A 144,179-nucleotide genomic window follows, 5' to 3' on the forward strand; every position below is an offset into this window, starting at 1 on the left:
TTCTCGCCACCTTTCGAAGGTTTTTCCGATGTAAATTCGGTACTTCGCGCGTTTCTTATCCTTGTCGCTCTTCTTTGCAATTTGTTCATCGGAACGTCTTCTCTTTGGTCGTGTGTCGGCCATAATTCAAACTTCCCTCTTCATGCTTCTCTCTCCTCCACACCCCCTTCATGTGCATGCACACTAACCCCCCAAACCCCACCCTCAAATACTTCTCGCCAGTGATTGGCTGGAACTCTGTTTATTATGTTTCGTGGTGCGGGTGAGCCCAATTTGTTTTTGTTGCCGTTTGTGGAGCCTGTGGTGTCTAGAGAGACCGTGTTTTTTTACAGTGTGTTCAGGGGACAGGCAGCTAGCGGATAGTGAGGAGATGTTTGCTGTATGTGACAAAAAAAATTTGGCCTAAACAACGCGTGACATCGCTTAGAGCACCTTTAATGTTAGTATAACTGCATGTTTTTTTTTTAGCAAAGTCTGCAAATAGAGATCAAGATCCAGACGTTATAGTAGCAGGGAGAAAATTATCAGTAGTCCATGAGGATAGATATTTAGGCATAATAATAGATTCACAACTTATATTTAAAAAACAAGTAAAAAAAAAGTTAAATTGAATCAGGTAAGTTTTAGACACATTACAAATAATTTAACCACTGAGGCCTAAAGTTATACATTAATGCCATGATCTTTTCACATATGAATTACTGCCTTACCAGCTGGACGCAGACAGGCAGGACTACATTATAATCAGTAGAAAGATTATATAAGCTGGCTTTGAAAATATTGGACGAAAGGTCTAATTTATATCATCATTGTAAAAATGTAACTAATATGTTTATTTTTTTAACTGGGGAAATGTGATTACATTTGGAGATATTTTACTTGTGTATAAAATTGTGCATGGTATGGACCCACCTCCACTTACTGAGTTTATTAGACAAAAGCAGAACTCCTCTACTAGAGGGATTGTATAATACCACATAAAAGAAGTGCTTTTGGGCAGTCTGCCTTTTTTTATAGAGCTGCACATACCTGCAATACTATACCTATAGAATTAAGAAATATTACATCTTTTACTTCTATCTCTTTTTTTGCATTGACACAACAGTGGTTATTGAATAATCAATCCATAATTTGGATTAGTGGCGTGTTTTCGTCTTATATTTTAAGTAACTTTGTATTTGTGTTGATATGCTCTGATTATGGTTATGTTTGCTGGAATGTTTTTACATGATTTTTTCATGTTTTATGGACTTTTCTTTACCATCAACCTGCCAGGGACAACAGAAAATTTGCCTGAATGGCTAAATCTGGCACATTTACATGATGGACTTGAGTGCTCATGTTAATTAATGTGCATTAGATTTGCACAATTCTGGCTAAAATGAGAATCAAGATTTTTTTTGCTTGGAATCAAGATCACGATTCTCTCACGATTCTGAAAAGCTTTATTATTTTAAAGATCTACAAATTAGGAAAAACATTAGGTTACCAAACAAGATAGAAACAAAATAAGACATAATACTCTTGCTTCAGTCCAATTTAAATAAATGCAGTAAACAATGTAATATTTAAATAAATAAAAAATGACAATGAAACATTGACAACATTCAAAGGTATTACACAATGCTAGACCTATTAAAGATTCTTAGCAAGAAACACTATCAACATTTTTGGGTATGGTGTTGCGTTGAATAGCGTTGCTTTTATAGACGTTTGTTTCGTCTGGCCGCTGGTAGCCTACTTTGTAATTGAGCAGTTTTGTTTTTAACCATCTCATACTGTAGTTTAAGATAAGTGTTTAATTGAGATAAGTTTATAATAACTTTGCTTCAATGAGTTGGTGTTTCCCGAAAACATAGTTCCAATGAACATTCGCAAACAGCATTGCACTGTTTTGTGTTTGGAACGACAGATCTCGGCCTGTGGTTAGAAGCAGAGTTTCTAGTTTTCATGACATGTGGACTCAATAAGTCTTATCTTGAGCAAAAATAAGCAAGATGACATTCAGTGCAATCTATATCTTTTATTTATATTACATGAAAATGTAATTTACGTCTTTTAGTTTGTCAAGAGATTTAAAGTGTCGTTTCTGAAGAGTGTGCATGTGTGAACGAGCTCTAGTGTGTAAGAACGAGCCTATGATTGAATCTGGAAATAAAGCAAAATAACTGAGAAAAATGAGAAATAGTCCTCAGATGCCATGTCCATAATTTATAGCAAAACATCTAGCATTAATTCGATCTCAAACAGATTCATTAAAAGTAGTTATTACTCCTCCATCTGCGTGACATCATTAACCAACGTGATTGAACGACCAATTTGACAATACGGTTTCTGGAAACAGTCGTGACTAGCTAGTTACATCGTACTATGGTAGTAAAGCAGTGAGTTATGTCATTGTATGGGAAATGTACAATGTGGGTTTCCGCACATTCTAGTATGTTACTGTAAGCATTATGTTCTGGGAAGAAGGAGACAGGAACCTGTGAACATTCAAAGATTTTTAATAAAATAAATAAACAAATACAAAATTGAAAGTAAAGACGGCAGCCCCTCACGGTCGACTGCCACCACACATAATAAAACAACGCAGCAAATAAAATAGTCCAGGCCTGGTCCTCTCTCGTCCTTCACGATCGTCGCTCCTCCGTGAGAGATACGAGACCAGTGCAGCGCGCAGGGATCGCTCATTAGCAATCACACCACCGCCATTCTCTCACGGCCCTCGTCCTCGTCCTGCTCACCACAGCGACATCCATCAATGTTCCGTGCGCCGTTACCTGTATACATGCAATGTGGACTCGTCTGGTCTTGAGGGAGTCGGCCGGTGTGTATTGCGATATTGATCGTGGCAAATTGTAGTGGGACTAGCTTCTTTAGCCTTCTCCGTCCTTGAGCATATTTCTCACATCGCTGAGGAAAGAGCGGCACGCGTCGCCTCCGGGGGGTGCCCTAGTTTGATGAGCCAAGTTTGGAGACCGTTCCATAGATGCAACGATTCTATACCCCATGCCAGCAGCCATATCACCCTGTAGCCCAAGACTGGTCGCCCACTGAAGCTCAGCAGGGTTGAGCCTGGTCAGTACCTGGATGGGAGACTCCTGGGAAAACCAGGTTGCTGCTGGAAGAGGTGTTAGTGAGGCCAGCAGGGGGCGCTCACCCTGTGGTCTGTGTGGGTCCTAATGCCCCAGTGTAGTGACGGGGACATTATACTGTCAAAGAGCACCGTCCTTCAGATGAGATGTTAATCTGAGACTCTCCTGACTCTCTGCGGTCATTAAAAATCCCAGGATGTCCTTCGGAAAAGAGTAGGGGTGTAATCCTGGCATCCTGGCCAAATTTGCCCATTGGCCCCTGTCGATCATGGCCTCCTAATCATCCCCATATACTGATTGGCTCTATCACTCTGTCTCCTCTCCACCAGTAAGCTGGTGTGTGTGTGTGTGTGTGTGTGTGTGTGTGTGTGGTGGGCGTTCTGGCGCAGTATGGCTGCCGTCGCATCATCAGGTGGAGCTGCACATTGGTGGTGGTTGAGGAGATTCCCTCTTCCATATGTGAAGCGCTTTGAGGACCCACAAAAGTGCTATATAAATGTAACGCATTATTATTATCATCATGCCAGTGTATAGTTAACGCGCATGGAAATAATGATGATGTCATAAATATTGCATAATGCCACAATGCATAAACTCTTAAGGGTATTACAATAGGATTAATTTAGGATTCACATTCTTTATAAACTGTAGAAGGATTATAATTTTTTGTTCTTTTAATTTTGGGATGAAATGTGACATGGACTTTTACCCTGCTAACTCAAAGTGAGTTCCCACAAACAAAAGACATTTTGATGCAGAGAAGTGACTGACTGAAACAGCGATGTTCACAGGCGAATGCGTTTACACGTTCTCACTGATCTCACTGAGTCTGTCGTGGGTTTCTGCTTTCCTGCTCTCGGATCAGCGCGAGGTTTCCACGGAGACGTGTCACTGCAGAGCTCCATGGCGACCAGAGCACAGCACTGTTCACTGGGAGAGACAAAGCCAGAATCCTGCTGTTAGTTTGAATGATTAATTTGTTCACGGTCACTGAGAGCACTCCAAAGGCTCAAACATCCCTGAGACTGTAAAGATGTGCTTTAGAATCGAGAAAAATATCCAAAAAGATGCTGAAGCAACATTTTGCTGTAAAGAATCTTTGTTTTGAAGGTGTAGGGTCTTTTAGATATGGGTTAAGCTCCTCCTCCTTCAATGCATGTCTATGAGCGTCGTTCATCTGTGTTATTGTTGGTTATATGAAAATCTCACAGCTAGAGGGCATTCAGTAAACAGGACATGAGTGTGCTCTCTATTGCAAGTTCTGACGCGCCTGATGTTTGTCATTCCATTCTTGTGCAGTTTTATGCTTTTAGTGATTTATCTTATTGCTGGTCTCTTTACATCTGTAAAGCAGCATATTCCACAGATTCATTTATCATTTAGCAGGACTGCACATCATTATCTCAAAGGAGACATACTGCTGAATATTAACTGTGAAAAAGGAGCCATCATAAACATGTAAAGTAAGCCCAGTGCGTCTCTTTTTGTCATTAATACACAGTGACGTGTCGCCATCACCGAGGCTTAATTACCAGCTGAAGCGCAGCAGTAATTACAGCTGTATTAGCGAGAGCCCACTCGCCGACACTGACTGACGCCAAGTGTGTGGGTTTGGGTTATTTTCTCATCTTCATCATCGTCACTGAAAGCCTATATGCAGCTTCTTACTCGGGTCAGAAAGGGTTGAGATAAACTGGGAAGTGATTTGTTTCATGTGATCAATAAATTCACAGTAATTGTGAGTAGGCTACTTTGTATTGTCTGTAAAGCTCTGACCAGACACATGACAATGCAGTTGTGTAGTCCTGTACGGTTTCATCCCAAGTTGGATATGGCATATTCCTACATTATGTTCTTGACTTCCAAACAAAACTGAATCTCATTGTCTGATGCTCAGAAGAGGATGTTTATAGAAAATGGCAATTATGGACTTTGTTTAGCATGTTTTACACACGTTTTATTATGATGTAATCTTGGAACTTTGACACAGTGATTGCTTAAAATGGATAGTTTCTAAACCGTGGAACCTGTCCTGTGTTCACCATGTTCATACATCAGGGTGTTTTGGGCCTCAGTCATGTTTGGTAAATAATTGTGTGCTGAGAACACATGTAAAATAAGCAGTATTGTGATGTTATAAAGAGTCTAAAGAGATGTGAAGGTCAACATCAGTCCTTTAGTTGAGAGCTTGCTCTCATGTTGGCTTTACACAAATAAGAAATTCTCTCTTTCCCTGTCTCTCCCTTTCTCCCGCCCTCTCTTTTTTTCTTTCTTTCTTTCTTTCTTTCTTTCTCACACACACCCACACAGAAACAGTCACATCCACAGGCAGAGTGAGAGCGAAGGATGAGGCATGACACATAAAAGAGAAAAGCATTTATTTTCGCTGTGCTTTAGCGCTGCGCTTCTCTTTCTTTCCTCTATTTCTGGTTCCTCAGCCCTCAGGTTATTTTTTGGATGCTGATATGAAGATGCAGGTCTGTACGCCTTTCATCTGAATTGTTAAACAGGAGAGTGTTCTAGCGATCTTTGCAGAGATATCATAAGACAGGCTTCCAATATATATTGGTGTGTATTCATTTCATGGATTTGATCTAGCTTGCTTCTGGAAATCCTTATAGCCGTGTGGTTTTCTTTTCTTTGATTGTTGTATTCATTTTCTTTCTTTCTATCCTTGTTTTTCCTGCTAATTCTAAAGACCAAATTAATGTTCATGTGGTGCGCAAGTTTGTGATGTCACATTGACGTCTTGCGTGGTATAAGATTGTATAATTTATAATGTGAGAGAAAGCTTTCAGGTGTAGAGGTTCACAAACCAAAATCAGTTACATTGCACAGAGAACAGAAAGTACTGGTGATGATCATAATACTCTCTGTGCTAAAATGATTTGGATTTATCATGCGTGGCTGAAATGTTGCTGCAGATTTGTTGATAATGGCATCAGTATATATATATATATATATTATTTTACTATCTCAGCACCGTTCATCAAACAGGCGCACAAATGTGTTTTAAAGATTTTTGATGAATTCAGATGGCTTTGTCTTATACATTGCTCCAGATATAAAAAAAAAAATTCTTTCCATGTACTGTGTAGTTTTTGAGATAATGGAATATCCATACAACAAAAATGTTGGTATTATGTGGAACTGGAAATTAATTAAAATATCGTCACATGATGTTGAATATGAAAATACGCAGTCTTTTCCTTAGAATAGCTACTCCTATTTGATCTAGCACTTAAGAATGTAGTTTATTGAAATACCTAATATAGTCTGGTTGATTGTCATATTAAATATTTTGCACTATTTTTCCATAATATTTGTGGTTACTGAAATGTAAATGATCATTTTTCCTGACTAAATGTAGTGTTTCAACTATGTATGATGAGTTCCCTTATTGCATTGCATTCCTAAGTATCAGTAAATGACTTGGAAGGCTACATTTCTATGCAGTCAATTTCAATTAATTGGTTCATTTCAATGCTCTGTCAGTGTCCTCACATTGATCGAGCATTTGGCCACCTGCTTTAAAAAAACACCAAATGTCCACACAAAGATAGTAATACCTGTCATTTTGTCCTTTGTTTTGGTCCCCATGAGGAACGCAGCTGATAAATCAAACTAAATGATGTTTTTTGAAAATGTATAAATGCAGAAAGTTTTGTGTGATGGGTAGGTTAGTGTAAAGGGAGACAATATACAGTCTGTACAGTATAAAAACCATTACGTCTATGGAAAGTCCCCATAAAACATGGAGACCCAATATGTGGGTGTGTGTGTGTTTTCAAAATAAAAGTTAAATGCACGCAAGGTTCAGTTATTTCAGCATCGATCTGTAAGTGTGTAAAACACACTAGGATCTATATTTCTCATTCCTGTCTGTCTGTGTCTTTCTGCAGTGATTAATGGAATGAAGTGGTGATATGGCTCTGGATATGGAGAGGACAGTCTCTAAAATCATGTTTGACTTCCAGAGGAACTCGACCTCTGATGACGACTCTGGCTGTGCGCTAGAGGAGTACGCCTGGGTGCCACCTGGCCTCAAACCTGAACAGGTAACACACACTTAATCACAACATGAAAGCATTTACAACTCAATTTAAAGGGATAGTTCACCCAAAAATGACTTTTATTCACATACAAACGTTGATCAACGAACACAAACAGAAGCTCAAATGTGTTGCGTGGCGCGAGAGAAGGAAACTCACTGGTTTTCATCCTTGAGCTTCCATTTAACATGTTTGAGATCTCCATGCACATTTGCTGATCAGCATTTATATGTGAATAAAAGCCGAAATTAAATCTGTTCATCCTATAATGTGTTTGTATCTCTTCGGAAGACTTGGATTAAAGGTACAATATGTAAGATATTTGTAATAAAATATAAAATCACTTGCACAGTGTGATGTATTTCCTGCAGTTGTGTACTTACAATATACCAAAAGTTCCCAAAGATTTTTAATTTCAGAGAAATTCCAATTTTAAATAATGGCTGTTCCCTGGTCATTGTCGCCTGTCAGTGATGTAATATCCGCGTTATCCCCGGTTTCCGCTTGTACTGCCATAGTAACCATGGCGACAGATGTGGACAACTGTGTGTAGCAGCGCGCTCACGCTGTTGTTGTTTCGTTCAAACATTATGGACCATGGCAAGCAGACTTTGGGATAAAAAGAGAAATAAAACGAGGATCAATATCGGCGTGGCGTTTTCGAGATGCCGAGAGCTAGCGTCCGCGACTAACTTCGACTTGACTGAGCTTCACGAGTCACGACTTGACAGAAACGCCGCTCTTGCATGTACTTTATTATACAGTGAGCAAATGTACATAAAACTAATCAATGTTATAGAGCTGTTAGAATATGATCAGTGTGTATTCTAATGTTGATCTAGCTCACTGCTAGTCTCATACAGACAAACATTATAACTTTAACACACTCAAATGCAGTTTAGTGTGATAGTGTAGACCCAGTGGAGCAGCGCTGCGTTACCTCACACATTTCCTTGGTCTAATAAACGGACCTGTGTGAGTAGTAATTGAATGAAATGTCCTCATTCCTTTATATCCACGGGACTCGCGTGTAGCGCTGACATCTGTCTCTCATTAGCAATCGCGCCCAGCTTCACACCAGTCATGTTAAAAAACATCAGTGTATTCACTCATCCATAAACATTATTAGATCCTTCGGCATGACGGCAAGTTCCATAATTCCGCTTATGCGTCATCAACCTACACCTTTGTTATTGTAAGAGGCTAGCAACAAAAATACATAGCTTTAAACCGTTTAAATACGTAGCTTTAAACCGCTCCATTCCTATGGAATGCTTTGAAGCATCAGAGTTTTGAGTGGATAGGCTTTCAGTGGAGGGACAGAAATCTCTCAGATTTCATAAAAACATCTTCACTTTGTGACGATGTCATCATGAAATAAATAAATTGCAATGAATTGTTTATCTTTCCTGCATTTATCAGTCATCATTCATCTGTGAAATAAATCTGCGATCATTATCTACAAATATCAAAAATATGTCAATATTCTATGGATCTACAGTCATCGGAATATATTGGCCGAATCAAGATGGCGACGTCTTTAGTCCAGCCCCTAGTTACCTTTATCTGGATGACGTGCGTCACTCACGGCAAGATGGCGGCGGCTGTCGGGTATTGAGTGGTACACGCGGAGCTCTTCTAGAAGACTCCCGCGGCGATTTATTGTTTTATCCGTGGCAAGAGTGCTTATCGTCGGCGTTCTACTGTGATCGCACTTTCTGGATTACGCAAAGGAAAGTATCCTTGTCATTATGTAACTAGCTGACTGTCGTTGAGACGCTGCAGAGAAAACTGTAATGCGAATGTGTAGTTCCAAAACCTGAACTGGATTGACGGAGTGGGAGCCTCCAGCATTGTATATACCAATACCTAAGTCCCGGAAAATGTACCAGACTATTAAAAACGTGAGTACAATTTAGTTTGCTGTGGATGACTGTTTGACTTGACTGTTGACTGTTTTTGAGAAGGGGGTTTATTTATTTGTTCTCTTCTCCTACTTTTACTATTGGCACTATTTTTGCTGCTGCTTATTTATTTTTTGGATTATATCATTGATTGTTGTTTGGACTGGATTAATTAAGTTTCTTTTCTGTAACCTATTTTGTGGCTGGACAATTTTGAACTGATTTTTGTTTTTATTTTTTATTTCTCCTTTCATCTCTTATCAAAAGTCAATTTTGGGACACTTGAATTTGTTAACTTTTGAATATACAGATTTGAATGCAGTTCCATACCTGAGTCCTGTGGTGTTGAATGAGGTGTGTTTTCTACTTAAGAGTGATTGTTATTGGTATTATTGCATTGATTGCTGGTGTAAAATTCTCATCTCATTAAGTTACTGGTTTTGTGTAAGACAAAGACTACAGAAGATCTTTGTACATCTTCTTTACTTAACACTCAAAGGAGTAGTTCACTTTAAAATGAAAATTCTGTCATCATATATACTCACCCTCATGTTGTTTCAAACCTGTATGAATTTCTTTCTTCTGCTGAACAGAAAGGAAGATATTTAGAAGAATATCAGTAACCAGGCAGTTTCTGGGTCCCATTGACTTCCATAGTAGGAAAAAAATATACTATGGAAGTCAATGGGACCCAGAAACTGTCTGGTTACTGATATTCTTCTAAATATCTTCCTTTCTGTTAAGCAGAAGAAAGAAATTCATACAGGTTTGAAACAACATGAGGGTGAGTATATGATGACAGAATTTTCATTTTAAAGTGAACTACTCCTTTAATCCTGAAATCCTGTCTGGCACCCCAGCATAACCCCTTTTTCACTGAAAATGGAGAGTTGAAACATGCCGTAGATACTTTGACTAAGAATGTGGATACTGCATCTGTGAAACAAACAACAGAAATAATACAGCTTATGAGTAATCAGTTTGAGCACTTCAGGGAAGAGTTTAATAACACTGTATTGGCGACTAAAGAATCATCATGTAGAGGTACTGAAAGATTTCAATGCAGTCATGGAACCAATGGCTTATACTCTGGATCTCATACAAAAGTCCACTGATCATTGTACTCAACAACTGAACACCTTTATTGCTCAGACAAGCTCAAATGGTAATTTTACAGGATGAATTTGGGATGTTCTTGGGACCCCCTCGAAAATGAGATGTTACATCTCAAGGGGCTATCCTTTCAATAAATTCAAACTTCACCAGTGCACACAACATTTTCATCAATTAGCTCTGGACATGGAGCTCTCAAGATATCACAGCAGAATTCAGTGAAAGCAAATGTTTCTGCTTCTACTGTGGTGGAAATTACAGCGACTCTATTCAACATTTCAGTGTAGACTGGGTGATTCTGAGCTTAATCACACAAACGAATTGGTTACCACTGCTGAAGGTAGAGGACGTTTTTTGGGGAAACAGCCCATTATAATCCAGTTCCAATGCTTTGGCTGACTAGAAGGCTGTGATGATCCTTTGATCTTCCTGGAGAAATGTTATGATTTCATATTGCATGACTTAAAACAACCACTTGGCAGGAGTTTGAATCTAAGTTTCTTGATGCTTTCTTGTCAGAAGACTATGAGGATGAGTTAGCGGAGTAGAGTGTTCACGTGTACAGCAGGGAGGTGAGATTTTGCTTACATGTACCAAGCTCTGTGCAAACGCTGGAAGCCACAAATTGAAGAGGATGAAGTATTAAGCTAATCTTGAAGAGTATCAGTCCTCAGATGGCAAGCCAACTTCTAAGTAACGGTGTTACATCTGTTGACAATTTAGTCCACCTAGGACAACAGCTGGAAAAGGACAAGGAAACCAACTACAATATGAACAACAACAAAAAAACCTTGGAAACTCAAAGTAACTAGTCCTGATTCTGTTCAGTCGAATAACCCAGAAAATAGCACCAGTACCACAGGACTCCTCTAAAACTCCCTTCTGTTGGCGGTGTAAGGGCCTTCATGCTCCTACTTGTCCACTGGGTGGTTCTGCTAAGAACAAAAACTATAAAGGTCAGCAAAGTTCAAATCCTGTTAAAGGTAACCATGGTAATCATCCAACTGTTAGCACTGTCACTCGTATGTAGTCTGTATACTCACCTACTCATTCTTTCTCAGCATCTCTGCCATAGCAGATTGTTCCTGTAAACATTGACTCATCGCAAGGCCAAGCTTTGGTTGACAAAGGATCTTCATATACACTGCTAAATGAAAAATTGTGGTTAACCATGGGTTATCACACTCAACAGCTCAGACCCTGGACTGAGGGTCCCATTTATCTGGCTGATGGAGGAGCTCGGCAACCATTAGGATGGGGTGAAGTACAACTTGCAGTGCAAACATTAACAGTCACCTTACCAGTGGTTGTCCTTGCCCCACAGATGCTTCCCTGTCCTGTTGTGTTGGGTTTAGACTATATTTTCTTCAGTGGGCTACAAATGGACATCCGGAACAATGTCTACTGCTTTTAGCCTGATGAAAAATATTATTTTCTGAAAAATGATGCTCACTTCCATGACTGGCACAATTCTTCACCTCTTGCTCTCTTTTCTGCTCTTCCACCTCGTACAACAAAGGAATAACCAAACCATCTGCATGTAGGATGCCAAAACACCTGCCTAGATGAAAGAGGAAAGGAACGTTTTCTAATACAACTCAAACAGAACTCTGATGTCTGCACAGATGTTTTGGGTAAAACAAGTGTTTTGACATATCGAGTTTGTTACCCAAGATGCTCCTATAAAACAAAAACCTTGTCGTGTTTCTCCTACAAAGCAGAAGGTTATCAAACAGCTCATTGTTTAGATGTTAGCTGCTGATGTCATCGAGCCTTCCTCCTCAGCATGGTCTTCTCCCGTGGTATTGATTCCCAAGAAAACTGGTGGATCCCGTTTCTGTGTGGATTACCGACAGGTAAATTCAGTCTCTCAATCAGATGCCTATCCGCTTCCTACCATTCAAGAAATTCTTGAGTTTTTGAGTGGTGCTGTCGTTTTTTCCACCTTGGACCTCAACAGTGGATATTGGCAGGTTTGAATGGAAGAGGACAGTCAAGATAAAGCTGCCTTCATATGCAGTCAGGGCTATTTCATTTCAAGGTCATGGCTTTTGGCTTCAAAAATGCACCAGTGACATTCCAGCGGTTGATGGAGAGAGTCCTGGGAGAACTACAGGGATAGAACTGTTTCGTCTATTTGTACGATATAATTAAAATGGAACAGCACTTCCAGGACATCCAGGCTGTTTTGGATAGATTGAGGCCCACCTGACTGTTAATATGAAGAAAACACATTTCTTCCATACCTCTCTGAAGTTTCTCGGCCACATTGTGACTGCTACAGGAATCAAGGCAGATCCAGAAAAAAATAGAGCAGTTCAAGAATTTCCTGTGCCAAAAAACATAAAGGAACGAAGATGAATGAAAGTCTCATGGGATTAGAATGACATGATTTTAATTTTTGGTTGAACTAACCTTCTATATCTGTAATGTGACATTTTCAGTTGAAAAGATGGTATTCCATGAGAAAAATACTAAAGGCAATGTATGGCAAGATTTGCTCCTATCACAAAATTGTTATATATCTTAATTATACTATGAGAAAAATAATAGTCACATTTTTCCTAATTGTGTAATTTTTTGTTTGCTTTTCATCATTTGTTCATTTTGTTGTAGTGAAATTCAGTTTAATTCACATTTGTTTGTATAACTTTTTACATTTCATTTCAAAACAGCTTCACAAGAAATGCTTGTTTCTATGTTACAATTAAGAGTAATCTGTTATCAGAGGTGGCTGTGTCCAAGTAATGTACACGTCTAAAATGTACAGTTTAAAGGCAATGCAGATCATGCAGTTTGCCAACTTCATATATTAATTTAATCAAAAACAATGAGCATGTTAAAGCAATGATTAAATGTTGTGATTATAATACTTACAATATATAGAACCTTTGGCATTGGTGCATGTTGATTCAGAGTTTGCATCATCTGAAGTCCTGGCAGGGGTCAGCGTCATCTCTTCACAGGTGTTGGGTCATCTGAAGTCCTGGTAAGAAGCTGGTTCCAAAACTGGAGCTGGTGTAATCTTAAGAAACAGAAAGTAAATGGAGAATAATTAATCCTAACCCTCTGGGGTCTGAGGTGTTCTGACATGCTCTGACATTTGTGCTTATTTCTGTTACTTGTGACATTTTCATGGCTAAAGTCTGACAAACTCTACTACAATAATATGTCAGCAGCATGTATGTAAAAATTTGTAGTTTTTGTGATTTGTGAAAAACAAAAACAAAATTGTCACTGAAATAAGGTCATGAAACCCATACTGATTATTTCTTCACAAGACTTTTGAAAATTGTATCACGTAGCCTATAATATTTGCTCCAAAACTATGTGAAAATCATCCTGACTGCTCATTCAGATAACAATAATATACTGATTTAAAATTTGTAAGACATGTTTTGTGTAAGAAAGCTTTATGCGAGGAGGTGTGAATCATCCATACATAATCCAAAGATACACAACAAAGGACAAAAAAAGCACATTATTGAACACACTGATCTAAATTTCTAAGGTGTTAGATTTTTCATTTACCATGTTCATGTACAGAGTCTCATGTGAATGTTGAAGTCTCATCAGTGGGGCATCTGGTCCCTGTAAAAAAATCAAATAAAAATAAAAAAACAGCTGTGAACATGCTGATATCAAGAGAAACTATAGGGCTGCATGATTTTGGGAACACATATTAGATTTTTCTGGTTTTAATTGTTTAAAATTTACAAAATACACACACACACACACACACACACACACACACACACACACACACACACACACACACACACACACATATATATATATATATATATATATATATATATATATATATATATATATATATATATATATATATATATATATATATTATATGTATATAAATAATGAACACCAGGTTTGTTGTGCCTTGTAGGCATAGGCTACATTCAGTGCTGCATAAAATAATAATAACAATAACAATAGCCTATAGCAGGCGGCCTATACATCTTTAAAAAAGGAACACTTCAGTAACACTACACTAGAGAAAAATATATTGATTATCATATGTTAGTTCAAATGTTTACAATCGTTATGACGTTATGAAATGAGATTGGAGTAAAAACATGAAGCCTAATGTTTGGTGCGTTTTGCTTTTCAAATGCACAGTGCGACTAACTGCAGAGTGCAGAGAACATTTACTGAAGCGATCGAGACGCTCCAAACTATGAAACATTATTGTTTCCACATTATACATATCTACGTTTGAGCAGATATCCACAAACACAGTATTTAACAGCAAACACTGGTTTAAACATTATAATATTCACTTTTATCATGCTGTGTTTTATTATCGAACATAAAAACATCCTTGTGTACATGTATATAAATTTAGCATTGAAAGGTTGCCTTCCTGTCTATAGTTCATATTTCAACATGTTTCTGTCTATATATAGATACATATACATGTACATGTATGACATTAGGCTTCATGTTTTTATTCCAATCTCATTTCATAACGTACATTTTAGTCTGGCACCAGTTTAACTAGTTGCTACAATGTAAAGTTTATGCAACAATAACATGCTTACTATTATGAGTGGAAATTTCTTACCTTAAAAATCTTTCTCATCTTCAAATAGCATTCTTCTAATTCTTCTGAGGTAAATCCAAGGTAAACAGCCCAGCACAAACACAGTCTTCCAAACTCGATGAAAAGCAGAGGAGTACGTTACTGAAGTCTCTTATTCTTTGTTTTGAGGTAATGAGGGCGTTTACAGACCTGTGTTCCTTCACGTGGACTATTTGCATGTCAATCGCGTGTGGGTGTGGTCACATTAGAGTTAATGAGGACGCGTTTGAGAAACTGTACATGTTGTTGCTTTCATACGAATTACTTAAACAGAGAATATTTGTTTTTGAAATAATTTACATCATTTAAAAATGGAGACTCCAAGCTTTGTAAAGATATATGTCTCAAGTCAGTGTGACAAGCATTCGCTGAATTACAGGTCATTTTCTGTCGCGTTTCACCAGAATGAACTTCACATTGAGAGAAACGGGAGAGCACGCATCATGTTAAGTTTCTTTATTTTACAAAAAACACAACATTTTGTTTTTATTATGAGTGTACACAAATAAAAGAAGACATTTAACAGTTTTGAATGATGTATAACACTTATATGTAAGATCAAAATCAACAGAGTATTTTAAAAAAAGCGAGCTGGTATCGCCAGCGCGACCTCCGACCCTAGGGGGTTAATCTAGATCTCTTTAATATTGATTTAAACTGGGAGAGTGAGTCTGAGCCCCAAACATGATCAGGAAGGCTATCAGAGTTTAGGATCCAAATGTGAAAACGCTCTCCCTCCTTTAGTGGACTTAGATACCCTAGGTACTACCAGAAGTCCAGAGTTTTGTGACCTTAAAGAACGTGATGGATTGTAAGGCGATAGAAGATCGGTTAAATACACAGGAGCTAAAACGTTTAGGGATAGGTCAGTAGTGATACTTTGTAATTGATACAGGACTTAACAGGTAATCAGTGTAGGGATGATAAAATTGGTGTTATATGATCATATTTTCTTGGCAAGAACTGGTCAGAACTTTAGCAGCTGCTTTTAGGCTTCAAATATGCAAGCTTAAAGGGTTAGTTCACCCAAAAATGAAAATTCTGTCAGTAATTACTCACCCTCATGTTGTTCCAACCGCGTAAGACCTTCGTTCATCTTCAGAACATAAATTAAGATATTTTTGATTAAATCTGAGAGTTGTCTCACTCCTCCATAGGCTTTCAGAGGGACCGAAACTTGCTGGCCCAGAAAAGTTATTAAAGAGATCGTTAATATTGTCCAAGTGACTACAGTGGCTCAATCTTAAGTTTATCAAGCGACGAGAATACTTTTTGTGCGCAAAAACAAACAAAAATAACGACTTTATTCCACTATTCATTTCCTTCTCTCTGAGCCTCGAGTTAGTTTACGTAGTGTTTTTGCGTATCGCGTCTGTGTTACACGTCACCACGTAGGCTCACAATTGGCCGAAGCGGGTCATGTGTGTGATGCGTGATGACGTGCAACTCAGACGCGCAGCGCAAAAACACTACGAGGCCCAGAGAGAAGGAAATGAATAGTGGAATAAAGTCGTTATTTTTGTTTGTTTTTGCGCACAAAAAGTATTATCGTCCCTTGATATACTTAGGATTAAGCCACTGTAGACACTTGGACTATATTAACGATCTCTTTAATAACTTTTCTGGGCCAGCAAGTTTCGGTCCCTCTGAAAGCCTATGGAGGAGTGAGACAACTCTCAGATTTAATCAAAAATATCTTAATTTGTGTTCTGAAGATGAACGAAGGTCTTACGCGGCTGGAACAACATGAGGGTGAGTAATTACTGACAGAATTTTCATTTTTGGGTGAACTAACCCTTTAAGCAGAATATAATGTTTTATTTCTTTCTTTTGATTTTGAAATTAAACTTGACAAGGATGTATTCTGACAGGTTTCATTAGATTCACTCGTAGAGATTTAGATATCAATGATCTGTGCTTCTGAGGGAAATAGAGACAGATGAGGATCGCTGAGCATGTCTGATTTGCTGTTGAACATTTCATTGTGGAACAGATGGAAAGGAAATGGCTCATGTCACAGAACCTGTGTGTTTCTCTCTCTCTTTCTATCTTTCACACACACACACACACACACACACACACACACACACACACACACACACACACACACACACACACACACACACACACACACACACACACACACACACTCACACATACACATTTTTAAATATTTGATATCGAAATTAAATATCATGCTTTTCATTTTAGATGCAATTCGAATTCTCAATTCATCTCAGTTCATCTCTAAGCAATGCATCACACACATTACACAAAAACAGCATTTCCACACCTGTTTGGAGGTTGTTTTTTGGGAACCTGATGTGTCTTCTCCTTTAATTCGGTTTGCTTTGGCATGTATGAACACCGCAGTCACGCTCCGATCCGCACCATAATAATGAGATTGATCATGGTTAAGATGAGGTCTCTATCTGAGAACCTCTTCTTCTTCTCATGGCACAGTAAATGTTGCCTCGCTCTCCTCAAAAAGTTGAACAGTCCGCCTGGCTGCTTCCAAGTGTTTCTGTTTCAGTTTTCTCTTTAAATCACCCAGCAATACAAGTGTTCACTGCTGAAGAAGCAAAGGTAGCTTTAATCATCGCTCTGCTTCAAGGAATAGCTCTGTACTGGGCACATGCTTCTTGAGAGCGAGACAGACTCCATGCAAGAGGTCACAAAACCTGCATCAAGAAAACCTTCAGCTGTTCATCACCAACACACACTGATTCTAAGCTTCCCCTATCTAACCCATCATGATCCAGTCATCTTCTAGAAAGGAGGGTGAGATTTTGAAATCGAGCAATTTCTGTCTTTACACCTGCAATAGAACCGTGCTTCCCATTGTATATATCTCCGCTGCAGGTCTCCATTTTGTCTCTCCATTAACATAAAAACTAAACCTGGACTGTCACTTCGGTCGATGTGCCTATGTTTATCATGACCTGCATGGGGTGTTCAACAAAGTCAACTACCCAAGAGGAAAACCTATCCACTGTCAATATCTGAAACCAAGGCCAAGGAGGAATACACAGAGGAGGCATTGCATCTGAGGTTCATTCATGTGTTCATCTACTTCTCCAGCTGCGACAAGTTTCTTTTCCTAGTGGAAAAGAAGGATGAGTTCTTTGGTCCATGTATTGACTAGTGTGGTCTCAAGGCTATCACCATCTAGTGCCTGCTGCCATTGAACAGGCCATATCCAAGCTGGAACTTTGCAGTGCCTACAACCTGATCCGTATACATGAGGTGGATGAATGGATAACAGTCTTCATCACCAACTTGGCCATTATGAATGTATATTGATTACATCTTGATTTATTCCCCTCATTAGAGCCCCATCTCAAGCAGGTTCATCTGGTGCTCCAATGTTTGGCTGAAAATCATCTATTTGAAAAGAAAGAAAAATATGAGTTCCATGGATAACCCTTAACATCAAGCAGTGGTAGACGTATCGGGAGTGGGAGCGGTTGCAACGGTTGTCCTTCCAAAATGTTTCCTTTTCCTTTAGCCCCAAACATTATCAGGAAGGCTATTTCAGAGTTTAGGAGCCAAATGTGAAAACGCTCTCCCTCCTTTAGTGGACTTAGATACCCTAGGTACTACCAGAAGCTCAGAGTTTTGTGACCTTAAAGAACGTGATGGATTGTAAGGCGATAGAAGATCGGTTAAATACACAGGAGCTAAAACGTTTAGGGATAGGTCAGTAGTGATACTTTGTAATTGATACAGGACTTAACAGGTAATCAGTGTAGGGATGATAAAATTGGTGTTATATGATCATATTTTCTTGGCAAGAACTGGTCAGAACTTTAGCAGCTGCTTTTAGGCTTCAAATATGCAAGCTTAAGCAGAATATAATGTCTTATTTCTTTCTTTTGATTTTGAAATAAAAAAATCTGGAGATCTGTTAAATTGTAAGGGCATCTCCCATGCACAGATTTTCTATAGGATTAAGGTCTGGGCTCTGGCTGGGCCATTCCAAAATATTCATCTTTCTTTGGTGAAGCCATTCTTTTGTTGATTTAGATGTGTGCTCGGATCATTGTCATGATGAAAGGTGAAAGTTCTCTTCATTTTAAGCTTTCTAGCACAGTGGTTCCCAACCCTGAGCTTACGAGCATGCAGAGGTACAGCATAGAGGTTGAATGAAAAGGTTACAGGTTCAAACCAGATGAGGGTAATTAATTACTTACTTTTACAGATACACATTTTATTAAAAAAATAAAATACTAAATGAACTGGGAAATTAACACAATTGTTGTCATTTAATCTAGCGCAACAACCAAATTTCCCTGCATTGTGGGGTCTCACAATCTATACCCAGAAGCCTTTGTGCTTGAAAAATATAATTATGTATGCTTAAGCAATATCTCAGAAATAGCACTATGTCTAGGCAATATCTCAGGAATATCCAATGGTGATTGGGATATTGCTATCTGAGCACCAATGCTTGCCCAAACATACCAAATCTTTTTTTTCAAGCATAAGCACATATGAATATTCCTCCATTGTGGGAGCTTGTAAATCTGGTCATTTTTGTGTTTATAAGTTATTGTTTTACATGAAACATTGGGATATAGGGACCTACTTTATATTTGACAATTTTTCTATGTACTTGCATAAAAATTGCCTTTTTCAAAATAGGCTGCTTATTGTATAAATACATGTTGTTTCATTGTACTTCTTACATTTGAAGTACCTGCTTATAATTTCATATGTAGTTACATTATTGATGGTACCTCAACCCTAAACCTACCCAACTGCAATAGCAGCAAATAGAAATCTGGCAAGAGTTTAAAACAACATGCAGGTTTTTAATAATAACATGTATGTACATAATAGTTAAACTGATCCATATGAAGTTATGGGGGACCATAAATTCTACAATAAACTTAAAGTAATAGTTTAATTAAGAAAATCATTATAATAATAATATATCGAAATGTGTTTTTTTTTCCGAAATGTTTTTTTTTATTCAATCACCCCCACAGTATAGACAAGAGAATGCAAAATAATATTCTATACATTTTCATCGCTTTTGTTTAGCATTTCTACAAAACAAATATTAACCTTTGATTACCTGAGGCATCTTTTCCAAAATTGTATTGTCAAGATGGGTTATGGCCGAAATGAAGACCTACACATTAATCAAGTCCCCTTAGTTTTACACAAAGCTTTCAACTGGTTTATGCAGTAGTCAATAGAACAATTACAGTATATGCACAATATGTCTGTGACAAAACATATTCCTAAGTGTTCATATGAATTATGTGATCCATTTGCCTCTGTCTGTTTCTGTTTGCGTGAACACAGGTTCATCAATACTACAGCTTTTTCCCAGAAGATAAAGTCCCTTATGTGAACAGTATTGGTGAAAAGCATCGAATCAAACAACTCCTTCAGCAACTGCCACCGCATGACAATGAGGTTTGTTAGTACAGTCATAACTCAAAAAATTTTAATACAAAAATGCATAACAATAGCACGTACCAATTGCACATTTATTCTTTAATTTCTCCTTCAGGTTAGCTTGTCTCTACTCATCTTAACATTAGACTTCAAGAAGTATGCAAAATTATTTCAACCCAATATGGATGTTTTTTTTTTGAGAAATAGAATTTAAATATAATTCATTAAAGATTACATTCTTTGTTACAAGTCAGAGGCCAATTACTGATGCTTAGATGCTTAGCTCAGTTAAATTAATATCTGTTCTCTTTCAGTCAGTCACGTTCAACATTACCTCAGAACGACTGACGAATTGGGATCTCGCCTGAGAGTCCAATCACCTTAGAGTGTAACTAAATGAGCCAATACACATTGGCGTACAGCGATGCTGACGTCTCCATTCCCTCCTTCAGGGAATGGGGGTTACAATAGTAACCTAGACGTTTGCTAGACATACAGTCGTGCTCAGAATTAATCATACCCCTGGTAAATATGATCAAAAATGGCTGTAAAAAATAAATCTGCATCGTTTATCCGTTTGATCTTTCATTCAAAAAATTTGCAAAATCTTAACCTTTCATTTAAGTAAAAGAATTGAAAGTGGGGGGGGGGGGGATCACATTATAAAATAAATGTTTTTCTCCAAAACACGTTGGCCACAATTATTCATACCCTTTTATTAAATACCTTTTTGCAATCTCCTTTTGCCAAGATAACAGCTCTGAGTCTTCTTCTATAATGCCTGATGAGTTTGGAGAACACCTGACAAGAGATCAGAGACCATTCCTCCACACAGAATCTCTCCAGATCCTTCAGATTCTCAGATCCATGTTTGTGCTTCTTCTCCTCAGTTCACTCCACTCATCAGGTCAGGGGACTGGGACCTGGCAGAAGCTTCATGGCAGAAGCTTCATTTTGTGCTCCCTAACACATTTTTGTGTTGATTTTGATGTTTGTTTTGGATCGTTGTCCTGATGGAAGACCTTGGCCCATTATAAGATTTCTAGCAGAAGGCATCAGGTTTTGATTTTTTATCTGTTGATATTTGATAGAATCCACAACGCCATCTATCTGAATAAGAAGTCCAGGACCTCCAGCAGAAAAATATGCCCACAACATTAAAGATCCAATGGTATATTAAATTGTACACATGGGGTACTTTTTATCCTTGTGTGCACCAAACCCATCAAACGTGTTTGCTGCCAAAAAGCTCTTTTTTTAGTTTCATCTGACCACAGAACCCTGTGCCGTTTGAAGATCCAGTCGTGTCTGACAACTGAATTTGCTGGAGTTTGTTTTTGGAGGAGCGAGGAGCATTTTTCTTGAAAACCTCCCAAACAACATGTGGGGATGTAGGGGTTGTTTGATTTTTTTTTTTTATATAGGCTTTCTGACCCCAAGACTCAACTAATCTCTGCAATTCTCCATCTGTGATTATTGGAGAGTCTTTGGCCACTCAAACTTTCCTCCTCACCGTCCATTAAGACAATATAGACACACGTCCTCTTCTTGGCAGATTCGACACATCTTTAGTTGATTATAAATTCTTAATTATTGCCCTGATGGTCAAAATGGGGATTTTCAATTCTTTAGCTATTTTCTTACAGCCACTCTCTATTTTGTGAAGCTCAACAATCTTTTGATGCACATCAGAACTATATTCTTTGGTTTTATTCATTGTGATGGATGATTCAGAGAATTTGGCCTTTGTGTTTCCTCATATTTAAAATTCTGTGAAACAAGAAGTCATAGCTGGACAATTTCATGTTCCTAGTCACCCTGGAAAAAAAAAGGTAAATATTAATGGGAATATACTTCAGAGATATTTTATTCATAAAGAATTCTAGGGGTATGAATAATTGTGGCCAACGTGTTTTGGAGAAAAACATTTATTTCATAATGCGACCCCCCCCCCCATTCTTTTATTTCAATGAAAGGTTAGATTTTTGCCAATTTTTTAAATGAAAGATCAAAAGGATAAATGATGCAGATTTATTTTTTACAGCCATTTTTGATCATATTTACCAGGGATATGATTAATTCTGAGCACGACTGTATGTGCTTGTCAGAAATCAATAATCTCCACTGGTGCTGAATGCAACATTTACATGAGTATGAGTGTAAATGAAAAGAACTCGTCTGGACTGACTCCACCTTTAGTACTCAACTTGTGTCCTGCATTACAACTGTATACATACACAAATAACTGGTGTGTTACTTTGGTCAGAATTATCTTGTGATTTTTAAGTCAGATCCCAAGCACTTTGATAAAACAGTTGCCCCAATTTGCACTGTATTGTCAATTTTTGAAGTAATGTCATGTTTTGATGTTTTCTGGGTCTTACAGAATCCCTATATTTTTGCCTGGTTTTTCAACCGTCTTGTCCAATAATTGTAAATGATTTACACAGGGCACTACGTGGACATAAACATAAATTATAGCCAGTTTCTGGTCTTTTAGGAAACTGTGTAGGTTTAATTCCCCATTTGCAGTTTTAAATGCAATTGCAACTGTTTACAGGTTAAAGATTTATTAATCTACAATCCTGGGATCTACAACAAAATATATGTAAAATTGTGCTTCATAAAACAAAACACCACTTGATGCTGTATGTTATAGGGATTTTACCACAGGTAGGGGGTTTTCTTAGGCAAAGTGGAGTAAATATTATACAAATAATATACACAAATATTACAAAAAGCATATTTATTAATAGCAATAATCTGAATAAATAATACCTGTGCAAAGAAATGTGGTTCATTCATAACTTCATCATAGCTGTTTATGACTGAAAAGCAAGGTTGCTACTTGGCGCATTAGAACTGAATGTGCAGTCACAGGTGTATGTTCATCTGCATTTTATAACTGCATTGCATGAGGCTCATCCAATAAGAATTCAGATGATCTGTAATGATGCTTGCTTACTGATGATACTTTCTGATGTCAGGTTCGGTACTGTACCTCACTGGATGAAGATGAAAAGCGGGAATTGAAGATCTTCAGTAACCAGCGAAAGAGAGACAATCTAGGCCGAGGCACTGTCCGACCTCTACCCCTCACTATAACTGGAGCTGTATGTGAACAGGTACATGCCAGTACTAAATCACAGCAAGCCAGAGACAAATGTTTTGGTATATATTTCAGTAATGATTGCATGTTACACTGCATATTATAGGCTGCACAATAAAGGTAGGGACACACCAAACCAAACGCCAAAGAACTAGCACTGATGAAAGCCGACTGTGTTGTCTGTGTTACTGTTGTCGCCTTAAAAAGTCTGTGCTTGAACGAACCGAAAGGACTACAGGCGACTGCCAACTAGCACGTGCGTTCCGTGCCTGTGTGTAAAGGACATAACTGTCTATTTTAGTAGATATGTTCGTCTACATTCGTCATTCTAACTTGGAAAGCGAACTAAGACTGCATGTATACAAACCATAAGCAAAGTAATGCTTGCTTACCGTTCTGAATATCAAAATGATAATCACGTTCTGTATTCCACTTCACTCATTTTATTATAAAAATATTCGCGTAGTGGAATGCTCAGTTAAGATGACGTAAAATTAGACAGCCTTCTGTCTGTGGCGTCATGACTTCTTTGCTCGCTTTCATCACTTTTGCTCTTTTTCTTGTTCGCTAAACTGAACCGCCAATCAGAGTTCTCTCTCTCACCGACGGCCCGATGCCGATTCTGTGCTGAATTGGCCAAAAAAAAAACTCATAGCGTCCGACTAGAGCCAACAGTGCGGAACACAGCGAAGTCGATCAGCGCTCAGAAACGGAGAAGGTGTGTCCCTGTCTTATGGTGCAACAAGCAGCAAATGACAAAATGTCCCTCTCACACAGTGCAGGGACCAGATCAATGGTGGCGATATTGCAGTGTTTGCCTCACGGGTTGGCCATGGCCTGTGTTGGCACCCCCACTGTTTCGTGTGCAGCGTGTGCTGCGAGCTATTGGTAGATCTCATCTACTTCCACCTGGATGGCAAGATCTACTGTGGCCGCCACCATGCTGAACGAATTAAGCCACGTTGCTCAGCATGTGATGAGGTAAGCTGACCATGTGGAATCCAAGCATCTGTCCAATGGCCGAAATCAACCTTTATTCTGTTTGCATTCTTAAACATTCCAGTGGGTGACCTGTGACATGTCAGTACCCAGAAGCCCTGCTTCAGAATATAAAATCCCTCACATAAATTGTGAACACAAATGCACACACGCATGATGTTAATAAATCTCTCTCTTTTTGTAGATTATCTTCGCAGATGAGTGCACAGAAGCAGAGGGGCAGCACTGGCACATGAGGCATTTCTGCTGTTATGAGTGTGAGGCTCCACTAGGTGGTCAGCGGTACATCATGCGTGAGGGTCGTCCTCACTGCTGCAACTGCTTTGAGTCACTTTATGCAGAATACTGTGACTCTTGTGGAGAGCACATAGGTAAGGGAGGGCTTCCTTCAATCTGCATTTTTCCTCATGCTTCAATCCACAGAATTACTGCAAGATCAAACTAGGGCTGCTTTTACACTGCAAGTCTTAATGCAGAGATCTGGGGCCATATTCACAAAACATTTCATCTGACCACTATAGCCCCTTTCACACAGAGATTCCGGAAAATACACGGATAAAGTGACCTGGGATTCGACCCGGGTTCGTTTGATTTTGGTTCATTCACACTGCCAGTGATTTTCCATAATCAGAGAGTGCGTTCACACACAACCCGAAAAAATCCCGTAAAGACACGTGACATTGATGTGACTTATAATGTCTCAGCAGCGTCTTACACAGCTGGCAAACGATCCCGGCTTCAGCGTCATCACTACGACACGGCATTATTACAGCTTTTGTTCACACAGCGCGCATTCCGGGACTGAACACGGCAATGTTACTAGGTCCCCAACCCGGCATCGATGCCGGCATCAATCCCGGGTCGTGTTTGCGTTCACACAGAAGGCGTTCTGGCAATTTCCCGGCGCTGTGTGAGAGGGGCTTAAGAGTTCTCCGAAATGGCAGTGAAAAGTCTTAGTTAACCCTCTGGGGTCTAAGGTGTTTTTGGGGTCCTTGAGATGTTTTGACATGCCCTGACATTTGTGCTTTTTTCAGTTGCTTATAAACATATTAATGGCAAAGGTGTAATTACACTCTATTCAGCACAAACAGGGCTACCATAATATGTGAGCAACATGTACAAGTTTTTATTTTTGAGATAATACTGTTTATACATGGTTATTGAAAAAACAAAACATGAAAGTTTCTGAAATAAGGCCACAAAACACATACTAAATATGTGTCCACAAGACTTGACTAATGGATGTTTTCACCTAGAATTTTTGTTTCAAAATGATGTGAAAATCATCCTGCTACTCACAAAATTTAAATCAATGTATTGTTTTATGTGAATAAGACATTTTTTGTTTAGAAAGGCAATATGTGTGGGGGTGTGAATGATCATGAATAATCATTCAGAAGAAAATTACCTGCATAATGAGCTGCATAATGAGCTTTTCAGTCAGGTATGTCCCTGAGAGGGAACTAAAGAATGTGAGGGCAAAAGATTATATATTGCTTTTGCTTGTAGTTTACTTAGAATATAGTTAACAATTTAATCCAAATAAATGAAAGTCAAAAGCACATTTTGAGTACACAGTCATACCTGGAAACAAATCCTGTTCAAATAGGCTATATGGGATTCTACAGAATTGGTTCAAAGTTAGAATTGGAAACATCATGACATTTTTTGTCTTTTTCCACAAATTTTGTATGCATGCAAAATGTATAATATCCAAGGTAAACATTTCTAGTAATTATGCAGGTAATTATCATACTGTATTTTCAGAAAGTTTTTGAATATTTATCCTATCCCCAAATTTGTCACTAATAAAACACAATAATACATAATTTAATGAGAAGGCTTATATTGACCTATTAAGACTGTGTTTACATCTACCTTGTAAATATATTTTTTGCTATTTTATTAAAAAGTTTTCAGATGTAAATCCACAACAATTACAAAATATTTGTAATTACAATTAGACAACAAAAAGCAAAAATTGTCGAACAAAAGCTTATTTGATGTACATTTCTAGTAATAATTTGGGTTTGGGCTAAACTCCTCACTCTCGGCTGGGGATACGGGAATAACTCTGGGTTTGGGCTGAACTCCTCACTCTAGGATGGGGATACGGGAATAACTCTGGGTTTGGGCTGAACTCCTCACTCTCGGCTGGGGATACGGGGATATCTCTGGATTTGGGCTGAACTCCTCACTCTCGGCTGGGGATACAGGAATAACTCTGGGTTTGGGCTGAACTCCTCACTCTCCGCTGGGGATACTGGGAATAACTCTGGTTTGGGCTGAACTCCTCACTCTCGGCTGGGGATACGGGGATATCTCTGGATTTGGGCTGAACTCCTCACTCTCGGCTGGGGATACTGAAATAACTCTGTTTTGGGCTGAACTCCTCACTCTCCGCTGGGGATACTGGGAATAACTCTGGTTTGGGCTGAACTCCTCACTCTCCACTGAGGATACTGGGAATAACTCTGGTTTTGGCTGAACTCCTCACTCTCGGCTGGGGATACTGGGAATAACTCTGGTTTGGGCTGAACTCCTCACTCTCGGCTGGGGATACAGGAATAACTCTGGTTTGGGCTGAACTCCTCACTCTCGGCTGGGGATACGGAAATAACTCTGGATTTGGGCTTAACTCCTTAATCTCGGCTGGGGATACGGGAATAACTCTGGATTTGGGCTTAACTCCTTACTCTCGGCTGGGGATACGGGAATAACTCTGGATTTGGGCTGAACTCCTCACTCTCGGCTGGGGATACGGGAATAACTCTGGATTTGGGCTGAACTCCTCACTCTCGGCTGGGGATACGGGAATAACTCTGGTTTGGGCTGAACTCCTCACTCTCGGCTGGGGATACGGAAATAACTCTGGATTTGGGCTTAACTCCTTACTCTCGGCTTGGGATACGGGAATAACTCTGGATTTGGGCTGAACTCCTCACCCTCGGCTGGGGATACAGGAATAACTCTGGGTTTGGGCTGAACTCCTCACTCTCGGCTGGGGATACGGGAATAACTCTGGGTTTGGGCTGAACTCCTCACTCTCAGCTGGGGATACGGGAATAACTCTGGATTTGGGCTGAACTCCTCATCCTCGGCTGGGGATACAGGAATAACTCTGGGTTTGGGCTGAACTCCTCACTCTCGGCTGGGGATACGGAAATAACTCTGGATTTGGGCTTAACTCCTTACTCTCGGCTTGGGATACGGGAATAACTCTGGATTTGGGCTGAACTCCTCACCCTCGGCTGGGGATACAGGAATAACTCTGGGTTTGGGCTGAACTCCTCACTCTCGGCTGGGGATACGGGAATAACTCTGGTTTGGGCTGAACTCCTCACTCCTTATGGAGGATCCCTTTATCACTCTACAGATTAAGCGTTGTTGGGAAAATTCGGTTCGCGTATCTACCCCGAGGTGATAAAATTCTGTATCAAAAATGTTAAGGCCAAACAAGTCGTTTTTTAAGGCTTAGTTTGTAGGGAATTACAAACCTGCGCACATATATTCAAACGCGCATACCAATAGACTGAACTTGTAATACGCATGTGCACGCCATCAGCGTTCTCACAGGTTCCGCGTTTAAAGTCTGTGTAGAGTTTCCTGTTAAAACGGTGTCGTGTTAGCGGCCCCTAAGTTAATAACTAATGATCGTTGCAACAGAAGTGAATGAATCAAATTAACTTTAGCTGGAAAATAACTTTATTCAAGAACTGCTATTAAGCCAAAACAATCTCTGTTACTTTAAACTATCCTTGTATCTCTGTAAAGACACTTTGGAACAATCTACATTGTTAAAAGCGCTATATAAATGAGGATGACTTGACTTGACTTGACTCTCTGCTGGGGATACAGGAATAACTCTGAGTTTGGGCTGACCTCTGAACTCGAGAGACCTCGATCCCCTTGGACAGCACGCCAAACACGCTTATATTTTTTTACTCTATTCGATCAGTTGTAAGTGTGAACTCGTGAAAAAAACTGCCACAAGTAATCGGTTGTTATTATTATTATTTCTTTACAAAGTTTTTTTGGGGCATTTTACCATAGATTAAAATCTATAAATCAAAATATGTATTGCATTTATGAAGAAAAGGTTCAGCACCCATGGCTCTATCGCTATTGACTCAATGGTGTCCAATGTAAGTAAAGTAGCGAGGTAAGATTACATTTATTTGAATGAATTAACAAATGAGAGAGAGAGAGAGAGAGAGAGAGAGAGAGAGTGAATTACCTGTGTGCATCTCTACAGTGTCTCTATATGTAATATGTCCCTCTGTCCCGATTTTGTACATTTTAAAGTAAAATACATCAGTCTGGTGCACTTTGAAAGTTTAAGATTAAGAGCCAACCCAAGTTCAGTGTGCAAATTTAACAAAGAAAAAAGTCGGTGAATAAATTTTTACCTGAACTTTAAAGGGGACTCAAACCTCTTTTTAGTTGATATAGAGTCTCAGTCTACATTACACACTGGTGTTTTAGGAAGCCAAACAATTAGAATATAATAATAATATTATTAATAATAATAATTATATATTACTATTATTATTCCCATGACAGTAATATCCATATATTGTAAAACAAATTCAATGTTAAATAAATGAAAACGAATATTTCATATTTTATTTTACTTTATGCCACTATTTCAGCTCTAGATAGTTTTCACCTCAGATTTGAAACTGAAAAAAAAAAAAGAAATTGGCCATTCCATTTTATGCGCTGTTGTTGCATTTTTTATATCTTTTAAACCAGCTGTTTTGCACCTTTTATTCACATACATAAGTCATTTGATCAGCTAAACAGAAATAGCTTCAAAGATACATTACACTCACAGTATGGATGGACTGGATTTGTGTCAGAGACTTTTCTGAATAGCAGGGAAGCGGCGCACCTGACACTATAGTTCACATGACAATTCATTACATTCAGATTGCATTTATACTATATGCATACATGCTTTTTAGAATACTTTTTAACAATTGCAAAGCAAGTTCCTCATCAAAACTCATCAAACAGTGCCATGTGGTATCTTCTCATACATTAAGGCCACACAGTCTCATGGATAATGTTTCATGACCTTTGTGTCACCAGATCCTGTTTTAGTTGATTTTTGTCAGTCGTTGTCTTTATATACCAGTGGATGTCTGTAAAGCTTTAGCGATATTCAATATTTGGATTTTTGTCATCTTCCTCTTCTGTTTGGATTATCTTCATGCCTGTTTTGTGTTTCACCACAAGCTCTGGTGGTCCTGGAGCATAGACAACTGCTGTATGCATTCCCATGCACGAAAGCCATCTCGAGGTAATTAGGGATTGGCATCTAAAGTTGCGGATCCACCGAGGATGGCAGGACGTGTGGCTATAAAAAACAAGTCTGGTCAGCACTTCCAAGTCCGGTGATCCCGGAGGTCCTTCCACTGCCATGCTGCCTGTGATGGCTACCACCATCTTGTGTGTTTGGGCCACACAGGTCTCTCAACTCTCTGTTTGGCCTGTCACAGCCAAGGAAGCCATCTTAGAACTCTCTGTCTGCTCAGCAAAGGAGGTTGTCCCTGAACTCTGGGTCTTCTCTCGGCTATGTTACTTACATGGAAGCCATCTCTGAATTCTCTGTCAGCCCTATCACGGCCAAGGAGGCCATCTCTAAACTTTCTCTGCCCATTATCATAGCCACGTAGGCCATCCCTGAGGTTTCTATGCTTCCTGTCTCGGTTCTGCCAGCCACACTGTGGTCTCTAGTTCTGCCGACTTACCAGAGGTCTCCACCATGGTCATCAGCATCGTAGTGGTTTCTCTTTCTGCTGGCTCCAGTCTGGGTGATGTTCAGCTCCAGCATGGTAGTCCACTGTTCCATCAAGAAGGGTCTGTCTGCAGACCATGCCCCTGCAAGTTATGCCAACTACTACCAGTTACACCTTCCGCAAAGAAACAAGCGTGGGTGTCATTGACTAAAACAAACTATGTATGACACATTTGTAAGGCTTACTTAGGCCCTGTTTACACCTGGTATTAAGATGCATTTTGGTCGATCGGATTACAATGTAGATGCATCTGACTAATGAAAATACACATAAGCTTTCAATTCCCCCTTTGATTTTTGATCACAAAACAAACTTCAATAATCATGTATACAGCATGCTGCATACAGGCTCCATTACTTAAAATGACAGTATAAGAGATCATGGTGAAACTTTGCATTCTCTTGAATTCTTAAATCCTCTGTAAACTTTTATTTTGAAGTTGTGATCTTGTGATAGCAGCAGAAGTGTGGTGTTCTCTGGATGTTTAGATGTGTTCAGCTAGGTGGCCAGTACAGTGCGGTCTAGGCATTGAGTGTCTTTGCTCATCCTCTGGAACACCAGAACTTCTGCAATCACGCAAAATGTGGGAAATGTATCTTTCTAAGGAAAAGATTTTAAACCAATTATTTCTAACTGCCAGTAAAACTGACCCTATTTAATATTGGCAGGACACTACTGTGTTTATCAGTGGTTGTATGTTTATATCTTTGTCCTCAGGCGACAAGCTAAAAACACTAGTCCTGCCATATCTGAACTCTGATAAACACTACTGCCATTTAGCTCTCATTTCTAGGTAGAAGGTGTTTCAAATTCCAATGGCTTATGTTAGTCCACTCATGTTTTTTCTGCACCTTAACTGCTTCATCAGTTACTAAGAGATCCTGAAGTGGGCTTTCCCTCCTGGATTCTGGGGATGACATTGGCATACCAAAAATGTATTCTTGGCATTTTGTATTGCCAGGCTGAGTCTTTCATCAGTATGAACATGGCTGCCAGATGTTAGATTTTCATTGGACATGGGCAGGCCTGTGACAGAGCATAGTCCAATTTCCTTACTGCATTGCTCATCATTATGCAGTTTTGTTTTAGCTTTCATCAACGATGGCATTTATTTTCTGGAGGCTTCATCTTGAATCATTTTACACTGCAAAACTGGTTGTGTGTCTTGCTGAAGTTGTCTTAATGCCACTGTACGTGCACCTTTCTCCTTTACTGCTTGTTTATCATCTTTTGCTTCAGTTGTTGAGACTTCTGTTTATTCTTTTACTTTTGTGGTAGTGTCTCCATTTGTCGTTTTTGCATACACATGAAGTCCATCAGTTGTTGGCTGAGATTTCACTAGTTGGTGCGGCAAAGAGAGACTCAAGTGTTTCCCTGTGGCTCAACAGCTTTTAGCAGAGTCTGTTTTTGTTTGGCTGTCAACTGCTGAAACCTCTTCAACAGGTTGTCCTCACAATTACTTTGATGTCTTAAACTCAGCTTGGAATCACGAAACCAGTGTTCTTCCTCATTGCAACACCTGCATCTTCTCTGAGTTTTTGCTTTTGAGATGTCTCTGATATGTTTCTGATATTCACTTTCTTTATGCTCATTGTTCATTGTCTTGTTGTTGTATGACAAAGTTTAGGGTTGCAATGCTCTGAGATTGACTTCCTGCATTCTTTCAATCTTTGCTGACCATTCAACAATCTGCATGAATGCTGTTCCAATACTGTCCCAGACCAGTCATCATTCTTGATTTTAAGGGCTATTGAGATTCCGATGTTTTTGTCAAGATCTTCATTTTCATTTAGACCAGAATGTTCCAGCCAAGTTTTTCTAAAGTGTTCTTCAAACTCGGCAACACTTTCTCCTGTCTTCTGCATGCATGAGGTAATTCTAGCCCTATTAACCTCTGCAGGTTTCAGATTGAACAAGAATGTTTGTACAGCTTCCCATCCAGCCTCAATGTTCACTTGAGACTCACCAATCCTTCTTTCAACACTTTTTGTTAGTCTCTTTTGGTCATTGTCCCTTAAGTTTAAATTAACAACCATCACTTTGTGAAGTGGATGTAAATTGTAGATTTTCTGTAAGAGTTTAAGAAATTGGCAAGATTTCCATGGTTGCTTTTACACGTCTGGCAATTATTTCGACCATTTGTCAACTTGCTCGGGCTTGCTCTTTACCACTTTTGTCCCTAGCCCAGCCCTGGCCCGAGATGTTCAGGCCCTAGCCCGACCCTGGCCCGAGACTTCAGGCCCTAGCCTGGCCTTGGCCCGAGATGTTCAGGCCCTAGCCCGACCCTGGCCCGAGACTTCAGGCCCTAGCCCGACCCTGGCCCAAGACTAGCTAGCAAGTTAATTTAGACAAATATTCGGAGCAATTTTTGTTTGTTAAAGTTTGTTAAAGTTTTTTTTTTTTTTTTTTAAATGACGACCAAGCAACCGACAACGAGTTAAACATGTTTGATCAATTTAGCCTCTCAAATCAACACTTTACTTGGCTACAATAAAATCCATAGATATAAAACACTTAAAGCATATCACACAGACAGTTAGTTTAAATGTTTATTATCACAACCACAGTAAAAAAACATTTTTGAAAAGCTGAGACAGGCTGCTCTGCTGCTCGCAGACGAAATGAGATATAATCTAAACAAATAAAATAAAATAAATTAAATTAAAAACAAACATGTAGGTTATCTTACCTCAAAAATCAAGTCTTCACTACAGAACATAGCCATTCTTATTTCCAATAGTTTCCAACAGTTAGACTAATGAAAGTAAAGTCCAATCAAACGGGGGAAAAAAGACAGCCTTCTAACATGCTCTTACTCTTCCAGCTGCACTGAAGACACGCTCGCTACTACTGCTGCTGGCGGACACTGAACACAGAGCGAGCCAGTCTTGACAATTGCGGTAGCAGGGTCTCGTGTTGTTTCCACCAGAGCAGCACATCTCGTCCATCACCTTCCATGTTGTGATTGAGGCCGTCATCCTCCTCTTGCTCCACAATGTTTTCCCACTCTTCCTTAAACTCGGCCAGCACTCTCTTCTTTGCTGCGTGGCCCTCAGCAACATGTGCAGACACAGACATGCTCGCCGCTGCATGAATCATCATAATTATAATTATTAGTTGGCCAAGTAGGCTATGATTAATACATTAATTTAGAGGCCTATAATACTATAGTAAGTGACTTGGTGTGGTTGCCGGTGCAAATAAAGTGAAATAATAATAATAATAATAGGCCTAATAATAATAATAACACACGTCAAAGAAAATCTCACCGGCTGGTTGATCAGCCCCTTGCACCGCCGTCCCCTCCTCTCTGAAGCGGGCTATCTGACGTCTGGCCAGCTGAAAGATGTCATCCCTCTCGGTGTTGGTGAACATCCTTAACTGACTGAACTTAGGCCATAAGAATATGGCCAGTTTGTGAAGTGGCTGGATGTGGACTTTCTTCATTATCCACTCAAGGTGTCATTGGCGGATAATTGCTTGGCAAGGAGTGTCCGACACATCTGGCTGGCAATGGTGTTTCAGCTTGTGTAGCCAGGGCATGATGAGGTTCAGTGTTGGGTATTTATCCCCCTCCAACTCCCTTTGTGCGTTGTAAAATGGGTGCAAAAATTGCACCAGGAAAGCCAGCACATCTGGGGACACATCGTGTAGTCGCTGGCTTTCACCACGGCTCTGAAGTTTCTCCTGTAACAATTGACTCCAGGGTGAGAAATACAGTGCTATATCTTGTTTCTGCCATCTGTTTGACAGTTTTTGACAACTGGCTTGTCAGACCTGACTGCTTTAAATATCGGACTAAAGCCTTGGCGGCCTGCAGGGTCTTTGCTACTTCTAGGACTGTTTCTACAAGATCATCTGGGTTCAAGGCATGCCGGAGGACAGTGTTGTACAAGTGGCTGTGATTAGTGATTTCACCATAGTGATTTCGTTGGTTTGGCGAGGAAATCACTCACACTCATTTGTTTGCTGCTGCTGGTTGGTCCGCTACCGATACATCCACCATGCTCAAAATGTCTTTTTGAATGAGATGATCCCGTCTTTATACTATTGTAGCTTAGCACAGCCTTGCAAATTGTGCATTGTCCATAACCACTTGGCTCGTCGTTTAAGGTTGTCACTATATGGTGTTTTTCTCAGTTATAAGTTCGCCATCGGCGATATTTCTCTTAATGTTCTCCATTGCACATAAGGGGAATTATGGGTTGCGCCACCGGGAAACCCTCTGTGTTCTGAGACTGTCATGTGTCAGTCATATGTCAGTGTGATAGGTTATAAAATGTCTTTCTATGTTTGTTTTTCCATCGTCAGCTTCTCTTATTTTCTTTTAATTAATGTCTAAAATATAAAAAGAAGGATAAGCCTAAAACAGGCCTGAGGCCTGGCCTGCATGTGAACTATGACGTGAAAATTGGCCGAAGCCCGGCCCTAGGGGCGCACATAAGTTGGGGCCCGTCGGGCTCGGGCTGAAATGCAGGGCTCTAGTTCTTTTCAATCTGCAGTTGTTCAACCAGAGCTCGAACCTTTGCTTTCTTTGCTTTATTTGCTTTATTCTCATGCTGTAATTTGTCAGTCTCACACTTCTGTCGATGCTCTACAAATAATCTCTGTTGGTGTTTGTCCTTAAGCGCTGCATCTTTCCATAAGCCCTTTTAATGTCCAACAAGGCCCATGGTCCATTCTCTGAGTGCTTGATGCCGTACTTCTGGCACATCTCATCATGGCACTTCCACAGTCCCAGCTTTTTGCCCAAATATGCATACAGATTCTTCAACATCTGATCAATGGTAACATTCAGAGGTTCTGTCCCTTGCCTTTCTGTTGTTGGTCTCAGTGTAGGGCCATTACTATTGTTTTGTACAGACTCAGCCTTGGCAAGTACAGGAAAAGTGCCCTCAGAAAGGTGTAAAAACAGAATAAAAGGTGGTAGAGCCATTAAAGGTGCGTATTGAGATTTAAATATACAGCAGTTTTTAGACTGACCATTTCAGATACACAAATCAAACATGTTTCCAAAATACAGTTTTCTGGAAAAGAGAGCACAGGGATAAAGCTTACCTGGATTACCATGGCATTGAGACAGGATCTCTCCAATACCACAATCGGATATATCTACTTCAACAACGAATGAAAGATTGGGATCTGTGAGTTTGAGAATAGGCGCAGTTGTAAAGCTGGTTTTGAGAGACTGATGGGCCTGGTGTGCTGCATCGTTTCATGGTAGCTTGCATAGTTGGTTCTTGAGGAAAGACGTGAGTGAGGCCGCAATGATACTGTAGTTTCTAATGGATCTTTTTGGCGAAACCCCGGAATCGTTCATTAATGGTATTGGGTCTTGGCCATTCTGTGACTGCCTTTACCTTGGAGACATCCATCTCTACACCCTGGTGACTGATATTATAGCTGAGGAGGGTTGTATTTTTGGTATGGAATTCACATTTTTGACATAGAGTTGACAGAGTTGATGTTGCTGGAGTTGCTGGAGGGGACAGTCTGTACCTGTTGAACATGTTGAGCTTTGTCTTGAGAGTATATGAGGATGTCATCTACTGCTGGACAGGTAGAGGGATGAATGTACCCAGATGCTAAAGCCTCCTCAATGTATGTTTACATGGCCAAGGTTTCAGGTCTTGTCAGTGGGTATACTTTACTCCCAGGTGGCTCTGGGCTTTGCTGAAAACCTCTGTGAATGCTGCATACTCTGCTGCAATATTAGTTTCAACTTGGGTATCTGGGCTTTCAATACTGATAGTTTAACATGGCAAGGAAACAGTGACATGAAGACAATTTGATTGACAGTAACTTGACCATTGTGTGAGCTCACCCTGGTTCCAGGAGATAGAAGGTTTGTGACCCAGGATGATAGTATGCTTGGGAGAGTTGATTACATAGAGAGAAATAGTTTCCATGTGAAATAATCCAATCTTGAGGGTAACTGGTACTGTTTGATGTGTGATACTGGGGCCGAAGGGTGTGTTGTCAACAGTAGTAATGTTGATAGCCGGTACATGGAACTGGAAAGGTTGAGTTCCTGGACCAGGTCTCAGTGAATTGAATCGACTGCTGCCCTTGAATCAACTAATGATGTAACACATTTGTAGTCCTTATCAGATAATATCTTACCAGTCCTGCATGGGGAGTGGGCAGAGAGTGGATGTAATGGGTCAGAGCTTAGTTAGCGGTTTGTAAATTGTTTAGCCGCTCTTGATAACCCTTGAGCACCTCGCTCTGATAAGTGAACGCCGCCTGTAGTTGAGAAACTTCTGCTGGATTCAGTGGTGGCGAAGTATTCTGTGACGAAATGGGCATGGAGGCAGCGTTTGAATCCATTTTTAGGAAGTTTATTAAAATAGCACAGCAGACAAATTCATATCGAAAATCAGAGAGACATATTTGTGATAACAGGCCCTAATCCAATAACTTGATAACAGTCCAACCAGGCAAACAAAGCAAAAGTCTAATCCAACAAACGATATCCAACAAAGCAGGCATGATGATCATAACAATAGACAAAACAGCAGGCAATGGAAAACCCTCAGCAAGACAGTAGAAGCCGGCAATACTTTGCAAAGTATTCTGGCAGGAACATGACTATTTATGCATGTGGCGAACAGGAAATAACGAATGCAGAAGCAGTCTGTGATCAATACTCCCTCTGGGCTCCCTCTGGTAGACAGCTGAATGGGAGTCAGCCTTAGTTGTTACATAAATGAATCTTCGTATTCTTTCTTGAGAGGACCACAATGGAAATAAGCCTTTGGCTTTTTTGTGTATTTTATCCTCGACAGTTTTTTTAAATGATGTATGATCCCTCTTTGTACAAATTTCCTGTTTCAATATTGTCTAATAAACCAATCAATCAATTTATTAACGGAAAACAAATTATTTGATACATTTTTTATTGCACCCTTAAAGTTCTCAATGCTCCCCTAAATTTTTCAAATTAGGAGCACGCATGCTCCTTGGAATAAAAGAGAGTCACTTTGTTACATTGCTTTGAGCTCTTTATTAAAAAAAAAGGATATGACTTTGAGCCTAATATAGTTTTTTCTTTTAATGCATGGGAATATTTCCCCCTTTATTAAAAGAGAAATGTTGTCTTGTCTTGTTTATTTAAATAGCATTCTTAGAACTAACCAAAGTTGAACCAAAATGCTTTACATAAAAAGAAAAAAGAAGAAGTACACACACATTGACCAATAAAACGACAACATATAAAAACAGAACATTTAATCGTTATTCGATACCAATATTAAATGAGCTTTCCTGATGGGTAACGGCAGCTCATTCCACAGTCTCAGCCCTGTTACTGCAAAATATTCAATCGCCTTTATGTAGGCAATTTGTTCTAGGCAATACAAGGAGTTTTTGATTCTCTGAGTGTAGAGTTCTGGAGGGATTATACGGGGTTAAATGGTTCCCTTTCAAAGGAACTCCCGTTGCGTTGAGAATGACGCTATGGGGAACGCTTTGCGTGATGACGTCTTGAAGCACATGTAAAATCAGTCCAATGGTGTGGCGGAACGTCAGAGGCGGGTGACGTCACGTACCAGGAAGCTATAAAAGCCGGCCCGAAACAGAAAACGAAAGCTTTCTGAATCTTCAGTTGCGCTCTGTGTTGAATCTGTCCTTGTTATTTGGTGTTGTCTGTCTATATCATATATATATATTCAGTATGGCGAGTAAGCAGCAGCAGTTTAGAGTGTGTGTTCATCCCTGCCCGCGTTATTTAACGGGAGGTGATACTCACACTCTTTGTGTTGTTTGTTTGGGTGAAGAGCATGCCCAGTCAGCACTTGAGGGTGGTGACTGTGTGCATTGCGACGCGCTTCCTATGCGTACGCTCAGATCCCACCTGGCTTTATTTAACCAGGATCGCGTTCCCCAGGGCTCTGGTCCCGCCGCTGCCGAGGCACGGCGTCGATCTCAGACCTGGGGTTCGCAAATGGATCTATCAGTGGATGTTGAGACGGGCTCTGCCTTATCTCAGCCTCTTTCTGATAGATCCAGTGCCTCTCATCAGGGTGTGGAAGCACGCGCTGCGGTTTCTTCCCCCCCGATGGAGGCACCAATACTGCAATTGTCCAGCTCTGAGGAGTTGGACGTTGTTAGTATTGACGCTGAGTCTGAGGAATCGCCACCTCAGTCTCATGCGTTTGAGGAATTGCTTGATGTTGTTACAAGAGCTGTCGAGCGATTATCTGTAGAGTGGCCAGAAGATCGGCAGGGCGTTCGTTCGAGAAGCAAGCTCGACGAACGTTTCCTGCCATCTCGTGCACAGCCTCAGCGCAGAAGCCTTCCGTTTTTCCCCGATCTCCACACCGAGGTGTCGAGATCGTGGGGGAAACCAGTTTCGTACAGAGTATACAATGCACAAACATTCCACTACTCCACTATACACAATTATAAAGAGCATGGTTATGGAGAGATGCCGAAGGTGGAGGAGACGCTTGCGAGCTATCTCTCTCCAGCAACGGCATCTTCTCTGAAGGCTCCTGTATTACCATCTAAACCAGTGAAATTCACTTCTTCCCTGGTTCATAAAGCTTATGCCGCCGCCGGCCAAGCTGCAGCGTGTTTGCACACCATGTCATTAATGCAAGCATACCAGGCTGAATTATTGGGTGATTTAGAGGAGGGCGGGGGTATTGGTCCCGACACTGTATCTGAACTGCGTAGAGCCACAGATTTGTCTCTCAGGGCCACCAAGGAGATGGCTAAATCCATCGGCCGCTCTATGGCAGCCCTGGTGGCCACTGAGAGGCATCTGTGGCTCAATTTAAGTGATATAAAGGACAAAGAAAAACATGTTCTTTTAGATGCACCGGTTTCCACTGCAGGTTTATTTGGGGATGCAGTTAATAGTGCTGTAGCGAAATCACAAGAAGCTTCAAAACAGGCAGCTGCACTTCAGAAACTTCTCCCCCGCCGTTCTTTCTATGAGGCTGCTGAGCGGGAGCAGCCTCACTCCTCTAAAAAGAGCGCTGAGCACCGTGCCACTCAGAAACAGAGCGTTTCCTCCCGTGCTCCCCCACAAAAACCTCGGGGACACGGAGGGCGCGCTCAAACCCAGCAGTCTTCGAGGGGTAAAACAGATCTGCGGACCGTTATTACTGCCAAGAAGGCTGCTGGGAAGAAGTCCTGACGTCCGAGGGCTTAGGACAAATGAGGGTAGTCCCCCCCGAAGTAGAGCGGTCAACACCTCTTTTTACGGTGCCCGTCTCTCTTCGGTGCCCTCAGGGGACCGTTCTGCCAACCCTGCCGCCTCCGGTGTTACAGGGCGCAGCGGTCTCCGGCGAGCACATATCTCAAGGACCACCCGGAAACGTAGTGGCCTCGGGATGCCCGCCCCCTCTGAGGAGGGTGTTAAAGCAGTCTGTTCAGTCGTTCCCTGCCGGTGCGCCATTACAGGGCGACGAACTGACTACTCAACAACAACAAAATCCAGAAACCAGTCTCGAGAGGCTGGTACCTCTAGTAGAATCTTTGACAGCGTGGAAGCTACTGTCAAATGTTTCTCGTTGGGTCCTGCAGACCGTAGAAAAAGGGTATCAGATTCAATTCAAGAAACGACCACCTCGGTTTATGGGGGTCCTGCCCACAGTGGTGGGCCCCGAGCAGGTTCTGGTTATGGAACAGGAAGTGAACACTCTGTTAGAGAAAGGGGCCATAGAATATGTACCTCCCTCCAACAGGGAAACCGGGTTTTACAGCCGGTACTTCATAGTTCCAAAGAAGGATGGGGGATTGCGTCTCATTTTAGATCTTCGAGTTCTGAACGAGTCAGTCATGCAGCTCAAGTTCAAAATGTTAACACTGAGACAAATCGTGCCACAGATCAGGTCCGAGGACTGGTTTGTCACGATAGACCTCAAAGACGCATATTTCCATATTTCCATCCGTCCAGGCCATTGGAAGTTCCTGAGGTTTGCTTTCGGGGGCAAAGCATACCAATATCGAGTTCTTCCATTCGGCCTGGCTTTATCACCCCGCACTTTCACCAAATGCGTGGATGCAGCTCTGGCGCCCCTGCGCCTCCAGGGTATTCGCATCATGAACTACATCGACGATTGGTTGATTTTAGCTCAGTCGCATCAGATGGCGGTTCAACATCGAGATGTTGTTCTCGCCCATATGAAAGAGTTGGGGTTACGGCTGAACGCCAAGAAGAGTGTGCTTTCTCCACTCCAGAGGACCACTTTCTTAGGCGTGGTTTGGGATTCTGTGTCGATGCAGGCGCGCCTGTCACCGCCACGTATAGAGTCCATCCTTGCAGCTGTGAAAAGTGTAAAGCTAGGCCAGCTACTCACTGTCAAACAGTTCCAGAGACTGTTGGGTCTCATGGCAGCAGCTTCCAACGTGATACCTTTTGACCTACTGCACATGAGGCCCCTGCAGTGGTGGCTCAGGACCAGGGGGTTTTCCCCGAGGGGCAACCCATTTCGCACAATCAAGGTCACGCGGCGATGCCTACGTGCCCTGGTTATGTGGAAGAAACCTTGGTTCCTGTCCCAGGGCCCAGTGTTGGGAGCTCCTTGTCGTCGCAAACTGCTAACGACGGATGCTTCCCTCACGGGTTGGGGAGCGATCCTGGAGGGTCGCTCATCTCAAGGTCTGTGGGAAGACCATCATCGTTCCTGGCATATCAATCGCCTAGAGATGTTAGCTGTCTTCCGGGCTCTGAGGAGCTTCATCACAGATCTCAGGGGACACCATGTGCTAGTACATACGGACAACACGTCGGTAGTCGCCTATATCAACCACCAAGGGGGTTTGCGCTCGCGCCCATTATGCAATCTGGCACGCCATATCCTCTTGTGGTCCCAGGGGAAGCTGTTGTCTCTCAGGGCAGCTTTCATCCCCGGGGTCCAGAATATAGGAGCAGACGCTCTGTCAAGACAGGGGCCGAGGCCCGGGGAATGGAGGCTCCACCCCGAGGTGGTGGAGCTGATATGGAGGGAGTTTGGCCAAGCTCAAGTGGATCTGTTTGCGTCTCGAGAGACGTCTCACTGTCCACTTTGGTTCTCCCTCACGCATCCAGCTCCTCTGGGACTGGATGCAATGGTACAGGCGTGGCCGAGGCTACGTCTGTACACTTTTCCCCCAGTTGCTCTGCTCCCGGGAGTTCTGGAGAGAGTTCGCAGGGATCGGGTTTGCCTGCTTCTTATAGCCCCGCGGTGGCCAGGCAGAGTATGGTTTCCAGACCTTGTCTCCCTCCTCGACGGGCCTCCTCTGGAGTTACCTGTCAGGAGGGACCTTCTGTCTCAAGCAGGGGGCTCTATATTTCACCCCCGACCAGAACTGTGGAACCTGTGGGCTTGGCCTCTGAGGGGGCCCACCTCATAGAGTCAGGTCTCTCAAATGAGGTTGTTGAGACCATTCTACAGTCCAGAGTTCCCTCCACAAGGAAACTTTATGCCCTGAAGTGGAGAGTCTTCACTTCTTGGTGTAGTGACCGTCGGTTGGACCCAGTTAACTGCCCAGTTGGTACAGTGCTGGAGTTCCTGCAGGACCGGTTCACGGCAGGTCTGACCCCGTCCACTTTAAAGGTTTATGTGGCGGCCATAGGTGCTTACCACATTCCTTTGGGTGGAATGTCTGTGGGGAAAGACCCTTTGGTATCTCGTTTCCTTCGTGGCACTTGGAGGCTGAGGCCTGCAGTTCGCTCTAGGGTGCCACCATGGGATTTGTCCATTGCGCTGCAAGGCCTTTCCCTGGCCCCCTTTGAGCCCATTGAGGAGGTTCCTGAGAAGTTTTTAACTCTGAAAACTCTTTTCCTTCTTGCTATTTCTTCTCTCAAGAGAATAGGGGATCTGCAAGCATTGTCAGTTGCTCCGTCATGCTTAGAGTTTGCTCCGGGTATGATTAAAGCCTTTCTACATCCAAGACCGGGTTATATCCCCAAGGTCCCCACTAATGTGGCTGGACCTATTGTTCTGCAGTCTTTTTGTCCTCCTCCCTTTCAGAATGCGGACCAGGAGGCTAATAATTTGCTTTGCCCAGTTCGGGCGTTAGACGCTTATGTCCACAGAGCTGCCCTGTGGCGTAAAAGTGATCAATTGTTTGTATGCTTTGGGTCCCCTAACAAGGGAGGCCCAGTGTCTAAGCAAAGAATGAGCAAGTGGGTGGTTGAGGCTATCTCACTTGCTTATTAGGCGGCTGGGCAGCCTTCTCCTTTGGCTGTCCGGTCGCACTCTACGAGGAGTATGGCGGCCTCTAAGGCCCTTATATCAGGAGTGTCTTTACAGGACGTCTGTGATGCGGCAGGTTGGTCCTCACCGCACACTTTCGTCAGGTTCTACTCTTTGGATCTAGACTCTGCTCCAGGGTCTCATGTTTTGTCTTCCTAGTGCTGCTCTCCAGATTTCACACAGGACAGACATTTGTAGCTATGGAGGCGTTGGTATAGACGTTCCCCATAGTGTCATTCTCGACGCAACGCGAGTTCCCTTGAAAGGGAACGCCTCGGTTACGACTGTAACCTCGGTTCCCTTAAAAGGGAACGAGCGTTGCGTCGCCTTGCCATATCTCCTTCATGCCTGTCAGCACGACTTCAGACTTTACGAAGCTTTCGTTTTCTGTTTCGGGCCGGCTTTTATAGCTTCCTGGTACGTGACGTCACCCGCCTCTGACGTTCCGCCACACCATTGGACTGATTTTACATGTGCTTCAAGACGTCATCACGCAAAGCGTTCCCCATAGCGTCATTCTCGACGCAACGCTTGTTCCCTCTTCAGGGAACCGAGGTTACAGTCGTAACCGAGGCGTTTGCCAGACACAGTGAGGCCTGCTTATTTAAAGATTTATATACCAACAATAAAATGTTGTACCAAATTCTAAGATGGACAGTAAGCCATTTTATAGAAGCTAATACAGGGGTGATTTATTGGTGTTTCTTTACCCTCCGTAAGAGCCTCGCTACAGCATTTTGCACCCATTGTAATCAAGACAAAGATGCGGCGGTGATGCCAGAATACAGAGAGTTACAAAATCCAGCAGTGACAGAATAAATGTGTGGATAATTCTTTCAAAGTCTGCATTTGATAAAGTATGGTTTGGTTTTGGCTAACAAACGCAAATGATAAAAACAAGCCTGGACCACTGAGGTAATTTATTTGTCAATTTTTAGGTTATTATCAATTTAAAGTCTTTTACTGATGTATTCGAATATGATGTCAGGGGACTCGAATCTAATAAAACTTTAGTGGAGTTATTTGAGTTGCTAAAAACAATAACCTCTGTTTTATCCTCGTTTAACATTTAAAACGTTTTTCATCATCCAATTTGTTATGTCCTTAAACATATAAGAGTGCCTGAGTGGTAGATACAATTGAGTGTCACCGGCATAACAATGAAATGACTCTCCAATGGAAGCAAATATAAAGAAAAAAGTGTGGGAAAAAGAATAGATCCTTGCTGAACCTTTCTCCTATAGAATTTTCGTTAAAAAATTAAAGTAGTTGTTGCAGCACATAATTTTTCTAAGATTTTAGAGACAAAGGACAGCTGAGAACAATCTAAAGTCTGCTTTAACAAACGACTAGGCATCACATCATTTGCACAGAATGTACGTTTACATTTTTGCACAATATCTTCCAGCATTGTATAATATCTTCCAATATTGTATTAAAAGAAAATGAAAAAAGTACCCAAGCATTTAATTGTGTGATTGGAGTAGAGTAAGGGGAAGTTCTTTATGTAGTTCTTCTTGGTCCACTGGTAATTTACTACACTCAACAGGTGGCCCGTCAGCATTTATACTGTGGCCCGTGTAATGCCAAAAATCAATGTAAAATGATATATTATAATTTGTGCCAAGAAATAGTGTGAATATTAGGATGTGATTTTAATTTTGCATCACTTAAAGGAGTACGCCCCCCTCATGCTGTCCCAGGTGTATGTTTTTTTCTACAGATTAAAAAAATGTTTACATCAAGTGTGAACTCTAACTCTCATCAGAGTATTAATAGACTGTCTACTTAATATATGCTAACACTTTATTTTGATGCTCCTCCAACAGACATTCTAATGACTATAAGTAACTTTGCAACAACGTCAACGTATTCTACCAACCCAAATCCTAACACCTAACCCTACCAGTCTACTATAGTTTACTTATACTCTGAGAGTTAGCCGACATGTAGTTGCAAAGTTACTTATAGTTAGTAGTTTTCTAAAGTTTCTAAAGTGAACCATCAAAATAAAGTGTAACCAAAATTTCTTATAAAAACCTCAAATTCTAAAGTGATGGCAAAACAAATATGCTGAAAATTTGACCCACATATATTTGGCCATGCTATATATATGCCAAATGTGATAGCTATCTTCCAAATTTGACCAGTTTCAAAAGTTTTTGCTATCTGTGTTGCTTTCATGAGCTCAATAGACATCTCTGCAAAAACATGTTGTAACACAAAAAGATACAGATGGGACTGCTTGAAAGCATTTTTAAATACGAATACTGATTTCCCACACCCTACTTTTGAAGTCGTAATAAATAAAGATGGTTATTTTCTTTTGTCTGTAATGTGTTTTAGGTATAGACCAAGGACAGATGGCATATGAAGGCCAACACTGGCATGCCACTGAAGAGTGTTTCAGCTGTGCCCGCTGCAATCAGTCTTTGCTGGGTCGTCCCTTCTTGCCGAAACAAGGTTTGATCTATTGTTCCCGTCTCTGCAGCCAAGGGGATGAGCCTGAGCTGTCGGACTCTTCAGACTCTGCTTTCCAGAGTGCCCGTTCCCGACAGTCACACCACAGTGGTCAGATTGGCAAGGATGGGACAAAAGGGAAGGGTGAAGGTGTCCGACAAACATCATCTGGCCCTACACAATTAGCTGGTGATGTGGAGCCTCTAGCTGTTCAAATGGATTTGCTGAGCATCTCAAGCCCAGCACCCAGTCGCACTCCCCATCGCACACCAACAAGAACCCCAAATAGAACCCAAAGTCGATCTCCAAGTCTCAACCATGAGCAGCCAGTTTGGGTAAACCGGGATGAGCCTTACTCCTATGAGTCTCAACAAAGAGATTCCTCCACATCTCCAAATCCCCATCAGCTACGAAGCCAATGTAGCATCCATACCGCTTACCCTCCTTCTCCCAATCAGCCACCCAAGATAGTGAGCAGTCCAGAGTCTTGGTCCAAAGAACCACCTGGGGGTAATTCCAAAAAGCCTCCAGTCATTGCTGCTCTGAGGGGGCACTCTTTCAATGAAAATTGGATGCACCATGGCCAAGAACCTGAATTTCACGCTCCCAAGCTCAAAACACAAATGAGCTTCAATGAAGTATCAAGCCGTAATTCTGGATTTTTGGACAAGCGCAGTATCAGTGTGCAAGGTTTCCCCCGAGAGATGCGTCCTCCATTGCTGAGGAGCAGGCACCAATTTGGGCCAAGCTTTGGTGAACTTACGCCACTAGAACAAACACCAAGAGGTTCTGCTGACTCACTGGCCCTTTCATACACTACAGGTGAGCTTAAATTCAGTTCAAATACAAATACAAATACCATGATACTTCATATCACTAATTGACAGGGATATGATCAAAACAAGAGATGAATTGTGCATTCAACTGTCACACATATATTTCTGATCTTACAAATACCATGATACTCCATATCACTGCCTGACAGGGTTATGTTCAAAAGAAGAGATGAGAGATTGGTTCATTCAAACTTAACACTTTTCACATGATGTACCTATATCTGATATCTGCCCATTGTACCTATATCTGATCTATATCTGATCTCTCTCATTGTACCTATATCTGATCTATATCTGATCTCTCCCATTGTTTGTCTTCAGCAGGAAACTCCTTAGATGGGACTAACAGGCGTCAGGAGCACTTCTCTCGATTTTCTATGCCTGACCTGAGTAAAGACTCTGGGGTAATTGTGTCTGATAAAGGCACCATGGGTACTTTAAACTCATCAATGCAGTTCCGCAGCACTGAATCCCTGAGCTCTGTCCCAAGACCCCTTGCTGATATTGGCATGCCTGTCAGAGTAAGGTACCCTCCTCCACTATACTGGGATTCGCACAGAGGGATAAGTTTTGAGGATCCAGTCAAAGGTCGCATTGGTCTTGCAGGAAGCATGTCCTGTATGCAAGAAGGCAATGCCCAAGCAATGACACCACGGCCAAGACGTCCTCAAACACAAGACTCTCCCAGACAGCAGCGTCAGCGACAACGTCACCACCACAAGAGTCACAAAGGTCATAAATATGACTATCGCTCCCGCCGCTCTCGGTCAGACAATGCCCTGCATTTAGCTACAGAAAATCAGAGTTTCCCTGGGGATCCCATTCATAGATTTCACAATGACTTTGAGCGACCTTCCTCATCAAGAATGTCACACAATCTCTTTGGAGCTAATTATGGGTATCGACAACAGTTCTTTAGGCCATGCCCTCGAACCACATCGGACCTCACCTTGCAGGATCCTGGAGGTCCACAAATTGGACAGTATATGGGTAGGTATGGAGAAACAGCTGATGATGAAGATCAGTTTTGCTCAACCTGTTCCTCTTCTTCAGAGGTGTCTGATGATGATGGTTACCTTATGGGTGAAGTCATTCCACGGCCAGTGCAGCTCCGATACTTTGACAATGAGGAATTGCGACATCGTTATAGTCCTACATTGACGGGTGGTCACACCCAATTACATACACGCAAACGGCGAAAGAGCAAGAACTGCATCATATCATAAGCAAATGGTAATGTGAGTATCTGAGTGTGTGTATGTGAGAGTGGGTGAAGTGAGTATGTGAGCAGTGAGTAGACCCCTGTACAACATCATTTATATGTCAAATGATTCAAAATTCTATCACCTTGCGTTAATTGTGTTACTTGTTTAGTTGAACATACAGGTATTTCCTCTTGTGTAATATTAACCGTTTAGATGTACTAATTTAAACATACAGGCTCCACAGTAGGAACTTGATCCAAGTACACCTTTTATTACAGAGATTCTTTTTTTTCCCTTAATTTGATGTCCACCTTTATTTTTGATAAAGTCTCAATCTTTTTCAGAATGGAGGACACCAGTGTTTCTGGAGAGATTTTTTTTCAGATGCTCTTTGCTGGAAAGGGTTGAGTTCCTCTACATTTCTCTTTAAAATAACCCAAAGGGGTTTCATTGGAAGTCAGACAACACACTTTGCCGGGTCATTTTTTAAAACTTTTTTCATCTTTAGAATTTCTTGCATGATTTTGCCAATGTGCTGTGGATCGTTATCATGCTGAAATATTCTTCTTTTGCCCAACGTCTTCCAATCTTGCTTTTTTGTTCTAAAGGGTATGCAATGATTTGTCCATAGAGTTTGAGACCATACAATGTCCTTGAGCTGCCTCAGAAACCCTGATTTCCATTGATAACCCCATTTCCATGTCTAAAGCACTTGCCCTTCTGCTTTTCAGAACTAGATTGTACGAGGAATTTTAAGATAGGGGTGTTCAATCCTGCTTCTGGTGGGCCATCATCATTCATTTGCTCCTGCCTGAAAGTTTCTAGTAATCCTAAAGATGTTGATTATGTTGATTCAGGTGTGTTTAAATATGTCTGGAGCTACACTCTGCTGAAAGGTGGTCCTCTGGGAACAGAATTGGACATCCCTGTTTTCGGATGATTGATGGTACTATGGCTCATTATATACCTCCTATTTAATGCTGCAACTGCAAAGTTTAGACTGCATTTTAGTTGGTCACAATCTCCCTGTATCCTTTTTGATCTTTGTGAAGTCTCACGATCAGATTTTTTAATTTTTCTGTCCAATCTTCTCCATGTGGAGCCAATCAGTCATGCAGACAAATTCAACCCATAAGGTATGTGTGTGTGTGTGTGTGTGTGTGTGTGTGTGTGTATGTATGTGTGTATATATATATATATATATATATATATATATATATATATATATATATATATATATATATATATATATATATATTTAAAATGTTTAAATAATGCAGAAATAATGCCGTTATCAAGAGGTGATAACATTTAAATTCATTTGACAGTTAAGTGATATTTCACGGGGTGTACTCACTTCTGTTGTGTATTGTATTAGTTTCCTAAATATCCAACAATGGGTTGAAATCCAATTCAGGCATGTTTCAGTCATTGCATAAGTAACACTGTAGGTAATGTGTTCTGATCTGAAATCATGTGTTTACTGTGACTGGAGATTGCACAATGATCAAACGTATTAATTTCTATTTATTGGAATTGTACATGGAATTTTATCTATTGCTAAGAATATGAATTTTGTTTTGTAGAAACCTGTGCAATAACAATCTGCTACATAACTTCATTTCAGGAGAAGGAAAGAAGTGACGACTCAGTGTGCACTTAATCTTCAGAATTAGGATATGGATTTTTAACTTACTCTGAAATTAATTTGCGTTACTCTTGAAAAAATGTGGGATTACTGCTCGGCATATTCCATAAACTCAGTGCATAACAAATCTAATTACAACCATTTTTTTAATCTGTTTTTAGATTTTCTTGGTTGTGAGTATAATTCTAGTCAAGTCTACACTCTCCCCTTTCTTTTCCCCTTAATTTTTGGTATAATTTAGTGGCAATACGGTTTTCTATAATCCCCTCGCTGCTTACTGTTAATTGTTCTAAATACAGTAGTTTCCTAATATGCGCTCTTCATGGTTTTCAACTTGTTTTATTAATGTCATTCTAAAATTAAACTTTATAAAATGTTTATCATTTTGTTGGGCAATGTTGGTTATGGTTTTAAATGCAATATTCTGTCTTTTCCAAAGTCATTTACAAATAATATCTTAAAATTAAATGTTTTCCTAATGATAAAAACAATATATAAAAATAATGTAGTATTGTAAAAGTTCTGTAAATATTGTCTTAAATATTTCTATATTTTGTATCTTCAGATGCATTATTTGTATCATATTATAGTGTAGAATCCAATGGTGACTGCATGTGTATCCCCCGTTCATGTCTTGTATGTGAATTAAATAACTATTTCAACAAACAAACAAAGTCTTTAATTAAGCTTCAGATTAATACCATTGTGATCTTTTAAAAATACTATTTTATATTATATTTTCTGAATTATAATCTGATGTAGGGTGTAAATGACTTCTTTTGTGCTTTTTTAAATTCCTTCAGTTTCAGATAATCTTGTGATTTTTTTTCACAATCTTGAAGTTCTCATGAATATGCAAATTAGCCCCGCCTCCACTCACTCACACCAGTTTAGAGATCCACTCGCTCAACTTTACTATAGTAAACGCTGCACAATGGCTAGTTCTTTCATGTTAGAACCAGAATCTGATTCAGAAAAAGTAGTGGAAGATTGAATTATACAGGCTCGTCTAAAGTCGATGTATCAGAATGGTAATGTGGTTTATGTATCGCTCTCTACAGCGTCGGACACATACAAATGAGGCCGCGACAAATGAGGAAGGCAACCAGAACAAAAGCGAATCAAAAAGTATTTATTAAGAAAAATAACGTTTGCAACTCATAACTAAATAAGAAAAAACATACGGAAAACATTCCGCTCGGAACATCAACGTAACTAAAGAATAAGCGACGTAATTAAAGGACAAGTTCGGTATTTTACACTTAAAGCCCTGTTTACAGATCGTTTCTGATGAAATAGAACGGTTAAAATTAACATTTGGACACATGCTGCTGTCCCGAGAATTTTAGGTTTATTTTGCTTTCCCCCCACCTACAGAATGGCAGCCTATGGGCACTGGAACAATCCTTCATAAAACGCATTAAACTTTTGTTTACAAAGACGTGAAACTCACCGAGTGGTCAGGGGTGTTCACTGATATGCTCACACAAAAATCGCTGCAAAAGATGCTTTCCAACAGGTTTTATCGTAGTTTTTGTCCAACTCCATTGACTTGTATTGGGTGAGCTGTGTGAGGTACGGTATTACTCCGCCGCTTCTTCTTCTGCTTCTTCTGTGTATTCAATGAAATGCCAGCGGTTTGCTTGCAATTGGCAAAGGTGCATTATCACCACCAACTGGGCTGGAGTGTCTATTATTCAAGCTCTCAACGGAAGAATCTACGGGTGTGAGACGTTTGGAAAAATAGATCCACAATTTTACAACGAATGGTAAAACACCTGTTGGAAAGCATCTTTTGCAGCGATTTTTGTGTGAGCATATCAGTGAACACCCCTGACCACTCGGTGAGTTTCACATCTTTGTAAACGAAAGTTTAATGCGTTTTATGAAGGATTGTTCCAGTGCACCTATACATACAACCGGCACATCCGGGAACTTAACTGTCAATTTCGTAACCGCCCCTTTTTAGGGGAAAACAAGCCAGACTTCCCATAGACTTCAATACAAAATAGCGGCACAAAACAACGTCCGTACACAGCCGGCAGACGTGTATAACTTCAGAAATCACTTAGATGAAATATGTCGAGTAATTATATGTCCACCCTGCCTTCCATAGAGCGTGAACGATACATTTATAAACTTAATTTGGGCAACTTAAAAACATATCCCGTTTCATTCTACCAGCGTCAAATTGGTCTAACAACCCCACCCAGTGGTTTACCCGGACATTTACTCGTACCTCATCGAGTCACCAGGTAGCCAGTGAATGATTTTACTATGGTTTTAAGAAGTAAACATCTTTAAATGTATAATATTGTGTCTTTATATTTAGAGTAGCTATACTGAGTGCACTTTTCTGTCCAGCTATACAACTAGCCTGATTTAGCTTTCGATAGCATCATCCGTAATTCATGATATTTCCATAACAGCAAGATATTGATGATGATGGCAGGCAGAGATGGGCATAAATACATGGAAATGTATTTAAAATAAAATAAAAAATACAAAATACTGTGTGGAAAAAAATTATTAAATACAAATACATAATAGGGGTAGCCTACTGTGTGAAAAAATTTTTTTAAATACAAATTACATGTTTGTAAGGGTTAGTACACGTCCACAATCCGTTACTGTGTATGGCGCTCGCCGGATTGTTTTCCCCTAAAAGTGGGCGTGAACCTTTTCAGAGACGTTCTATGACGCTACGCCGGTTGTATGTATACACCCATTCTAGAGATTTTGGGGAAAGCGAAAGAAACCTAAAATTCTCGGGACAGTAGCATGTGTCCAAATTTTAATCTTAACCGTTCTATTTCATCAGAAACGATCTGTAAACAGGGCTTTAAGTGTAAAATACCGAACTTACCCTTTAACACAAACACAAAATACACACTCCAAAACAGGCCTGCAAACATACATTCTCCCAAACTAAACTAATACATGAAGCAAACAAATAATAAACAAATAAAGCAGCAACCCAAAATAACAGAAGACACAATGTTAACCGAAGAGAGTGAAGTCACAGAACCTTCAGCTTTTCTCATTCTCTGCAGGTGTTTCACATGATGATTACCTCAACGCAGAACAGAACCTCTCCTGCTAGTTCACTGGTAATGATATGCTGAAACCCGCCGGCACGTTGATCTGATTGGTTACAAGTAGTTTGTGACGTCAGAAACACCAGCGATTTCAAAGCGTGTTTTTGAGACTGTCTTTGGTTCACTGCAGTTTTAAGGAGGAAATACTCAGCAATGGTGTCGACTTATGAATTTACACATGGTTTGTCTTAAAGCACATTAAAAACACCACATAGACACATAAACAACATTAAAAGCTGGACTTTCACCACAGGGGGACTTTAAAAGAAAATGTTTACAATCCTGTAGATTAGTGGAAGACCATTTTTATTTGTAATACATGTAGACAGACAAAATTCAAGACACAACAGCAAGCTTAATACCAAACTAACATTTCACTTCATGCTTTATGTACAACTAAATTCATTATTCTTTACTCTGTCTTCCACTGATATTTCAGACTTGTTTCTCAACATGGTACTTATAGTTACAGTTTGCAAACAATATACAGGCAGAAAACATCAATGCAAACATGAATTATATATTCATACTTAAATATATTTTTACTCTGGGTTTGCATTGGTTAGCTTGAATTTCATTTAAAAAAAAATGGAATCTTGGTAATGACCATTAAAAATTAGACTTTTCTCACTGGTTTTGTGGAATTACAGATAATTAGCACAGCCTCTGATTATCACCAGAATAAATACGAGTAATTCTAAAATTAATTTAATTTGACAATGTATATTAATTGGGTCAATATCGTGACAGATTTTTAGCATTAGGATCAGTGCTACAAATCATTTACAGAAACGCTGATAGAACTACAGGAGTGTTAATAATGTGGCGCATTTTCAAAGTTGAATGGATAGCGTGAATAAGAAGTTAGCAAATCAGTATCTGCATTCAGCCTTGTGTTTGCAGTCTTCACTTGATGGAGTGTATTTGGGAAGTGGATGGAGTGTCCAGCTCTCGGGAATCATACTCATGGATGAACTGCTCCATGGCCTTGATGCAGCGCGTGCCGATGTCCCTCAGGTTCTCATGCAGAGACAGCTGGATTGGCTTCTCCAAGGACGGATCCTTGGACACCAACATCTTCACAACCATGCCAAATGTATCACAGTCCTGCCGATACACCTGCGTGGATTATAAACATGGATTACTCAAAACATTACAATATATTATTTAAACTACAGCATTTTTGTTTTTAAAAAGCTGCCAGCCACCACCAGCCTTTCTTAATTATTTTACTTTTACAATTTTCACAAAATGGTTATGGCCCTCAGATTATATTGTTGTATGAATATCTGAACATGCACTGTATCAAAAGAAAGAACAGAGCCTCTGCTTTAAAAAAGAAATAAAATACATTTTATTCTAGTTTCATGAACTCTTTTGATCAATACTTGAATGTGGGTAAACTTCATAAAAAAAGCAACAATTTGAACAAAAAGCTAAAAACATTGTGTCAAAGACAGCAATGCTCTTTTCCGCTTGTTTCTTCTTTTTCACATGTTTTTTGATCAGGAGATTCGGTTCTCTTTCAGAAGATTGTGTTAATAAAAGCGAGCGAGCAGTGGTTACTGTCAAATACATATCTAACTTATTTAACACCACTAAATCGTGTCTATTTAATAATATATACTATGTTACTAAATCATTAAGTCAAGTCAAGTCAAGTATATTTGTATAGCGCTTTTCACAATACAGATTGTATCAAAGCAGCTTCACAGTATTAAATTAAAATAATACAACAAGGTTTGTTTCTAGTGAAATTTATTACCATATATATGTACCATGGTATTTACATAGTACTATGGCATTCTTTGAAGTACCATGAAACGTCTCGGTTACGTATGTAACCCTCGTTCCCTGAGTAGGGAACGGAGACGTTATGTCGGATGACAACGAATGGGGTTTCGCTTCGAAAGCCTATCATCTTCGAGCATATAAAACGAGCCAATGGCAATGAAATGCCATGGGTCTGCGGAATTTGCATAGCGTATCTCCGCCCCATCCTGGGGGTATATAAGGAAGTACGCCAGCAACATGCAGATATGTTTCTTCGCTGAGGAGCCGAGACTGAACTCAGGCGTTCCAGCGGTACAGCAGAAGTGGCAGGGAGACGTAACGTCTCCGTTCCCTACTCAGGGAACGAGGGTTACATACGTAACCGAGACGTTCCCTTTCGTTGTCACTCCGAGTTACGTCGAATGGGGTTCCCAGTGTAATCACGCCACCTCTCGACTGTCTTCCAGTGCCCTGCGTAAGTCTGAGCTCCCTGTCGTGAGACTGGCACGGACGAAGGAGTCCTACTTAACACAGGAATACCAAGGTACACTGGGAAGCATATCTCAGTGGAAATATGCAATCATGCCCAACCCGAAGGGGGGGACTTGGAATACACATATGACCCCGAAGGGCTGCATACGGAGTAACACTGGGGTGTCCAGCCGCAGGTGGAATATTTCAACCCCAGGGGTGGCAAGGTGGCTTGCCAAGGGAAAGACACATGCTCAAAGAGGCTTACAGTGGAAATACACATGTGGGGGTCGCCCGGAGGGGACCATGCACATGGAGGCACCTAGCCAAGCGCGAAAGCTGCCGGTGGCATAACTCTGGCGTTGACGTCGTCAGTGCTGGAGGAGACTCAGGGCTTATTAGGCTCACCTGAGGAAAATATCGCACGTATCCCGTCCGTGGAGAGGAATGGCGAGCAAGCGAAGACACCTGAGCAGAATCTAGTACCGGCTAGTTGAGGCGAGTACATGAGAAGAAACTGGCTCCACTCGGAGATTGTAGAATCTCGCAAATGTGTTAGGTGTCGCCCAGCCTGCAGCTCTGCAGATGTCTGTTAGTGAGGCGTCATGCGCTAGAGCCCAAGAGGATGCCACACTCCGGGTGGAGTGGACCGTCACACCAAGGGGGCATGGTCGACCTTGCTGCTCGTAAGCCAAAGCAATGGCGTTCACTATCCAGTGAGACAACCTTTGCTTGGAGAGAGCCTTTCCCTTCAGCTTCCCACCATGACAGACAAAGAGCTGGTCTGAGGTCCTGAAACACTGCGTTCTGTCTACGTAAGCACGGAGTGCGCGTACTGGACAGAGCAGTGCCAAGGCTGGGTCTGCCTCCTCCAAAGGCAGCGCTTGCAGGTTCACCACCTGATCTCGAAAGGGTGTGGTGGGAACCTTGGGCACATATCCAGGCCGGGGTCTCAGGATCACGTGAGAGTTAGCCGGCCCGTACTCCAGGCACGCTTCGTCAACCGAAAATGCCTGCAGGTCCCCTACCCTCTTGATGGAGGCCAATACAACCAGGAGCGCTGTCTTCATTGACAGGAACTTAAGCTCCACTGATTGCAGAGGCTCAAAGGGAGCACTCTGCAGGGCAGTTAACACCACTGAGAGGTCCCAAGAGGGTACGAGGGGAGGACGAGGAGGATTCAGTCTCCTCGCTCCCCTCAGGAACCTGACGATCAGGTCGTGCTTCCCCAAGGACTTACCATCAACTGCGTCGTGATGTGCGGCAATGGCGGCAACATACACTTTCAGGGTGGAGGGAGACAGCCTTCGCTCCAACCCTTCTTGGAGGAAGGAAAGCATGACACTGATGGGGCATTTCGTGGGTTCTAGATTTTTAGAAGAACACCAGTTGATGAAGAGGTTCCACTTCAACGCATAGACATGTCTCGTGGACGATGCTCTAGCGGAAGTGATGGTAGCCACCACCGCTGGTGGTAGGGTACTCAAACCTACCTCGTCCCGTCCAGGAGCCACACGTGGAGGTTCCACAGATCGGGACGAGGGTGCCATAAGGTGCCCCGTCCCTGTGAAAGCAGGTCCTTCCTTAGGGGAATTGGCCAGGAAGGTGCTGTCGCGAGGAGTACTAGTTCTGGGAACCAGGTGTGGTTGTGCCAATACGGGGCAACCAAAATTACCTGCTCCTCGTCCTCCCTGATCTTGCGCAAGGTCTGCGCAAGAAGGCTCACTGGGGGAAACGCATACTTGCGGAGGCCCCGCGGCCAGCTGTGCGCCAGTGCATCCGTGCCGAGCGTGCCCTCGGTCAGGGAATAATACAGGTCGCAGTGGGATGAGTCGTGGAAGGCAAACAGGTCTACCTGTGCGTCCCCGAACTGATCCCAAATCAGCTGAACCGTCTGGGGATGGAGTCTCCATTCTCCAGCGAGAGGCCGAAGCCGAGACAGCTCGTCGGCCGCCTGGTTTAGGTCTCCCGGGATATAAATGGCTCGAAGCGACCTCAGATGCTTCTGACTACATATGAGGAGGTGGCGGGCGAGTTGCGACATACGGCGGGAGCGTAGACCACCTTGACGGTTGATGTACGCTACTGTGGCGGTATTGTCTGATCGGACTAGTACGTGTTGACCCCTGAGCAACGCACGAAAGCGTTGCAGGGCAAGGCGTACAGCCAGCAACTCGAGGCAATTGACATGCCAAAGGCGCTGGGGTCCTGTCCAGGAGCCCGCGGCAGCATGTCCATTGCACATGGCACCCCAACCCGTGGCGGAGGCATCTGTTGATACAACAACATGCCTGGAAGCTCGTTCTAAGGGAACTCCGGCCCGTAGAAAATTGAGGTTCGACCACGGGGGGAAGGTCTGACGGCAGGTCGGAGTCACTGGGACTCGGAGCGTGCCGTGTTGCCATGCCCACCTCGGGACTCGATCGCGAAGCCAAAGCTGAAGCGGTCTCATATGAAGCAAACCGAGCGGCGTTACTGCGGCTGCGGATGCCATATGCCCCAGGAGCCTCTGAAAAAGTTTCAGTGGGACCGCACTCTTGCCCTCGAACTGACGAAGACAAGTCAGCAGTGACTGCGCGACCGAGTCGATTTCCATAATGAGAAAAGAGATCCTATGCACTGGGCAGAGTTTGCTCTTCTCCCAGTTGACCCGAAGGCCCAGACGAGCTAGGTGCCGGAGCACAAGGTCCCTGTGTTCGCAAACCTGGTCTAGAGAGTGAGCTAGAATCAGCCAGTCGTCGAGATAGTTCAGGATGCGAACCCCGTGTTCTCGTAGGGGAACAAGGGCTGCCTCGACGACCTTCGTGAAGACGCGAGGAGACAGGGCTAGCCCGAAAGGGAGAACCGCGTACTGGTATGCCTGCCCCTCGAAAGCAAACCAAAGAAACGGTCTGTGTCGAGGAAGAATGGAGACATGGAAGTAGGCGTCCTTCAGGTCGATCGCTGCAAACCAATCCTGTGGCCGTACGCATTCGAAAAGGCGTTTGGAGCATCTTGAACGGCAGCCTGTGAAGGGAGCGGTTCAAGACGCGCAGGTCCAGGCTAGGTCGTAGTCCACCGGATTTCTTCGGTACAAAGAAGTAAAAGCCGGACCTCATTTCGGCTCGAGGGACAGTCTCGATCGCACCCTTCGCCAGTAGGGTGGCGACCTCCGCTCTCATGACAGGGGCATTGTCACCGACCATTGTGAAGCGGACTCCCCTGAAGCGGGGAGGAGACCGCGCGAACTGAATCGCGTAGCCGAGCCTGATGGTCCTCGCGACCCAGTGGGACAGACCGGGAAGCTCTAACCAGGCTCCCAGAAACTGAACCAGCGGGGTCATACGGACCACAGACGTACCGTCGGTGGTGCAGCGAGGCGGAATGACCGGCCCAGGCGTGGGTGGCATAGCGGCCCGGTGCTTGGGCACGGTCATTAGCCGCGTCCTGCCAGAGGAGGCCAGGGGAGGACCACCGTCCCACGGGGGCGTGCTCTGGCAGGGGTCTGGCGACAGAGGGGGACGAGAGTGGCGAGGCTCGTGAGCGGCGCACACTGTCATCCAAGAACTCTGTGTGCTCAGAGATGGGAGAGTGAGTTCTTTCTTTGACCATTTTAGGGTGCTGCCCGTCGTGGGACAAGCAGCGGGAATGGGACAACCAAGGATTCTCCCCCGGCCCTCCACCGGGGGAAGGAGCGGCCCTGCTACCGTCTCCTGAAAAGAACTCAGTGCCATCTCTGTGCAGCCCGTCTCAGGAGCGCCGCTTGGCCTGGCATTTAGCGGGGCGCGGGGCGGGAGAGGGCTGTGGCACCTTCCTGCGGCTTCCTCCACGACACGGGCCGGAGGCAGATGACTGCTGAGGCCGGTCGGGAGGGGCGGGAACCACAGGAGGGCGCCCTCGGCGGCGAGTAGGCTGAGGCACCTGTGCCGACAACTGCGCTACCGAAGCAGCGGGCCGCCGGGGCAGGACATGTTTTAGAGCCTCAGTCTGCTTCTGGGCAGTCGAGAACTGCTGGGCAAAGTCCTTGACTGCACCGCCGAAGAGGCCAGCCTGGGATATGGGGGTGTCGAGGAACCGGTCCGCTCGGCCTCCCGCATATCAGCCAGGTTAAGCCACAGGTGTCGTTCCTGGACCACACAAGTGGACATCACCTGACCCAGCGAGTGTGCGGTCACCTTCGTCGCCCGGAGAGCGAGGTCGGTGGCGGCACGCAACTCGTCAAAGAGTGCTGGGTCAGTCCTCCCCTCGTGCATGTCACGTAACAACTGGGCCTGTTAGACCTGCAGTGTCGCCATGGCATGCAGTGAGGAGGCTGCCTGCCCCGCAGCTCTGTAGGCCTTTGCCACGAGTGTGGAGGAGAACCTACAGGCCTTGGAGGGGTGCTTTGGGTCGCCACGGGAAGAAGCACTCTGAGGACACAGTTGCATCGCAACAGAGCGTTCAACCTGGGGAACCCCAGTGTACCCTTTAGCAGCCGCCTGATCGAGAGGAGGCAAAGCGGAGGAGGTCGCCGAGCGATCACGGGAAGACAATGGTGCCTTCCAGGACCTCGTGACCTCCTCATGCACATCCGGGAAGAAAGGCATTGGGGTTGGTCGGCGACGAGGGTCAGCGGCCGCTCCCAAAAACCAATCGTCCAGCTGCGAGCGCACTGGGCCAGGTGGCGGGGACCACTCTAGACCAATGGCCGCGGCTGCCCGGGAAAGCATGGCCGTCAGCTCGGGATCAGACTCGGGCAATGCTGGAACACCCGAGGGTGGCAGCACAGCCGAATCGTCACTTCCCAAGGAATCCTGCCCACCTTGTGATGCAGCGATCGACATACGGTCTTCCTCTGGAGCGCCGAATGAGACCTGCGGCAAGTCAGAGGACTGTACTGCAGGCTCATTCTGAACACTCGCGGGTTGCACGGCGCTAGAGGACGGTGTGGAGCGTGGAATAGTCGGCGCTTTGTTCCACACCGTAACCCTCAGGTCACCCTGGCCGCCAGCCGAAGTACCAGCTCTCGTGGAGCTCGTAGATCGTGGTGCGGGTGAGGGGACTCTACCACGAAGGTCATTGAGTCTAAACCGCAACCGTGCGATGGGCATGTTCCCGCAGTGGGAACATGACTCATCCACAAACTCTGCCTTAGCGTGCTCTAAGCCCAGACACACAAGACAGCGATTGTGCCCATCAGAGTCAGACACATACAGACCGCAACCAGAAATGCACGGGCAAGGCATCTTTAAAAAGACGTGCCGCGTGCAATGCTCTTTTGTGAAAGGAGATTTCTCCTCAAATGTTGAAGCGACCAGGGAGATGAACACACAAACTCTGGCAAATCACTGCGCAGATAAGCAGGGAATGTGCACTCGTTGGAACTCGCTGTCACGCCAACACCTGGAGAGAGGCTCGTCTCGAAGAGAATGAAGAGATGAACTCAGAATTGGCTGTGAAGTGAAGAATCAACTTGGCTCCGAAGCGAAAACATATCTGCATGTTGCTGGCGTACTTCCTTATATACCCCCAGGATGGGGCGGAGATACGCTATGCAAATTCCGCAGACCCATGGCATTTCATTGCCATTGGCTCGTTTTATATACTCGAAGATGATAGGCTTTCTAAGCGAAACCCCATTCGTCGTCATCCGACGTAACTCGGAGTGACAACGAAAGGGAACTTATGTTACTTAATCAAGAGTGCATTATCATTTTCATCTTTTCGAACGGTAACGGATCTGAAAACTTGACTGAGTTGATCAACTTTGCTGATATCCATTATGATTGAATAAAATGCTGCCTCCTTTATCTCAGGGACAATTTGGCCATGCACCTTTTGAGATAACAATGTAATCAATTCATTCTGAATTGCTGTGCTTAAATAATTTACTTGGCTTTTTTTTATCCAGCAACTCTCACAACACTGGGTCATGCTAGGCTAACAACTCAATTACTGACTAAAAGTTCCCATTGTTTGGGTCATTCAAATTTTCATTATGCGTCCTGAATGACAGATTACATGAGGCTAATGTCAGAGTGACGTCAGTGTTTCTTGTAAGTACTTGAGTCCATAAATGAGCATGCCTCTTGTATTCGCTGTTAAGTTGTGCATCAGTTGTAAGGTCGTTTTTCCACATATCATATGTGACGCAGGCTGCTATATGAGCATGTGAAGATTTGGGTTTCTTTATTTTGCCTGAAAGGCCCTGCCAGTCATTAAGCAGAAATATAGATGGAATCTTCTGTAGTTTTGCATTGAAATGCTCTCTTCGTTGTTGGTTTATTTGTTTTTGGGTTCCACTGAGATATTTTCTTGAACTCATTTTTGCACTCATACACTCATAAGCTTCCCTCTCAAAGCAATTTGGATAAAAACAATGACAGCAAAGGAAATTGTGATCGGCAAACACGGGTAGATGGCAATTAGTAAAAGTCCTATTTAGTCACATCATTAAAAAGCTTTAGTTATTTATTTTCCGTCATACTGTTGGGTGCTACTACTTAATTCTGAAAAAACAAAGATTCTAATTATTGGACAAAAAACCTCCTCACGTAATAACCTAGAATACTGTCTAACACTTGATGGCTGCTCTGTCAAGTCTTTGTCGTCGGTTAGGAACCTGGGTGTGCTCTTTGATACCAATCTTTCATTTGAAAGTCACGTGTCTAATATCTGTAAAACCGCATTTTTCCATCTTAAAAATATATCTAAATTACGCCATATGCTCTCATTGACAAATGCGGAACAGTTAGTTAATGCGTTCATGACCTCAAGGCTAGATTATTGTAATGCTCTACCGGGTGGTTGCCCTGCACGCTTAATAAACAAACTACAGCTGGTTCAAAACGCAGCAGCTCGAGTTCTTACCAGAACCAGGAAGTATGACCATATTAGCCCAGTTCTGTCAACACTGCACTGGCTGCCTATTAAACATCGTATACATTTTAAAATATTGCTGATTACTTACAAAGCACTAAATGGTTTAGCTCCGCAGTGCTTGAGCGAGCTCTTAACGCATTATAGTCCTTCACGTCTATTGCAATCTCAAAATTCCGGCCAGTTGATAATACCTAGAATAGAGGTCGTCAATCCTGCTCCTGGAGGGCCGCTGTCCTGCAGAGTTCAGTTCCTGCTTCAGCACTCCTGCCTTTGAATACTCAAGCGATTCTGAGGAGCAGAGCTTGATGAGCTGATTCAGGAGTGTTTGATTAGGGTTGGAACTAAACTTTGCAGGACAGTGGCCCTCCAGGAGCAGGATTGAAGACCTCTGACCTAGAATATCAAAATCTACTGCTGGGGTAGATCCTTTTCCTATTTAGCACCAAAACTCTGGAACAGTCTTCCTAACATTGTCCGGGAAGCAGACACACTCTGTCAGTTCAAAGCTAGACTAAAAACACATCTCTTTAACCTGGCAGACACATAACACATTATCAATTTCTCTTATTCAAATCAGTTAAATGATTGTTAGCTTGCATAAACTAGATCAGCCGGAACCGGGAACATTTCCTATAACACCCAATGTACTCGTTACATCATAAGAAGAATGGCATCTACGCTAATGTCAGTCTCTCTGTTTATCCTGAGGTTTACTGTAGTCAGCCGGATCCGGGCCGTATCCAGATCAGATGGAGGACCTGCGCTTAGACACGACCTCAACGCATGATGAAGTGAAGTGACCGATATAAAGGAATGTATGGGTTATGCACATTACCTCGGATTTCTAAATGAAGGAAAAAGGGCACTCTCTAGGTTTGCTACACTGCTGATTTCTCTGAGTATTAGCTCCTTCAGTGGAAAATATGAACAAAATGATAAACGGCCCCAGTTAATTGCACCAAAAAGTGTACCTGGAATGGTGAAGCCAAGCAGTAAATTGGCATATTCTATTAATGCTTCAGAGGTCGTCACTCCTGGGTTCCTAAAGCGTAAGCTACGTTCCCTACATTCAGGGAAGACATTTTGCTCAGGCAAACAATATTTTCCTAAAAATATAAAAATCTACTTTAAATTTTTTATCAAATTATTTATATGTGGTGTTACCTCAGAGAACGTTTGATCAGGGTTACATAAAAGCCTTACATACAAGGTTACATAAAACAACCAATGCCAATAAATGTGAATTTCTATATTGCTAAGAGAAAGATTATTAAATAATATGCATTTCACCCTTGCTAAAATCGTTATCATTTGTGTGTGGAGAAGCAGGCAGTCTTGTAGAAACTCTAGGTATGTATGTGTGTTTGAGCTGCTAGCTTTTATCGGATCACTTCAAAATAGCACCTACTGCCTCATCCGTGGTAACCATGGAGATAGCGTGTCTCTGTGTGTGCGCTGCGGGGTTAGATTACCATTCCGCATGTATCTGAGTCATCGCATCATGAGCTCTGCTGTGCAGTTTCTTGAAAATAGAATGAATGACTATGATTACAATGAAAACACACCCTATAATAGAGCTAGATTTAATTTGTGTAACTCACTGAAGACACAAACTTACCAACAGGTCTCAAAATAAAACTATATTCAGAAAAGCACTACTCTTGCTATTTCTGCTGCATGTTTTGCTGTGAAAACGATGTGAATTTTCTGTATGCATGTAATATGCAGATGATTTTCTACAATAGCTAGAATGCGTGACGGATGTGTACAGGGCGGCCCGACGAGCCTCTCTAGTACACAAAATCCTGTAGATGAGTGGAGGAAAGTGGAGTTCAATCCATGCTCACTAATCCACTTCTGTTTCTCGCTCACACCCGGCCTCACTCCCCAGGCACCTGGTGAACCTTCACTACATTGGGTCAACATTCATTTTACATTCCAGTCTATGGTGCATCTCAGAGAATCCTCCATGACAGAATGTTTTTGTTGCCATTGTTTTGCTCATTTTCTGCAGATTATTGAACTAGTTGTCGTTGTCACGGACTGGACATGCGGACTATAGACAGATATCTTGGTGTTTATTCTCATTAATGGGCTGTGTATAAGAATGATAGTCTGACATAAGCACTTTAATCCTTACCTGTACATATTCCTCACTCATTTATGCTGTGGTTCACATTGAACACAGCAGACAACGCGTTGATACAATACATTTAATGCAGAAAGCATCACAAAAATTGTGTGTAATTTTTGTGATGCTTTCTGCATTAAATGTTTTGTAAATGCATTAAAAGCGCTTATGCTTGAAACAAGGTCTGTTAGCCCATACAGAACGAAAATATATTTCCCATATATGAATGATCAATATATTAAATGGTTTAACAGTATATTTGGGCTATTATATTGGGTTAATATATTACAATATAATATATTGAATAATACATAAGGAATTGCCGCTTTTCATATATTGAAAAATATGTGACAATATATTTACTAATATATCATATGTATATTATTTTATATTCAGTAATACACTTATATATATATAATATATAGATGTGTAAGTCATCCGATATGGCACTGCATGTGTAATATATTGCAGATATATTTACTTATGCATCATAAACACACAGAGAAATATAAATGTAATATATTTATTATATTTAACTAATGTCACATTCACTGTCTGTCATCGTCCTGTCTGCACTACAGTTCCCAGAATCCTCCTTGTTTCCACACCTGAACTCACTCCCTTCATTACCCACCTGTTCATCATCATTATCTGCATCACCTGTCTTGTGTTCATCTGTGTGTGTATTTAAGTTCCTGGTTTTCACTCATCACTTGTCGGTCAATGTTGAATGTTAGGTTTTCTGTATTTTGAGCACACGCTCCCCTTTTGTTTGTATCAGTGTATATTGAGAATTAAAACCTTTGTTTCGTTATCTTCGTTTTCGTCTCCTACTTCATCCACCCCGGAAGCCTGACAGATTGACCGACCACAATATGAGCTGGGAGCTCGCTGGACAGATCGCGGCTTTGGCTCGGGATAGCCGCGATCTGTTCCAATTCACCTGGGGGTTTGTTCCTCTTGCTGCCTCCTGCTCGCTGGATGACGAGACGATCAAGGCGTGTTACCGGCTTGGGGCCAAGGAGGTCGACCCGAGGGAGCTTCCAGATCTCTCCGGTCAGGACTGGAGAGAGGCACTCTCCTGTTGTCTGGAGAGCTTCCTCCCGTGGCACGCCATGTCACCGTCTGCACTACACGCCAGTCCAGCTGAGCCCGCACTTCACGCCAGTCCAGCCGAGCCTGCACTTCACGCCAGATCTGCCGAGACCAAGGCAGTAAGCATTGTGCCCGCCGCACCTGTGACTGACAGCGATCTTCCTCCTCTCATCGGCCCGCCAGAGCCCTCTTCGCCGCTGGTCCCGTCCAGCACAGAGCCCTCTTCACCGCTGGTCCCGTCCAGCACAGAGCCCTCTTCGCCGCTGGTCCCGTCCAGCACAGAGCCCTCTTCGCCGCTGGTCCCGTCCAGCTCAGAGCCCTCTTCGCCGCTGGTCCAGCCCAGCTCAGAGCCGTCTTCGCCGCTGGTCCTGCCCAGCTCAGAGCCTTCTTCGCCGCTGGTCCTGCCCAGCTCAGAGCCCTCTTCGCCGCTGGTCCTGCCCAGCTCAGAGCCCTCTTCGCCGCTGGTCCTGCCCAGCTCAGAGCCCTCTTCGCCGCTGGTCCTGCCCAGCTCAGAGCCCTCTTCGTCGCTGGATCTGCCCAGCACAAAGCCCTCACCGCTGGATCTGCCCAGCACAGAGCCCTCACCGCTGGATCTGCCCAGCACAGAGCCCTCACCGCTGGATCTGCCCAGCACAGAGCCCTCACCGCTGGATCTGCCCAGCACAGAGCCCTCACCGCTGGATCTGCCCAGCACAGAGCCCTCACCGCTGGATCTGCCCAGCACCGAGCCCTCACCGCTGGATCTGCCCAGCACCGAGCCCTCACCGCTGGATCTGCCCAGCACCGAGCCCTCACCGCTGGATCTGCCCAGCACCGAGCCCTCACCGCTGGATCTGCCCAGCACCGAGCCCTCACCGCTGGATCTGCCCAGCACCGAGCCCTCACCGCTGGATCTGCCCAGCACCGAGCCCTCACCGCTGGATCTGCCCAGCACCGAGCCCTCACCGCTGGATCTGCCCAGCACCGAGCCCTCACCGCTGGATCTGCCCAGCACCGAGCCCTCACCGCTGGATCTGCCCAGCACCGAGCCCTCACCGCTGGATCTGCCCAGCACCGAGCCCTCACCGCTGGATCTGCCCAGCACCGAGCCCTCACCGCTGGATCTGCCCAGCACCGAGCCCTCACCGCTGGATCTGCCCAGCACCGAGCCCTCACCGCTGGATCTGCCCAGCACCGAGCCCTCACCGCTGGATCTGCCCAGCACCGAGCCCTCACCGCTGGATCTGCCCAGCACCGAGCCCTCACCGCTGGATCTGCCCAGCACCGAGCCCTCACCGCTGGATCTGCCCAGCACCGAGCCCTCACCGCTGGATCTGCCCAGCACCGAGCCCTCACCGCTGGATCTGCCCAGCACCGAGCCCTCACCGCTGGATCTGCCCAGCACCGAGCCCTCACCGCTGGATCTGCCCAGCACCGAGCCCTCACCGCTGGATCTGCCCAGCACCGAGCCCTCACCGCTGGATCTGCCCAGCACCGAGCCCTCACCGCTGGATCTGCCCAGCACCGAGCCCTCACCGCTGGATCTGCCCAGCACCGAGCCCTGCATTATCTGCATCACCTGTCTTGTGTTCATCTGTGTGTGTATTTAAGTTCCTGGTTTTCACTCATCACTTGTCGGTCAATGTTGAATGTTAGGTTTTCTGTATTTTGAGCACACGCTCCCCTTTTGTTTGTATCAGTGTATATTGAGAATTAAAACCTTTGTTTCGTTATCTTCGTTTTCGTCTCCTACTTCATCCACCCCGGAAGCCTGACAGATTGACCGACCACAATATGAGCTGGGAGCTCGCTGGACAGATCGCGGCTTTGGCTCGGGATAGCCGCGATCTGTTCCAATTCACCTGGGGGTTTGTTCCTCTTGCTGCCTCCTGCTCGCTGGATGACGAGACGATCAAGGCGTGTTACCGGCTTGGGGCCAAGGAGGTCGACCCGAGGGAGCTTCCAGATCTCTCCGGTCAGGACTGGAGAGAGGCACTCTCCTGTTGTCTGGAGAGCTTCCTCCCGTGGCACGCCATGTCACCGTCTGCACTACACGCCAGTCCAGCTGAGCCCGCACTTCACGCCAGTCCAGCCGAGCCTGCACTTCACGCCAGATCTGCCGAGACCAAGGCAGTAAGCATTGTGCCCGCCGCACCTGTGACTGACAGCGATCTTCCTCCTCTCATCGGCCCGCCAGAGCCCTCTTCGCCGCTGGTCCCGTCCAGCACAGAGCCCTCTTCGCCGCTGGTCCCGTCCAGCACAGAGCCCTCTTCGCCGCTGGTCCCGTCCAGCACAGAGCCCTCTTCGCCGCTGGTCCCGTCCAGCACAGAGCCCTCTTCGCCGCTGGTCCCGTCCAGCTCAGAGCCCTCTTCGCCGCTGGTCCAGCCCAGCTCAGAGCCGTCTTCGCCGCTGGTCCTGCCCAGCTCAGAGCCCTCTTCGCCGCTGGTCCTGCCCAGCTCAGAGCCCTCTTCGCCGCTGGTCCTGCCCAGCTCAGAGCCCTCTTCGCCGCTGGTCCTGCCCAGCTCAGAGCCCTCTTCGCCGCTGGTCCTGCCCAGCTCAGAGCCCTCTTCGTCGCTGGATCTGCCCAGCACAGAGCCCTCACCGCTGGATCTGCCCAGCACAGAGCCCTCACCGCTGGATCTGCCCAGCACAGAGCCCTCACCGCTGGATCTGCCCAGCACAGAGCCCTCACCGCTGGATCTGCCCAGCACAGAGCCCTCACCGCTGGATCTGCCCAGCACAGAGCCCTCACCGCTGGATCTGCCCAGCACCGAGCCCTCACCGCTGGATCTGCCCAGCACCGAGCCCTCACCGCTGGATCTGCCCAGCACCGAGCCCTCACCGCTGGATCTGCCCAGCACCGAGCCCTCACCGCTGGATCTGCCCAGCACCGAGCCCTCACCGCTGGATCTGCCCAGCACCGAGCCCTCACCGCTGGATCTGCCCAGCACCGAGCCCTCACCGCTGGATCTGCCCAGCACCGAGCCCTCACCGCTGGATCTGCCCAGCACCGAGCCCTCACCGCTGGATCTGCCCAGCACCGAGCCCTCACCGCTGGATCTGCCCAGCACCGAGCCCTCACCGCTGGATCTGCCCAGCACCGAGCCCTCACCGCTGGATCTGCCCAGCACCGAGCCCTCACCGCTGGATCTGCCCAGCACCGAGCCCTCACCGCTGGATCTGCCCAGCACCGAGCCCTCACCGCTGGATCTGCCCAGCACCGAGCCCTCACCGCTGGATCTGCCCAGCACCGAGCCCTCACCGCTGGATCTGCCCAGCACCGAGCCCTCACCGCTGGATCTGCCCAGCACCGAGCCCTCACCGCTGGATCTGCCCAGCACCGAGCCCTCACCGCTGGATCTGCCCAGCACCGAGCCCTCACCGCTGGATCTGCCCAGCACCGAGCCCTCACCGCTGGATCTGCCCAGCACCGAGCCCTCACCGCTGGATCTGCCCAGCACCGAGCCCTCACCGCTGGATCTGCCCAGCACCGAGCCCTCACCGCTGGATCTGCCCAGCACCGAGCCCTCACCGCTGGATCTGCCCAGCACCGAGCCCTCACCGCTGGATCTGCCCAGCACCGAGCCCTCACCGCTGGATCTGCCCAGCACCGAGCCCTCACCGCTGGATCTGCCCAGCACCGAGCCCTCACCGCTGGATCTGCCCAGCACCGAGCCCTCACCGCTGGATCTGCCCAGCACCGAGCCCTCACCGCTGGATCTGCCCAGCACCGAGCCCTCACCGCTGGATCTGCCCAGCACCGAGCCCTCACCGCTGGATCTGCCCAGCACCGAGCCCTCACCGCTGGATCTGCCCAGCACCGAGCCCTCACCGCTGGATCTGCCCAGCACCGAGCCCTCACCGCTGGATCTGCCCAGCACCGAGCCCTCACCGCTGGATCTGCCCAGCACCGAGCCCTCACCGCTGGATCTGCCCAGCACCGAGCCCTCACCGCTGGATCTGCCCAGCACCGAGCCCTCACCGCTGGATCTGCCCAGCACCGAGCCCTCACCGCTGGATCTGCCCAGCACCGAGCCCTCACCGCTGGATCTGCCCAGCACCGAGCCCTCACCGCTGGATCTGCCCAGCACCGAGCCCTCACCGCTGGATCTGCCCAGCACCGAGCCCTCACCGCTGGATCTGCCCAGCACCGAGCCCTCACCGCTGGATCTGCCCAGCACCGAGCCCTCACCGCTGGATCTGCCCAGCACCGAGCCCTCATCGCTGGATCTGCCCAGCACCGAGCCCTCATCGCTGGATCTGCCCAGCACCGAGCCCTCATCGCTGGATCTGCCCAGCACCGAGCCCTCATCGCTGGATCTGCCCAGCACCGAGCCCTCATCGCTGGATCTGCCCAGCACCGAGCCCTCATCGCTGGATCTGCCCAGCACCGAGCCCTCATCGCTGGATCTGCCCAGCACCGAGCCCTCATCGCTGGATCTGCCCAGCACCGAGCCCTCATCGCTGGATCTGCCCAGCACCGAGCCCTCATCGCTGGATCTGCCCAGCACCGAGCCCTCATCGCTGGATCTGCCCAGCACCGAGCCCTCATCGCTGGATCTGCCCAGCACCGAGCCCTCATCGCTGGATCTGCCCAGCACCGAGCCCTCATCGCTGGATCTGCCCAGCACCGAGCCCTCATCGCTGGATCTGCCCAGCACCGAGCCCTCATCGCTGGATCTGCCCAGCACCGAGCCCTCATCGCTGGATCTGCCCAGCACCGAGCCCTCATCGCTGGATCTGCCCAGCACCGAGCCCTCATCGCTGGATCTGCCCAGCACCGAGCCCTCATCGCTGGATCTGCCCAGCACCGAGCCCTCATCGCTGGATCTGCCCAGCACCGAGCCCTCATCGCTGGATCTGCCCAGCACCGAGCCCTCATCGCTGGATCTGCCCAGCACCGAGCCCTCATCGCTGGATCTGCCCAGCACCGAGCCCTCATCGCTGGATCTGCCCAGCACCGAGCCCTCATCGCTGGATCTGCCCAGCACCGAGCCCTCATCGCTGGATCTGCCCAGCACCGAGCCCTTATCGCTGCCCAGCACCGAACCCTCTTCACGGTCCCCGTCAGCCCGGTCAGAGACTGTTTTTAACCATCCCTCTCTGAGACCCGGGGGGGGGGCCAAAGGGCTCCGTCATGGCCACCTGAGGGGTCCTCACCACCATGGCCACCTGAAGGGTCTTCTCCGCCATGGCCACCTGAAGGGTCTTCACCGCCGTGGCCACCTGAAGGGTCTTCTCCGCCATGGCCACCTGAGGGGACATCACCGCCCTGGCCACCCGAAGGGTCCGCACCGCCGTGGCCACCCGAAGGGTCCTCACCGCCGTGGCCGCCCGAGGGGTTGTCTCCGTCCTGGCCACGCCCACAGCCTGCTCCACCGTGACCACACCCACAGTCTGCTCCGCCCTGGAGGCTTCCTGCCTTGTCTCCCTTGCCTTGTCTTCCCCGTCAGCCTCCAGGGCGCCCACCCTCCCACCCCTTTGGTCTTTCTACGGCGCGAGGACGCGCCTACCGGGAGGGGGGAGTAATGTCACATTCACTGTCTGTCATCGTCCTGTCTGCACTACAGTTCCCAGAATCCTCCTTGTTTCCACACCTGAACTCACTCCCTTCATTACCCACCTGTTCATCATCATTATCTGCATCACCTGTCTTGTGTTCATCTGTGTGTGTATTTAAGTTCCTGGTTTTCACTCATCACTTGTCGGTCAATGTTGAATGTTAGGTTTTCTGTATTTTGAGCACACGCTCCCCTTTTGTTTGTATCAGTGTATATTGAGAATTAAAACCTTTGTTTCGTTATCTTCGTTTTCGTCTCCTACTTCATCCACCCCGGAAGCCTGACAACTAACTTCAAGCACACCTGCATGTACTACATAATTTAACCAAGAGACTATTCCTGTACTGAGGAGAGCACAGTTATTACTTTTAAAATATAGTAATTATAGTCTTAATAATATTTGGCCAATCATCAACCGAAGCACAGGGACGACTCTTCACAATGGTAACCCCAAAACTCAGACATACCAGAAAAACTTATAAATTCCAAAATAATAGAACATTAAACACTAACAGATCTCCCCCTATATTAATATTGAGCAAAACACATCAAATAACACTTAATCTCATCATTTGCTCTCCTTTAACAGTCAGAAGCAAAGCATGCTGGGAATTAGAAATCTGTAGGAACTCATTCCGTGAATGTGTGTATAGATATGTGTGTGAACACACATTCACATTTAAATGGGAACATGTATGTGCAATATATGTACACAATAAAGGATAAAACTTTGTGAATATGACATGTAATACTATTTTTGTTTTCATTTATAATTATTTCGTATGTATTAATATATAGCCATTCATGGTCAATGCATATATTGCAGTTTATTGAAAAATATAAGCACTAGTTTCCCATATATGGAAATGTATTATGTAATATATTGCATTATATTTTGCAGTATATTCCCATACATTTCTGTTCCGTAAGGGAGGCTTGATGCAGATGAAACACGCAGTGGACATGAGTGTGTCTATCCAACTGTGTGATGTAACAGACGACTTGTTTTCCCCTGTGGTTCTGTTCACACAGCCGGGGTTTGCTGAAAATGCAGTTGTCTCTTTTGTAAATAATAACCAAACTGTGTGTGAAAGTAACCATATTAAGTAACCATTATACTGTATAAACTGTGTAGTCTATCCCTAGACCCTACCCATCACAGAAACCTCTCTGCATTTTTACATTACATTCTCATGGGGACCAACTTTTTAGTGGTCGTTTTTTCAGGACATTTGGTACCTATACAGTACAACATTGGGAATACCTTGAGTACACACACACACACACACACACACACACACACACACACACACACACACACACACAATCAATTTACCTCCTCTATCTGCTCTTGTTTCTTCTGTATGGCTCTGTTTCGTGCTGCACTTCTCTTGCTGGCCTTCTGTGACACCTGTAGAGGTCACCATTAAAGACATCATCAATCTTTAAATCCAAAAGCTCAGATTTTAGTATTATATATATATATATGTAGTGTTACAGTTTGTAGCAACGATCAAAAAATATTTTTATACCAATGCTTTTACAATTGTAATACATTTTAATGTCTTATGTTCACATACTCATGACAGAAGCTATAATTCTGCACACACAGGAACAGTAAGTGATTGTATCACAAATGCCCATGTTAATATACTCTTTCAGTGGAATGAGGGTAAACAAATTTGTCTTGCTGTCCATGACGGAGGGCTGAAGCATGAGACTCGACTCAAGCTCTAATATTTCCCTGAAAATTAAACTTTGATGTTGGCTATTGTCACAGGCTGGTCGCAGCAGAGATGATGCTGGATCTTAGTGCAGCTGTCTTTATTGAAAACAAAATCAAACTAACAGAAATATTCAGGCTTCTCAGAAATACCAAAAACAAGAACAGAACCAGTAAATAGCGACTATGACAGACAACTAGACAGGACTAAACACAGGGCTTAAATACTCTGAAAAAGAAAACCGAAGGACGAAACTAACTAGACACACCTGAACTAAGGACTCTAATCAAATCTGTCAGCAAGGACACCAACAGGCAGGGGCGGAGGAAGACTGAACCAATTAACAGATTAGAAGATTAACTAGGAAACACAGGCATGAACAGAACAGAAAAAGAGATAAAAAACAAACTCTAAACATGAACATATAAACTCAAAACGTGACAGCTATAGACAGATAGCATGATTTACCATATTGCTACCATGTTGCTAGTGTGTTTTAGCATGGTACTAACATTTCTTAAATTGTTAGCATGTTAATATATGTTCAACATGTTACTAACAATCAGGGGTTAAATTGGGATTTATTATGTGGGGGGAATTTTTTTTGAAAAATAAACTATTAAATGGCATTTTCTGGAGAGTTTTGTGCAAAGAAATGGAGAAATTGAGTCTTACATGATATGTGAAAAACGTCTCGGGTTACTGGATGTAACCCTGGTTCCCCGAGAGAGGGGAACGAGACGCTGCGTCTAATATAAACGCTACGGGGAATGCCTTCGGCATGCGTTATCTGAAGTCACTATACAACTATTCCAATCTGGATTGGTGTGCGTCATCGTGCGTCATGACGTTGCATGTGACGGTGACCTGGACGCTATATAAGGGTCACAGGAACAAGGAAATGACAGCTTTGAAAAAGGTTCAAAGCAGCTGTTCTCAGGGCGCCCCGAAGGTGGGGAGAGGGGACGCAGCGTCTCGTTCCCCTCTCTCGGGGAACCAGGGTTACATCCAGTAACCCGAGACGTTCCCCTTCGTTACGGGGAACTCCCGCTGCGTCTAATATAAACGCTACGGGGAACGAGTACCAGCTAGCCCCCACCGAGAACAGGCGCCCCTGGTGTGAAACATCTGGCACACTCAAGAGCACTAAAGCAAGGGAGAGTGAAAGATCCAACTGTTCTAAGAATTTTATTCTTTCTTGTTTGGTGTACAAAGGGAAGGTTGCATCAACAACCTCGATATTAAGGTCCAAGTATATAGGCCTGATTAATGACAGGCAGAACACTTAACTCCTAACACCTTTTTAGTGGATCATCTCTGGAAGCCTAAGAGGCTCTCTTGCTTACACCGCACATGCAACGAAGGATGAAGAGCCTGAGGAATTTTTAGAATAGCCTCCGGTACCTTGGTTACCGGGGAGAAATATCTCAAAGAAAGCTAACAAACTCCCATTTAATACCCTATATAGATATACTCTGCGGAGCCGAATAAAGGCTCTAAGCAATTTAATAGGATAGCCTGCAGAGACAGGGTTCATCCAGATTTTGACGCAGCATACAGAGGCAGAAAGCACTCTGAAGGTGAGGATCATTGCTAAGGACAGGGGAGAATTTATAGAACCCACTATACTAAGAATTTTATTCTTGTCTTTTTTGGTGTAAGAAAAAGGCTGAGTTAACAGCCTCAGAAGTGAGGTCCAATATATACATATGCCTAAAAAGGCAGGACACTGACTCCAAGGCACCATTAGTGGATAACCCTAAAAGCCTAGAAGGCTCTCCTGTCACACTTATAGCAACGAAGGATGAAGAGCCAGAGGAAATCATAAGATAGCCTCCGGTACCCTTATTGGTGACCGGGGAAATTTCCTACTAGAAAGCTAACAGATTTCCAAAATATGTAGATTTTCTTTTAATCTAACATATATACACGTATCCCGCAGAACCGACAGGGGCTTTTCTTTCCACAGACCTGTCAGCCTGCAAGGATAACAGGATTCATCCTAGAAGGCTACAGGGAAATATGGAGGTCATGGGACGACCCGGGTAGACCACCCTGAGAGCATACGGAGGCTGTAGGCGTCATAGCGGCTCTGAGCGTGGACGAGAGGTCCCGATTAGAGTATAGAAGAATCCCAGTACTGAAGCCATAGGGCAGTAAAAGGCTGGGTCCAGCTAACTCAATTAAAACTTCCTGAGCCGGGGAGTTCTGGAGGTAGCTGATCTGATGACCTCGGCCACCAGATCACCCTATTCGAGAAGGCCAGTGTGGTTTTTCAAGCGAATAAATCTACCTCCGCCTGGCCGAACTTCTCCCATATAAGCTCCACCATCTCGGGGTGGAGCCTCCATTCCCCTGGCCTGGGCCCCTGCCTCGACAGGGTGTCTGCTCCCACATTATCAACCACAAGTATATACATAGCCCTCACAGAGAGAAATTTGTCCTTAGACAAAAATAGAATATGATGGGCCAATTTGCACAGAGGACGAGACCTCAAGCCCTCCTGATGGTTGATATAGAAAACCACCGATATATTATCAGACCTAATAAGGACCTGATGGCCTCTGAGGTCTGGAGGGAAATGCCTGAGGGCAAAGAATACTGCCAGCATCTCCAGGCAACTGATGTGCCATGAGAGGTGATGGTCCTTCCAGACCCCGCGGGTGTACCGGCCCTCCATGACCGCACCCCAGCCCCTGCGGGAAGCATCCGTGGTCAGAATTTTTCTGGGACACGAAGCTCCAAGCACCTGGCCTTGGGACAGGAACCGTATGTCTTTCCATATGACTAGAGAACGAAGGTACCTGTACGTAACTCTAATCATACGGAAGGGGTTGCCCCTTGGGGAAAACCCCCTGGTCCCGAGCCACCACTGTAGGGCCCCATAAGGCCCAAAATTCCTTGAAAATGTTTGACAGTGATGGCCTGGCCTAACCTGATAGCTCTAACTGCAGCCACGATACTTTAAATACGTGGCTGGGTCAAGTGAACTTGCATAGATTGCGAGTCCCACTCAGCTCCAAGAAATTTTATTCTTTGAAGAGGAGACAGAGAACTTTTCTTGACATTGAGCCTTAGCCCCAAGCACTGAAGATGACGCAAAACAACATCTCGATGTTGGATTGCTAGCGTCTCTGGTTCTGCCAGAATAAGCCAGTCATCTAATAATTTAGGATGCGGTTCCCCTGAAGTCTCAGTGGAGCAAGGGCAGCATCCATACAGAAAATGCAAGGGGATAGAGTTAGGCCGAAAGGAATAACCCTATATTGGTAAGCTTTCCCCCCCAAAAGCGAACCTAAGGAACTTCCTATGATAATGGATGATGAAGTTATGAAAATAAGCATCCATGAGATCTATTGTCACAAACCAGTCTTCAGATCTGATTTGCTGAATGATACTGGGTATAGTGAGCATATTGAAACTAAATCTCCTCAAAGATTTATTCAATACTCTAAGATCTACAATAGGATGAAGTCCACCATCCTTTTTCGGAACAATGAAGTGACGGCTGTAAAAACCTGAATCCCTCTCCTGATTAGGGGCAATTTCTATTGCTTTTGCTAAAAGAGATTCAACTTCATTTTCCATCACCTGGCGCTGATGTGAGAAAACCAGTGTGTGAAATACCCCGTTAAAATCGGGTGGTCTTACTTTCAACTGGATTCTATATCCTTTAACTATACCCAGGGTCCATTTAGATATATTCGGAAGGCCTGACCAGGCGTCTAAACAATCTACAAGAGGAATCAATTTCTCTGGGTTAGTCTCAGGTGATATAATGTGCTTATCGGTGGTCTGAAGCAGTTTACTGGCAGGACGTAACCGATGAATAATCTAATAAGGAGATCAGTCCCTCGAGACTGACCTCAGGTTTTGAGATTCGGTGACCTGAAGCGATAGATCGGCAGGAACTAACCGAAAATAATATGAAGTGCCCATAAGGGTCCGCGTTTTTACGCCAGGACCTCATAGTTTATTTATTTATTTTTTCTTAGCCCGAAAGACAGTCCTCAGACCTGACTTTGGGGCTTTTTTTTTTTTTTTTTATGAGAACGTCTCCTCTGACCCCGAGCCCTGTACAGGGGGAAGGGGAGGGGAAGAGGTGACTTCCCAGAATATGAGGAGCTGGTGACTGTCCCCGGGGGACCTGGACTACCATATGTATGCATTTTTTTTTTTTTTTTTTTTGACATGCCGCCATATAAGCCTTCCCTACCAAATTCGAGATAATATTTATATTAGCTCCACTTTAATTTTGGAGGGACATGTCTGAGTCATCAGAGGTAATACGATATCTGGGAGAAATATTCTTCTACCCCCTGCATCATTAAATTCCCCTTTAATTTTCTTCTTCAATTATTCCACAATCTCAGTACCTCAGTATGGAGATCGTTTGAAAAAGGAAGACTCTGACACAAGGATTTTGACAGGGTTTGCAGGAAGCACTCTTTTTAGACGCTTCCTTCTTATTAAATTACCAAACATTTAATTTCATTACAGCCCCAGTCTTTCTCCAGCAACTCCTCATAATATGGTGAATATTCGTGGTTCAGTGTTGATAGTATCTGACTCCTCAGAATCAGATAAATCAAACACTGGGTCTTTAACGCGGTCGGAAGAAGCCGCAGTGACGCGGGCTTCCGAACCGTGCGCGAGACCTGTAAACACTGCTCCACGTGCGAACCCAATGCAAACAGACAACGGGCTGCCTCGACAGACGCGAGCTGATGCACTAGGAACGCAAGCCTATTTTATTCTTTTTAAACAGGCTCAGGTGGGAGCGGAAGAGTAAACTCAGAGTCTACACCCTGCAGACCTGTAATCTACGCGCTGCCTCGGCAAACGCGAGATCCGAGCCACAGATTCTGTATTGCAATGCAGACATTAATCTACGCGCTGCCTCGGCAAACGTGAGATTAGTCACAGAATCTTTATTGCAGAGTAGCCATAATCTACACGCTGCCTCGGCAAACGCGAGATCCGAGCCACTATAGATTCTGTATTGCAATGCAGACATAAACCTACGCGCTGCCTCGGCAAACGCAAGATCCCAGTCACAGAATCCTTTCAGTTTGCACAAAATAGATAGTGCCCTCGAGAATTGTCCGTGCAAGCTCCGCTCACAACCCAACACCACAAAGCAAGTGTGCGCCATCCTCGCCATCATTTTTCTTAAATCAAGGAGACGCACACTGCCTTCGCCATAGTAGATTTGACAGACAACACCAAATAAGACGTACAGTTTGGCATAGAACGCTGCTGAAGAACAGAAGCTGTCATTTCCTTGTTCCTGTGACCCTTATACAGTATAGCGTCCAGGTCACCGTCACATGCAACGTCATGACGCACGATGACGCACACCAATCCAGATTGGAATAGTTGTATAGTGACTTCAGATAACGCATGCCGAAGGCATTCCCCGTAGCGTTTATATTAGACGCAGCGGGAGTTCCCCGTAACGAAGGGGAACTGCAAGGTTAAGAGCATATTTGCATTGTTGTAGTATCAACAGGTATTAGGACATTAAGCATTTACATTACTGTTAATCAGCAGTGGTGGAAGTAACGAAGTACAAATACTAAGTTTCTGTAGGCCTACTTTACTTAAGTAGAATCAATAGTGCATAATTTTGACTTTTACTTCGTTACATTTTGCAGCAATTATTATACTTTCTACTCCACTACATTTCTACAACGTTCCGTTACATTTTCTGATCAGTTTTTCCACTGCCAAAAGAGGGATTGAAAAAAAAGTCCTGTTTTTGGTGCTGATGCGGTGGTGATGCGTTCATGTAACATGTGAGGGTGGCGCTGCCAATAAAGCACCTAAAAGCTGTCACAAAGAACCGGCAAAAGTAATGATTAATATGTAAAATTTAGCAAGGAGACATTTTAATTGTTTATTAATAAACAAGAGTTTTCTGTGTCAGTGGCCTGCATAGATGAAGTTGACGATGCTATCCTCGCAATCTTCGCAGTAGTGAACTCGCCAGAGAGAAATGCACATTTCATACGGATTAGGCTACTCAAGCAGCGGTCTGTTTTCTTTCGTTTTGAGTTGTTCTGTTTAAAAGAAGACATTCCAAGCTTTCTATAGATATATTTATCAGGTCTGTCAGGCAAGTATAGCTCCCTTATACGCTGAGTTTCGGTTCATTTATGAGACGAGAGTCCAGTTCACTCGCCGGCGCGTCGTGTCGTGATTATCTATTGTCTATATACTGTATTTACTTCTTGTTTATTACAGGCAATTGTTTGATGAAACATTGATTAAAATTAAGATACAATTAATACAAAACGAAATTCATTTTAAAGAAAGGCTTTGTGCTTTCTGTTTGAGGTCTCAGTGAAAGTTTTAAACAGTGTTTTAGTGCCGCTTTCAGAGCGGTCCCGTCCGTAACATTGTTTTTTCCTCATAAATGCTAACATGAAAAATAAAATAAAATGAATATGTTATGTTCTGTGAAGAGCCAACCATTTTTCATCCGGTGGGTAGTATTACTTTGGTTTGCAGTGTAATTCACAGAATTACAAAAACATATTTTGCCACCTAAAAGTTAAAGATTTTTTGTGTCACGTCCACGGCATGTGTAGCCTATTTCCCTCATATTAAATATAAAACACTTGATTACACACTGTATTACCTTGTTATGATAGTGACCCATACAATGTGCCAAACATTTTTCCTTACCTTGTCATTCAAGGCCAGGGCACTTTTTGTACAACCAACGTTGTGCTGAACTTGACAAAACTGATCTGTTGCTGCAGCGGCGGTCCAGCAGCTTGGTTTAAAAAAAAAATTATTTTAGAAGGTAGAAGGTTCTGGAACTTTTGCGCGCTTCCACATCCCGCGCAACTACGGATCTCCCAGGAACATTCATTTTTGCTGCGTACATTTATCCATGTTGGAGTTCTGAGTAGTAGCTTATCTGTAGATGCGCATGGCATGCGCGAGCGGTGCGCGATCATGGTCGACTGACAACGAGATTAAGCAGCTGAACAAGAGTATGGCTGTGTCCCGGTTGTTCTCATCTCAGCTCCGCCGAGACAAAATAGACATGCCATTTCAAAATCGTTCATTTATAATCAGAAATATGTTTTCAAAAGCGTCACTTTCATCAAATTTTATGTGACATAATTTCCAGTAGGCAACTGACTGCAAACGAGCAGGCTTATGTGCCGGGGCTGAGCCCCGGAGAGCCCCGGCCCAATTTAACCACTGCTAACAATGCTGTTCCTGGAGATCTACCATCATGCAAAGTTCAACTCCAACCCTGATCAAATACACTTGAACCAGGTGATTAAGATCTTCAGGAACACTTGCTAAACATAGACTGGTGTGTTGGAGGGTTGCAGGGTTGGAGCTGAACTCTGCAGGAAGATCTCCAGCAACAGCACTGGGAACCCCTGTTTAAGCCCAGTGTTACCTAGTAGTGGGCAGATCGAGGCTTCGTGGAACACTCAAACAGTTGAAGCAAATGTGATGTATTGTGTCGAGGCTTCGAAACAATCTGACACTCGTCTCCACGGTGACCCCCTAGTGCTAATGCTAATGCAGAACAGTGTAAATGCATCAAAAACACGGGCCAAACAGTGGCGTAACTTTGTTTTAAAAAGTGGGTGGGACGGGTGATTTATGAATGCTAAATCATAAATCAGATGTATGTACAATAACATTACGATGTCCAGCAATCGATTTAAATAGTACATATTGTGTTTAATTTGTCGTTTAATGAGGTTTGATATATTGTTTGTGGTGAATAAATAAATAGATCCGTTTTTTTAAGCGTGTATTTAAGTGGTCCAGTGGCAGAACTTTTGCCAAGCGTGTCAGAGGCTAATCCGCACTCGTATAGTTTTTTTTTTCCTCATCAAAACCGATTATGCTTATCAGTGGTTGTACATCAGGCAGGGACACGTTTGTGTGCAGTTTGTTTTGTAATTTCACCGGAACGAATAGAGAGTCTCTCCACAATGGATTGAAGTGCACGTCCAAGTGAAGGCTGTGCGCGAGCCACAAGAGAACACAGTATCCATGCCTCTGATTGCAGCGGCAACGAGCACTTTGATCACTTGATTTACTGGAGATGTTTTGTCTATTTGTATTATTTATTTGTATTGGTACATCCATGCTTTGAGATGTTTCAAAAGTGGTGGGGTCAATATCGACCTTGGCAAAAAGTGGTGGGGACATACAAACATGTATAAAAACACCTTTTACAAATACATTGCTTTTTTTTTTATCAAAAGTAAATCTTTAAAATGCAGTTATCTAATCTTTTTAAAAAGAAATGATATCTGTGAGGATTTCCAGTCAGGATTTAGACCGTACCATAGTACCGAGACAGCTCTCATTAGAGTCACAAATGATTTGCTCCTATCATCTGATCGTGGTTGTGTCTCTCTATTAGTGTTACTCGATCTTAGTACTGCATTTGACACTATATCGACCACAACATTCTTTTAAATAGACTTGAAAATTATGTTGGCATTAGTGGAATTGCACTAGCATGGTTTAAGTCATACTTATTCTTGAGCCACTAGGCACCGGTGAACCACTGAAATTTCGAAGTGTTTGACGTAATGAAGCCTCGTTGACTGAAATCACGTGACTCTGGCAGTTTCACACACTCTCCGAACCATTGATTCAGAACAAAAGATTCGTAAAGGTTTCGAAGCTTCATGAAGCAGTTGAAATTGCCATCACTAGTCTTGATACACTTTAGCACAATGCTTGCATGTTTTAGCATGCTGCTAGCATGCTTTAACATGTTTTAACACATTGATAGCATTTTGCTAGGCATTCCTAGTATGTTTCGGTGCATTGTTTACATATTGATAGTTTGGCGATTAGAGATAGAAAAGTCGTGGCCCATTTCACCATTCCGTCAATGTAAGTCTAGGAGATTTATTTTTTTTGTTTTAATTGTCTGGTTGAGGAAAGTCATAAGTCAGATCAGTTTGAAAAGATATAGCGCACTAAGTCATAGCAGTCGTAAGGTACCTCCGTGAAGTTGGCACCCCATAAAACGAAATCATTTCCAAAACTATGCCATTCGTTTGTGCTGCGTTTGTGCTGATTTGTGCCGCAAAAAACAACGTTTGTGCTGGTTTCGTGTTTGAGATATTGAACATTCTTTTTTGGGTTGCGTGACGTCACTCTCCACCCCATGTCCTTCAAATCGCTCCAAACCGGTGTCATTCGTTTGTGCTCGGTTTGTGCTGGTTTGTGCCGTTAAAACAAACACTGTATCTGTTTTCCTTTCGCAGATATAACAAATTTAATTCGGGAGCTGTGACGTCACTCTCCACCCCACCTCATCTAAATCGCTCCAAACCGGTGTCGTTCGTTTGTGCTCGATTTGTGCTGGTTTGTGCCGTTGAAAGAAACAGTGCAACTACGATCCCCTCTTAAACATAAAAAAAAATAAACTTTTTAAGTACAGTTACATAACTGTCCACCCCATATGGTCCAAATCGTTGCAAAACTGTGCCGCTCGTTTGTGCTCGATTTGTGCCGTTACGATGAACATTGTATCTCTTTCCCCTCCTTAGAAATAACACATTGGATTCGGGACAGTGACGTCACTCTCCACCCCATGCCGTCCAAATCGCCCCAAACCGGTGCTTTTTGTTTGTGCTCGATTTGTGCTGTTTTGTGCCGTAGAAATAACCATCATAAATGATTCCATTCTTTAGACATCACAAAATCTTTGGAGGAGTAGTAACGTCACGCAAGCAAGCCGCGCTCTCCATCCATCTCGTCTACAAACCTGTCCGGTTCGTTTGTGCTCGCACAGGGCCGCAGCTGTCAGTGTTCTTTTCTTTAGATATGGGAATGTTTTATTTTAGATTTGTGCTATTGACATTTGGTCTTTATATAATCACCAATGCACTACGATATGTAATGTATAGGCTACTGTCACTACTCTGGCTGTAAGCTACGTGTGACTGAGGCTTAATTTTGTATTAAAATAAATTAAAATAACCAATAAAAAAAATAAATGTATTAAAAAAAATTGTGTAGTGTCTTAAGTTTTCTGAATAGGCCTACTTTTAACAGCTTACAGTGCCTGTTTGTGCTGTAAAAAGTTTCGTTTGTGCTGCTTCGGTCTTTTAGATATTAAAATCTATGAATCTATTATAATCTATAAAATCTAAAATATTAAAAATTTGTCATTCTGTTGGCACTCAAGGCACTCCAAATTCAACCCAAATAGGCTCGTTCGTTTGTGCTTCGTTTGTGTTGGTTTGTGCCGGTATAATTTCCGTTTGTGCTGCATCGGCCTTTAAAATATTAGGCATAGACAATGACGTCATTTGTGCTGGTTTGTGCTGCAAAACGTGTCGTTTGTGTCATGTCATTATATTTTCTGAGGTCACTCAGGTTTCACGGTTTCCACAAAAAAATATTAAACATAAATAAAAAAAAACAAGCAATGTGTAGGCCTAGGCCTATTAAAATATAAGAGCATTTCTTAACTGAGCAGTGAGCACCAATAATTGAGCACAAAATCAACATCTTACGATTTCTAAAGAATAATGTGACATTGAAAACTGGAGTAATGATACAGAAAATTCAGCTTTGACATTACAGGAATAAATTACATTTTAATTACATTAAAACTGAAAAAAATATCACATTAAAATATCTAGGCTATTTATAGGCTAATCGTTTTTCACAATGCAGTGTTGTGCAAGTTACTTCCAAACTGTTATACATTATACTTTGTTACTTTTTACCAGCACAAACGAAGCACAAACGAACGAGCCTATTTGGGTTGAATTTGGAGTGCCTTGAGTGCCAACAGAATGACCAAATTTTTAATATTTTAGATTTTATAGATTATAATAGATTCATAGATTTTAATATCTAAAAGACCGAAGCAGCACAAACGAAACTTTTTACAGCACAAACAGGCACTGTAAGCTGTTAAAAGTAGGCCTATTCAGAAAACTTAAGACACTACACAATTTTTTTTAATACATTTATTTTTTTTATTGGTTATTTTAATTTATTTTAATACAAAATTAAGCCTCAGTCACACGTAGCTTACAGCCAGAGTAGTGACAGTAGCCTATACATTACATATCGTAGTGCATTGGTGATTATATAAAGACCAAATGTCAATAGCACAAATCTAAAATAAAACATTCCCATATCTAAAGAAAAGAACACTGACAGCTGCGGCCCTGTGCGAGCACAAACGAACCGGACAGGTTTGTAGACGAGATGGATGGAGAGCGCGGCTTGCTTGCGTGACGTTACTACTCCTCCAAAGATTTTGTGATGTCTAAAGAATGGAATCATTTATGATGGTTATTTCTACGGCACAAAACAGCACAAATCGAGCACAAACAAAAAGCACCGGTTTGGGGCGATTTGGACGGCATGGGGTGGAGAGTGACGTCACTGTCCCGAATCCAATGTGTTATTTCTAAGGAGGGGAAAGAGATACAATGTTCATCGTAACGGCACAAACCGGCACAAATCGAGCACAAACGAGCGGCACAGTTTTGCAACGATTTGGACCATATGGGGTGGACAGTTATGTAACTGTACTTAAAAAGTTTATTTTTTTTTTATGTTTAAGAGGGGATCGTAGTTGCACTGTTTCTTTCAACGGCACAAACCAGCACAAATCGAGCACAAACGAACGACACCGGTTTGGAGCGATTTAGATGAGGTGGGGTGGAGAGTGACGTCACAGCTCCCGAATTAAATGTGTTATATCTGCGAAAGGAAAACAGATACAGTGTTTGTTTTAACGGCACAAACCAGCACAAATCGAGCACAAACGAACGACACCGGTTTGGAGCGATTTAGATGAGGTGGGGTGGAGAGTGACGTCACAGCTCCCGAATTAAATTTGTTATATCTGCGAAAGGAAAACAGATACAGTGTTTGTTTTAACGGCACAAACCAGCACAAACCGAGCACAAACGAACGACACCGGTTTGGAGCGATTTAGATGAGGTGGGGTGGAGAGTGACGTCACAGCTCCCGAATTAAATTTGTTATATCTGCGAAAGGAAAACAGATACAGTGTTTGTTTTAACGGCACAAACCAGCACAAACCGAGCACAAACGAATGACACCGGTTTGGAGCGATTTAGATGAGGTGGGGTGGAGAGTGACGTCACAGCTCCCGAATTAAATTTGTTATATCTGCGAAAGGAAAACAGATACAGTGTTTGTTTTAACGGCACAAACCAGCACAAACCGAGCACAAACGAATGACACCGGTTTGGAGCGATTTGAAGGACATGGGGTGGAGAGTGACGTCACGCAACCCAAAAAAGAATGTTCAATATCTCAAACACGAAACCAGCACAAACGTTGTTTTTTGCGGCACAAATCAGCACAAACGCAGCACAAACGAATGGCATAGTTTTGGAAATGATTTCGTTTTATGGGGTGCCAACTTCACGGAGGTTCTGAAGGTTTGTCCTTCCCTCACCATAACTTCCCTCTGCCTCGTTGACTCAGGCCCCGTTTACACGTACATGGTTATTTTGAAAAACGGAGACATTTCCCTTCGTTTGCGCCCTTCGTTTACACGCAAACGGAGGATTCGCCAATGAAACCGATTCTTTCTAAAAACTCCGGCCAGAGTGGAGATTTTGAAAATCTTCGTTTGCACGTTTGCATGTAAACAGAGAAAACCGGAGTTTTAGGTAGCGACGTCACAGAATGTGACTATTTTCGGGATTCTGATTGGCTAAGATGGGCTTGAGCTTCTCGTTACGCTGCCACCTACAGGTTTGGCATGCTCTTGACAGCATATACACAGGTTCGTGTGCACGATGTTATTTTTGAAAACGAAGAGGGGTGAAATGTCCGTTTATGAAAATAGCCACCTACATGTAAACGTAGCCTTAGATGTAAATCTCAAAATAACTAGAGTTGTGTGGGATGGGAGTAAGTTAGGCGTGATCTGCTGTGACATCACAATTGTGTTGCATTGTGGTATATGGAGCAGCTTGAAGTGTACATATGGGTCAACTCACTCCCTCTGTCAAAATTGAGGGGTGGAGGGTCTGTCCATATAAACTTCCCTCTGTCACATCCTGGAAGGAAGCGCAGGATCCAGGAGAATATAATACAAATTGTAACAGTCAAACCTGTTAACATGTTTTTTTTTAGGGGGGGTATTGTAATTATACTACACACCTTGAGGGGGCAACAAGGAGTAATACTCTCAGGTATAAAATGGGTGTAGAGAGTAGAAGTAGTAGATTTGTAATGGAGGAGTAAGCATGCCTTACAAAGCCAGACAAGCACTAGTCCTGATTGGGAAACTAAGAGTTTGATGCTCAATCGGAAGTAAGCATTGTTTATTTTCTTATGTTGACTGGTTGATGTATGAATAGTTATTTTCTTAATGTGATTATTTTTTGTAGAAGGACTTCACATTCTGTGGGATTTGTCTTTCTCTGACATATTCTTCCTCCATCTCAAACAAAGAGCACGATAATGAAATGCGAAATCTCTTATGCTCTCCTTGGGCCCTTGCTTTCTTTCCACCAGCCGTCTTGATGCCACATCTTCATAATCTTCGCTAAGAAAAGATTGTAGGAAGATATCCTTGAATTGCCCCCAACTATTTACTTTCCTTCTCTCAGCTTGCCACCAGTCTTTAGCAGTTTCTTTAAGCACTGTATTAAGAGAAGCCAATATTTCCTGATCGCTCAGTGGTCTAACTGCAAAGTACTCCTCACGACGTTCAATGAATAGAATAGGATCCTCATCTAGCTTATTACTGAAACAGGGAAAGTCTAATTTGACCGGTGGATTGTAGGGCATTAACATCGTTTTCTCTTGACTTGTTAAAGAGCTTTGCTGAACTTCATAGGTGTGATTTTGACTTTGCCCAGAACCATGAGCACCACAACAAATTTGAGATGTTACAGGTGTATCCTGGATACTGGAATTTGTGATTTGAACTTGGCTTCAAGCTGCACATCCCTTCTTTTCAGACAATCTATCATTGATTGACCGAGTTCCTTTACCGACATTTCCCCAACTTTCTTGATTCTTTCACATTCACGTTCCATTCGATACATCAAACGATCTTCCATCCCTTTACATTTGTTATGGAATTCCTCTTGTGAAATACAGCCACTCATGTTCTTTACACATTCATCAACTCGTTCTTCCAACACATTGACTCTATCAGTGAGCTGTTCGATGAGGTTGGTAAATGAATCAGAAAAGGTCTCTCTCTCTGTTGCAGGTGGTGGAGGTGGTGGAAACCCAAAATCAGAGGCATCAACTATGCTGTCTTCACTTTCATTTTCAGAATCTATGTATAGATCACTAAAGGTATTTATTAAATCTCTGATGGGTTCTCTGGGAGTGGTGAATGTATCAGATGAAAAATCCACCTCTGGCACGCACTCATCCTTATCCAGCACTGTTTGACTTGCCATATTATTATCTCCTGTTTTCCAAACAAATAATTAGGGTCCCTGTTCGGGCGCCATTATATAACTGCTTCCTTAACCTCACAAAGGAATAAGCTATAAATCTGATTTTTTATAGGGTGGGATTCACTAACTATATGTTATTTTAATGTACACACTAGAAATGTTTATTAGATCTTAACAAAACTGTGACATGCAGAAAACAATAAATAAATACTTTTCATTCATTGCATCCTTTTTATCTTTCAAACCCTTTCATAGACACACAAAAGATCTTACATGTTTTTCCACTCAAGAACCAGCAACATATAAATGAAAGTCTTATGTTTTGATTGATGATAACGACGAAGATGACAATGACCAGGATAATGATGTAAAAAGTTCATTGACCACACTACAGAAATCAATGTCCATGAAAGCTCAGGTCCAAGAACACAAATCCCAAATCTTCCCAGTGCCAACCTTAGTGTTGATACAAAATCACATATGTGGTATAATTCAGCTTCAGGATCCACAACAGTAAGGGTGTAATCCAGTTTCAGGATTCGCAGCATTAAGCCCCATGGCCTCTCAATTCACTTCATAGTGTTTCAGACAAGAGTCCAAACAGGCATGTGCGACAGAAAGACAAATCCCACAGAATGTGAAGTCCTTCTACAAAAAATAATCACATTAAGAAAATAACTATTCATACATCAACCAGTCAACATAAGAAAATAAACAATGCTTACTTCCGATTGAGCATCAAACTCTTAGTTTCCCAATCAGGACTAGTGCTTGTCTGGCTTTGTAAGGCATGCTTACTCCTCCATTACAAATCTACTACTTCTACTCTCTACACCCATTTTATACCTGAGAGTATTACTCCTTGTTGCCCCCTCAAGGTGTGTAGTATAATTACAATACCCCCCCTAAAAAAAAACATGTTAACAGGTTTGACTGTTACAAAATAGCCTGTAATCCAAAAAGCCACAGGAACACTCAGGAAACAGTTTTGACAACCATGTATCTTAGATGACACAGAACAAAGACCTTCTTCTTCTATCTTGGTGTTTTAAGGCAGTTGGCATCCACAAAGTTGCACTACTGCCATCTGCTGTCTCTTAGCTTGTCACTTCATACTTATATTCGTCTTTCTAGTCCAGTCCTCCTTAAAAAACAAAACAAATATTGCCTCCCTTGTTCACTATTTCCGCATTCTAATATACTTTTTACATTATACTGTCCTATACCAATTTCATGTAAATGATGTTTCAATTCTTGTCTTTCTTGTGTAAATTTCCTGCATGACATAAAAATGTGACTGACTGTTTCCTCCTCTTGACATTCATTGCATTGCCCTGTGGGATGTTTTCCTAACATATGAAGAGTTACATTTAACTTACAATGTCCAATCCTGAGACTATTCATTACAACCTTTTCTTTCCTTCTATTGTCATCTCTCTTTTAATGCCTACTTTATTCTGAATCATGTATAGATGTCTTCCTTTACTTTCATGATCCCATTGATGTTGCCATATTTCCATTACCTTTTTTCACACTAGACTCTTCCCTTCTGATTTTGATGTCAACATGCTCTTTCTTTGTTGCCTTTTTTGCCAATTTATCAACTTTCTCATTTCCCTGTGTGCCCACATGCGCTGATATCCACATATATGTAATACTTTTCCCTTGTCTGCATGCCCTTGAATATATAAACAAGATTTCATTTAATATGTCTTGATGATTACTAGCTTTTCCAGACTTAATACTCATAAGAGCTGATACAGGGTCACTACATACTAGAATGGTGATATCCCTGGACTGTCCAATCTATTCTAATGCAATAAGTATAGCACATAATTCAACTACATAAACATTTAGGCTGTCAGATGCCGAACAAAGACCTGAATGAAGACAGGATTTAAATACACAGAGGAACAAATGAGCTAAATAATTGGACAACCTGTGAATGGGACAATTAATCAAACACACTAGGAAACTAGGTCAAATGAAAAGGCACACAGGCAAACAGGAACGGAACCAAAACACAATGAAACAGCCTAAACAGAGCCTACATCTTACACCCACTTGATGAAGCGGATCACACTTTAAAATGGTGGCGGGGATTCACTGATGGGAAGTTCTCGAGTGTGTGTCTAAAGCAAAGAGCAATTCACTCGAGGTCATCCTCAGCCAATTACTGATCTCAGCTTCCTGCACATCTGCATCTCGCTTACGCTCATATAAACTCCCAGTTCACTACGGGTCATTTACTTCTCTGTGTTCCAACCCTTGCTTTGTTACCTGGTTTTGCACTTTGCCTTTGTTTGCTTGGTATTAAGTTATAGCATGAAGTTGACTTCCTCTTATAGACCTCTGCCTGTATTACGATGCTGTTTTTTCTTTTGCCCAATAAATTCGGCACTGCAAATGAGTCGTCAGCCTCTTCCATGTTACAGTGTGGAGCGTGCAAAGCACATAGACTTTGCATAGACAAGCATAGACATGAAAAACACTATAAGTCTTATTGCTACTGACTAAGTGTCAACACTCTTGGCATCATGCTCAGTCAATCAGATTCAACATGCATGTACAATAGTGATGCGCGGATCGCGGTTATATCTGCGGATTGGGCGGATCAAGTAATAAAAATAACATTCTGATTAATTTCAGGTGGGCCGCGGGTGGATATGATAAATCATTATTAACGAAAATATTAACTACATTCTCTAAAATATGAGCATGTCTAAAATGTATATTTTTTTCCCGCCAGGCAGACAGGCACTAATTTGCACTCTCTTTAAGATATACGCTGCGCAGGATCCGTTTTTTTAAGCAGAAATGGAGCAGGTCCGAGAGTGAAGTAAAAAAGAAGAATTAAAAACAAAACAAACGGAAGGAAAGAAAGAAAAGTACTGTGTGGGAAGGTTTTAGCGAAGTGGTTAACGAGGATGAATCAAGTGCTGGGTATGTAATATGCAACGGCTGTGAAGTGTGTGTGTGTGTGTGTGTGCGCATGCATGTGTGTTCGCCTGTTCGGAAAGTCGCAGTGACAGAAACAGTGACATAGTGACAGAGAAAATGAACAGTGACAGAGAAAATGAAATTCTGTCAAATACATTTTGTTTTAAAGAAAAGTTCATTTAAAAGCAGCGCTCATTCATCAGTGTATTATGTTACCGTAGAGATGCGCATATAAACCGTCGCCGAATCCGCTGTTGAAGATGATCATCCATTTATCATCACACGTAACAACACGTAAGTTCAGTTGAATTTACTGAACTGAACTGAACTGAACATAAGAATAATTGTAATTTGACCATCGGGTGCGGATACTTAAATCAGAGAAAATTATCGGTGCGGGTGGATGATTTGTTTTTGGCTGCGGATTTGGGTGACGAAGGAGATCTAATGTACAGTACATCACATAATTTGTTGATAGAGTTTAACTTGTATTGAACAAGAAAACATTTCTTTAAGTGTGATCATAGTGAAATAATGCAAGGAGTTTCTGGTCTCTTACTGTGAATGGCAGTGATGGTTTGTCTCCAGAGGATGGCCAGGGAATGCCTGTAAAAAAGGGAAGGGTGAGAAAAAGAGGAAAAAGTTAGAAAAAAGAGAGAGGCTTCTTTAAGAAAATCTGTGTGGTGTCATTTTGAAAAATATGCCTCACAGCATTTGGGCTTTTGTGCTATTTAATGCATATAAACATGTTCAACCACTCTCTACTCTCACATACACACAATCTCATTTCAGCTCTCTGTCACACACACACACACACACACACACACACACACACACACACACACACACACACACACACACACACACACACACACACACACACACAACAGCACATTCTCTCATTATGTCTCACTTTTAAGCAACACAAAAGCAGTGAGTCAGCAGGCACATAACTGTGTGAGATGGAGGGGGAGGAAAATCTTCTCAACATGCCACATTTGATTTTTAGCCAACTCAAAAACAGACATGCATGTCTGCATGCACATGCAAACAACTTTTACACACACCCACACAAATGTACATGCAAGAGTTGTGCATTATTAATAATCCATGAATTTTTATTGAGGTGATAAAATTGCATTAAATGATAAAAATGCATTATTGTAATTTCCAGGCCCAGGCTCAGTCGGGTGGCCAGTTCTCCTCTGGCCAATGAACGAACAGTGTATGATTATGATTCAGGCAGCATTATATGTCAGAAGTCAGATTGGTTTGGAACAATCAGAATATTATCCAGTTCCATCTGGTTGAAGACCGGAGTCAAGCCAGTATGGAGACGAGTTTGTTGAGGATCAGTGCCGATGGCTGTCGTGTCGATGAGGCCTTCACAGGGGAGAGTCTAGTAGACACAATCTCTGCTGACACTTCAGGGATGCGTTGTGGTCGTGTCTAGGCGCAGGTCCACCATATGATTTGTATTCGGCCTGGATACGGCTGACTACATAATGCGTTGAGGTCGTATCTAGGCACAGGTCCTCCATCTGATCTGGGTACACATCTCTGATTGCGCTCACAACACACCAGCTATAGGTGGAGCCAGTGCGCTCACCACACAGCAGCTGTAGGTGGAGCCAGTGCGCTCACCACACACCAGCTGTAGGTGGAGCCAGTGCGCTCAACACATACCAGCTGTAGGTGGAGCCAGTGCGCTCACCACACACCAGCTATAGGTGGAGCCAGTGCGCTCACCACACAGCAGCTATAGGTGGAGCCAGTGCGCTCACCACACACCAGCTATAGGTGGAGCCAGTGCGCTCACCACACACCAGCTGTAGGTGGAGCCAGTGCGCTCACCACACACCAGCTATAGGTGGAGCCAGTGCGCTCACCACACAGCAGCTATAGGTGGAGCCAGCGCTCACCACACACCAGCTATAGGTGGAGCCAGTGCGCTCACCACACACCAGCTATAGGTGGAGCCAGTGCGCTCACCACACACCAGCTATAGGTGGAGCCAGTGCGCTCACCACACAGCAGCTATAGGTGGAGCCAGCGCTCACCACACAGCAGCTATAGGTGGAGCCAGTGCGCTCACCACACACCAGCTATAGGTGGAGCCAGTGCGCTCACCACACAGCAGCTATAGGTGGAGCCAGTGTGCTCACCACACACCAGCTGTAGGAGGAGCCAGTGCACTCACCACACACCAGCTATAGGTGGAGCCAGTGCGCTCACCACACATCAGCTATAGGAGGAGCCAGTGTGCTCACCACACATCAGCTATAGGTGGAGCCAGTGCGCTCACCACACACCAGCTGTAGGTGGAGCCAGTGCGCTCACCACACACCAGCTATAGGTGGAGCCAGTGCGCTCACCACACACCAGCTGTAGGTGGAGCCAGTGCACTCACCACACACCAGCTATAGGTGGAGCCAGTGCGCTCACCACACAGCAGCTATAGGTGGAGCCAGTGTGCTCACCACACACCAGCTGTAGGAGAAGCCAGTGCACTCACCACACACCAGCTATAGGTGGAGCCAGTGCGCTCACCACACATCAGCTATAGGAGGAGCCAGTGCGCTCACCACACATCAGCTATAGGTGGAGCCAGTGCGCTCACCACACACCAGCTGTAGGTGGAGCCAGTGCGCTCACCACACTAGAGGATGGATACCCGACCCGAGCCCGTCGGGACCCGTCGGTACCCGACGGGCCGGGCCGGGTTCGGACAGATATTTAGAAATTATGTTCGGGTTCGGGTCGGGCTCGGTCACGTCAGCGCGATAAGGCATTGAACATTTTAAATTTAAAACAGCTTATTATGTAGGTAACGTTAGCCAATGTGCCTGATGCTTTCACTTGGTGCAAACGTTCGTTTTTGTGATTAAAATGCATGTAAAATTTTACCATAACATCTGTCTTCCTGTGTGCGCAAATTTCAAATTTGTTTATGTAGCCGTGACAACCAAACACGTGCATGCGCGTCTGTGTTAAGTGGGCTTGTTTCTCCGTGCGCGCTGATGCACTCATCCTGTTGATATTTCCGAATGCCTTCCTACAGTTGCTTAATAAAAGCGGGCTTTCCACACAAACAAACGTACATGTGTAAAAAAAATGGGATTTTAACTGTCGGTCTCGGGTCGGGCTCGGACATAAATATCTTTATGCCTGTCGGGCTCGGGTCGGGTTCGGTTACTGCTCTGTCGGACGCGGGCCGGGCTCGGACAGAAAAATTCGGCCCGATCCGCACTCTACACCACACACCAGCTATAGGTGAAGCCAGTGCGCTCACCACACACCAGCTATAGGTGGAGCCAGTGCGCTCACCACACACCAGCTGTAGGTGGAGCCAGTGCGCTCACCACACACCAGCTATAGGTGGAGCCAGTGCGCTCACCACACACCAGCTATAGGTGGAGCCAGTGCGCTCACCACACACCAGCTGTAGGTGGAGCCAGTGCGCTCACCACACACCAGCTGTAGGTGGAGCCAGTGCGCTCACCACACACCAGCTATAGGTGGAGCCAGCGCTCACCACACACCAGCTATAGGTGGAGCCAGCGCTCACCACACACCAGCTATAGGTGGAGCCAGCGCTCACCACACACCAGCTATAGGTGGAGCCAGCGCTCACCACACAGCAGCTATAGGTGGAGCCAGCGCTCACCACACACCAGATATAGGTGGAGCCAGTGCGCTCACAACAGTGCTCTTCCACACACCCACACCAGCTATAGGTGGAGCCAGTGCGCTCACCACACACCAGCTATAGGTGGAGCGAGTGCGCTCACAACAGTGCTCTTCCACACACCCACACCAGCTATATGTGGAGCCAGCGCTCACCACATACCAGCTATAGGTGGAGCCAGTGCGCTCACAACAGTGCTCTTCCACACACCCACACCAGCTATAGGTGGAGACAGTGCGCTCACCACACACCAGCTATAAGTGGAGCCAGTGCGCTCACACACCCACACCAGCTATAGGTGGAGACAGTGCGCTCACCACACACCAGCTATAGGTGGAGCCAGTGCGCTCACACACCCACACCAGCTATAGGTGGAGCCAGTGCGCTCACCACACACCAGCTATAGGTGGAGCCAGTGCATTCACCACACACCAGCTATAGGTGGAGCCAGTGCGCTCACCACACACCAGCTATAGGTGAAGCCAGTGTGCTCACCACACACTAGCTATAGGTGGAGCCAGTGCATTCACCACACACCAGCTATAGGTGGAGCCAGTGCGCTCACCACACACCAGATGTAGGTGGAGCCAGTGCGCTCACACACCCACACCAGCTATAGGTGGAGCCAGTGCACTCACCACACACCAGCTGTAGGTGGAGCCAGTGCGCTCACCACACAGCAGCTGTAGGTGGAGCCAGTGCACTCACCACACAGCAGCTATAGGTGGAGCCAGCGCTCACCACACAGCAGCTATATGTGGAGCCAGTGCGCTCACCACACACCAGCTATAGGTGGAGCCAGTGCGCTCACCACACACCAGCTATAGGTGGAGCCAGTGCACTCACCACACAGCAGCTATAGGTGGAGCCAGTGCGCTCACCACACATCAGCTATAGGTGGAGCCAGTGCGCTCACCACACACCAGCTATAGGTGGAGCCAGTGCGCTCACCACACAGCAGCTATATGTGGAGCCAGTGCGCTCACCACACACCAGCTGTAGGTGGAGCCAGTGCGCTCACCACACAGCAGCTATAGGTGCAGCCAGTGCGCTCACCACACATCAGCTGTAGGTGGAGCCAGTGCGCTCACCACACATCAGCTATAGGTGGAGCCAGTGCGCTCACCACACATCAGCTGTAGGTGGAGCCAGCGCTCACCACACACCAGCTATAGGTGGAGCCAGTGCTCACCACACAGCAGCTATAGGTGGAGCCAGCGCTCACCACACACCAGCTATAAGTGGAGCCAGTGCGCTCACCACACACCAGCTATAGGTGGAGCCAGTGTGCTCACCACACACTAGCTATAGGTGGAGCCAGTGCATTCATCACACACCAGCTATAGGTATAGGTGGAGCCAGTGCATTCACCACACACCAGCTATAGGTATAGGTGGAGCCAGCGCTCACCACACACCAGCTACAGGTGGAGCCAGTGCGCTCATCACACACCAGCTATAGGTGGAGCCAGTGCTCACCACACACCAGCACGCTAGGTAGAGAGGAGAGAGAGTGATAGAGCCAATTCAATGGATGGGGATTATTAGGGGGCCATGATTGGCAAGGGCCATTGGATGGAATTTAGCCAGGACACCGGGGTTACACCCCTACTCTTTACGAGAAGTGCTATGGAATTTTTAATGACCACAGAGAGTCAGGACCTCAGTTTAACATGTCATCTGAAGGACGGTGCTCTTTGACAGTATAGTGTCGCCATAACTTTACACAGACCACAGGGTGAGCGCCCCCTGCTGGCCTCACTAACACCTCTTCCAGCAGCAACCTGGTTTTCCCAGGAGTCTCCCATCCAGGTACTGATCAGGCTCAACCCTGCTGTGCTTCAGTGGGCAACCAGTCTTGGGCTACAGGGTGATATGGCTGCTGGAATAATTGTGCATTGGCACTTTTAGCCCAAGTCCCCGTTGATTTCCGACTCGTGGCCCAGCCTTACAGACACTCCTGATTTACTTGTAATTAGAGGCTAGAACTGTAACAATGAGGAGAATGCAGAACGCTATATCACTACCTCTTAGTTTTAAGATGGATCCAAGGACATTTATGCACTGTATATAAAAATCAGTTGAACCAAAATTTGCAACAAACAGATACACACAATGCAGCTAACCTGTGGTGCCGGGTTTGATGTGTTGTCTAAGTGCTGTGAAGGAACTCTTGTCCAGGCCTTTATTGAACCGCTTTCTGGAAGGAGAAGAGGCCCTGGACCTACGGCTCAGCTGTAGGCTGGTCCACTGACCTCTGTGATGCCTCTGGTACCTCATTGCAAAATTTGGACGTTGTAAAATACGCTCCTCCATAGTCCTGAAAAACCTGAAGCTAAGAAAAGGAGAAATTATCATAAGATTGTTATATAAACAGATTTTTGCCTAGATTCAAATTCAGGTTGCTAACAGTTATTGATTAATAGCTATTTATTACCCTGTATAAGCACTCTACACTGGTTTTCTATGATAACTTTATGATAACCAAAGCAGTGTTGGTTCTGATAGGCTCTGACTTGTAATCAAAAAAACAAAGGGTGTACTTTTGATACCTACCGAGTGTCTACCCAGTTAGAGATCAAACTTGATTTCCACACTGCTTCATTTTAATGTTGTTGCCATGAAGTAGAGTACTAGAGCTTCTTCTACAGGGAAGTTTTTTACACCAAAGTGGTATGCAAAAAAGCTTGGCGTCTACCAGCCGTTTCCGTGATAACAGTGTAGTTTAGGGGTGTGCAGCTGAGCCAATATTTTTATCTGTAACAATCTCAAAATTATTCGTATCTGTATTCGTATTAAACCTGAAGTGGGCGGGGCTTTACCAGGAAGTTCGTAAAATTACTTAAGAAGACCATTATGTCTATGGTTTTAGATGTCTGTCTCCTTTGTAGCAATTATTAAACAAATTTGACTTGTATAATTAATAAAATAACTGATTATTATGACCGCCGCTAGCGTAGCTAGCGAAAGCGGTCATATAGGGATTGTCAAAGTTTTTTTTTTTTTTTTTTTCTCGTCACCTTACTGAATTTTTCGTCAACGATACCAGGGACACCGAAGCACCGGGGAACATGAAATTTGGTGGGCATGTAGCCCCACTAGACTTCTAAGGAAAAATTTCGTTTGGTCCCCGGGGGCCACTCCCCCCCCGCGCTGGGCCCCCCCAAACCCCAAAAAATGCTGTTTTTCCTAAATAACTACCTGAACCGTGGCACCGAGGATGAAGAAATTTTTATGGTATGTTGGTCTACTAGACTTTTACGGAAAAATTTCGTTTGGTCCCCAGGGGCCACTCCCCCCCCCCCCCCGCGCTGGGACCCCCGTAAATTTTTCGTCAACGATACCAGGGACACCGAAGCACCGGGGAACATGAAATTTGGTGGGCATGTAGCCCCACTAGACTTCTAAGGAAAAATTTCGTTTGGTCCCCGGGGGCCAATCCCCCCCGCGCTGGGCCCCCCCAAACCCAAAAAAATGCAGTTTTTCCTAAATAACTACCTGAACCGTGGCACCGAGGATGAAGAAATTTTTATGGTATGTTGGTCTGCTAGACTTTTACGGAAAAATTTCGTTTGGTCCCCGGGGGCCACTTCCCCCCCCCCCCCCCGCGCTGGGGCCCCCGTAAATTTTTCGTCAACGATACCAGGGACACCGAAACACCGGGGAACATGAAATTTGGTGGGCATGTAGCCCCACTACACTTCTATGGAAAAATTTCGTTTGGTCCCCAGGGGCCACTCCCCCCCCGCGCTGGGCCCCCCCAAACCCAAAAAAATGCAGTTTTTCCTAAATAACTACCTGAACCGTTGCACCGAGGATGAAGAAATTTTTATGGTATGTTGGTCTACGGGGCCACCCCCCCCCCCCCGCGCTGGGGCCCCCGTAAATTTTTCGTCAACGATACCAGGGACACCGAAGCACCGGGGAACATGAAATTTGGTGGGCATGTAGCCCCACTACACTTCTACGGAAAAATTTAGTTTGGTCCCCGGGGGCCACTCCCCCCCGTGCTGGGCCCCCCCAAACCCAAAAAAATGCAGTTTTTCCTAAATAACTACCTGAACCGTGGCACCGAGGATGAAGACATTTTTATGGTATGTTGGTCTACTAGACTTTTACGGAAAAATTTCGTTTGGTCCCCGGGGGCCACTACCCCCCCCCCCCCCGCACTGGGGCCCCCGTAAATTTTTCGTCAACGATACCAGGGACACCGAAACACCGGGGAACATGAAATTTGGTGGGCATGTAGCCCCACTAGACTTCTACGGAAAAATTTCGTTTGGTCTCGGGGGCCACTCCCCCCCCCGCGCTGGGCCCCCCAAAAACCCCCAAAAATGCAGTTTTTCCTGAATAACTACCTGAGCCGTGGCACCGAGGATGAAGACATTTTTATGGTATGTTGCTCTTAAGGGCCCACATCAACCTAGCCCATAATCACTCATTTGTGATTTGCGCCCCTCCCATAAAAAATGAAAATGCAATATTATTCTGCTTTAATCGCCCCTATCTTCAGTGGAGATGTTCAGAACTGCACCATATTTCATGTGTATGATTAACTTGACATCCTCTGGGGGTATCCTCTGCTAAGTTTTGTAGAATTTCATCCATGGGGGGGGGTATAAAATAAATTCATTTATGTGCACATTTAGTGACTGTACACTCATCGGCCTGTAGATGGTGCTGTTGAGCGAAGGGTTGCTGGTTTAGGATGATACTGTCACACGCACACATGCAGGAATACAAACAAACGCAAGCATGCACACACACTGACATCCACACACACAGACACACACCAATACACACACATACAAATCCACATGCACAGACACACAAACACACACGCGCACACATGTACGCACACATACATACACGCACAGACACACACACACACACACACACACAGACACACACATACACAAACACACACACACACACACACACACACACACACACACACACACACACAGACAGGCATGCACATACTATTACTTTTTTTAGGTATATACATAAACACGCAATACAGCCAAATTACTCCACGTCATTTATTTTTGTGGAAAGCCAGTGCAGGCCTGAGCGGCGGTCATATTTTGTACCGCGATGCGGTACATCTAGTTATTATTATAACATTTATGTAAATATCTTCTAAATATCTTCTAGCCGATAGCCTTGTAAATATGCAGTGCTAAATATGTCTGACTTCGCCAGTCATATATCACTAAAATTAATATTAAAGAGGTGTGTGAACTCGCAAGTACGATGTCAGGCACTGTAATTTGCTCTGGCCCTCTTCTGTTCGCAGGAGTGATGAGATACTTAGTAGATTGTCCTCACTCAATGGCTGGCTGTCTAAGTGGTGTCCGCAAAATAATATAGAATTCATAGACAATTGGAAAAGTTTTTGGGGCAGACCTGACCTGTTGAAAAGAGATGGTATTCATCCCTCCTGGGATGGTGCTGCTCTTCTCTCTAGTAATATGGCACATAGTCTTAGAGCTCAAACATGACAATCTGGGGCTCAGGTCAGGAAGCAGACAGACTGGCTAAACCGACCGTCTGCTAGCTGTCTCACGTCACCAAGGTCAGATAAATCCCGTCACATAGAGACTCTTTCACCTAGATATCATCATACAGAGACTGTCCTAACCGAATTAGTAAATACAAAAAACTCTCAAACCCATTTAAGGGTAAAAATTGTATTGATGTTCAAAAAAACAAACAAAAAAAACAGATATAATACAGATGAACAAATGATACATCTCGGGTTGCTGAATATACAATCTCTTTATTCAAAAGCACTAATTGTAAATGTTATGACTACAGATCATAATCTATATGTGCTGTGTTTGACAGAAACTTAACTAAAAACAGATATTTGTTTGAAGCAGCGGCTAACGATATTAACGAGAAATAAAGCTTCGACCCCAGACGTTTCCAAGGAGCACAGCAGTAATGACTTTATGAACTTCTTTACTTGCAAGATTGATAATATCAGGGAAAAAGAGAGGGAAAAAGATACTAGAAAAGGCAGTATCTTCACAACTATGTTCCTTTTTAGAAAGAAATTATATCTGTGAGGATTTTCAGTCCGGATTTAGATCGTTCCATAGTACCGAGACTGCCCTCATTAGAGTTACAAACGATTTGCTCCTATCATCCGATCGTGGTTGTGTCTCGCTATTAGTGTTACTCGATCTTAGTGCTGCATTTCATACTATTGACCACAACATTCTTTTAAATAGACTCGAAAATGATGTTGGCATTAGTGGAATTGCACTAGCATGGTTTAAATCATACTTATCTGACCGTTTGTTGCAGTAAATGAAGAGATGTCTTATCGATCATAAGTTCAGTATGGAGTTCCACAAGATTATCAGAATGCATAGCTGATATAAAAAAAATGGATGACTAGTAATTTTGTACTACTTAATTCTGGGAAAAAAAACCCCAGAGATTCTAATTATTGGACCAACCCCCCCCTAACCATTCCCCAACCACCCCCCTCCCACATTATAACCTAGAATACTGTCTAACACTTAATGGATGTTCTGTCAAGTCTTCGTCGTCAGTTAGGAACCTGGGTGTTTTCCTGTAGCTCAAACAGTAGAGCGTTGGTGCTTGCAACGCCAAGGTCATGGGTTTGATTCCCAGGGAAAGCAAGAACCGACTAAAACCGTCTGCCAAATGCATAAATGTAAATGTAAAGGCAATTCAAAGATTTGTTTCTTGAACATTCATCAATGTTCAAAATGTATTGCTGAAAACACATTACAAACTAGACTGTGAACTATGTAGTACTGAATTGAGGAGTTACTCTGTATTTTTCCAGTTTTTAAGGATTTTTTGGGCGGGCCGGAAATCTTGACTCGATGACACACTGAAGCCACTGATCGTGGCCCCTCTCCTAAGCCCTATTATAACTAGAGTGCATTAGCATCAGTGGTTCACCCGATAAATCGCGACTTACTGTCATTAGTGTTAGTTACTACAGCCTACAGTTTGCTAGCTAGCTATGCCTTCGTCATGTAAATGCATATTACCTGGTTGTGATAATTTACAAAACAGCTCAATCTCCTTATTTAAATTTCCTAAAAATTATGATATCAAGAAGAGATGGATTAATCTTGTAAAGAGCGACCTTGAAGGAGAGCTGAGGATCACCACCAACACCTGCGTCTGCAGTACGTGCCCAACAATGAGTGTAAGCTGCCTTGTGTGCTTATGTTATAATTATTGTAGGTAGTCCAAAGTAACTCTACTACTACTGATTCTTTTGTTTATATGAATCAGTATGTTAAAATATTACTTGTACTTTCCGCCACTTCAGAGTTCCTACTGGCGGTGCGAATGCAACCAGGACAATTTTCCTATGGGAACCATTAGTTCTCTGGGAACCACCCTGGTGGCTAGTTCCTAGAACTGAGCTCCTAGAACTACCTGGTGTGAAAGCCCCTTTTGTTTGTCACTTACCCTACCAGGACCTTTCACTCGCACTTGATCACAGTGGAGCAACGATGACAAGTCCACTAAAATGACTCAATTAAGAGAGTAGTCAACATTTTATTTCAAGAGTTTGCAGATTGCATTCAGCCTTAACCTTGATTTTTGACATATTCTTACCGAGAATGAAAATATTTCCCCTCAAACCTTGGCCGATAGAGATGGGTGTACCGTGAGGGACTCCTTATTCTGTGGATATGTCTTTTCTTGTTCTGAAAAATATAAAAATACTGTTTTAAATGACATTCAGAAATGCAACTGATAATCATCAATTGAAGAATGCTAGTTTCAAACATGTAGCCTTAGTTAATAACTTGACAATTCAATACTCCAGACAAGATTTCCAATATCATCGTATGTTTATAATAGTTGCTGGAAAAACAAATAAGCATGTTAAAAACACATTAGGGTTATGCAATAATATTTTAATCTTATCTTTCATTTTTAATCTTTAATTAGTATTTTGCTACTGTGAAAAATATTTATATTCTTTGTTTAATGCTAATAATACATTTAAAATGATTAATTAAACTAAAAACTGTCTGTCCTTGCAAAGATAATACGGCTGTAGTGTATTTTTTATGTTTAGCTATTTTCCTTCCACATTTCTTGTAAGGTGAGATGTATCACACATGAATACATTATATAGAAAATGTAGTGTTGCACAAAAAAAACTTTTGAATGCAGATCCACAATGTATGAGAGGAGAATAAAATAAATAAATTAGAGAAAAATAAACATTGCATATAATAGTTCTTTATGAACAAAAACAACAAGAATGGCATTTCAGCTCGCTGCAAGCGTTGGCTGCCTATAAGGCCATGCAGAAATGCCCAGTCATCACAATCTTTCTTCTTCAGCGCGAAGATCATCTCGCTGCTCCAAAGAAGACTGAAGCCTCTCTCTCGCTGACGCTCTGCAAGCAAGCTGATTTAGCATCTCCCCTGCGGCCATCCAGCGACTAAATGAAAGAGCAAATTTGAGCAAATTTTCAACGACATTGTTGCAAATGTCGTGTCATGAATTTGGCTTGTGCAGGGTTCACTGCCCCCTCTAGATGAGAATACCCAGTACCGTACCGACGCCAGCTTGCATCCGCCTGGAGGCTCCGCTTCTTCCTTCGCCTCATGACTCATGACTGGCCATTCCCTCATCTCACAGCCCTCTCCATCTCACAGCCCTCTCCATCTCACAACCCTCTCCATCTCACAACCCTCTCCATCTCACAACCTTCTCCATCTCTCAACCCTCTCCATCTCACAGCCCTCTCCATCTCACAACCCTCTCCATCTCACAACCCTCTCCATCTCACAACCCTCTCCATCTCACAACCTTCTCCATCTCTCAACCCTCTCCATCTCACAGCCCTCTCCATCTCACAACCCTCTCCATCTCACAACCCTCTCCATCTCACAGCCCTCTCCATCTCACAACCCTCTCCATCTCACAACCTTCTCCATCTCTCAACCCTCTCCATCTCACAACCCTCTCCATCTCTCAACCCTCTCCATCTCACAACCCTCTCCATCTCACAACCCTCTCCATCTCACAACCCTCTCCATCTCTCAACCCTCTCCATCTCACAACCCTCTCCATCCCACAACCTTCTCCATCTCACAACCCTCTCCAACTCACAACCTTCTCCAACTCACAACCCTCTCCATCTCACAACTTTACTTGAATGTGTTACAATAGAAGTATGTAGAGAAAAAAAATGTAAATGTCATTGTAAGTTGCATCTATTGATCACCTGGTTCTAATATTGATTTATTTAAGGATTAGATGGTGGAAAAATTAACAAAAACAAATCAGAAAGTCATGCTTATCTGTGGTGACTTCAACATTGATTTGCTACATCCAAATAAGCACAATATGACGGAGGATTTTATTAATACAGTGTATAGTCTGGGTATTTCCCCCCAAATTACCAGACCCAGTAGGATTACTTCCCACTGTGCAACACTAATTGATAATATTTTTTTACAAATGATATGGATAACAATACAGTGAGTGGATTATTAATAAATTATATTACAGTTTTTCTCATTTGCTAAGACACACTAAATGAAACTGGGATCCGCTTGATCTTCATCATCAAATTATTAGCACAGCAGAAGTCTTCTCTTGCAAATGTTTTAACACTTTTTCATTTGTTTCACACATTTTTCACACCCTTTGTCAAAACAGTTACCACAGATCTCATTGAAAGACCCCAAACTCTATTGGATTCACTGGCCCTCATTTATCAATCTTGCGTAGAAACGGGCGTATATATTGGCGTAAGATTATGCTTACACTCCTCTCATCGCCTGATTTATGAAGCTGTGCGTACCTTTGAAATTCTGGTGTACGCAATACCTGCCCTTGATAAATGCCGCGGCTGAAATCGATCGTCATTAGAATAACACGCCCCTATATATTCAAGTCTCCGCTCCCCCCACGCCCTCATTTTATGCCATGGACACACGGAAGACGGCAAAGAAGAGAAACTTCTTTGAGAAAGAGAAAGCGAAACCAGGGAAGTGGAAAGAAACCAAATTGATTTCTAGATTTTTATTATTAATGACGCTTATTGTTATTTAGAAGAAGAATGTCGTTATTATTATTATTTGTATTATTATTATTATTATTTAAAAGAAGAAGAATGTCATTTTTATTATTTTGTCAGTCTGAATTATTTTTTTGGTCATTGAAAGCCTTTCATTACTGAACCTAGTCCGTGCACACCTGCCGGGCCTAACCCTGGCCTAACCATCGTTTCAAAGAATAGTACAACGGCGAGCGCGTCGAGTATAAACGCCTCGTCCGTTTGGGGAGGTGCGCGCGCCTTCTGCGGAGACTCGCGCTGCGGAGCCAGGCGAAAGTATAAACAAGGCCTGAAACGTCAGGTAAAGCGCATAGGCTCGCAACTGAAGGAATACATATGCCTACAAATCAAATGCTTTGGTAAAATCACACAAATTAAACATTGAAGTCCATGTTGCACAAAAATAAACACTGAAGTTTATAATTACTTTGTTGTTGTTTTTTTACAGTGGGTCATAATATATCATATCTTTTAGTTTGTCAGTGCGTTTTGTGGTGTTAGGAATTGTTTTTTCTGCGCATTCCCGCACTCAAAACGTGCGTACACCACCTCCTGAGCTGGCGTAGGATTTGAGCGTGCCGTACGCCAACGTTCATATTGATAAATCTCAAAGTCACCGTGGTTTTGGGTGTACGCCAGGTGTACGCTGGAAATTTGGTGTACGCACTTTTGATAAATGAGGGCCACTGTGTTGAACAAAAGGAAAACATCTATTCACAGCTGATAGAAAGTACTTGCATAATTATAAATCTCTATGCACCTGTGTGAAATTCATTTGCACAACTCTTCAATCAGCAATCAGTCCTCATCCATCTATAAAAGATGCCACCTCTGTGTTGTTATTTGCAAGCATGGATCAAAGAGGCCATAGGCACGGAAGGAGAGTAAGAGGCCATGGCAGAGGGGCCCGAGGAAGAGGAGTTTGTATGCGTGGTGGAGGAGCTGCAGCAGCAAGAGGACAAAATCGAGCTCAAGTTTCAAATGAAATTCGGGCAACAATTATTGACCATGTCATCAATCATGGCTTGTCCTTTAGAGAGGCTGGACAAAGGGTCCAGGCCATTCTGAGTTGGAGCACTGTGGCGTCTATTGTCAGGCTTTTTTGGAATGAGAACAGGTAATTCACAGTGTTACTGTAATGTATACCACTGTGTATTGCCCTGTTAGCAGAACAAACTGTCTACAGTAATGCAGATGTTTTATCAATCCCATTTATGTGACTGTCATACAGTAATGTCAATTTTGACATGCTTTTTGCTTTTACTTTATAGAATCCACACATTACCACACACTGGTGGCAGAGGAAAGATATTTAGTATTGAACAGGAGTCTGCCATTGTAGATATGGTAGTGGCAAACAATACAATCAGACTGCGTGAAATCCAGGCAGCAGTAATTGCAGATCAGGGAGCATTTAGAAATATAAACAGTGTGAGTTTGGCAACTATAGATCGAGTCCTTAAACGAAACCATGTCAGAATGAAGCAGCTGTACAGAGTTCCATTTCAAAGAAATGATGTTTTATTAACAAGGTTCGGGAGGAGCACGTTCAGATAATTAACACAGGTGGAGAGCACTCAGCAATCAATGGTAAGAGGTATATATACTCAGCAGTCTCACCTCATTCCATTGACAGTTTTTGCAGCATGTAGCCAGACAGTATCGTCCTAACCATAGACTGTAAAAAAAGATGGACGACGCCCCTTCGCTCTCTTCCATTGATGAGAACTGAAGCCGCCAGCGTCCCGATATGGCGCTGACATATTGGAACTTGAGTCTGCGCAGTAGCGATCTCGGGACCAGACCTGCGCAGTAGCGAGCAGGAAGTAAGGCCGCGAAATCAGCGCTCCGCCCTCACTCTCGCAGAATACACTCATGGAGAGTGGATTCTGCACACTTTTTTAAAAATTGATTGCAGTACGACAAGAGGCTTGTTAAAATAAATTAAATACAATCTCCTCAGTCCTGAAAAAGGGAAAAGGTCTTCCTCCTTCGCCAGGCCGCCACAGCTGGCCCTAAAGTAAGCCGCGCCGTGCCGCGCCGCAGATTGAGTTCCGGCCAGTCCATACTCAACGTTTGCCGGGTCAACTGTGAGTGCTCAGCTCGGCCCTTCTCGTGTCTGTCTTGGTTGAGTTTAACATTGCTTCAGTTGTTTGAGTCACGAGCCAGTCATGCCATCTGTATACAAATTTGATCGGGGGAATGCACGTTTTAAATAGTTTCTGTACAAATGATTTACTGTCATACAGTAGGTCGCACGTTACGTGCAGATTGATCTCAGAATCATTAAGTACTGCAAAATCTCGTAGTAAAAAAAAAAAAAAAAAAAAAAAGCAATGTGTTTCATGCCAAGAGATTAGTAATCCTTAATTGAAACACAGTTATACAAGATGCCTACATTTATGCAAGCTTCGTCTTTTACCATAAACCGTCTCTTTTGTACTTAACTAAATAAACTTCAGATAATCAAATTCTAAACGCAAACTGTTATCTTTGCTCGGTCACTTAAACTTCAATGCGCATAATCCCGCAAGGATTTCATCTCGCCTCCTTTTTCTCGCGTCTTTGATCTAAAGCACAAGAAGACGAGCGTCGGCCCGCTAAGCCCCACTCTCCTCCTCCCTTTGTTCAGCCACACACCGCAGGAGCTCAGTTTCTCCAGGTAAGTTTATCCACTGCTGCAGCAGTGATGTCTCCTCTGGTCCTGGAGGAGCTCAATTTCTCTGGTAAAATTCTCTAATATTGCAACAGTAATGTCTCCTCCGCGCTCACTAGAGCTCTGTTTCTCTGGCTAATCTTCTCCACTGCCAAAGCAGTGATGTCTCCTATGCTCCCACTGGAGCTCTTTTACTCTGGCTAATCTTCTCCACTGCCACAGCAGTGATGTCTCCTATGCTCCCACTGGAGCTCTTTTACTCTGGCTAATGCCTCCACTGCCACAGCAGTGATGTCTCCTCTGCTCCCACTGGAGCTCTTTTACTCTGGCTAATGCCTCCACTGCCACAGCAGTGATGTCTCCTATGCTCCCACTGGAGCTCTTTTACTCTGGCTAATCTTCTCCACTGCCACAGCAGTGATGTCTCCTATGCTCCCACTGGAGCTCTTTTACTCTGTCTAATGTCTCCACTGCCACAGCAGTGATGTCTCCTATGCTCCCACTGGAGCTCTTTTACTCTGTCTAATGTCTCCACTGCCACAGCAGTGATGTCTCCTATGCTCCCACTGGAGCTCTTTTACTCTGGCTAATGCCTCCACTGTCACAGCAGTGATGTCTCCTCTGCTCCCACTGGAGCTCTTTTACTCTGGCTAATGCCTCCACTGCCACAGCAGTGATGTCTCCTATGCTCCCACTGGAGCTCTTTTACTCTGGCTAATGCCTCCACTGTCACAGCAGTGATGTCTCCTCTGCTCCCACTGGAGCTCTTTTACTCTGGCTAATGCCTCCACTGTCACAGCAGTGATGTCTCCTCTGCTCCCACTGGAGCTCTTTTACTCTGGCTAATGCCTCCACTGTCACAGCAGTGATGTCTCCACTGCTCCCACTGGAGCTCTTTTACTCTGGCTAATGCCTCCACTGCCACAGCAGTGATGTCTCCTATGCTCCCATTGGAGCTCTTTTACTCTGGCTAATTTCTCCACTGCCACAGCAGTGATGTCTCCTATGCTCCCACTGCAGCTCTTTTACTCTGGCTAATCTTCTCCACTGCCACAGCAGTGATGTCTCCTATGCTCCCACTGGAGCTCTTTTACTCTGGCTAATGCCTCCACTGCCACAGCAGTGATGTCTCCTATGCTCCCATTGGAGCTCTTTTACTCTGGCTAATTTCTCCACTGTCACAGCAGTGATGTCTCCTATGCTCCCACTGGAGCTCTTTTACTCTGGCTAATGCCTCCACTGTCACAGCAGTGATGTCTCCTCTGCTCCCACTGGAGCTCTTTTACTCTGGCTAATGCCTCCACTGTCACAGCAGTGATGTCTCCTATGCTCCCACTGGAGCTCTTTTACTCTGGCTAATGCCTCCACTGTCACAGCAGTGATGTCTCCTCTGCTCCCACTGCAGCTCTTTTACTCTGGCTAATCTTCTCCACTGCCACAGCAGTGATGTCTCCTATGCTCCCACTGGAGCTCTTTTACTCTGGCTAATGCCTCCACTGCCACAGCAGTGATGTCTCCTATGCTCCCATTGGAGCTCTTTTACTCTGGCTAATTTCTCCACTGTCACAGCAGTGATGTCTCCTATGCTCCCACTGGAGCTCTTTTACTCTGGCTAATGCCTCCACTGCCACAGCAGTGATGTCTCCTATAATACTTGATCAAACAAAGTAAGACTGACCAAACCAAAAAAGTCACTTCATCTACATTTTTAACCTCGCTTCGCAAATCCAACCATACCAGTCAATTCTGGCATATCTGCAATGGAGAAGTTCTCAGGCTAAATCTCCTCTGGAACCCCTGTTCTTAGATGAATCCAAAAAACCCGTGACCCGTTTTTGGTTCCAGAAACACCTCAAATCTGTTCTCCAACAGTCAGGCGTTCCAGCAAAGAATTTTTCAAGTCACTCATTCCGCATCGGGGCAGCAACTTCAGCAGCCCAAAAAGGCCTCTCCCAACAGCAGATTCAAGCCCTTGGGAGATGGTCCTCCGATGCTTTTCAAAGCTACATCAGGACCAACCGGTTCCATATTAAAAAAAAAAAACTCCTTTTACTGTCTCTTCTTTACTGTCTCCTCTTTCTGTCCAGCGAGCATTGGTCTCACAGCGGACGGAGTGAGAACTTCCCAGTGGAGCACTTAACATTTTCTCTTTCATCCAGCGATGCAGTATGAGAAACTCCTGGGCAAGCACTCACTTTCCTGTTTTCTTTCCGTCCAGCGAGCATTGGTCTCACAGCGGACGGAGTGAGAACTTTCCCAGTGGAGCACTTACGTTTTTTCTTTCATCCAATGATGCAGTGTGAGAGAAACTCCTGGGCAAGCACTCATTTTCCTGTTTCCTTTCCGTCCAGCGAGCATTGGTCTCACAGCGGACGGAGTGAGAACTTTCCCAGTGGAGCACTTACGTTTTCTCTTTCATCCAATGATGCAATGTGAGAAAATCTCCTGGGCAAGCACTCATTTTCCTGTTTCCTTTCCGTCCAGCGAGCATTGGTCTCACAGCGGACGGAGTGAGAACTTTCCCAGTGGAGCACTTACGTTTTCTCTTTCATCCAATGATGCAGTGTGAGAATCTCCTGGGCAAGCACTCACTTTCCTGTTTCCTTTCTGTCCAGCGAGCATTGGTCTCACAGCGGACGGAGTGAGAACTTTCCCAGTGGAGCACTTACGTTTTCTCTTTCATCCAATGATGCAGTGTGAGAATCTCCTGGGCAAGCACTCATTTTCCTGTTTCCTTTCCGTCCAGTGAGCATTGGTCTCACAGCGGACGGAGTGAGAACTTTCCCAGTGGAGTACTAATGTTTTCTCTTTTCTTCCAGCGACGCAGTGTGAGGAAATCTCAGAGGCAAGCACTCACTTTCCTGTTTTCTGTCAACTACAACCGCTCCCCGTTTACAGACCAACAGGGGACATCAGCCAGGCAGTGAGCCACCATTACGGGTCTTCCCGGTCATCATCCAGGCCCTTCTTGAGATACCAGCCCGCCAAACTTGGCACTTTGGGGGATCTTTAGTCCGGCGGCTGTCCTTTTTAGCCTTTGGGGGGAGTACTCTGGGTTCGGGCTGAACTCCGAGCTCGGAGCCCTCCCTCCGGACAGCACGCCATATACGCATTAAACTTACCCATTCAAATTATATGTAAGTGTGAACTCGTGAAATGATGTTTTATTAACAAGGTTCGGGAGGAGCACGTTCAGATAATTAACACAGGTGGAGAGCACTCAGCAATCAATGGTGAGAGGTATATATACTCAGCAGTCTCACCTCATTCCATTGACAGTTTTTGCAGCATCCCTCCACCACCCCTTCTCCACGCTTCTAGTCCTAAACACTTACATACGGGGGGAGTACTCTGGGTTCGGGCTGAACTCCGAGCTCGGAGCCCTCCCTCCGGACAGCACGCCATATACGCATTAAACTTACCCATTCAAATTATATGTAAGTGTGAACTCGTGAAACTCTGACATCGTAAAGGAGGCACGATTCAAGTATGTGCAGGAACAGATTTTTTTATTGTAATACCTTGTTTACCATAGTTACATGCGACTGGAATAATTTGCTTTATGAATTTGCTTTTCTTAGAGAATAATGGAGCTTGAAGCTTAAGGGGCACATCAAAAATTCATTTTTGTGGATGAAGCCGGCTTCAACCTCTGTAAAGTGAGGAGACGCGGGAGGAACATCATTGGGCAGAGGGCCACTGTCACAGTGCCAGGTCAGAGGGGTGCCAATATCACCATGTGTGCTGCCATCTCCAATGATGGGGTCCTTTGCCACATACCAACTATTGGCCCATACAATACAGAACGCCTCATCACATTTCTTGATGCATTGAAAGAAATACTGATTCCACCCGAAGAGAGAGGGCTGTTGAGGCCTGGCATGACTCTGTATGTCATAATTTGGGACAATGTGGCTTTCCACCTCTCTCGCCTTGTGAATGAATGGTTTGCAGCACAGCCTCGTATTATGATGCAATTCCTCCCTGCATACAGTACTCGCCTTTTCTGAACCCAATCGAGGAGTTCTTCTCTGCTTGGAGGTGGAAGGTGTATGATCACCGGGCATATGAGCAGATGCCCCTCCTGGAGGCAATGAATGCTGGTTGCCTGGCAATAGATGCAGAGGACTGCCAGGGATGGATACGCCATGCAAGGAGGTATTTCCCTTGGTGCATTGCAAGGGAAAACATTCAATGCGATGTTGATGAGAACCTGTGGCATAATCGTCAAGAACGAATGGACTAAATGTGAAAGATACCATATATATATATATATCTTTTTTTAAAGGTATTTCCACCCATAAGTTTCCTTTGGTAGCTTTTTTTTTTCCAGTATCCATTTGAGTTTGTAAAGTATCATATTCCATATTGATGGGTGTATTTTGTATTTTGTTGTCCATTGTGTAATGATTGATTGAAAGAATAAATTAATTTGACCACAAGTTGTGCTGTTTGATGGAAATATTTGTTTATGTTGCATGTTTTTAATGTTTTGTGAGTGTTAGAGGATTTTGCTAACAAAATGAGTCATTTTGGCCATTGAGCTTCAGTTTTATCCTGTGTGTTAACTGTTTTGAAAATGTGATGTCAGAGTGGGCAAATGTGTTTAAGCAATCGAGAAATCAAGTTTTAAATATAATTCTTTTGAAGTGTTAGTACTTAATGTAAAAATATATAGTATAAATGATAAATCACGTTTGAGATTTGTGCTGGCTACTGTATACAGGCCACCTGGGCACCATAAAATTTTTTATCAAAGAATTTGCGGACTTTCTATCAGAATTAATATTGACTGCAGATAAAGTACTAATTGTTGTTGATTTTAATATACACATCGATAATGAAAAAGATGCATTGGGATTGGCATTTAAAGACATTGTAAACTCTATTGGAGTTAGACAACACGTTTCAGGACCTACTCACTGTCGTAATCATACTCTAGATCTAATATTATCACACGGAATAGATGTTGATGCCGTTGAAATTCTGCAGCAGAGCGATGACATCTCAGATCATTATCTAGTCTTGTGTAAACTTCATTTAGCCAAGGCTGCAAAGCCGACTCCGTGTTTCAAATATGTGAGACCTATCACTTCTGCCACTAAAGATTGCTTTATTAATAATCTTCCTGATCAGTTTCATCATCTCAGCATCCCGGATAGCTTAGAAGAACTCGATATTGCAACAGAAACTTTTAACTCTCTCTTTTCCAGCACTTTAGACACAGTTGCTCCGTTGCACTTAAAGAAGATTAAAGAAAATAGTCCAACGCCGTGGTACAACGATCACACTCGGGCCCTTAAGAGAGCAGCCAGAAAAATGGAGCGCAACTGGAAGAAAACAAAACTAGAGGTATTTCGCATTTCATGGAAAGAGAGCTCGATTGCTTACAGAGAGGCTTTAAAAGCTGCTAGATCTGCTTATTTTTCAACCCTATTAGAAGAAAATAAACATAATACTAGGTATTTATTTGAAACGGTGGCTAAACTAACGAAAAAGAAAGCTTCAAGCCCAGAAGTTTCCAAGCAACACAGCAGTGATGACTTTATGAACTTCTTCACTTATAAAATTGATAATATCAGGGAGAAAATTATAACTATGCAACTGTCTACTACAGTATTACATCAGGCAGTGCATTGTAGTCTCCCTGAGGGAAAATTTGATTCGTTTGTTGTTATAGAAGAGGAAGAATTTACTAAACTCGTTAAATCATCTAAATCTACAACATGTATGTTAGACCCTATACCGACTAAGCTACTGAAAGAGATGCTTTCAGAGGTCGTAGATCCTCTTCTTAATATCATTAATTCATCTTTGTCTCTAGGATACGTACCAAAAACCTTTAAGCTGGCTATGATTAAACCGCTTGTTAAAAAACCTCAACTTGATCCTACAGAATTAGTCAATTACAGGCAGATCTCGAATCTACCTTTTCTGTCAAAGATATTAGAAAAGGCAGTATCCTCACAACTGTGTTCCTTTTTAGAAAGAAATGATATCTGTGAAGATTTCCAGTCCGGATTTAGACCATACCATAGTACCGAGACAGCTGTCGTTAGAGTCACAAATGATTTGCTCTTATCATCTGATCGTAGTTGTGTCTCTCTATTAGTGTTACTCGATCTTAGTGCTGCATTTGACACTATTGACCACAACATTCTTTTAAATAGACTCGAAAATTATGTTGGCATTAGTGGAATTGCACTAGCATGGTTTAAATCATACTAATCTGAATGTTATCAGTTTGTAGCAGTAAATGAAGAGATGTCTCATCGGTCACAAGTTCAGTATGGCGTACCACAAGCCTCAGTACTAGGACCGCTGCTGTTCACTCTGTACATGCTACCATTAGGAGATATCATTAGGAAACATGGCATTAATTTTCACTGTTATGCTGACAATACTCAGCTCTATATTTCTTCAAAACCTAACGAAACTTACCAATTCACAAAATTAACGGAATGCACAGCTGATATAAAAAATTGGATGACTCGTAATTTCCTACTTCTAAACTCTGAAAAAACAGAGATTCTAATTATAGGACAAAAAACTTCCTCACGTAATAACCTAGAATACTGTCTAACACTCGATGGCTGCTCTGTAAAGTCTTCGTCGTCGGTTAGGAACCTGGGTGTGCTCTTTGATACCAATATCTCATTTGAAAGCCACGTGTCTAGTATCTGTAAAACCGCATTTTTCCATCTTAAAAATATATCTAAATTACATCGTATGCTCTCATTGACAAATGCGGAACAGTTAGTTAATGCGTTCATGACCTCAAGGCTATATTATTGTAATGCTCTACTGGGTGGTTGCCCTGCACGCTTAATAAACAAACTACAGCTGGTCCAAAACGCAGCAGCTCGAGTTCTTACCAGAACCAGGAAGTATGACCATATTAGCCCGGTTCTGTCAACACTGCACTGGCTGCCTATTAAACATCGCATCAATTTTAAAATATTGCTGATCACTTACAAAGCACTGAATGGTTTAGCTCCGCAGTACTTGAGCGAGCTCTTAACACATTATAGTCCTTCACGTCTATTGCGATCTCAAAATTCCGGCCAAAATCGACTGCTGGCAGTAGATCCTTCTCCTATTTAGCACCAAAACTCTGGAACAGTCTTCCTACCATTGTCCGGGAAGCAGACACACTCTGTCAGTTCAAAGCTAGACTAAAGACACATCTCTTTGACCTAGCGTTCACATAATACATTATAGACTCCTATAATTCAATGTTAGGCTGCATAGATTAGGTCAGCCGGAACCGGGAACACTTCCCATAAATCCTGATGTACTCGTTACATCATAAGAAGAATGGCATCTACGCTAATTTTAGTGTCTGTGTTTATCCCGAGGTTTTCCCGCAGCCTGCCGGATCCAGGCCGTATCCAGATCTGATGAAGGACCTTCGCCTGGACCCGATGACAACGCAGTGCTGAAGTGCCAACTAGTCTCTCCCTATGGAGGATCCCTTTACCACTCTACAGATAAAGCGTTGTCGGGAAACTCAATTCGCGTATCTACCCCGAATTGATAAAATAAAATAAAATTCTGTATCAAAAATTATAAGGAAACACCAGTACTTTGTTTAGGCTTGGTTTGTAGGGAATTACAAACCTGCGCACATATATTCAAACGCACATAACTATAGAACCAATTCTTAATGCGCATGTGAACGCCATCAGCGTTTCTCACAGGTTTGCGTTTAAAGTCTGTGTAGAGAGAATGGTGTCGTCTTAGCGGCCCCTAATTTAATAACAAATGATCGTTGCGACGGAAGCGAATCAATCAAAACTAACTTTAGCTGGAAAATAACTTTATTAAAGAACCGCTATAAAGCCAAAACAATCTCTGTTACCTTAAATTATACGTTTATCTCTGTAAAGCTGCTTTGAAACAATCTACATTGTTAAAAGCACTATATAAATGAAGATGACTTGACTTGACTTGAGAAAAACTGTAGTGACCACCTACCAGTTTTTACAGTTTACAACAGCAATTACACATCTAAAAAAGGCAATAAACCTCTATTCAGACGGGTCAGAACAGAAGAGTCTATGGTTGCATTTAAAGATGATTTGCTTTCACAAGACTGGGAAATAATATATAAGGAAAACGATATTGATAAAGTATATGGTGAATTCCTAAGAATATTTAAATTATTATATGATAAGAATTGTCCGATAATAAAATATTGCGGAAAACAAAAATATAGTGATAGACCGTGGATTTCAAAAGGATTACAAAATGCCTGTAAAAAGAAAAATACAATTTATAGAGAATTTATTAAATACAGAACTATAGAAGCAGAAAATAAATATAAGAAATATAAAAATTACTTAATTAAGATTATGAGAACTTGTAAGAGAGAATACTATAGTAATCTATTAGATAATAATAAAAATAATATGAAGGGTATATGGAATATACTAAACAGTATTATGAGAAGGGGCACGAGACAGTCTAATTATCCCCAGAATTCCATTGATAATGAAAAGAACATTAAAAATGTGGAGGATGTGGTCAATAACTTTAATAAATATTTTGTAAATGTCGGACCAGATTTAGCTAAATAATTCCTATTCCACTGATAATCAATAACAGATACAATGATCTTAAGAAATCAATGTTCAATGTTTCTTAAAGCAGTAGAATAAAAAGAAATAATATATATTGTTAAAAAATGCAAAACTAAAGCATGATTGCAGTGAAATAGATATGAAGATAGTAAAAAATGTAATTGAGGGGATTTCAAAACCATTAACTTAAATTTTTTATTTGTCATTTCAAACTGGTCAATTTCCAACAAAAATGAAAACAGCAAAAGTCATACCTCTGTACAAAACTGGAGACAAACACCACTTCACAAATTACAGGCCTGTCTCTCCACTGCCACAATTTTCAAAAATTCTAGAAAAACTCTTCAATGACAGATTGGACAAATTCATTGATAAATACAAATTACTCATTGACAGTCAATATGGATTCAGAAAAAATAGGTCAACATCACTAGCTTTAACCGAACTCATTGAAGAAATTACAAATTCCACAGACAAAAAGAAATATGGAGTTGGGGGTATTCATTGATTTGAAAAAAGCGTTTGATACAATTAATCATGAATTAATTAAAAATTAATTCTTTGACAATTAATCAAAGGCTATGGATCAGGGTGATAGTGCTGAATTGGTTAATCAGTTATTTAAAAGACAGGAAACAATTTGTGAAGTTGGGAGATTATACATCTGAATGTTTGGATCTAGCGTGTGGTGTCCCCCAGGGGTCAGTATTGGGACCAAAATGATTTATTCTTTACATAAATGACATATGTAAAGTATCTGAACTACTGAAATTTGTGTTATTTGCTGACGACACAAATATCTTTGGTTCTGGTCAGAATTTACAGCAACTCCTGGACTTAATAATAAAAAAATAAAACAGTGGTTTGACATAAACAAGTTATCATTCAATTTAAGCAAAACTAAATTCATGATTTTTGGCAATTGTAATTCAATCAAACAATTTCAGTTACAGATCGAAAGTGTCAACATAGATGAAATTCCTTGTAGTGATTATAGATGCCAGGATTTGCTGGAAATCTCACATAAAATATATTCAAACAAAACTGTCTAGAAGTATTTCAGTCCTGGCTAAAGCGAACATTCTGGATTACAGATCACGCTACTTTTTTTTTTTTTTTTTTTTTTTTCTCACTGGTGTTTTGTAGAGGTTTGGGGAATCAAAATTCATTGCAATCATTATTTATACTTCACAAAAGAGCAATAATAATAATTTATAACACTGGATATTTGGAACATACCAACTCATTATTTTTAAAACTTCTTTTTCTGGTTGAATTTCATACAGCTATAATTATGTTCAAGGCTAGAAACAATTTATTTCCTGGCAATATACAGCAAAGGTTCTTGAAAGAGAGATACGATTTAAGGGGAATGTCAAATTCTCCCAGTTAAGACTCCCAGTTTTCGAACTACTAGAAAAATTTTCTGTTTATCTGTCAGTGGCGTTAAATTGTGGGATAAACTAAATAATGAGCTTATATTGAATAATTTATAGTATGTGTATAAATATTGCTGTGTACAGTAGGTGTAATATATGTATGTGAATAGAACTTTTGAAAATATATTTTCATTGATTATAGATTTATTATCTCTGTAGATTTATAATTTTGTATCCATTGCCTTAAATATAGTAGTAGGGGTATAAAGGGGTAGGAGTTTGACTTATGTAAAGTTTGACTTCTTCCTACTCCTTTTTGTACATGTAAATAGAGGTTTCTTTTTAAGTACTGGAAAGTATGGAGTTTTATTTTGTTGTTTATATGTTTTTTTTTTCTCTGATTTTTCTTTCTTTTTTTATTGTATTTACATGTTCAAATAAAAGATATCAAAAAAAAAAAAAACTAAAATAACCCTCTCCATCTCATAAACCTTTCCAACAGAGGTGGAAGAAGGAGAGCCGCCAGGTGCAGCGCTTTTCTACAAATATGAGTGTACTGCACATACAATAATGGAGGTGTTGGTAAAATGTCACAGTCTGGTCACTATGTACTACAATGTTTGGAATATGAAAAAACCCATTTGGTGAATTAGTGATTTTTTTTCAAAAGATATTTGTGTACTGTATGTACAGTAAGGGAGGTATTAGCAAAATTTCACCTGAAGTAAGTCATTCTGGTCACTAGAAAGGTACTACAACCTTTGGAATATAAAAATAAAACTTTTGATGGATTACAGTAATTATTTTCTAAATATATTAATGTACTGTACATACAGTAAGGGAGGTATTGGCGAAATTTCACCTGTAGTAACTTACTAATCGGAACCTACTACAAGCTTTGACATATGAACATGTCTGTTTTAAGTTTTAAAGGTAATTTAAATTAATACAAATATTACGTTTTACCGCAGTTGGTTGAATTTGTAGACGTTCCCTTAGGCAGCGCGTCAAAGTATTCTCGTGTTTTAATATGCAGCTATAATGCACGTAAGGTTATTTTGAATGAATATTTCATGTCGATATACACTGGTTGCAATCGTTGTATTGATTTGTATTCTTTGTAAGACTGTCGACTTTATAGAACAGTGGCAAGGGAACACGAATGTCCGGCGAATATCCAACCAAACTTAAACTAACGTAACCGCGCTCCTAAAGCGAAATATGTAGTACTCTTTGTCATCCTAACAACACACTGTGTGTAGTAATGGAGTGCAACAGAGCAGCATCGAGAATATCAATATCCATGGTTCCGGCCCTGGTCATATTTGTTGTGCATAGAAAGATGAACTAAACAGGAAGAGTTAGGAAGTGACTGATGCTGTCCTCGCGCAGCGCTCAAAAATATCAAACAAAACGCACTCGCAGTTGAAGTAAGCCAACTTCTAAAACATGACCTAACGTTCTGTTTCTGTTAGGCGTCGTTTCTGGGATTCTATATTTAGAACTGAATATGGAGTTACATTCTGAACCCTAGAACAGATAACTACAACAGAGCTTGTAATGATGGTGTTGTTGCTGATGTTCAGGTGCGAAATGAATCATTCATACCGTTTTACTGCAATGAACGGGATCTTCTGTACGCCTGTCCATCCTGTCCAACGTTTTCCCGTTGAATTGATCGATTATTGTGTTTTCTTAACATGAACACGAGCTCCGCCAAAATATTTTCTAACTGGACTTTCACTTTCACTTTCTATTTGTGTTGTCGCTGCTGCTGTCATAAGTCAGTTGCAGTATGTTGAAGTCTGGCATGCTCTTCATTGCTCTTCCAGTGCAAACACGTCTGCTTTCAGCTTTACTAAAGTCGGGGCCAGGACACTGTCTACACTGCAAAAGAGAAAAATGCTTTTCTTACTCAGTATTTTTGTCTTGTTTTCAGTACAAATATCTATAAAATTCTTAAATCAAGATGTAAAATGGCATAATATATTATGTCTTGTTTTCTGGAGGAAATCAAAATTAAGTGAGTTTATGCTTAAAACAAGCAAAATTATCTGCCAAGTAAGAAAACTAATCTTAATTAGTTAAGATTAACTTCCTAACATCATTCCTGTCCACGCTCAGATTTGCGCGTGACCCTGGAGGATGTCTTGGGCAGAATTAATGAATGAATGAATGAATGAATGAATGGGAATTTGGTTTTCCGCTTATATCTCGAGAACGGCCCAGCGAAATTAAACCAAAATCAGATCTTTTAGCTGTAAAAAATCAAACCATTCATTACTATAATATGTGTTTGCGTTTTAATGTTTATATCACAATAGTAAATAAGTCTATTTATAAAAAATATTTTTTTTTTTAAATTTTATATCTATCTATCTATCTATCTATCTATCTATCTATCTATCTATCTATCTATCTATCTATCTATCTATCTATCTATATATATATATATTGTTTTATGGTGCGTAATTTTAAAAACCTTTTACCTTATTTTAATTATTCTCGGGTTAGGTAAAGTAAGTCAAATCTGTCCTAAATGATAACCATTTTACAAAAACAATTTACAGTGTTTTTCTTTATAGACCACTTTCTTTATATAGGGTTACTATTGTGGTTTACTACAATACAGAAGTTCTTTATATACAAAAAGGCATGTTTATAATAGAATAATTGCATATTCCATAACAATATATATATATATGATAAAATTGTCATTCCTTTTAAATGGACAGCATAATATTTCAACATGTCTGGCAACTTGGGGGTGGAAAAAGTGTTATTGGGCTCTACAAAAATTAAACATTTAATAATCTATAAGCATTTCACAGATTCTATGTAGCCAGGGTTCGAAATGAGGGGGGTCTGGGGGGGGGGGTCCCGGACCCTCCATAAGTCATTAGGGACCCCCCATAAGAATTTATTTTTGGATTTTGGGGGGTCCCCGACAAATATACTTTAACATTAAAAATGATTGTGAAAATTATAGGTCTTTAGTGACGTTTTATATTTACAACAGTAATTAATTTATTTCCTAGCGCGAGGCAGCAATCAGGGCAGCTAATAGCCGAGTGAGTTCCTATACAGCGTCACAGATTGTTGTTGTGGTGCTCCCGCAGACACGTGCTGTAGCTGAACGCGGCAAAACGAAACCTCACAAAAGTGAAAACCTGAATGAAAATCCTGTAAGTGCTTCGATTATGTTTATATCTCCATAATTGCTTATAGTAAAATATTACGAGTTCGAGTTCCTATATCAAAAGTTGCATTAACTAGATACCCAGTGTAATGATTAAGAGTAGGGTCCGTAGCCTACGTTTGTCAACGTTTCTTGCTTGCTGTAAGGTTATGTGTATGAAGCCAAATGATCTGCCAGCTAACAGCAGACTATGGAAACTTGTTTCCGCCACAGAGTGAAAAATAAAAAAGGTAATAGCGACTTTTTAATCTCACAATTCTGACTTTTTTTTCTCACAGTTGAGAGTTTACATCTCACAATTCTGACTTTTTATCTCAGAATTACGTGATATAAAGTCGCAATTGCAGGTTATAAAGTCAGAATTGCGTGATATAAAGTCGCAATTGTGTGTTAAGTCAAAATTGCGTGATATAAAGTCGCAGTTGTGTGTTATAAAGTCAGAATTATGAGATATATACTCGCAATTGCGAGAAATATAGGCTACTTGAAATTCTGACTTTTTTTCTCAGAATTGCATGTTTATATCTCGCAATTCTGACTTTATAATACGCAATTAGGAGATATAAAGTCAGAATTGCATGATATAAAGTCGCAATTGCGTGTTATAAAGTCAGAATTGTGAGATATAAACTGTTCTGAGGTAAAAAAAAAAAAAAGTCCGTCTTTTTCCCCCTTAGAATTGGACTTTATATATCACAATTGTTAGTTTATATCTCACAATTCTGAGAAAAGATATAAACTTGCAATTATGTGTTATAAAGTCAGTAGCCTATATTGCGTGATATAGCCTAAAGTCGCAATTGTGAGAAAAAAAGTCAGAATTCTGACTTTATAAGACGCAATTGTTACTTTATTTCATCCAATTCTGACTTTATATCTCGCAATTCTGAGGGAAAAAGAGGAAAAAGAACTTGCAACTTTGTTGCTCCAGAGTTAGAGGTTTACCTGTTAGATTATAGCCACTTCTCCAGGCACCACTACAATACTGGGCCTAGCCCAAACCATGAAAACATCCCAAGACCATTATCCCACCTTCAACATTGGTCCATATAATTTTGCCTACAGTATAGTGTAGCAAGGTAGTCTTCAGAATTTTTAATAATTGAATTTTAGGGGACCCCCCAAGAGTCCTAAGTCATTTCGAACCCTGTATGTAGCTACACTACTATAAAACAATACTGTCAATACACCATAGATACACACGTGCACTCAATGCATTTATTTCCATTTTAAATCCATATAAAGCTTATTATTTGCAGTTTACAAAGAGCAAAATGACTTTGCTGTCTCTTGGTCAGAAAGTGAGAGAGCAAAGGTCAAACTGGACTCGTCTTCATGAATTATGATAAGGCATGCGGCAGCATTGAATTCCCTGTGTCATTCAGCCAATTGTAATGCTATATACATGCCTAACTTTGCTGCGTATTGTTCAGGCTACGTTTACACATGGCCGGCTCTTTTCATAAATGGACATTTCACCCTCTCCGTTTTCAAGAATAACATCGTGCACACACGTTAGCCAATCAGAATCCCCAAACAACGTCGGCTGCCTAAAACTCAAGTTTTCTCGGTGTACATGCAAACGTGCAAACAAAGTTTTCCAAAATCTCCACTCTGGCCGGAGTTTTTAGAAAGAATCGTTTTCAGAGGCGAATTCTCCGTTTGCGTGTAAACGAAGGGCACAAACGAAGGGAAATGGCTCAGAAAGTGAAAGAGCAAAGGTCAAATTGGCCTCGTTTTACGCAATCAACGTGTGTCGGGGTTCTGTCACTTCTGTTGAGTCTATTTCTTGGTTTGGTGACAGAGCCCTGACACTCCTGTTTTGTCTTGTGCTGTGTTGCATGCAGCTTGTGTTTATCACTGACTGGGTACTTTCATGTTGTCATGTTTTGTGTGAACACGTGGCTTAAGAGTGTTCTCAATAGGCTTGTTTGAGATGAACCGATGACCTGTGATCAGCGCGAGATGCGTGCCGGTTAGAAATGTGTCCGAGTGCGGTCCGCAAGGCGGACGTGTCGGATTCTGCAGTCGAGTGCAGTTGCTCTCCACCGACTGCGCTGATCAAAAGCACGATGGGAAACGACTCTCTGACAGTAATCTCTATGGGTTATTTGATTTATATATATATAAAAATATATATATAGCCTATAAAACATGTCTGTAATTAAAGTAAAAATGATTGATAAACACGTCTTTGGGGTATGTAATTAAATAACAAGTACTTTGGGTGTCTTGTTCATTATATTTATTTTCATATAAAAGCAACAGCACTTCAATTACATCCAGTTTATTAGCAACACTGTGCACGAGCGTGAATCCCGCGATATCCGCCTTCGATCTCGCAGGAGTCAGATCCACTGCGAGAAGAGAGAACTGTCCGTCTTGCCTACGCTTTCTGCACTCCTCCTCTCACTGCAGCGCCTACTCTCGCATACATTTCAGGCGAGGCAAGGCGCATCTCAGACAAGCCTATTATTTGCTCCAAGTGAGAATATTAGTGTGAAATTGAACACTACAGTATATGCCAATGTTGTTTTCAGTAAAAAACATTTGCACAAAGCAAGCCGATCCACTTTTCCATGTTGATAAGTGGATCGCTGAGCATTAAAGGGACACTTCACCCATTTGCATTAAGCTTTGCATTGTTAGAAACCCAGTCATACTATTGAATGGTCGTGCAACACTCTTTCATTTTTTCCCTGATACGGGAGAAATCTGTTATTTACCTCTTACACTTCCTCCTACAATGACGCAAAAATCGTCATTTTGCGTCATTGTAGGAGGAAGTGTAAGAGGGGGGGATTTCTGTTGAGACTACAAGCACTCGTTCCTCATCTCTCCCAGGGGGCGGGACCCGCTCACGCTACAGACCTATTACAGATCAGTGGGTAGGACTTTACTCTCTGAAACTGAAAGCAATATCCTCCATCTTGTTTGAAGCTAAGCTAACAGGCGCTGTGGAGACAGATGTAAAGTTATGACAATAGCGGAGGAGAGTGCTCAATATGATATAGACTAGAGGAAGAGGATTTCGGAAGTCGGATGCTTGAATCAGGTGTTTGTGGCTACCTTTACAAGCCGCATTATAGCGAAGAGCAGCCGAGGCAGAAGACCTGCCTGCCGCGGACGAGGAGCCCGGACTGGCTCGAGTTAGGGCGGACTGGTGGCGTCGGTGATCTCACTATGCAACTACGAACCGCTACGAACACAGAGATAGAGTCCGTCTGCGGCAAAGAATTTCAACAATGACAATTTCTCCTGGACGAAATCTCTGAATCAGACGAGGACACGGACGTTTGTGTTGTGAACTAGTTTCCTAGTTTCGCACCGCATAATGTTCTGACTGAACATCCAGGTACCATGCAATAATTCACCTTTTCGAAAGAAATACAAACGAGGAGTAATGCACTAATGAGTTCGCCAACTAACTAGACATTTTGTGTGAATGTGAAATGAATTTCAAGCTCTGGTGGTAGCTAGCCTTGTAGACGGTAGAGTGATTTCTCTTATAGGCAGATATGCGCTTTCTGGATTAGTGGGAGTGGCTTGCGGAGCTGTGCAATGTGGTGCATTGTGGGAGTTGTTGTCTTTCATACAAATGCGTCCTGAAGTTATTTTTTGTCTTTTCTCGGTCACAAAGGCACCAAATTAAAAATTTCTTTTACATTTCGACTACATATATGACCCACTTTAAATAAAAAACAATGTTCAAATGGGTGAAATGCCCCTTTAAAATGAGAAAAAATAATGGGACAAAAAGAAATCAAGAGACATTTAGAATAGATAAAAATGTGCGATTACAGTTTTTCTCGATTGCTTAAACACTATAACCAGGCTTTTGAACTAAAATTTCAAAACCATAACGCCATTTATCAAAAAGCACACCCATTTCACTAAACTATAAACACTATTCCCTGTTTTGACACATGAGTCAGATTTGTTGAACTTTCACTGCAAAAGTCTACACACAAATCCCTTAATTTCTCATTGCCTACACCATGTTGTCATTTAGAAAGCACTAGCATTCAATATTGTTCACTCAAGTCAGCACAGCTTCAGCTCAGTTAGCACACAATTACCCTGGTGGAAACACTAAGAGTCAAAATTTAACACACATCAATCAGAACCTTCAATAGATATATAAAAGGGCCCAAATCAGTTTATTGTGTTTTGGAACAATGGATCCAGAAAGACATGAAGGAAGAGGGATAAGAATGAGGAGGAGGAAGGGCAAGGACAAGAAGACAAGCAGTCTCAGATGAAATTCAAGCCACTCTAGTTGCCCATGTCTTTATCAATGGTATGACTATGAGGGAGGCTAGGCTACGAGTAAGGCTAAATTTGAGTCGCTTTACCATCACCTCGAGAGCCTTCAGGGAGGTGTGGTGGCAAACACAATTCTATCACTGAATAAGAGACAAACATTTCCAATAGTCTTTGATGATGTTTATTTTCTTGCAAGAAAAGGCCAGCAGTCGTACAGTCAGACAGTGTGGCTGCAGAGTGTGACAGTGAAGGGAGGGCATCCTTTCTCCTTTATAGTCTTGACTCCCAGAATGTTATCTTTCTAGGTATTTCAACCATATGTGGAACATTCTTAGACGTGTTCATCATATTGTATCTTTGAGTGGAGGCCCTCCTGTTATGTCCCAACACTCTTTACCATTCCAATACGATTCGAATTCCATATTAGAATATGGTTTGTGTGTGTTATTTTACTGTCATATGTTGGTCACACACATCTTACTGTGAGTAAATATAAAAAAAAAAAATTAGAGGAGAGAGTTAAAAAAAAAAGTAAAAAGAGTAAAACAGGAAAAAAAAAATGTTTTTGTGTGTGTGTGTGTTTTCTGTGTATGAATAAAAATGCGCCAATGTATCCACTGGTTGTGTCTTTTGTGTTCATCATGTGAAAAGGTTTGTGAGGGGGGGGAACCACAAGCAACATAACTTACCAGTTTTGGAAATGTTGTTTTGAATTTATTGCACCAGTATCTTAGAATATGTTGTAGTGTGTGTGATTTTGAGGGCTTGTGTGTCCTGTCTGAGGGCAAAGTTTGGTTTTTCAGCAAGAGTGAATTGTTTTGAGTGTAGAGCTTCATTTTGACCTGAAAATAGGATGTTTGGGGAACTGGGTGAGACGTTATGGATTTGTGTTTATAGTTTTGAGAATACGAGGCATAGTTTCAAGAAATGTGTTTAAGCAATCGAGAAAAACAGTAATCGCAAGTTAACTATGACATTAATGCGATTAATCGCAAGTTAACTATGACATTAATGCGATTAGTCGCAAGTTAACTATGACATTAATGCGATTAATCGCGATTAAATATTTTAATCGTTTGACAGCACTAATTCTTACACTTGAATATAAGCACTAAGAGTTCAACTAACACAACTAGAAAGTCATAACTAGGCTAATATGAGGTGGGGAACATACAGACACAGGAATATATCATATACATTTTGGAATGACTAATATTCTGAGTTAAAAGAAAATAATGTTTGAGTATGTGTATTGGTGCGTCTCTCAGACGTCCATCCATGCCTCCTGGCCTCGGTGTCTGCCGTGGAGGGGAGTGAGTTGATCACGAACTTTTGAAGCTCACGACGGAGTCTGGAGGCGTTTCTGTTTAACCTCTGCCATGCCACACTAAAGTGACTATGGGACAATCTGATGCAGACTCATCGGCGCTAGGCCTGGGATTTACATGAATGAGTCCAATCGGTTAAAAGCTTTCTGAGGCTTAGAACTGAATAAGTCATCCTGATTTCATCCAGACGCTACAAGACTAACTACAGAACCATGGAGAAGATAAGCAAAAGTTACAGATAGCCCCATAACAAATATACATAATAAATCATGAAATACAAAAGTAACCTGAACGTTAGTACTTTACAGTTTTTTTATTCGCTTTGGTACTATTTACTCAAGGTGTACATTTTCAAAACTCTTAGTGCTAATATTACAACAGATCATCAAAAGCATCAAAGATGCATCGAAAAGAGATGTTTGCAGTTTGCGAACATAAAGCAGGCTGTGTATAACATCAGATTGATCAGAGATGCATCAGAAGAAGGGATACAGATCTAATACAGTAGACTACAGTTTATGTGATCCTGTAAACTGATTACCCTGGTAGAGGCTCACCCTTCATCTGTAAAGGCCAACCGCAGTAGACAGTCATATGGCACAGTGGAAACATTTACCGCAAACTCTGTTCTAGCACAAAAACTCATGGCAGTTTCATGTAATGTGAGTGTATTTTCTAATGTGGCAACTGTAGCCTGTATTACTGTAATTCTTTCAGCAATAAGGGGGAACTGAAACATGTATCTTGCATTGTTTGCTGTTGAATTATTGATTGTTAAAAGTACCAAACCAAATGTTCTCATTACACATTACAATAATCTTGTGTTTGAAACAATGATTATGTGGACTGAAATGTGTATAGGTGTAATGAAAGCATGGGATCAGGTTTAGAAAGAAGTGTGAGCGTTTAGATTTTTGTACTAAGAGATTTGAAAATTAACACCTTACTTGTGAAAATAGTTCCAGAGCTAATAAAAAACTGTAAATACCAAATAAGACAAATAAGACAAAGTCTAATGTTTTTCAATAAAAAAAAGAGCTATAGCTTACAGATGAGGTTATTGAACAGGTATCAGAGGAAAATTCCTTGGCATGGTTTTAAATTCTCAGTTAAATTTTAAAGTCATGTGAAAAACATACGTAAAACAATTAAGGAAAATCTTGCTAGCTTCAAAATAATAATGAACTGTTTCACATGTTATCATTCCCCTTTGTTTTAAAACTTGATGATATTATCAAACATGCCCTATGGAACATTTATTTATTATTTTCTGTATTTATTTCTACTGTTTTTTTTTTTCATGTATTTATTCCTTACTAATTTATACATTCATTTATTTTCCCACATATATTTATTATTTCAATTTATGTATTTATTTATTTATATATTTATTTTTGCACACATGTACTTATTAATTTATTTCCACTTTTATGTATTTCATTATGTATTTTCCTATTATTAAATTTATTTATTTATTCTCACATACATTTATTTATTTGTTTATTCATTTATATATTTATGTTCCCCACATGTATTTATTTCTACTTTTATGTATTTCTTAACGTATTTTGCTATTATTATATTTATTTGTTTATTTTCACATCAATTTATTTATTTGTTTATTCATTAATTTATTTGCGTGTATTTATTTATTTATTTGTTTATCTATTGCTCAAACATGTATTTATTTATATATTTCACATTTTAGATGTCTTTATGTATTTTCCTATTATTACATTTATTCTCACAAAAACATTATTCATTTTTCCACACATTTATTTATTTACATATTTATTTATGTCCACTTTTATTAATATATTTCCTATTATACATTTATTTATTTATTCTTAATTTCTGCAGTTTTGGATCTCCATACTTTAATGGGTGTTTATTATATTCAATGATCTATTCATTTGAGCTTAAAGTGAATATATGACGAAACGAAGGCTATTACAGGTCAGCTGGACTAACTCTTCACTCAAGCATCTGTCGCAACGATCATTTCTTATTAAATTAGGGGCCGCTAAGACGACACCATTCTCTCTACACAGACTTTAAATGCGAACCTGTGAGAAACGCTGATGGCGTTCACATGCGCATTAAGAATTGGTTCTATAGTTATGTGCGTTTGAATATATGTGCGCAGGTTTGTAATTCCCTACAAACCAAGCCTAAACAAAGTACTGATCTTTCCTTATAAATTTTGATACAGAATTTTATTTTATTTTATCAATTCGGGGTAGATATGCGAATTGAGTTTCCCGACAACGCTTTATCTGTAGAGTGGTAAAGGGATCCTCCATAGGGAGAGACTAGTTGGCACTTCAGCACTGCGTTGTCATCGGTCCAGGCGAAGGTCCTTCGTCAGATCTGGATACGGCCTGGATCCGGCAGGCTGCGGGAAAACCTCGGGATAAACAAAAGACACTAAAATTAGCGTAGATGCCATTCTTCTCATGATGTAACGAGTACATCAGGATTTATGGGAAGTGTTCCCGGTTCCGGCTGACCTAATCTATGCAGCCTAACATTAAATTATAGAAGTCTATAATGTATTATGTGAACGCTAGGTCAAAGAGATGTGTCTTTAGTCTAGCTTTGAACTGACAGAGTGTGTCTGCTTCCCGGACAATGGTAGGAAGACTGTTCCAAAGTTTTGGTGCTAAATAGGAAAAGGATCTACCGATCTAATAAAGTTTATGCATTTGACAACATGGTACATATGTTCAGTCATTAATCAACAATAATTTGAAAGAAAAAAAGGCAGTTAAAAATAATCTAACTCTGTTATTTACTGGAATAAAGAGTGTGAAAACTAACCTCTGGTCTACCCTACTTTAGAAGTCAATATCACTGAAATCATGTAGGAGAATTGACTTTTTGAATATCAATACTATTTTGCCATTTTGTCTTAAAATGTACCAGTCCAAGAAGAAAGGCTTACGAGAGTATCTGTATTATTAAAAGTTAAATATAATTTTATTTCATTCCATAATATTAAGAATTTCAAGGCAAATGAACCAACTTTGCTAAATCGGTTTGTTTCGCTGGCTCTTTCAGGATTCGCATGACGTCACCTACTTTGCGGGCAGGGTTGCTAGGTAAAAGTGTTAGCAAACAGAGTAGAGTTCGAGCATATTACAAACGTTATAAAATAATATATAAAACCATTCTCGAGGTCGGACATCCGGGACTTTTACTCCCATAATGCACTGCGCGCGCATAGCAACGCGGCGAAGGGTAAAACAAACAACCGCCCGCCATTAAGCAACACGAAGTGGAAGACAAACGAGCGCAAATCCTTCGGCAAATCATGCCGAAAAAGTGTTCTGTTGTTGTCTATATACTGATAAGACATTCTGTAATAGAAGAAGAAGATCATTAACACTCATTAATAATAATATTAATATTAAAGTTGTACCGGCAAAAGTGCGTGTTCAGTGCTGTTCGCGAGTGTCACGAGTCACCACAGCAATCAGCTAACCACTTACGTTTCTGGTAACCTACAGCTCCTGCACTGGGATTCAAGCTGGCGAAAACCATTCTAGAACGGTGGCGAAAATGTAAAAGTAGGCTTTATAAATTTTAATAAATAATTTTATTGAAACGGGTACTTTTACTGCGCAAAGAGACATTTCACCCGCTGACCGCTGGTACTTTCACTTTTGCCTCAGAGACCCTTTATGTCCTATAAATGTGTCGTAACAATCCGCGCAGATTTCATTTGACGATTCTGTTTAAAGTTATTAATAACAAAACATGAATTAATGAGAAAGAAAAGAACAGGATGTGCTTTATATTGAAAATAAATATTAAAAGCGCGATAAGTCGCGAAAGAGAACTTCAGTTCAGGAACTCTACTGACAAGCATAGTAGCCTTTGTCTTCGGTTGCGCGCCTAAACGGCCAAATAAACACAGAAATATTTCAAAATACCAAGTCGAGTATTCACGTAAACACAGCAGATGTAAGTACTGTGTGAATTCACTCTCTCTCTCACACACACACACGCACACAAAAAGAGGATTTATGCTCATCACTTGGTAACTCAACCTCACAGTGAAAGCCCTGCACAATTAATTCCATATTGCAACTTATTATTGTTGCTGAATATTTGTTTTCTATGGACCGTTTTTTTTTTTTTTTTTTTTACTGTGGCTCTTTTGTAAAAATGCATTACCAAAAAATGAAAAAAAGGCTCTTTGGTCAAAAAGGTTCCCGACCCCTGATATAGCGCCTTTCACAGACATGTAACGTTAGCTAAGTTAGTCACAAAGCGCTTTATTACATTCACTTCTCACCACCGACATACATTCGCATACACAGATATCATTCATCATTAATACAAAGTAGTCCGTTAGTATCCATAACTGACATAATCCACAGCAAAACTTCTGTGAATAGATACCTTTTTGATTTGCCTCGGGCTTTGCCTTCGGTTTGTTTTACCCTTCAAACATGGCGGCGGCTTGTTGCTATGCAAGTCACATGATTTGTGACGTAACGCCGACCAAGAGAATCTCAATTCGCTAGTTGCACGTAGCCGCCATTTTGGATTTCGGATCAGCGAGGGTATGCTAAGACACTTCCGGTTTCGCATTACGCCCGGTGCAGGGAGCCGGAGAAAGATGAAATTGATCTTTTATAGTTGTTTATAGAATCAATTATCGCTTAAAATACTAATAAGATCCATATTACTATCACACGAGCCAATGGCAATTAAATGCACGGACGCATAGTCAGATTAATGAATGAAATACAACTGTTCACGAACAGAAGATTGTATTTGACTCATGCTGCATACACATACGCAATGACAATTATGCCTACTGTAAATATAGAGTTACAACTACGACTAGAGTTGTTTACATAAAATGCACCGTGAACATTCACATGTTTGCCCTGTGATCGGCTACAATTCGCTCCGTGCACGGCGACCGTTGACGTTCGTACTTGAGTGTGTGGGCCAGTACTTCCAGTGAAAACTACGGTGATCTGACAGCGAGAGCGAGAGACAACAGCGACCGAGTTCCATTACCACAGAGATACTTTTTTCACAATGAGTGTTTTTAGGATTCAAGAGAGGTGACTTGCCTTTCAGAGGGTGACAGCCTCAGCACTTAATCGTTGTGTGCCGGTACCATTTCGTCACGTTACAACAGAGAAGTCAGCTTTCATGTGGTCCCCGTTGACGCCGCGGGACGGGCTGAGTGGATACAGAAGATCCGGAGGGAGGACTTCAACCCCACCACATTTTTAAATGCATATAATTTTCAGTGTATTTCACCTGTGCGTTTATATGCTTTCTATTACTGCATTTATTTTGTACAAGTGAGATGAGTAAAGATCTGTTCCATAAATAATAATAATAATCTGTCTGGTGTGTTGTAAAGTTTTCTTTCATTGAAGCAGAGACCAGGAGACAGTCGGGATCGCGTTCAACAGAAGTTATTCTTTATTGAGAACTCCGCTGTACGTGGCTGCAGTACTTCCAACATAATCTGTCTAACTAAAACATTATACATTGTAGCTATATACATTCCAAGGGGGAGGGATTACATAGAGGCGGGAACTCTGAATAAAGCATGCAAATGAAGTGGGAACACACCCTACTCTGAGTCCAATTGAATCAGCATAACTATTCACATGCTGATACTGGCCAGGAACTCCAATTCCAAGAACCATCCCAGAGCCATTAAAGACAAAAGGTGAAAGTCAATCAACCTAACGATTCAACGTCTGGGCTCCGAAAGGTGAGAATCAAGTGATCTGACTTATTTAAAACACAATAGAGAAAACAGGTCTGGCAGGAAAGGAGACTCTAGCTGGAGACTCAATAAATCAGTCTATAAACTTGATCAGTTTATATGCTATTGCAGTGGAAAAACAAAATTAAACATTTACTAAATATGTAATACAACAGGTGTTTATAAGCAGCACATGTATTGTGTAAAATATACACAAACTTACCTATATTAAATTGTTTGTGGTACCTACCGTAAAAAATTCAAAATATGTGATGATAATATTGATCGAGCAATTGATGTAAGAAAGTAAAAATATATGCGCAGAATTGAGAAAATAGTATTTATGGAGATAAATTGTAGCCGATCACAGGGCAAACATGTGAATGTTCACGGTGCATTTTATGCAAACAACTCTAGTCGTAGTTGTAACTCTATATTTACAGTAGGCATAATTGTCATTGCGTATGTGTATGCAGCATGAGTCAAATACAATCTTCTGTTCGTGAACAGTTGTATTTCATTCATTAATCTGACTATGCGTCCGTGCATTTAATTGCCATTGGCTCGTGTGATAGTAATATGGATCTTATTAGTATTTTAAGTGATAATTGATTCTATAAACAACTATAAAAGATCAATTTCATCTTTCTCCGGCTCCCTGCACCGGGCGTAATGCGAAACCGGAAGTGTCTTAGCATACCCTCGCTGATCCGAAATCCAAAATGGCGGCCACGTGCAACTAGCGAAAATACATCTATATCAACGAATTTGTGGAGTTAAAATCATAGATATCATATATAAACGCTAGATGTCTCGTGCGCGCTGCTGGCCAATGGAGGTCGACGTTCGCACGTGGCGGCCATCTTGCCACAGGCAGCTCGCTCACTCGTTTAATGGTGCATGTACTTTTAAATAACCACAACTTGCTCAATTTTCTACCGATTTTCAAACGGTTTGGTTTATTATAAACGTCAGAGATGTAGCTATGACACTGCATACATACACTGCATACATATGAATAATTATAACTTACATGTTCAAGCATTCGGAATTATAGCCACATTAATAACGTTTGTAAGAAACCAAACCGTTTGTAAATCCGTCAAGATTTCAGCGAGATAAGAGGATTTGTGTGCGTGCTGATCACTCACCTTACATTAAGCCTGCCTGTGACAAGATGGCCGAACGGTGATGCCGGAAGTGACTGCGCCATAAGACATCTAGCGTTTATATATGATATCTATGGTTAAAATGTCAACAGGCTTCGTGTCGTCGAATACGGTCGGAGGAAAGGGAGTAAACAAGGTGAGAATTAAAAATATCTGAAAATAATGTATATTAATTAGAGCTTTTTTAATAACTTGGAAATATGTTGTTGAATGTATACAGTTGGGAGTTGGGAGATTGAGAAACCCGAAGCAGGCCTTCGTCAAAAGGTAGTTTTGTCCAAATCTGAATGGCAGCGCGTGCAGGACAGTGTGAACGGAAGTGTCATAGCAGCCGCTGAACAGCGGGAGGCGCTGCACACGCGCTCCAGAGAGGCCGCCGCACTCTGGCCAAACACCATAGCGGTGAGTGTGAGCAGCGCACTGGGATTACTGCATCAGTAGATCGCACTGGGATTACTGCATTAGTAGCTCTCCGAATTACCAGAGCTGCCAACTCACGCATTCACCGTGAGACTCACGCGACTGACGCTTTCCACACGCTCTCACGCCACACATCCATTTTCTCACACACAGAAAAATCGCGAAGCAAAGAGGACATGGAGACCGACAGACTAGACAGAGCAGTTACTTATGAGATTAAAAAAATCTCAGCTCTCAGATTCTGTCAATTTTATTACGAAATTCAATCAATAAATACCGTTTTGGCGCTTGTTAAATGTGACGCGACAGATCCCTAGCGCACGTGAACCGATCATCTCTACTATACAATTGTCACATGTAGTTCCACACGCTCGAGTCAGAGATACACAAAGAGTGTTTTAATCACCGATGGGAACATGCAGGAGAAACAGAACCATTACACTCAATCCAGACTATCCTGGACAGGGAACGACCTCAAACTGGCACACGGGAGAACGGGAACAGAACTAAATCACAAACTACACCTAAAAACAATATACACAATGCAAACAAATGTTACCATTATTTATTCTTTTGAGCATGTGCAGATACTTTTATTTATTTTTATTTATATAGCCTTGTTTATACTTCTCGCTGTCTAATTTTCTTTTCGTGTCTGTGCCCCTATTATAATATTAAGTTATGATTTGGTATAATGTTAAATTCTAATTTGAATGTCATCTTGATGTGATATTTTAGTTTTTCTTCATAAAAAACAAACAAAAATAAAACAATACCAGGGTCTCTGAGGGTTAATATGAGACTTGATGTATACAGTAACAAAGTACAACAAACAAATCTGATTTCGTCCTTACAGGGACAACGACAAAAGCTAGAGGCGAAAGCCGTTCGAGAGGCGATGGCCGAAGAGAAGAGGAAGCAACTGGACCTGGAGGAAGCGGAGCACCAGGCCCAGAGACGAGAGGAGATCATTGAGAAAGCTCAAACCCAGCAGTTCTACCAGACCGACCGAGTGAAAGGCTTCCATGTGCGTGTCTTATGGTATCAGATCATTGATCTTCTTCTGTGGTGAAGTGTAGTAGAAACTGTCCTCTTGTTTTCTAGAGCGCTCTGATGCTGGCGGAGGTCCAGAAGGAGAGGGAGGGTCAGCTCGAGCTGAAGCGCCTGAAGCTGAATGCCAGCAGAGACGCAGACAGAGAGTTCTTGGCTGAAAGGTCGCGCAGGGAAGAGCAGGCGGTCCAACGGGATCAGCAGAGCGCCCTGCGGAGGAGACGAGACCACCTGACCGTCTCCGAGAGCTGGACACTACAGTAAGGGGAAATGCTTCAGTGCACACACAGCTAACAACTGTCATGACGCACTGGAAAAAGGAAGCAAATGCAGGCGATCTCAAGAATGTATGTTTATTAAACACTTAAACACAGAAGTTCAGATGCAGGCAGATGGTGAGGGTCAGACGGCTGAAGCAGGGTGGCGCAGGGACTAGATGGTCGCGATGAATCCGGCGGTGAAACGGCGTGAAGGTGAAGACAGGATCCAGACACGAAGAACACACAGCACAGGACTCCAGGAAGAAACCAACTCACGGGAAACAGGAAACACAGCACAAACATCGACCAACGATCTGACAATGAGAGAAGAATTCAGTGAGTCTTTAAAGGAACTGGAGATGAGTGGCAGCTGGCGCCGAGCTGATTACAGATGAGATGATTGACTGATAATTGATACGGTGACACCCACACACACACGCACATGGCACACAGACAACAATAACAAATGCACGAGACAAGCAGGAAGCAGCGCACTCATGAACCGTGACAGTACCCCCCTCCTAGGGACGCCTCCTGGCGTCCCCAGACTCCCTTACCTGTCGATGGAATTCATCAATAAGGGAGTGATCTAGTATGTCTCTCGCAGGAACCCAACTTCTCGCCTCCGGACCGTAACCTTCCCAGTCCACCAAGTACTGGAATCCTCGTCCCCTCCGCCTGGTGTCCAGAATACGGTTAACCGAATACGTCGGTTCCCCATCTACAAGACGCGGCGGTGGGGGAACCGGTACAGGCGGGTTAATTGCTGATCGAAACACAGGCTTAATTTTGGAGACATGGAACACGGGGTGTATCCTCCTGTACGCTGGAGGAAGATTGAGGCGGACTGCCACCGGACTAATAATCTTGGTGACAGTGAACGGGCCAATGAATTTGGGTGCTAACTTATTCGAGACGGAACGGAGAGGAATGTTCTTAGTAGAAAGCCACACTTTTTGACCGACGACGTAAACGGGAGGCTTAGACCGGTGGCGATCGGCGTTAGCCTTAGTGCGCGCCCCCACCTGGAGTAGAGTCTCACGGGCTCTAGTCCAGGTGCGGTGGCACCTCTGGACAAAAGCGTGTGCGGAGGGAACCGCGACTTCGGATTCCAGACTGGGAAAAACAGGTGGCTGGTATCCTACACTACCTTCAAACGGAGAAAGGCCCGTGGATGACACTGGTAACGTATTGTGGGCGTACTCCACCATAGACAGTTGTTGACACCAGGAAGTCGGATTCTTGGAAACCAAACACCGTAACATTCTCTCTAAATCCTGGTTGGCTCTCTCGGTCTGGCCATTGCTCTGAGGGTGAAAACCAGAGGACAGGCTAACAGTCGCGCCCAGTAATTTACAGAATTCTTGCCAGAATTTGGACACAAACTGGGGACCCCTGTCAGAGACCACGTCAATCGGAAGGCCATGTAAACGAAAGACGTGGTCTATGACGGCAACCGCTGTCTCCTTGGCTGACGGCAATTTGGGCAAGGGAATGAAATGAGCCGCCTTCGAGAACCGGTCCACCACGGTCAAAACAACCGTGTTGCCCTGGGAGGGCGGGAGGGCGGTAATAAAATCTAGAGCGATGTGGGACCAGGGTCTCGAAGGGACTGGCAGCGGTTGGAGTAACCCATCTGGCGCGCGATTGGAAGTCTTACCAGTGGCACATACCGAGCAAGCCAATACAAAGTCGTGAATGTCGCGGGCCATCCGTGGCCACCAGAATCGCTGCTTAACCAAAAACCTTGTGCGATTGATTCCTGGGTGACAGGCTATGTTGGAACAATGACCCCACTGAATAACCTCAGACCGTAGTTCCTCCGGCACGAATAAACGGTTCGGTGGGCACCCGACCGGGGGCGTTACCCCTTCTAAGGTCTTCTTGACCTTCGATTCGACCTCCCATACGAGTGTGGAGACAAATAGACTCTCCGGTAAAATGCACTCGGGAGTAACCAGGCGTTCGGAACGATCAAAAAGACGCGATAAAGAATCGGGTTTAATATTCTTGGAACCCGGGCGGTACGAGAGAGTAAAATCAAAACGACCGAAAAAAAGTGCCCACCGAGCCTGCCTGGAGTTTAACCTTTTAGCAGTACGAATGTATTCCAGATTCTTATGATCGGTCCAGACAATAAAAGGTACCCCCGACCCTTCCAACCAGTGGCGCCACTCCTCCAACGCTAGTTTGACGGCCAACAACTCTCTGTTACCAATGTCATAATTACGTTCGGCAGGAGACAGACGGTGTGAAAAATACGCGCAAGGATGCATCCTCTCGTCCGTGGGGGAACGCTGGGACAACACTGCTCCTACCCCCACCTCTGACGCGTCGACCTCCACCACGAACTGACGTGAGGAATCAGGGGCGATGAGAATTGGGGCCGAAACAAAGCGGTCCTTGAGTTTGGCAAACGCGGAGCCAGCCGCGTCTGTCCACCTGAACGTAGTTCGGGAGGAGGTCAAGGCGGTCAGAGGTGCGGCTAGTTGGCTGAAATTACGGATGAAACGTCTGTAGAAGTTGGCGAATCCCAGAAACCTCTGCAGGGCCTTGCGGGAATCTGGAATTGGCCACTCTACCACAGCCTTAACCTTGTCAGGGTCCATGCGAATCCCCTCGGACGAGATAACGTACCCCAAAAATTGAACCGACTGTGCGTGGAATTCGCATTTCTCCGCCTTGACAAAAAGCCCATTCTCTAGCAACCGCTGAAGCACTCGTCGGACGTGCTGCACGTGTTCCTGGAGAGATGAAGAAAAAATCAATATGTCATCCAGGTAAACATATATGAACTGATCTACCATATCTCGCAGCACGTCGTTGACGAGTGCCTGGAAGACCGCTGGACTGTTGGAAAGCCCGAAGGGCATAACCAAATATTCAAAGTGTCCCCGGGGGGTATTAAAGGCGGTCTTCCATTCATCACCCTCCCTGATGCGGACCAAATGATAAGCATTGCGTAAATCCAGTTTCGTGAAGAGAGTCGCTCCCTGCAACCTCTCGAAGGCTGAAGACATCAACGGCAAAGGATAAGTATTCTTTACCGTGATGTTGTTCAGTCCCCGGTAATCAATGCAAGGTCGCAGGGATCCGTCCTTCTTCCCCACGAAAAAGAACCCCGTCCCTGCAGGAGAAGAGGAAGGGCGAATGAACTTGGTTGCCAGAGAATCAGAAATATATTTCTCCATGGCCTCCCTTTCTGAAGCAGAAAGTGAATACAACTTGCCCTTCGGCGGAGATTTACCTGGCAGTAGATCTATAGCACAGTCGTAGGGACGATGAGGAGGAAGAGAAGCAGCTCGAGACTTACTAAACACCTCCTTCAGGTCGTGGTACTCCTCGGGCACGGTTGACAAGTCCGCTGCTTTCTCCTGTAAGACAGACACGGAAACAGACGAACAGGCAGACAAAAGACAAGACTTATGACATTCAGTGCTCCACTCATTGATAGTTCTGTGTTGCCAGTCTATTTTGGGATTGTGTTGAGTGAGCCAGGGGTGTCCAAGTACTATGGGGGCCAGGGGGGAGTCCATGATGTAGAAGGTGATGGTTTCAGTGTGGTTTCCGGAGGTGGTGAGTGTGAGAGGAGCAGTGGACAGGGTGATAACAGGGAGGTCTTGGCCGTTGAGTGCGTGGACAGAGATGCGTTGGGTGAGTGGTTGTAGAGGAATGTGGTGTTTGATGGCGAAGTGATGATCCAGAAAATTACCTTCGGCCCCTGAGTCCAAGAGTGCATGACAGTGGTGTTGGTGATGCGACCATCTAAGTCTAACCGGGAGGAGAGTAGATGTCGCTGATGGTATTCCTGAGGTCTTAGCAGCGGAGATCCCACCCGACAGTAGCCTCATAGTTATTGCCGGGCTGGGCCTTTTAACGGACACGTGTTCAGAAAATGTCCAGATCCTCCACAGTACAAACAAAGGCCCAGGGATCTCCGCCTCTCCTTCTCCTCCCGGGAAAGCCGAGCTCTTCCCACCTGCATGGGTTCGGTGTCGTGGATGGGGCTGACCGCGTCGGTGCCGCTGGACCTCGGGAAGTCAAGGAAGTGGACTGGACGTTCGGTTGGCGCGCGTCGACTCATCCGGCCAAGCCTGGAGTCCACCCGCAACGCCAGCTCTATCAGACCATGGAGGGTCGTCGGGAGGTCCAGGGCGTAGATCTCCTGATGTACGCGGTCAGCCAGCCCATGCAGGAACATGTCCCACTGCACCGTGTCGTTCCATTGGCACTCGGCGGCCAGGGTGCGGAACTCAATGGCGTAGTCTGATACAGAGCGATTACCCTGTCTGAGTTCCGCCAGCCTCCTAGCAGCCTCCTTCCCGGCCGCCGCGCGGTCGAAGACGCTCTTCATGGCTTCCGCGAGTGCCTGGAACGACGTGCAGCAAGGGTCTCTATTCGCCCACACCGCCGTGCCCCAAAGGGCCGCCCTCCCAGTCAGGAGAGTGAGGACAAATGCCACCTTAGAAGTTTCCGTGTCAAACGTGCGTGGCTGTAGGGCGAAATGCATCTCACAACGGGTAATGAAAGCACGACAATAATCAGGTTCTCCAGCATACCTCTCAGGAACTGGCATACGAGGCTCGGACTGGGAGAGCGGATCAGCAGGAACGGGGGGCACGAACGGCGTGGGTGGCGCAGTGGGCATGCGCAGATGTTGAATTTGCTGGGTTAGCTCGGACACCTGCGCCACCAGTGCCTGTATGGCACGTCCGTTGTTGTTAAGCCCCTCCTCTTGAGCGTCCATTCGTTGAATGCTCGTGCCGATGAAAGCTTCCATCGATATCTGGGTCTCGCCTGCTGCTCCCATCGATTGGTCAGATCGTTCTGTCATGACGCACTGGAAAAAGGAAGCAAATGCAGGCGATCTCAAGAATGTATGTTTATTAAACACTTAAACACAGAAGTTCAGATGCAGGCAGATGGTGAGGGTCAGACGGCTGAAGCAGGGTGGCGCAGGGACTAGATGGTCGCGATGAATCCGGCGGTGAAACGGCGTGAAGGTGAAGACAGGATCCAGACACGAAGAACACACAGCACAGGACTCCAGGAAGAAACCAACTCACGGGAAACAGGAAACACAGCACAAACATCGACCAACGATCTGACAATGAGAGAAGAATTCAGTGAGTCTTTAAAGGAACTGGAGATGAGTGGCAGCTGGCGCCGAGCTGATTACAGATGAGATGATTGACTGATAATTGATACGGTGACACCCACACACACACGCACATGGCACACAGACAACAATAACAAATGCACGAGACAAGCAGGAAGCAGCGCACTCATGAACCGTGACAACAACAGGCTCGAAGAACCTTGTGCTAACGTTCCAATTTATTTATTTATTTATTTGTTTATTTTAAAAGGGACAATGTACACTAATCAACATTCAGATCAAATGTAAGAGTACCCGAGTTAGCCACAGGCTAGTTTTCATCGGCAGTCCCCTTGCCAGATGTTATTAGGCATCCTAAAATAATAATCTGTTATAATACAATAAAATTCTTTATACAATAAACAAAAAAAAAAAAAAAAAAAATTAGACTGTGTTAAAATCACAACCAATCGAGTAAACAAGATAAACAAATCTAAAAATAGATGATACCGTTATTGTTAGTGGATGGGACCAGCGTCAGTGTTGGCAGTGTTGATTTTCAATAAACCATTTCTTAACATTAATCTTAAATGAGTAATAGGATGGAGACTCTCTAATTAATGGTGGTACTGAGTTCCATTGATGTGATGCTGTAAATGAAAAGACTGCCTGACTAAATGCAGTTTTTTTAATGGTATTGTGCAGTCCCTCCCAACTGCACCTCTTGTACATTCGATTTAAAATTGATAAGTCCAAATAAAGGCGGAGGAGCTGACCTGTGCATTATCTTATAAACTAAGCAGACATTTCTGTATTTTATGAGGTTTTCCCAACTAAGCAATTTATACTTCTTTAAAATATGGCAATGATGGTAATGAATTGGCTTTTTGTCTAGAATTTTAAGTGCTTGTTTGTATAATGATTTCAGTGGTTTTAAGGCTGTAGAGTGTGCATTGGACCAACTTATCAAACAGTAAGTGATGTGAGAGAACCAATGAGTGGATATATACCTTAGCTGCCTCAGCTGATAAGAGATTTCTGATATACCTGAAATTAGCCAAGCTGAACTTTACTTTATTACAGACCCTCTTTATATGGGTTTTGAAGGCAAGATGTGAGTCTAAATGTAGTCCTAAATACTTGTATTCTGAGACAACTTTTAGTTTATGTCCTGAAATGGTAATGTCTTGTTCTGCGTCTATGCGGGAGCTTTTGGATAAAAACATACAAACTGTTTTTGAAACATTCAGTTGTAAACAACAGTGATTAAGCCAGAATGTAACCTTCACTAATACATCTGTTAGCTTGATTGCAACCTCTGCAGCACTCTTACCATGAGTAAAAATAACTGTATCATCAGCATACATTAAAATATCACAATTTTCACATACAAAGGGTAGATAATTAATATATATGCTAAAAAGGGTTGGACCAAGTATGGAGCCCTGTGGCACCCTAGTTGAAAGACATAGGGGGTTAGATTTATAGTTACCATTTTTAACATGTTGAGAGCGGAGTGAGAGATAAGATTTGGTAAGATTGACCAACTCTGAAGAAAAATTAAAATTCAGTAATTTATACAATAGGATGTTATGATTAACCGTGTCGAATGCTTTTTTTAAGTCAAGGAACACGGCCCCTACTACCCCACCTGTATCCAGTGATGCCTTAACTTTTTCTATGAAGTAACATGTAGCTGTTTCTGTCGAGTAATTAGCCCTAAATACAAATTGCATTGGGTGCAGTGGAAAGGAGCTATTATTGAGACAATCAATGATTTGTTTGTTAATCAGTTTTTCAACAACTTTCGATACTATAGGTACAACACTGATGGGCCTGTAGTTGGAAGTCAGTAGAGGGTCACCGCCTTTGAATATAGGGGCCACAACAGCAGGCTTCCATGAATCAGGAACCTTCCTTGAGCCAGTGAAATATTGATTATGTGTGTTAGTGGAGTAACAATTGAAGAATTAATCTCTTTCAGCATAACTGTATCCATACCATAGACATCCTTAGCCCTTGAGGATTTGAGAGATGTGACTACTTTTACAACCTCATCCTCTGATACTGATTTTAGTGTTAATGCTGACTCTCTATTATTGGTTATGTGTGCATTATTTTGTTGTACTGCAAAACATTGGGCAATAGTATCTACTGACTCAACAAAGTATTGATTGAGGGCCTGTGCCACATCAGTCGGGCTCTCCAAGATTGTGTCATTTACAATTGGCTTAGTTATACTAATGTTTTGACCGGTTAGTTTTTGAATCTGACTCCATATGGCTTTTGAGTTACCATTTGAATTTTCAGCAATTATAATGAAAAAGTCTGCCTTAGCTTTTCTCAGTTCTCTAGTTACTGTGTTTCTTAACCTAATGAAGTTATACCTATCAAGGGACATCTTTGATTTTGTGGCTATTTTTAAAGCGTTGTCCCGCTCCTTCATTCATTTTAGAACTTTCTCGTTCATCCAAGGAAGACTCTGTTTCTTGTTTTTACATTTAATTCTAATTGAAAATTCATGAATTAGGGCCCGAGCACCGATGGTGAGACGACCCTATTGTTTTTGCTCCATTTATTAGGGGCCAAGCACCGAAAGTGCGGAGGCACCTATTGTATCTGTTCCCGTTCTTATTATTATTCTTCCGACTGGGAGTCTATGGCAGCCCATAGAACCGATTGTGGGAAAGTTGTTTTGGTTTGACATTCTGATAGAGGACAGTCCCAACATTAAATACACCAATTTTGGTGTTTCTAAATCATTCCCTCTAGCGCCACCCCCTGTCCAAAATTTTACTTTTATTTTGCTAATATCTTTTGAACCGTAAGGCCAATCAACAAAATTATTTTTTCTTCTGATTCCTGAGCTCATGCCAATTCGATTGCACCCTATTTCGCCATTTTCCGTCATAAAAACATGGCCGCCATTTTGAATTTTCCGAAAAAGCTACTTTTTCAAACTCGTCCTAGACGGTTTGTCCAATTTGCACGAAAATTGAACCAGATCATCTTCAGGCAGTGGTGACAAAAAGTTATTAAATTCAAGTTGATTCGCTTAACCGTATTTGATAAACGCTTGAACAAATTTTACGTAGCACTTGCAAAAACAGTCGTAGGACTGTATCTCCGCAACGCTTCATCGGATTCAGACCTAACTAGGTACTTGTCATCACAAGCATGACCTGAGGCTACATGCTGCGTTTCGGCGCAGCGCCACTTACTGGTCCGGAGATATGAAAAATGGCTATTTTTGCTTATAACTTCTGAACAGTTTGTCCAAAAATCATAAAATTGGTCTCGTTAGATTCAGGGCAACATGCCGAGTCGACTGATATCCAATTTTACCATATCGGCCATTTTGACTGTCGTCCATTTTGAATTTTGTGCTAAAATGCTGTATTTTAAGAACGCATGAACGGATTGTTATGAAACTTGGTATGGGTCATCAGCACAATGTCCTGAAGGAGCGTGAGAAGTTTCGAAACAGCGCCACCTAGTGGTGATTTTTTTTTCCAAATGCTTATAACTTTGGGTGTGGTCGACTAATTTGCACGAGACTCATCTCATTAGACTCCTGAATCCTTGCCGAGTCCTACGATACCAAACATGCTTGGTTTCGCCTTACGGTTTGTGTAGCGTTGTTATTTAGTGCTTAAAAAACATTTGGCGATATCTTCGAAACCGTTTGTCCGATCGAGACAAAACCACCGTCAGAAGTTTGGAATCATAGCTTGTTATCTACATGTCAATGTTCAAATGCGAAAATATTGATAGTAAGGGGTAGTAAAATCCAATCAAAGTCATGTGTCAGTCATTTTTTAAGTGTTTTTTCATATAAATGTCTATAACTCTGAAGCAAATTGAGATGACGCCAAAATTGACACACATATGTATGGGCTCACTCTGAGGACACATAAAAAAAATTGTGGGACTGAGCCTCTTGGTGGCGCTATAATAGAACAAAACATGAAATTCCCATTGACTTTAATACAGTTTTGTGAAATAAAATGCTATACTTAACAAATGCATTGGTGTAATATTACGAAACTCAGAATGTGCCATCAGCACCATCCCCTGAAGATACTCAAAATATTTCGAGAGAGTGCCACCTAGTGGTCAAAAGTTCTAACAAAATTTCCAAAAAGGCTAATAACTTTTGAATATTGAAATGCCACTGGTCTTAATAGATTCCCTGGGTCACGCCGAGAGCATAGATACCACGTTTTCCTTATTTGGCCGAACTTCCTGTCCACCATCTTGATTTTCATTCAAAACCTACTTTTTCGAACTCCTCCTAGAACGTTTGTCCGATTTTCACAAAAATCGAATCGTATCATCTCCAGACTTTGGCGACTAAAAGTTATTGATTTCGTGTCGATAGACAAAACCGTTTTCGTATAGCGCAGCAGCAAAGTTGAGGCATGATGCCAAAAGCACTATTCAGGCTTTATCTCTGCAATGCCTTTTGATTGCTCCTGTCTGCCTCGCTGCCTGCTGTGAGTGTGTTTGTGTGCTTTGGTGCGGTAAGCTCCGTCTTAGCCTTATATTTCTTTGTTTTGAACCATCATTTTACTACCATTTCTAGTTGTTTATACTACTACATTTTACCCAACATCTCAGATTAACCTGACATCGCTAGCTTTTGTTATTAGTACTACTAGCACAAAACGCTAGTAATTCGCTAGTCTGTTAACGCGCCACCCGTGCGCTCAGCTATTTTATTTATTTATTTTTCTCTCGCGCGTCCGCGCCTTTGAGTTCATAAAAAGCTCAGGTGAGTAAGAATCAGTCAACAAACACGGTGAGTAATGTCTTGTCCTGTTATTGTCACTTGCACTTCATGTCACATGTTTAGTATAGGCTTCTCTGTCGACAATATAGGATTTATATGTGATAAATGTAAGGAGACAGTTAGGTTGACAGAGAAGATTTCAGAATTAGAAACACGCATCCAAACTTTAATTGAGGATAGTAAGAGTGCTAGTGCTTTAGATGTTTTGGATGCGCATAGAATAGTGAACACTTTACATGGCGTTGTTCCGGCTGAAGTAGAGCCCGTGCAGCCGGGCAAATGGGTGACAGTGAGGGATCGCTCTAGTCGCGGATCTAAAAACCACTCTTCCGTTCCGATTACCATAACAAATCGATTTGCCCCGCTCAGTGAAACACCCACTGAGAATGATTGTGCCCTAGTTATTGGCGATTCTATTACACGGAACGTGAAAATAGAGACACCAATCACCATAGTCACATGTTTGCCGGGAGCCAGAGCGCCTGACATCAAAGCAAATTTAAAAGTGCTGGCTAATGCTAATCGTAAATTCTCTAAGATCATTATTCATGTCGGCACCAATGATGTTCGACTCCGCCAGTCGGAGATCACCAAAATTAATATTAAAGAGGTGTGTGAACTTGCAAGTACGATGTCAAGGACTGTAATCTGCTCTTGCCCCCTTCCTGTTCGCAGGAGTGATGAGATAGTCAGTAGATTATGTTCGCTTAACGGTTGGCTGTCTCGGTGGTGTCCGCTTAATAATATAGAATTCATAGACAATTGGAAAAGTTTTTGGGGCAAACCTGACCTGTTGAAAAGAGATGGTATTCATCCCTCCTGGGATGGTGCTGCTCTTCTCTCTAGTAATATGGCTCATAGTCTTAGAGCTCAAACATGACAATCTGGGGCTCAGGTCAGGAAGCAGACAGACTGGCTTAACCGACTGTCTGCTAGCGGCCTCGCGTCACCCAGGTCAGATAAATCCCATCACATAGAGCCTCTTTCACCTAGCTATCATCATATAGAGACTGTGTCTGTTCCCCCGAATTTGGAAATCCAACTAAGGTTAAAAATTTAATTGATGTTCAACAAATAAAAAACAGCTATAATACAGATGAGCAAATGCTAAAGCTTGGGTTGCTGAATATTTGATCGCTTACTTCAAAAGCACTCGTTGTTAACGATATGATTTCAGATAATAACCTAGATGTGCTGTGTTTGACAGAAACCTGGCTAAAACCAAACGATTACATTACTTTAAATGGATCAACCCCGCAAGATTACTGTTATAAACATGAGCCTCGTCTGAAACGCAAAGGGGGTGGTGTTGCTGTAATTTATAGTAATAGTTTCAAAACCACTAAGAAATCAAGTTTTAAATATAATTCTTTTGAAGCATTGGTGCTTAATGTAAAAATATATAGTGTAAACGATAAATCACGTTTGAGATTTGTGCTGGCTACTGTATACAGGCCACCAGGGCACCATACAGACTTTATCAAAGAATTTGCGGACTTTCTATCAGAATTAATATTGACTGCAGATAAAGTACTAATTGTTGGTGATTTTAATTTACACATCGATAATGAAAAAGATGCATTGGGATTGGCATTTAAAGACATTGTAAATTCAATTGGAGTTAGACAACACGTGTCAGGACCTACTCATCGTCGTAATCATACTCTAGATCTAATATTATCACACGGAATAGATGTGGATGCCGTTGAAATTCTGCAGCAGAGCGATGACATCTCAGATCATTATCTAGTCTTGTGTAAACTTCATTTAGCCAAGGCTGCAAAGCCGACTCCGTGTTACAAATATGTGAGACCTATCACTTCTGCTACTAAAGATTGCTTTATTAATAATCTTCCTAATCAGTTTCATCATCTCAGATAGCTTAGAAGAACTAGATATTACAACAGAAACGTTTAACTCTCTCTTTTCCAGGACTTTAGACACAGTTGCTCCGTTGCGCTTAAAGAAGATTAAAGAAAATAGTCCAACGC

The 144,179-nt window shown here is 42.8% G+C and overlaps 2 protein-coding genes across 4 annotated transcripts; one reads left to right on the forward strand and one right to left on the reverse strand.

Annotated features, from left to right (window-relative positions):
* Positions 1 to 7,021: 7,021 nt before the first annotated feature.
* On the forward strand, positions 7,022 to 46,801 carry prickle2a (prickle homolog 2a; the record flags this gene model as incomplete). The annotated part of the gene is made up of 7 exons (XM_081348497.1): positions 7,022 to 7,153; positions 20,081 to 20,194; positions 23,164 to 23,301; positions 24,063 to 24,266; positions 24,469 to 24,655; positions 44,626 to 45,561; positions 45,900 to 46,801. The coding sequence occupies 7 exons, from the start codon at positions 7,022 to 7,024 to the stop codon at positions 46,799 to 46,801; spliced, it is 2,613 nt and encodes an 870-aa protein (XP_081204623.1).
* A 4,949-nt stretch (positions 46,802 to 51,750) lies between these two features.
* On the reverse strand, positions 51,751 to 116,641 carry LOC308681337 (uncharacterized protein). Of its 3 annotated transcripts, none has more exons than XM_081350139.1 (6): positions 116,469 to 116,627; positions 99,777 to 99,868; positions 94,286 to 94,494; positions 89,032 to 89,078; positions 70,713 to 70,787; positions 51,751 to 52,645 (listed from the first exon to the last, which is right to left on the reverse strand). In XM_081350139.1, the coding sequence occupies exons 1-6, from the start codon at positions 116,508 to 116,510 to the stop codon at positions 52,433 to 52,435; spliced, it is 678 nt and encodes a 225-aa protein (XP_081206265.1). In that variant the 5' UTR covers positions 116,511 to 116,627; the 3' UTR covers positions 51,751 to 52,432. The 3 variants fall into 3 exon arrangements, with proteins under 3 accessions (XP_081206265.1, XP_081206266.1, XP_081206267.1); XM_081350140.1 differs by having other exon boundaries at positions 51,813 to 52,645; positions 94,286 to 94,488; positions 116,469 to 116,641; XM_081350141.1 differs by lacking the exon at positions 70,713 to 70,787 and having other exon boundaries at positions 51,819 to 52,645; positions 116,469 to 116,630.
* Between the last annotated feature and the right edge of the window lie 27,538 nt (positions 116,642 to 144,179).

Source organism: Scardinius erythrophthalmus (genome assembly GCF_964197995.2).
Source record: "Scardinius erythrophthalmus genome assembly, chromosome: 20".
NCBI lineage: Eukaryota > Metazoa > Chordata > Actinopteri > Cypriniformes > Leuciscidae > Scardinius > Scardinius erythrophthalmus.

Coding starts and splice junctions, on each gene's coding strand:
- LOC308681337 (XM_081350139.1), bottom strand. CDS start 116,510: ATGGACAGGCGTACAGAAGATCCCGTTCATTGCAGTAAAACG. Junction 94,495..99,776: donor GGGAAATATTTTCATTCTCG/GTAAGAATATGT, acceptor TCCTTTTCTTAG/CTTCAGGTTTTTCAGGACTA. Junction 52,646..70,712: donor AACAAGAGCAGATAGAGGAG/GTAAATTGATTG, acceptor TAATCCACGCAG/GTGTATCGGCAGGACTGTGA.